Source organism: Panulirus ornatus, chromosome 11 (genome assembly GCF_036320965.1).
Source record: "Panulirus ornatus isolate Po-2019 chromosome 11, ASM3632096v1, whole genome shotgun sequence".
Taxonomy (NCBI): Eukaryota; Metazoa; Arthropoda; class Malacostraca; order Decapoda; family Palinuridae; genus Panulirus; species Panulirus ornatus.
The window spans coordinates 22,130,502-22,274,680 of NC_092234.1; the positions used below are offsets into that span (position 1 = coordinate 22,130,502).

General features: G+C 42.1%; 1 protein-coding gene across 2 annotated transcripts; it reads left to right on the plus strand.

Annotated features, from left to right (window-relative positions):
* The first annotated feature begins 11,390 nt into the window (after window positions 1-11,390).
* On the plus strand, window positions 11,391-105,823 carry LOC139751376 (techylectin-5B-like). Of its 2 annotated transcripts, XM_071666744.1 has the most exons (11): window positions 11,392-11,578; window positions 22,494-22,547; window positions 26,816-26,860; window positions 37,986-38,030; window positions 44,957-45,001; window positions 45,226-45,349; window positions 48,311-48,382; window positions 69,747-69,907; window positions 72,146-72,278; window positions 93,197-93,309; window positions 104,891-105,823. In XM_071666744.1, exons 1-11 carry the CDS (start codon window positions 11,428-11,430, stop codon window positions 105,109-105,111), a joined length of 1,164 nt encoding a protein of 387 aa, XP_071522845.1. In that variant the 5' UTR covers window positions 11,392-11,427; the 3' UTR covers window positions 105,112-105,823. The 2 variants fall into 2 exon arrangements, with proteins under 2 accessions (XP_071522846.1, XP_071522845.1); XM_071666745.1 differs by lacking the exon at window positions 26,816-26,860 and having other exon boundaries at window positions 11,391-11,578.
* Window positions 105,824-144,179: the final 38,356 nt, after the last annotated feature.

A 144,179-nucleotide genomic window follows, 5' to 3' on the forward strand; every position in this document is an offset into this window, starting at 1 on the left:
TTATTCGTGTATATATTCGTGTATATGCGAGGATTCAGCCCGTCGGTTGGCCGCCGTTGGAGGATGTCACATTCCCTGGGGATAGGGGAGAAAGAATACTTCCCACGTATTCCCTGCGTGTCGTAGAAGGCGACTAAAAGGGAAGGGAGCGGGGGGCTGGAAATCCTCCCCTCTCGTTTTTTTTTTTTCCAAAAGAAGGAACAGAGGAGAGGTCCAGGTGAGGATATTGCCTCAAAGGCCCAGTCCTCTGTTCTTAACGCTGCCTCGCTATCGCGGGAAATAGCGAATAGTATGAAAAAAAAAAAAAAAAAAAAAAATTTTTTTTTTTTTTTTTTTTTATACTTTGTCGCTGTCTCCCGCGTTTGCGAGGTAGCGCAAGGAAACAGACGAAAGAAATGGCCCAACCCCCCCCATACACATGTACATACACACGTCCACACACGCAAATATACATACCTACACAGCTTTCCATGGTTTACCCCGGACGCTTCACATGCCTTGATTCAATCCACTGACAGCACGTCAACCCCTGTATACCACATCGCTCCAATTCACTCTATTCCTTGCCCTCCTTTCACCCTCCTGCATGTTCAGGCCCCGATCACACAAAATCCTTTTCACTCCATCTTTCCACCTCCAATTTGGTCTCCCTCTTCTCCTCGTTCCCTTCACCTCCGACACATATATCCTCTTGGTCAATCTTTCCTCACTCATTCTCTCCATGTGCCCAAACCATTTCAAAACACCCTCTTCTGCTCTCTCAACCACGCTCTTTTTATTTCCACACATCTCTCTTACCCTTACGTTACTTACTCGATCAAACCACCTCACACCACACATTGTCCTCAAACATCTCATTTCCAGCACATCCATCCTCCTGCGCACAACTCTATCCATAGCCCACGCCTCGCAACCATACAACATTGTTGGAACTACTATTCCTTCAAACATACCCATTTTTGCTTTCCGAGATAATGTTCTCGACTTCCACACATTTTTCAAGGCTCCCAAAATTTTCGCCCCCTCCCCCACCCTATGATCCACTTCCGCTTCCATGGTTCCATCCGCTGACAGATCCACTCCCAGATATCTAAAACACTTCACTTCCTCCAGTTTTTCTCCATTCAAACTCACCTCCCAATTGACTTGACCCTCAACCCTACTGTACCTAATAACCTTGCTCTTATTCACATTTACTCTTAACTTTCTTCTTCCACACACTTTACCAAACTCAGTCACCAGCTTCTGCAGTTTCTCACATGAATCCGCCACCAGCGCTGTATCATCAGCGAACAACAACAGACTCACTTCCCAAGCTCTCTCATCCCCAACAGACTTCATACTTGCCCCTCTTTCCAAGACTCTTGCATTTACCTCCCTAACAACCCCATCCATAAACAAATTAAACAACCATGGAGACATCACACACCCCTGCCGCAAACCTACATTCACTGAGAACCAATCACTTTCCTCTCTTCCTACACGTACACACGCCTTACATCCTCGATAAAAACTTTTCACTGCTTCTAACAACTTGCCTCCCACACCATATATTCTTAATACCTTCCACAGAGCATCTCTATCAACTCTATCATATGCCTTCTCCAGATCCATAAATGCTACATACAAATCCATTTGCTTTTCTAAGTATTTCTCACATACATTCTTCAAAGCAAACACCTGATCCACACATCCTCTACCACTTCTGAAACCACACTGCTCTTCCCCAATCTGATGCTCTGTACATGCCTTCACCCTCTCAATCAATACCCTCCCATATAATTTACCAGGAATACTCAACAAACTTATACCTCTGTAATTTGAGCACTCACTCTTATCCCCTTTGCCTTTGTACAATGGCACTATGCACGCATTCCGCCAATCCTCAGGTACCTCACCATGAGTCATACATACATTAAATAACCTTACCAACCAGTCAACAATACAGTCACCCGCTTTTTTTTATTTTTATATATATATATATATATATATATATATATATATATATATATATATATATATATGGAAGCGGAAGTGGATCATAGGGTGGGGGAGGGGGCGAAAATTCTGGCAGCCTTGAAGAATGTGTGGAAGTCGAGAACATTATCTCGGAAAGCAAAAATGGGTATGTTTGAAGGAATAGTGGTTCCAACAATGTTGTATGGTTGCGAGGCGTGGGCTATGGATAGAGTTGTGCGCAGGAGGATGGATGTGCTGGAAATGAGATGTTTGAGGACAATGTGTGGTGTGAGGTGGTTTGATCGAGTGAGTAACGTAAGGGTAAGAGAGATGTGTGGAAATAAAAAGAGCGTGGTTGAGAGAGCAGAAGAGGGTGTTTTGAAGTGGTTTGCGCACATGGAGAGAATGAGCGAGGAAAGATTGACCAAGAGGATATATGTGTCGGAGGTAGAGGGAACGAGGAGAAGAGGGAGACCAAATTGGAGGTGGAAAGATGGAGTGAAAAAGATTTTGTGTGATCGGGGCCTGAACATGCAGGAGGGTGAAAGGAGGGCAAGGAATAGAGTGAATTGGAGCGATGTGGTATACCGGGGTTGACGTGCTGTCAGTGGATTGAATCAAGGCATGTGAAGCGTCTGGGGTAAACCATGGAAAGCTGTGTTGGTGTGTATATTTGCGTGTGTGGACGTATGTATATACATGTGTATGGGGGGGGGTTGGGCCATTTCTTTCGTCTGTTTCCTTGCGCTACCTCGCAAACGCGGGAGACAGCGACAAAGTATAATAAAATATATATATATATATATATATATATATATATATATATATATATATATATATATATATATATACATATATATATATATATATATATGGTGTGGGAGGCAAGTTGTTAGAAGCAGTGAAAAGTTTTTATCGAGGATGTAAGGCATGTGTACGTGTAGAAAGAGAGGAGAGTGATTGGTTCTCAGTGAATGTAGGTTTGCGGCAGGGGTGTGTGATGTCTCTATGGTAGTTTAATTTGTTTATGGATGGGGTTGTTAGGGAGGTGAATGCAAGAGTTTTGGAAAGAGGGGCAAGTATGAAGTCTGTTGGGGATGAGAGAGCTTGGGAAGTGAGTCAGTTGTTGTTCGCTGATGATACAGCGCTTGTGGCTGATTCATGTGAGAAACTGCAGAAGCTGGTGACTGAGTTTGGTAAAGTGTGTGAAAGAAGAAAGTTAAGAGTAAATGTGAATAAGAGCAAGGTTATTAGGTACAGTAGGGTTGAGGGTCACGTCAATTGGGAGGTAAGTTTGAATGGAGAAAAACTGGAGGAAGTAAAGTGTTTTAGATATCTGGGAGTGGATCTGGCAGCGGATGGAACCATGGAAGCGGAAGTGGATCATAGTGTGGGGGAGGGGGCGAAAATCCTGTGAGCTTTGAAGAATGTGTGGAAGTCTAGAACATTATCTCGGAAAGCAAAAATGGGTATGTTTGAAGGAATAGTGGTTCCAACAATGTTGTATGGTTGCGAGGCGTGGGCTATGGATAGAGTTGTGCGCAGGAGGGTGGATGTGCTGGAAATGAGATGTTTGAGGACAATGTGTGGTGTGAGGTGGTTTGATCGAGTAAGTAACGTAAGGGTAAGAGAGATGTGTGGAAATAAAAAGAGCGTGGTTGAGAGAGCAGAAGAGGGTGTTTTGAAATGGTTTGGGCACATGGAGAGAATGAGTGAGGAAAGATTGACCAAGAGGATATATGTGTCGGAGGTGGAGGGAACGAGGCGAAGAGGGAGACCAAATTGGAGGTGGAAAGATGGAGTGAAAAAGATTTTGTGTGATCGGGGCCTGAACATGCAGGAGGGTGAAAGGAGGGCAAGGAATAGAGTGAATTGGATCGATGTGGTATACCGGGGTTGACGTGCTGTCAGTGGATTGAATCAGGGCATGTGAAGCGTCTGGGGTAAACCATGGAAAGCTGTGTAGGTATGTATATTTGCGTGTGTGGACGTATGTATATACATGTGTATGGGGGTGGGTTGGGCCATTTCTTTCGTCTGTTTCCTTGCGCTACCTCGCAAACGCGGGAGACAGCGACAAAGCAAAATATATATATATATATATATATATATATATATATATATATATATATATATATATATATATATATATATATATATATATATATATATATATATATATATATGTATATAGGGGATAGGGAAAAAGAATACTTCCCACGCATTCCTCACGTGTCGTAAGGCGACTAAAGCGGACGGGAGCGTTGGGGCCAGAAACCATCCCCTCCTTGTATTTTAACTTTCTAGAAGGGGAAACAGAAGAAGGAGTCACGTGGGGAGTGCTCATACTCCTCGAAGGCTCAGACTGAGGTATCTAAATGTGTGTGGATGTAACCAAGATGAGAGAAAAGGAGAGATAGGTAGTATGTTTGAGGAAAGGAACCGGGATGTTCTGGCTCTGAGTAAAATGAAGCTCAAGGGTAAAGGGGAAGAGTGGTTTGGAAATGTCTTGGGAGTAAAGTCAGGTGTTGGTGAGAGGACAAGAGCAAGGGAAGGATTAGCACTACTCCTGAAACAAGAGTGGTGGGAGTATGTGACAGAGTGTAAGAAAGTAAAGTCTAGATTGATATGGGTAAAACTGAAAGTGGATGGAGAGAGATTGGTGATTATTGGTGTATATGCACCTGAGCATGAGAAGAAAGATCATGAGAGGCAAGTGTTTTGGGAACAGCTGAGTGAGTGTGTTAGTATTATAGTGATGGGTGATTTGAATACAAAGGTGAGTAATGTGGTAGTGGAGGGAATAATTGGTATACATGGGGTGTTCAGTGTTGTAAACGGAAATGGTGAAGAGCTTGTGGATTTGTGAGCTGAAAAAGGAGTGGTGATTGGGAATACCTGGTTTAGAAAGAGAGATATACATAAGTGTACGTATGTAAGTAGGAGAGATGGCCAGAGAGCGTTTATGGATTACGTGCTAATTGATAGGCGCGTGAGAGAGATATTTTTGGATGTTAATGTGCTGAGAAGTGCATCTGGAGGGATGACTGATCATTATCTTGTGGAAGCGAAGGTGAAGATTTGTAGAGGTTTTCAGAAAAGAAGAGAGAATGTTGGGGTGAAGATAGTGGTGAGATTAAGTGAGCTTGGGAAGGAGATTTGTGTGAGGAAGTACCTGGAGGGACTGAGTACAGAATGGGAAAAGGTGAGAACAAAGGACGAAAGGGGAGTGGGGGAGGAATAGGATGTATTTAGAGAAGCAGTGATGGCTTGCGCAAAAGATGCTTGTGGCATGAGAAGCGTGGGAGGTGGGTTGATTAGAAAGGGTAGCGAGTGGTGGGATGAAGAAGTAAGATTGTTAGTGAAAGAGAAGAGAGAGGCATTTGGACGATTTTTTGCAGGGAAATAATACAAATGAGTTGGAGATGTATAAAAGAAAGAGGCAGGAGGTCAAGAGAAAGGTGCAAAAGGTGAAAAAGAGGTCAAATGAAAGTTGGGGTGAGAGAATATCATTAAATTTTAGGGAGAATAAAAAGATGTTTTGGAAGGAGGTAAATAAAGTGCGCAAGACAAGGGAACAAATGGGAACATCAGTGAAGGGGGCAAATGGGGAGGTGATAACAAATAGTGGTGATGTGAGAAGGAGATTTAGTGAGTATTTTGAAGGTTTGTTGAATGTGTTTGATGATAGAGTGGTAGATATCGGGATGTTTTGGTCGAGGTGGTGTGCAAAGTGATAGGGTTAGAGAGATTGATTTGGTAAACAGAGAAGAGGTAGTAAAAGCTTTGCGGAAGATGAAAGCCGGCAAGGCAGCAGGTTGGGATGGTATTGCAGTGGAATTTATTAAAAAGGGGGTGACTGTATTGTTGACTGGTTGGTAAGGATATTTAATGTATGTATGACTCATGGTGAGGTGCCTGAGGACTGGCGGAATGCTTGCATAGTGCCATTGTACAAAGGCAAAGGGGATTAAGGTGAGTGCTCAAATTACAGAGGTATAAGTTTGTTGAGTATTACTGGGAAATTATATGGGAGGGTATTGACTGAGAGAGTGAAGACATGTACAGAGCATCAGATTGGGGAAGAGCAGTGTGGTTTCAGAAGTGGTAGAGGATGTGTGGATCAGGTGTTTGCTTTGAAGAATGTATATGAGAAATACTTAGAAAAGCAAATGGATTTGTATGCAGCATTTATGGATCTGGAGAAGGCATATGATAGAGTTGATAGAGATACTCTGTGGGAGGTGTTAAGAATTTATGGGGTGGGAGGCAAGTTGTTATAAGCAGCGAAAAGTTTTTATCGAGGATGTAAGGCATGTGTACGAGTAGGAAGAGAGGAAAGTGATTGGTTGTCATTGAATGTCGGTTTGAGGCAGGGGTGTGTGATGTCTCCATGGCTGTATAATTTGTTTATGGATGGGGTTGTTAGGGAGGTGAATGCAAGAGTTTTGGAAAGAGGGGAAAGTATGCAGTCTCTTGTGGATGAGAGGCCTTGGGAAGGGAGTCAGTTGTTGTTTGCTGATGATACATCGCTGGTGGCTGATTCGGGTGAGAAACTGCAGGAGATGGTAACTGAGTTTCGTAAAGTGTGTGAAAGAAGAAAGCTGAGAGTAAATGTGAATATGAGGAATGTTATTAGGTACAGTAGGGTTGAGGAACAAGTCAATTGGGAGGTAGGTTTGAATGGAGAAAAGCTGGAGAAAGTGAAGTGTTTTAGATATTTGGCAGCGGATGGAACCATGGAAGCGGAAGTGAGTCTTAGGGTGGGGGAGGGGGTGAAAGTTCTGGGGGCGTTGAAAAATGTGTGGAAGGCGAGAGCGTTATCTCGGAAAGCAAAAATAGGTATGTTTGAGGAATAGTGGTTCCGACATTGTTATATGGTTGCGAGGCATAGGCTACAGATAGAGTTTTGCGGAGGAGGGTGGATGTGTTGGAAATGAGATGTTTGAGGACAATATGTGGTGTGAGATGGTTTGATCGAGTAAGTAATGAAAGGGTAAGAGAGATGTGTGATAATAAAAAGAGTGTGGTTGATAAAGCAGAAGAGGGTGTTTTGAAGTGGTTTGGTCACATGGAGAGAATGAGCGAGGAAAGGTTGACAAAGAGGATATATGTGTCAGAGGTGGAGGGAACGAGAAGAAGTGGGAGACCAAATTGGAGGTGGAAAGATGAAGAGAAAAAGATTTTAAGTGATCGGGGCCTGAACATGCAGGAGGGTAAAAGGCGTGCAAGGAATAGAGTGAATTGGAACGATGTGGTATACCGGGGTCGACGTGATGTCAATGGATTGAACCAGAGCATGTGAAGCGTCTGGGGTAAACCATGGAAAGTTCTGTGGGGCCTGGATGCGGAAAGGAAGCTGTGGTTTCGGTGTATTATACATGACAGCTAGAGACTAAGTGTGAACGAATGTGGCCTTTGTTGTCTTTTCCTAGCGCTACCTCGCGCACATGCGGGGGGAGGGGGCTGTCATTTCATGAGTGGCGTGGTTTCGACAGGAATGAATAAGGGCAGACAATATGAATTATGTACATGTGTTTATATGTATATGTCCGAGTGTGTATATAAATGTATACGTTGAGATGTATAGGTATGTATGTGTGCGTGTGTGGACGTGTATATATATATATATATATATATATATATATATATATATATATATATATATATATATATATATATATATGTGTGTGTTGGAAAGGATCACAATTTTTGCGCGTGATCAAGATATTCCTATGAGTCCACGGGGAAAATAAAACACGAAAAGTTCCCAAGTGCACTTTCGTGTAACAATCACATCATCAGGGGAGACACAAGAGAGAAATATAACAGTCAGTTGATATACATCGAAGAGACGAAGCTAGGACGCCATTTGGTAAACATGTGATATACAGTTGATGTATATCAACTGACTGTTATATTTCTCTCTCATGTCTCCGCTGATGATGTGATTATTACACGAAAGTGCACTTGGGAACTTTTCGTGTTTCATTTTCCACGTGAACTCACAGGAATATATATATATATATATATATATATATATATATATATATATATATATATATACATATATATATATATATATATATATATATATATATTTTATTTATTGTATTTTATTTTGCTTTGTCGCTGTCTCCCGCGTTTGCGAGGTAGCGCAAGGAAACAGACGAAAGGAATGGCCCAACCCACCCCCATACACAATGTATATACATCCACGTCCACACACGCAAATATACATACCTACACAGCTTTCCATGGTTTACCCCAGACGCTTCACATGCCCTGATTCAATCCACTGACAGCACGTCAACCCCGGTATACCACATCGATCCAATTCACTCTATTCCTTGCCCTCCTATCACCCTCCTGCATGTTCAGGCCCCGATCACTCAAAATCTTTTTCACTCCATCTTTCCACCTCCAATTTGGTCTCCAACTTCTCCTCGTTCCCTCCACCTCCGACACATATATCCTCTTGGTCAATCTTTCCTCACTCATTTTCTCCATGTGCCCAAACCATTTCAAAACACCCTCTTCTGCTCTCTTAACCACGCTCTTTCTATTTCCACACATCTCTCTTACCCTTACGTTACTTACTCGATCAAACCACCTCACACCACACATTGTCCTCAAACATCTCATTTCCAGCACATCCATCCTCCTGCGCACAACTCTATCCATAGCCCACGCCTCGCAACCATACAACATTGTTGGAACCACTATTCCTTCAAACATACCCATTTTTGCTTTCCGAGATAATGTTCTCAACTTCCACACATTCTTCAAGGCTCCCAGGATTTTCGCCCCCTCCCCCACCCTAGATATATATATATATATATATATATATATATATATATATATATATATATATATATATATTATTATTATTATTATTATTATTATCATTATTTTGCTTTGTCGCTGTCTCTAGCATTTGCAAGGTAGCGCAAGGAAACAGACGAAAGAAATGGCCCAACCCACCCCCATACACATGTATATACATACACGTCCACACACGCAAATATACATACCCTTACATCTCAATGTACACATATATATACACACACAGACACATACATATATACACATGCACACAATTCACACTGTCTGTCTTTATTCATTTCCATCGCCACCTCGCCACACATGGAATAACATCCCCCTCCCCCCTCATGTGTGCGAGGTAGCGCTAGGAAAAGACAACAAAGGCCCCATTCGTTCACACTCAGTCTCTAGCTGTCATGCAATAATGCCCGAAACCACAGCTCCCTTTCCACATCCAAGGCCCACACAACTTTTCATGATTTACCCCAGACGCTTCACATGCCCTGATTCAATCCATTGACAGTATTTCGACCCCGGCATACCTTATTGATCCAATTCACTCTATTCCTTGCACGCCTTTCACGCTCCTGAATGTTTAGGCCCCGATCACTCAAAATCTTTTTCACTCTATCTTTCCACCTCCAATTTGGTCTCCCACTTCTCCTCGTTCCCTCCACCTCCGACACATATATCCTCTTGGTCAATCTTTCCTCACTCATTCTCTCCATGTGCCCATACCATTTCAAAACACCCTCTTCTGCTCTCTCAACCACGCTCTTCTTATTTCCACACATCTCTCTTACCCTTACATTACTTACTCGATCAAACCACCTCACACCACATATTGTCCTCAAACATCTCATTTCCAGCACATCCACCCTCCTGCGCACAACTCTATCCATAGCCCACGCCTCGCAACCATACAACATTGTTGGAACCACTATTCCTTCAAACATACCCATTTTTGCTTTCCGAGACAATGTTCTCGACTTCCACACATTCTTCAAGGCTCCCAGGATTTTCGCCCCCTCCCCCATCCTATGATTCACTTCCGCTTCCATGGTTCCATCAGCTGCCAAATCCACTCCCAGATATCTAAAACACTTTACTTCCTCCAGTTTTTCTCCATTCAAACTTACCTCCCAATTATTGACTTGACCCTCAACCCTACTGTACCTAATAACCTTGCTTTTATTCACATTTACTCTTAACTTTCTTCTTTCACACTCTTTACCAAACTCAGTCACCAGCTTCTGCAGTTTCTCACATGAATCAGCCACAAGCGCTGTATCATCAGCGAACAATAACTGACTCACTTCCCAAGCTCTCTCATCCACAACAGACTACATATTTGCCCCTCTTTCCAAAACTCTTGCATTCACCTCCCTAACAACCCAATCCATAAACAAATTAAACAACCATAGAGACATCACACACCCCTGCCGCAAACCTACATTCACTGAGAACCAATCACTTTCCTCTCTTCCTACACTTACACATGCCTTACATCCTCGATAAAAACTTTTCACTGCTTCTATCAACTTGCCTCCCACACCATATATTCTTAGTACCTTCCAAAGAGCATCTCTATCAACTCTATCATATGCCTTCTCCAGATCCATAAATGCTACATATAAATCCATTTGCTTTTCTGAGTATTTCGCACATACATTCTTAAAAGCAAACACCTGATCCACACACCCTCTACCACTTCTGAATATATTGTATATATATACATATATACAATGCCTTTCTGTGCAAGATGTATTGCTGAAGACGAACACAGAGTCGAGGTACATGTTCAGATGAGAAGCCACCTGAGACTCACGTAGCTAGTACCATGCCACTGTGGTATGACTGTGTCAGTAGGGTCACTGATCTGTTTCCTTGTGTTTCCTAATATTTGAGGAATTCTTTGGGTTTCTTTTCACGTTGTGGTTTTCTTTTCTTAGTGGTTCAAATGATTCTTTTTTCTTTCGTACACCTTCTCATGTTGTATTAAGATGTACATTTCTTGGTCTTCATTTTTCTCCACTTGGCTTACGATGCCTGGGCACCAGCGATGTCATCTCGGTTATAAAGGCTAACCATTCTTTGCTGCTGCTATGATAGTGCAGTATGCCTTACGTGGAAATTCCTGCTGAGGCAAACGAGCGAGGGCTGAGAGATCGACTGACACATGTGAAGGGCAAGGATAGATGAATGAGGCAGTGATGAGAGGTGTGGGACGGAAGGACGGACTGACGAGGCAGTGAATGAGGAATGCGAGACTGAACGATGGAGTAATGAATGAGTAGTTGGGTAGCGTGTAGGTAAGATATGGAGAGATGAATGAGTGGTGTGGGATATAAGACTTAAGAAGGAATGGATGAGACAGCGGATGAGGACCACGAGGCTGAAGGACAAATGAATGAGGCAAGGGACATCACATGTACCTCTTATGTCCTTATCTGTTATCACTGTCATGAAAAAGAGAGAGGAAAAAACAATGAAAAATGGAGGAAGGGGAGGGGCGTTTGAATGCACTGGGTTGGTACGTTTCATGTGATGGGGATTGCCCACTTGGTACATCCCTCTGGCGAACCCCATGAGAGAGGCCGGTCGACCCATCAGTTCGTGAGCGAGAGCTGAGACATCAGCATCATGGGTCGACCGCTGCAAGCTGTGCTCTGGCTGCTGCTGCTGCAAGCTGCCTCCATCTATGGTGATCGGTGTGAGGAGATCTCTTCGTCCGTCGTCTTCAACCAGATAGCTATTTCCAGCATGCTTCGAGATCGCAATGTCTGCGCCGTAGGTTAGTGGTGTACCCAGTTACGGCAGGAGTCGACGTCAATGACGCTTGTGTCTGCCCTCTGGCTGGTTCAGTGTTAACTCTGGATTTGTTCCAATTTTCTAAAATCACAATCAAGCCTCATCAGAAGGGACGTAATATCTTAATTCATAAAAAACTTCATTACATGCTCGTAGAGTATTTTTTCTTTTAAATGTGACCCGTGGTGATGAACGCAGGAAAAGTTAGTCTAATTAAACAGGAAACATGTAAGTCATATCATGGACCGCTGACGTACTCGAGCCATAGCTGTAGAACATGCAGTACTTCTACGGGAGCCAGGAAAGGCGAGTGAGAGGCGGAGAAATGTACTTATAATCCAATACGATCCAACAAAGCCATCATACGATTAAAGATAATATCCCCCAATCCATCGTATATTTAGGGTAAAGACTGGATCCCTACAACCAATCTAAGATTAAAGACTGGATTCCTATAACCATGGTAGGGTTAGGGTAAAGACTGAATTCCTACAATCATGATAAGAATATGGTCAAGACTAGATCCTCCACAACCGTCATAAGATTAAGGTAAAGACTGGACTCCCTTAGGGGGACGCAAATCCGTCGTACTCTTTATAAAGCCTCATACCAGAATAACTAGTACGATCGCGTCGCCTTCAGCCCTCGCTCCGTTGATGATGATCCAGTATTATGGTATTATGATCCAGTATTATCCAGTATTATGGCGGCTTCAAAAGGACTGAACACAGTGATAGCCTCCATCAACTGACCGCAGTCCTCGCTTCCTCCGGGCGGTAGTTCTGTGTGAACCCTTCCGGGACGTCTACCCTTGTCACGGGTCTTCGTTCCGTGGCACCCGTCACGTCGAAATAAATCTCTTGGGAGCATCGCACCAGCCAAACCAAGCCAGAGGGGAGCAGCAGATGACTGTTCCTCCTCGCGGCCACATTGAGTCCACCTTTATCAGCTTTCGGGGACGTAGGGTCCACAAAAGACTGGCTCACACCAGTTCATTCCACCAGGAGCTGGCATCCAGGTACGTCTTGTCGAAGGCGAGGTGGTTTGTCGAGGAGATAGTGCTCCTCGCTAGAGCTGAGGCGACCATGGCAGTTGGTCCTTCTCTTGTCGCTGGCCAGGGCGTGAACTAGCGGTTGCAAGCTATTGTTCCTTGCCGGACGTTGGAGGCAATAAAGTCCCTCCGGAGGAAAACGTCCTATAAGTTCCCGCGTTCAGGAGTTGATCTTGGACGTTAACCCTCACCACGAGACTGGTGAAGGAGAGGTGGCGCGTAGTGAGTCGGATGGAAGACGTGTCGCAGTGACAGAAAGAGGTAACACGCCGAGTAGCACCCTGGAGAAGGCACCATGACCCAATAGGCGCGTGCGTGCTAACTCCGGTGGAGGGAGGCTCCATCAATGCGGGAGAGGGGGTTGTCCTCGATGGGGGAGAGCCTGCTGCTCCAGGTGGAAAGTACCCCACGGTTTTATCTGTCCTCGACGCTCGGCGGGATTCCCAACCTCACTTCGTTACCTCTTATGTCGCGGAGATTGTCCTACCTGGACACACTAGGGCCTGGCCCCACAACTCTGGTGTGAGGCGAGAAAGTGCTAAATGCCGACCTCGGACATTTGTGCAGAGAGGACAGCCTCTCCACTAACAGGGTGGCCACAGGGCATACGGAAAAGTTGGCCAGGTGCAGTGGTACACCATCTGACCGCCAACATCGCGGTGAGGGCGGACCAAGACGACACACCGACGCAGGAAATGGACGCCGGTAGGACGGGGCTCCCTTGCTCGAAAACCGTCTCCGCGGCTTTATAGAACGAATAAGTCGCTGGCCGCCGGACCGGTTCTAAAAGGTGACTGGGAGGCACAGCCAACTTCGGTTGGGCTGGAAACCCTTTACCCCTTTTGGGAAGCTCTCTTCTCGCTGCCCTCCGAGCCTGACAGACGTGTCATTACCGATCAAGACTTATATAGCGAACCACTTGCAGAGGTTATAACAATGGGCGTGGCAGCATATCACCTCAAAGCCTCCGGCCCTGATGGAATGCAAACGAGACTCCTGAAGTCCATTCCACCGCGGGTGCTCTGCAAGATGTATAATCTGTGGATGGCCACCTCTACACTGCCTGAACCACTCAAGGCAAACAGGACGGTACTGATACCTAAAGTACCAAACCTAACGCAGCTTAAGAACTTTAGCCCGATCACCATTCCATGTGCTGTAGTCTGTCTGTTACACAAAATCATTAGCAGCCGCATTTCTAGCCTTGTCCAAATCGATGAAGCTCAAAAGGCATTCGTCCCCGTGGACGGGTCTCGAAAACCTCACGATCCTGGACGCGATTATCGGTCGTGCGCGGGCACAGTCCCACGCTGTGCACCTGGCATTCATGGCCAAAGCATTCGATAGTGTTAATCATAGCACTATCGAGCTGGCCATGTCGCGGAAGGGGGTTCCAGCTCCAGTCAGAGCATAGGTTATGTCGACGTAAATCTAGCCTTCACCCATATCGAAGGCAACGGAGGAACGTCGGAAAAAATCAAATGGCACGTTGAGTCAAATTAAGCGACCTCCTTTCGCCCATTCTTTTTGACGTTGTGAAGGGATCTCAAGAGTTAAGGACTAGGGTGTGGAGGTTGGGTTTGGAGGCCAAAAGGTCTCAATACCTGCATTTGCCGATGACCTGGTTCTGGTGGAGCAGACGGCGGCTGGTCTGCAGAAAACGTCATGGTAGAGACTCTCGCGGGGTGACCTTCAGGTGAATCCGGGAAAGTGTTGGACCCCTCAGCATTTGTGTTGCATATATATATATATATATATATATATATATATATATATATATATATATATATATATATTCTTTCTTTCAAACTATTCGCCATTGCCCGCGTCAGCAAGGTAGCGTTAAGAACAGAGGACTGGGCCTCTGAGGGAATATCCTCACCTGGCCCTCTTCTCTGTTCCTTCTTTCTTTTGGAAAATTAAAAAAAAAAAAAACTAGAGGGGAGGATTTCCAGCCCCCCGCTCCCTCCACTTTTAGTCGCCTTCTACGACACGCAGGGAATACGTGGGAAGTATTCTTTCTCCCCTATCTCCAGAGATAATATATATATATATATATATATATATATATATATATATATATATATATATATATATATATATATATATATATATATATAAATTATCCCCAGGGATGATATATGTATACACATCGAAGAGACGAAGCTAGGACGCCATTTGGAAAACATGTAATTTTCCAAAACATACAACGAGCGTTCATAAACTTATCATTTTACAAATCTTATCAACAATAAAGTTGTCTAATTTGTATAGACCATCACTAATATTAAGATTATAATTCTTTGTGTATTTAGTAATAGAAGATTCAATGATATTTTTCGTGGTAATAGAGTTAGAGTTAATAACTGAGATGGCATTACTCCAGTTAATACAATGATCATAGTTTTTAACGTGATTAAACAAGGCATTTGATTTTGTCCCGTTCTTATACTATATTTGTGTTACTTAAATCTAAGAGAATGATCCTTACCAGTCTGAGCGACATAACATTTATCACAATTTCCTCATGGCACTTTATAGAAGCATCCAAGAGAATTTTCTGGTGAGTTCCTGATTAAGATATTCTTTATAGTATTATTGTTGCTGAAGGCAACATTTACATTAAAGGATTTAAGCAACATGGGAAGTAAAGTGAAATTATTATTAAAAGGGAGAGCTATAAGATTCTTGGTGTTAATGGGAGGTTTGGGCTCAACTCTATAAAATGATTTCTTAAGGGATATATCAATGAAAGACCTAGGGTACTTTAACTTAGATCCAATAGAATATATCTTCTCAAACTCATCATCAATAAACTCTTGACTGCAAATACGTAATGCCCCATGGAACATATTGAGATGGATAATGATGGATATATGAGCATACATTGGTGGGTTTTCTGTATATGCTAAACTTAAACTTGTTTCCTTGCCTATGGATCATGCAATCTAAAATGGTAACATACCATTATTTTCATTTTCAACAGTAAATTTAATGGAAGGTACTAAATTGTTAAGGGGGGAAATGTTTGTAAATTTTGAATCCAAACTAGTTAGCATTGGTGTTTCCCCACTTTTCACTAAAGTTCCAGTTGATGACCTTTTAGAATATTCTTTTGATGTATTGGATGATATTCATTTACCTGTTTCAAAGTCTGTTTTCATTGAACTGATAAAACTGTGTATAAAAGAGTGTATTTCAATTCAATGGAGATTATTATGCCCAAAAATTTGGTATGGCAATGGTTAACCCTCTTTCACCTGTACTAAGTAATCTTTATATGGAATCTTTTGAAACAAAATTACTAAAGGATATCTTACCTTCTAATGCAATTTGGTTTAGGTGTATAGATGATGTTCTTTGTGTTTGGCCAACAAATGAAAATTTACAAACATTTCTCCCCTTACTTAACAATTTAGTACCTTCCATCAAATTTACTGTAGAAAATGAAAATAATGGTATATTACCAGTTTTAGATTGCATGAGCCATAGGCAAGGAAACAAATCTAAGTTTGACATATACAGAAAACCCACCAATGTATGCTCATATATCCATTATTATTCATCTCAACATGACAGAGTTGAATTATCATCACTTCAATCTATGCTCTTTAGGGCATTACGTATTTGCAGTCCAGAGTTTATTGATCATGAGTTTGAGAAGATATATTCTATTGGATCTTAGTCAAAGTACCCTAGATCTTTCATTGATAAATCCCTTAAGTCAGCAAAGAAATCATTTTATAGAGTTGAGCCCAAACCTCCCATTGACACCAAGAATCTTTTATTTCCCTCTTTTAATAATAATTTCACTTTACTTCCCATGTTGCTTAAATCCCTTAATGTAAATGTTGCCTTCAGCAACAATGATACTATAAAAAATATCTTAATCAGGAATTCACCAGAAAATTCTCTTCAATGCATCTATAAAGTGCCATGTGGAAATTGTGATAAATTTGATGTTGGTCAGATTGGTCAGGATCTTTCTGTTAGATTTAAGCAACATGAATATAGTATAAGAACGGGACAAAAATCAAATGCCTTGTTTAATCACGTTAAAAACTATGATCATTGTATTAACTGGAGTAATGCCATCTCAGTTATTAACTCTAACTCTATTACCACGAAAAATATCATTGAAACTTTTATTACTAAATACACAAAGAATTATAATCTTAATATTAGTGATGGTCTGTACACATTAGACAACTTTATTGTTGATAAAATTTGTTAAATGATAAGTTTATGAACGCTCGTTGTATGTTTTGGAAAATTACATGTTTACCAAATGGCGTCCTAGCCATTTGGTAAACATATATATACATATATACTGCATATATATATATATATATATATATATATATATATATATATATATATATATATATATATATATATATTCATTTGTTTATTATACTTTGTCGCTGTCTCCCGCGTTAGCGAGGTAACGCAAGGAAATAGATGAAAGAATGGCCCATCTCATCCACATACACATGTATATACATACACGTCCACACATGCACGTATACATACCTATACATCTCAACGTATTCATATATATGTATATATCTATTTTATTTATTTATTTTGCTTTGTCGCTGTCTCCCGCGTTAGCGAGGTAGCGCAAGGAAACAGACGAAAGAATGGCCCGACCCGCCCACATACACATGTATATACATACATGTCCACCCATGCACAATATACATACCTATACATCTCAATGTACACATATATATACACACACAGACATATACATATATACACATGTACATAATTCATACTGTCTGCCTTTATTTGTTCCCATCGCCACCTCGCCACACATGGAATAACAACCCCCTCCCCCCTCATGTGTGCGAGGTAGCGCTAGGAAAAACACCAAAGGCCCCATTCGTTCACACTCAGTCTCTAGCTGTCATGTAATAATGCACCGAAACCACAGCTCCCTTTCCACATCCAGGCCCCACACACTTTGCATGGCTTACCCCAGACGCTTCACATGCCCTGGTTCAATCCATTGACAGCACGTCGACCCCGGTACACCACATCGTTCCAATTCACTCTATTCCTTGCACGCCTTTCACCCTCCTGCATGTTCAGGCCCCGATCACTCAAAATCTTTTTCACTCCATCTTTCCACCTCCAATTTGGTCTCCCACTTCTCCTCGTTCCCTCCACCTCTGACACATATATCCTCTTTGTCAATCTTTCCCCACTCATTCTCTCCATGTGACCAAACCATTTCAAAACACCCTCTTCTGCTCTCTCAACCACACTCTTTTTATTTCCACACATCTCTCTCACCCTTACATTACTTACTCGATCAAACCACCTCACACCACATATTGTCCTCAAACATCTCATTTCCAGCACATCCACCCTCCTCGCTACCATACAACATAGTTGGAACCACTATTCCTTCAAACATACCCATTTTTGCTTTCCGAGATAATGTTCTCGACTTCCAAACATTCTTCAAGGCTCCCAGAATTTTCGCCCCCTCCCCCACCCTATGATTCACTTCCGCTTCCATGGTTCCATCCGCTGCCAGATCCACTCCCAGATATCTAAAACACTTCACTTCCTCCAGCTTTCCTCCATTCAAACTTACCTCCCAACTGACTTGACCCTCAACCCTACTGTATCTAATAACCTTGCTCTTATTCACATTTACTCTAAACTTTCTTCTTTCACACACTTTACCAAACTCAGTCACCAGCTTCTGCAGTTTCTCACATGAATCAGCCACCAGCGCTGTATCATCAGCGAACAACAACTGACTCACTTCCCAAGCTCTCTCATCCACAACAGACTGCATACTTGCCCCTCTTTCCAAAACTCTTGCATTCACCCCCCTAACAACCCCATCCATAAACAAATTAAACAACCATGGAGACATCACACACCCCTGCCGCAAACCTACATTCATTTTTTTTTTTTTTTTTTTTTTTTCCAAAAGAGGGAACATAGAATTGGGCCAGGTGAGGGTATTCCCTCAAGGCCCAGCCCTCTGTTCTTAACGCTACCTCGCTAATGCGGGAAATGGCGAATAGTTTGAAAGAAAAGAAAAAGAAGCTGGTGACTGAGTTTGGTAAAGTGTGTGGAAGAAGAAAGTTAAGAGTAAATGTGAATAAGAGCAAGGTTATTAGGTACAGTAGGGGTGAGGGTCAAGTCAATTGGGAGGTGAGTTTGAATGGAGAAAAACTGGAGGAAGTGAAGTGTTTTAGATATCTGGGAGTGGATCTGGCAGCGGATGGAACCATGGAAGCGGAAGTGGATCATAGGGTGGGGGAGGGGGCGAAAATTTTGGGAGCCTTGAAAAATGTGTGGAAGTCGAGAACATTATCTCGGAAAGCAAAAATGGGTATGTTTGAAGGAATAGTGGTTCCAACAATGTTGTATGGTTGCGAGGCGTGGGCTATGGATAGAGATGTGCGCAGGAGGATGGATGTGCTGGAAATGAGATGTTTGAGGACAATGTGTGGTGTGAGGTGGTTTGAGCGAGTGAGTAACGTAAGGGTAAGAGAGATGTGTGGAAATAAAAAGAGCGTGGTTGAGAGAGCAGAAGAGGGTGTTTTGAAATGGTTTGGGCACATGGAGAGAATGAGTGAGGAAAGATTGACCAAGAGGATATATGTGTCGGAGGTGGAGGGAACGAGGAGAAGAGGGAGACCAAATTGGAGGTGGAAAGATGGAGTGAAAAAGATTTTGTGTGATCGGGGCCTGAACATGCAGGAGGGTGAAAGGAGGGCAAGGAATAGAGTGAATTGGAGCGATGTGGTATACAGGGGTTGACGTGCTGTCAGTGGATTGAATCAAGGCATGTGAAGCGTCTGGGGTAAACCATGGAAAGCTGTGTAGGTATGTATATTTGCGTGTGTGGACGTATGTACATGTGTATGGGGGGGGGGTTGGGCCATTTCTCTCGTCTGTTTCCTTGCGCTACCTCGCAAACGCGGGAGACAGCGACAAAGTATAAAAAAAAAAAAAAAAAAAAAAAAAAATATATATATATATATATATATATATATATATACACACAGACATATACATATATAAACATGTACATAATTCATACTCTCTGCCCTTATTCATTCCCGTTGCCACCCCGCCACACATGAAATGAAAACCCCCTCCCCCCGCATGTGCGCAAGGTAGCGCTAGGAAAAGACACCAAAGGCCACATTCGTTTACACTCAGTCTCTAGCTGTCATGTATAATGCACTGAAACCACAGCTTCCTTTCCACATCCAGGCCCACAAAACTTTCCATGGTTTACCCCAGACGCTTCACATGCCCTGGTTAAATCCAATGACAGCTCGTCGACCCCGATATACCACATCGTTCCAATTCACTCTATTCCTTGCACGCCTGCATGTTCAGGCCCCGATCACTCAAAATATTTTTCACTCTATCTTTCCACCTCCAATTCGGTCTCCCACTTCTCCTCGTTCCCGCCACCTCTGACACATATATTCTCTTTGTCAATCTTTCCTCACTCATTCTCTCCATGTGCCCAAACCATTTCAAGAACCCTCCTCTGCTCTCTCAACTACACTCTTTTTATTTCCACACATCTCTCTTACCCTTTCATTACTTACTCGATCAAACCACCTCACAATACATATTGTCCTCAAACATCTCATTTCCAGCACATCCACCCTCCTCCGCACAACACTATCTATAGTCCACGCCTCGCAAACATACAACATTGTTGGAACCACTATTTCTTCAAACATACCCACTTTTGCCTTCCAAGATAACGTTCTCGACTTCCACACATTTTTCAACGCTCCCAGAACTTTCGCCCCCTCCCCCACCCTATGATTCACTTCCGCTTCCATGGCTCCATCCGCTGCCAGATACACTCCCAGATATCTAAAACACTCCACTTCCTCCAGTTTTTCTCCATGCAAACTTACCTCCCAGTTGACTTGTCCCTCAACCCTACTGTACCTAATAACCTTGCTCTTATTCACATTTACTCTCAGGTTTCTTTTTCACACACTTTACCAAACTCAGTCACCATCTTCTGCAGTTTCTCACGCGAATCAGCTACCAGCGCTGTATCATGAAGGAACAACTACTGACTCACTTCCCAAGGTCTCTCATCCACAACACACTTCATACTTGCCCCTCTTTCTAAAACTCTTGCATTCACCTCCTTAACAACTCCATCCATAAACAAATCAAACAACTATGGAGACATCACGCACCCCTGCCGCAAACCAACATTCACTGAGAACCAATCACTTTCCTCTCTTCCTACAAGTACACGTGCCTTACGTCCTTGATAAAAAAGAATATGTATATGTACATATATATATATATATATATATATATATATATATATATATATATATATATATATATATATATATATATACATATATATATCTTTTTCTTCTTTCTTTCAAACGATTCGCCATTTCCCGCGTTAGCAAGGTAGTGTTAAGAACAGAAGGAATATCCTCACCTGGCCTCGTTCTCTGTTCCTTCTTTTGGAAAATTATATATATATATATATATATATATATATATATATATATATATATATATATATATATATATATATATACCTTGTCCCTCAGACCTACTGAACCTAATAAACTAGAGTGAGTGTGACAGAGAGCAAAAACAATCTTGTTACTCAGAAACAAGAATTATTTTCCCTTAAAACACAGATTCCAAAAAGATTTGATAAAACTTTTTGAAATACTGAAGCATTTTGACATTGCAACACACTGCAGTGGTTGGTCTGTACATATTGGTGCTGGACGGCAGGACTTAAGTGTGAGTTAAATTGTCTCCTTGAAACATGTCGTGCCACATACATAGAAACATTGCATGTTAAATGAAGTTGTATGAACTCCTACTGATGTGCTATTTCACCTTCATACTATGAATGCTAGAGACTGAGTGTGAATGAATGTGGCCTTTTTTGTCTGTTTTCCTGGTGCTACGTCACTGAAGCAGGGGGTAGTGATACTGTGTTCTGTGGGGCAACCTTTCCTCTGTCTTTAATAAAAGTGTTAATGGTTTTATATTATTTCAGTGCACAACAGTTATTAAAGACGAAAGCACAACAGGAAGCTGATCACGTATGGATTAGAAAAGATCAGAGAAGCTAATTTGTTAATGATAGAGTTATGGGTTATATATATATATATATATATATATATATATATATATATATATATATATATATATATATATATATATATATATATATATATATGTAATTTTTCTTCTTCATTTCTGATTATATTTACCCCAGGATCAATTTCTACGGAAGAATGCAGGTGTTACACATGAAGTTTCTTTAAAAGCTCCTGCAGTCCAAGGCTGCACTACTTCCAGTAGTGGGGAAATGTAGACTCTTTGGAGCGAGTTCTTTAGACGAGAATGCCGGAGGTGTCTTCTCACTCGCTATGTAGCCTCGAGCAGGCGGAGTCCCGTGTGTATGTGTGTGTGTGTGTGTGTGTGTGTGTGTGTGTGTGTGTGTGTATTGTAAACTTACTCTAAAGTGTGATAAAGAATTCTTGGTTCGTTTAAAGTGAAACATTTGTATACGAGTCTTCATGACGTCTCTGGATTACTTTCAGATTGTATGTATTCCAATGAGTCTTCATGACGTCTCTGGATTACTTTCAGATTGTATGTATTCCAATGAGTCTTCATGACGTCTCTGGATTACTTTCAGATTGTATGTATTCCAATGAGTCTTCATGACGTCTCTGGATTACTTTCAGATTGTATGTATTCCCATGAGTCTTCATGACGTCTCTGGATTACTTTCAGATTGTATGTATTCCCATGAGTCTTCATGACGTCTCTGGATTACTTTCAGATGTGGCTGAGAAGACCCGGGAGATCGTGGAGAAAGTCGAAGCCACGGAACAAGGTAAGATCATCCTATGTGTTTTCGTCATTGTTGCTTCTAATGCGTAGCTGTTATGGAGATAGTTATGATGGAGAACGAGTCACAAATATCCATTACATGGTTAAAAGTTGACAGAAGCACTCTGACACACACACACACACACACACACACACACACACACACACAATGTTAAGACTCGTACACCAAGGCGAGAGAAGGCTCTCGAGCCTTAGCAAGGTAGAGTGCAGAAGACTGAGGAGCACCAGACCATTACTCCTCGCTTGGCTCCTTACGATCCCATCTCCAGAAAGACATGAAACGAGGAGGGGAAGGGTGATGAAGGGGTGGAAGTTGAGGGGGGCTGTTGTTGGTGGGGGGGGGGTTCCAACTTACTACTGGTATATATACAACATTAAAATAAGGTTTTGTATCCTTAAATACTGAAAGAACTTTAGACAATGTACACACCATGGAGTTGTTGTTGTGACATAAGCGGTACATATATATATATATATATATATATATATATATATATATATATATATATATATATATATATATATGTATATATATATATATATATGTATATATATATATATATATATATATATATATATATATATATATATATATATATATATATATATATATATGCAAAATTAGAGAAATTCTGACTATTGAGAGTATCCCAATCCAGGACTCAATCTTGGATCTGTGGCACGAAATTTCAATGCGTAAATATAAAGCGGAAGATGAGCCACCGGGGCTGTGGATACATACAGGTAGAGTGGTTGAGACAGTAGAGTTAAACCGACATAAAGCCACATCACTCTCTAATGTGACGTAAAATCATAACAAGGACACAGTAACTTATACATAGAAATATAGTATAGTAACAACACCTTACAAACCTTCCAAGTATAATGTAAACAACGACTGAACCACCGAGCCATTATGGTTGAGATTATGCAAGGAATTTGGTAATCATAGATGTTGTACATGATTATTCCGACCAATTACTGAAAAACTATCAAACGAAAAGTTGCAGCCACAGTTTTCAACACGACCGCGTACAGCAGCAGGATCTAATTTCGATAGCCTGTAGGAGAAGACCTGTCACGCTGTAGTTCAACTGCACGGTTAAACAGCAACTCTACGGAAGTCTACAGTCGGTCTTTTAACCCCATCAGACATGACTCCAGCTCAAACCCTCCTGTCTCCCTGAATGAACAGTCACTCCCACTGAGCCAAACACTAACTGCTTTAAGCATCACACACGACACACACTCCCCACAACAATAACAACATGAAAGTAACAAAAAAGATTAGATCGTCTCCCGTGGTGTATCGGTGACGCATTCACAGGCCGCCCAAGGTCGAGCGCAATGATTCGAATCCTGGTTGCGGCACTCGTACCACAGTCGACCTAGCTGTTCCTCAACCCCTAGGGTTTGGTCGATAACATGGATACCTGGCTCAGGCTATGGTGTATATACATATATATATATATATATATATATATATATATATATATATATATATATATATATATATATATATATATATATATTCATTTTCCAAAAACGGAAACTGAAGGAGTCGAGCGGGATAGTACTCATCCTTCTCGAAGACTCAGATTGGAGTGTCTAAATGTGTGTGGATGCAACGAAGATGAGAAAAATGGAGAGATAGGTGGTATGTTTGAGGAGAGGAACCTGGATGTTCTGGCTCTGAGTGAAACGAAGCTCAAGGGTAAAGGGGAAGAGTGGTTTTGAAAAGTCTTAAGAGTAAAGTCAGGGGTTGGTGAGAGGACAGGAGCCACGGAAGGAATAGCACTACTCCTAAAGCAGCTGTGGGAGTGTGTGATAGTGTGTAAGGAAGTTAATTCTAGATTGATATGGATAAAGCTGAAAGTGGATGGAGAGGAATGGGTAATTATTGGTGCTTATCCACCGGTCATGAGAAGAGACCTTTAGAGGCAAGTGTTTTGGGAGCAGCTAAATGAGTGTGTCAAGAGACTGAGTGAAGAATGGCAAAAGGTGAGAGCAAATGACGTGAGGGGAGTGGTGAGGAGTGGGATGTATTTAGGGAAGCAGTGATGGCAGGTGTAAGATATGTATGTGGAATGAGAAAAGTGGGAGGTGGGCGGATTAAAAAAGGGTAGTGAGAGGTGGGGGTAAAAAGTAAAGCTGTTAGTGAAAGCGTTTGGACGATGATTGTAAGGAGGGAGTGCAAATGACTGGGAGATATATAAGAGAAAACTGCCGGAGGTCAAGAGGAAGGTTCAAGGGTTAAGAAAGAGGGGAAATGAGAGTTGGGGTGAGAGAGCATCATTAAATTTTAGGGAGAATAAAAAGATGCTTTAAAAGGCGGTAAATAACGCGTGCAAGACAAGAGAACAAATGGGAACATCGGTGAAGGGGGCAAAGTGGGAAGTGATAACAGGTAATGATGAAGTGAGGAGGAGATGGAGTGAATATTCTGAAGGAATGGTGTATGCATTTGATGATAGAGTGTCAGATGTAGGTTGTTTGGTCGGGGTAGTGTGCGAAGTGAGAGAGTCATGGAGAGTGGTTTGGTGAAGAGAGGAGAGCTAGTGAAAGCTTTGCGGAAGATGAAATCTGGCAAGGCGGCGAGGTTGGATGGTATCGCAGTTGAATTCAATAAGAAATAAATAGATGGATTTGTATGTGGCATTTATGGCTCTGGAGAAGCCATATCACATGGTGAATCGACATTTTTTGTGGAAGGTAAGCTGCTATAAGCAGTGAGAAGTTTTTATCAAGGGTATAAGGCATGTGTACGAGTAGGAAGAGAGGAAAGTGATTGGTTCCCAGTGAAGGTCATTCTGGGGCAGGAGTGTGTGATGTCCCCATTGTTGTTTAATTTGTTTATGGATGAGGTGGTTAGGTAGGTAAATGAGAGAGTTTTGGAGAGAGGGGCAAGTATGGAGTCTGTTGTTAATGAGAGGGTCTGGGAAGTGAGTCAGTTGTTGTTCGCCGATGATACAATACTTGTGGATGATTCGAATGAGAAACTGCAGAAGCTGGTGACTGAGTTTGAAAAAGTGTGTGAAAGAAGAAAGTTGAGAGTAAATGTGAATAAGAGCAAGGTTATTAGGTTCAGTAGGGTTGAGGGACAAGTCAATTGGGATGTAAGTGTAAATGGAGAAAACCTGGAGAAAGTGAAGTGTTTTAGATATCTGGGAGTGGATTTGGCAGCGTATGGAACTATGGAAGCGGAAGCGAGTCACCGGGTGAGGATGGGGCGAAGGTTCTGGGAGCGTTGAAAAATGTGTGGAAGGCGAGAACGTTATCTCGGAATCGAAAATGGGTATTTTTGAAGGAATAGTGGTTTCAACAATGTTATATGAGTGCGAGGCGTGGACTATAGATAAGTTTATGCGGAGGAGGATAGATGTGTTGGAATGAAATCTTTCATGACAATATGTGGTGTGAGGTGGTTTGATCGAGTAAGTAATGAAAGGGTAAGAGAGATGTGTGGTAATAAAAAGTGTGGTTGAGAGAGCAGAAGAGGGTGTGTTGAAATGGTTTGGACATATGGAGAGAATGAATGGAGAAAGGTTGACAAAGATGATATATGTGTCAGAGGTGGAGGGAACGAGAAATGGGAAAGCAAATTGGAGGTGGAAGGATAGAGTGAAAAAGATTTTTAGCAATCGGGGCCTGAACATGCATAAGGGTGAGAGGCGTGCAAGAAATAGAATGAATTGGAACGATGTGGTATACCGGGGTTGACGTGCTGTCAATGGACTGAACCAGGGCATGTGAAACTTTTGGGGTAAACCATGGAAAGGTCTGTGGGGCCTGGATGTGGATAGGGAGCTGTGGTTTCGGTGCATTACACATGACAGCTAGAGACTGAGTGTGAACGAATGTGGCCTTTTTTTCTGTATTCCTAGCGCTACCTCGCTGAAGCAGGGGTGATGATACTGTTTCCTTTTGGGCGGGGTGACCCTTTATGCCACGATGCAACTAACATAAAGAATACACCGAACACTTACCATTCAGGTGCCCTGAACTTTCTGCACATAGACACACACAGAACAACACTTCAGAACCTGGATTCCCGACCGTTGAACGTGGCCTACTCCCGGAGTGCTGTAGAAGTCTCATCCTGAGGTAGTATATATATATATATACATATATATATATATATATATATATATATATATATATATATAAAATCACATAGGAGATGAATGTTTCATTTTTCTGAATCATCATCAATTCTTGTGTTACTAATAGTTAAATTATTTCTTTGTTCAGGTCTGAGAGAAATTCTTACGACGATGGAAGCGAATCTTAATAGAGGTGAGTCAATTTTATCTTTCAGTATCTGTAAGATGTCTCACTCATGTATGTGATAATGACAATGCTCTAAGCAATATCCGTAGAAGCAGATCCAAGTCTGTAACACCCATTTGAATGTTCTGATCTTTCTGGTTTGCGCAGTGTGTTAACTTGGATTATCTCCTTATGTTGCTTCAGATGAAACGACCGACAATTTGTACCGAGAAATACCATTAAAGGCAACAAAAGGGATTTCCAAAAGATCACAAAGTATTGCACACATTAACACACCATTGATCCCTTCGAGGCGGTTCGCGAGAGTAGGAAGAGTTCAGAGACATGAGAAATTAGTGAGGTGAGAGTTGACAGGGAGGAAACAGATGAGGAGAATACCTGTAGATTTTGCACGGTACATGATTACTGAGGCTCAAGCAATGTCAGTCGTTGGTTGGAAACGATATTTTCAAACGTAATCATACTTTTCTAGTGGCTTATAATTACTTTTAGTGGTACATTACAACATATGGTAACAACCACATTAAAAAGATCATACATCATCGAAGTGAAATGGTATTGAGGAACCGTATATGTACAGGTGGTTACCGAGGAACCGTATATATACAGGTGGAGTGGTTGAAGTTACAATAAAGTTTGAATCGTGGTAAAGCCACATCACTTTAAAAATGTTACATGCAAGAAAAAGCTACAATTACTTATACAGAACGCTATACAACAAGACTGTATGCACTACTATCAAACTACCTTTTGATACTTTCTCTTCCTCGGTAACTCTTAATCGGCGCGAGAGGCGGCTGTGTTTCACTTCAGGAATCATCTTGGTAGCTCGCTGCTGCCCCTTTTCTTCTATGTATCTTTTTTTCCCAAGAAATGTGACTAACCCTGAACACTTGCCTTAATGTAGGGACATCCCTATGAACTGCAAAGTGTGACTTTATGCTGCATCTACACACTTCATCCTTGGCTGGACGTTACCGATGGATAATGCACTTTGAATGTTATTCCTCGTCTGCATTTGGTTGCTAAACCGGATTCATATTGTATCTCGCCTCCTTACTTTTAATGCCAAGGTGTACAACTTGGTGCTTACTGAAATTAGAATTCACTTGCCGCCTGTGGACGCATTCTATCGATTTGTTTACGTCGGCTTATTGCTATATACGTTCCATATGGCATGGCTTTCTTTCCCAGCTTCATATCGTCTGTGAATTTTGATATCTCCAAAAATTCATCGGGTTATAGTGATGGGTGATTTGAATGCAAAGGTGAGTAATGTGGCAGTTGAAGGAATAATTGGTATACATGGAGTGTTCAGTGTTGTAAATAGAAATGGTGAAGAGCTTGTAGATTTATGTGCTGAAAAAGGACTGGTGATTGGGAATACCTGGTTTAAAAAGAAAGATATACATAAGTATACATATGTAAGTAGGAGAGATGGCCAGAGAGCGTCATTGGATTACGTGCTAATTGATAGGCGCGCGAAAGAGAGACTTTTGGATGTTAATGTGCTGAGAGGTGCAACTGGAGGGATGTCTGATCATTATCTTGTCGAGGCGAAAGTGAAGATTTGTGGGGGTTTTCAGAAAAGAAGAGAGAATGTTGGGGTGAAGAGAGTGGTGAGATTAAGTGAGCTTGAGAAGGAGACTTGTGTGAGGAAGTACCAGGAGAGAATGAGTACAGAATGGAAAAAGATGAGAACAGAGGAGGTAAGGGGAGTGGGGAAGGAATGGGATGTATTTAGGGAAGCAGTGATGGCTTGCGCAAAAGATGCTTGTGGCATGAGAAGCGTGGGAGGTGGGTTGATTAGAAACTGTAGTGAGTGGTGGGATGAAGGAGTAAGATTACTAGTGAAAGAGAAGAGAGAGGCATTTGGACGATTTTTGCAGGGAAATAATGCAAATGAGCGGGAGATGTATAAAAGAAAGAGGCAGGAGGTCAAGAGAAAGGTGCAAAAGGTGAAAAAGAGGGCAAATGAGAGTTAGGGTGAGAGAGTATCATTAGATTTTAGGGAGAATAAATAAATGTTTTGGAAGAAGGTAAATAAAGTGCGTAAGACAAGGGAGCAAATGGGAACTTCAGTGAAGGGGGCTAATGAGGAGGTGATAACAAGTAGTGGTGATGTGAGAAGGAGATGGAGTGAGTATTTTGAAGGTTTGTTGAATGTATTTGATGATAGAGTGGCAGATATAGGGTGTTTTGGTCGAGGTGGTGTGCAAAGTGAGAGGGTTAGGGAAAATGATTTGGTAAACAGAGAGGAGGTAGTAAAAGCTTTGCGGAAGATGAAAGCCGGCAAGGCAGCGGGTTTGGATGGTATTGCAGTAGAATTTATGTAAAAAAGGGGGTGACTGTATTGTTGACTGGTTGGTAAGGTTATTTAATGTATGTATGATTCATGGTGAGGTGCCTGAGGATTGGCGGAATGATGGCAAAATGCCATTGTACAAAGGCAAAGGGGATAAGAGTGAGTGTTCAAATTACAGAGGTTTAAGTTTGTTGAGTATTCCTGGTAAATTATATGGGAGGGTATTGATTGATAGGGTGAAGGCATGTATAGAGCATCAGATTGGGGAAGAGCAGTGTGGTTTCAGAAGTGGTAGAGGATGTGTGGATCAGGTGTTTGCTTTGAAGAATGTATGTGAGAAATACTTAGAAAAGCAAATGGATTTGTATGTAGCGTTTATGGATCTGGAGAAGGCATATGGTAGAGTTGATAGAGATGCTCCGTGGAAGGTATTAAGATTATATGGGGTGGAAGGCAAGTTGTCAGAAGCAGTGAAAAGTTTTTATCGAGGATGTAAGGCATGTGTACATGTAGGAAGAGAGGAAAGTGATTGCTTCTCAATGAATGTAGGTTTGCGGCATGGGTGTGTGGTGTCTCCATGGTTGTTTAATTTGTTTATGGATGGGGTTGTTAGGGAGGTGAATGCAAGAGTTTTGGAAAGAGGGGCAAGTATGAAGTCTGTTGTGATTGAGAGAGCTTGGGAAGTGAGTCAGTTGTTCGCTGATGATACAGCGCTGGTGGCTGATTCATGTGAGAAACTGCAGAAGCTGGTGAATGAGTTTGGTAAAGGTGTGAAAAAAGAAAGGTAAGTGTAAATGTGAATAAGAGCAAGGTTATTAGGTACAGTGGGGTTGAGGGTCAAGTCAATTGGGAGGTAAGTTTGAATGGAGAAAAACTGGAGGAAGTGAAGTGTTTTAGATATCTGGGAGTGGATCTGGCAGCGGATGGAACCATGGAAGGGGAAGTGAATGATAGGGTGGGGGAGGGGGCGAAAATTCTGGGAACCTTGAAGAATGTTTGGAAGTCGAGAACATTATCTCGGAAAGCAAAAATGGGTATGTTTGAAGGAATAGTGGTTCCAACAATGTTGTATGGTTGCGAGCCGTTGGCTATGGATAGAGTTGTGCGGAGGAGGGTGGATGTGCTGGAAATGAGATGTTGGAGGACAATTTGTGGTGTGAGGTGGTTTGATGGAGTAAGCAATGTAAGGATAAGAGAGATGTGTGGAAATAAAAAGAGTGTGGTTGAGAGAGCAGAAGAGGGTGTCTTGAAATGGTTTGGTCACATGGAGAGAATGAGTATGGAAAGAATGACAAAGAGGATATATGTGTCGGAGGTGGAGGGAACGAGGAGAAGTCGGAGACCAAATTGGAGGAGGAAAGATGGAGTGAAAAAGATTTTGGGTGATCGGGGCCTGAACATGCAGGAGGAAGAAAGGCGTGCAAGGAATAGAGTGAATTGGAACGATGTGTTATACCGGGGTCGACGTGCTGTCAGTGGATTGAACCAGTGCATGTGAAGCGTTTGGGGTAAACCATGGAAAGTTGTGTGGGGCCTGGATGTGGAAAGGGAGCTGTGGTTTCGGTGCAATATTACATGACAGCTAGAGACTGAGTGTGAACGAATGGGGCCTTTGTTGTCTTTTCCTAGCGCTAGCTCGCACACATGATGGGGGAAGGGGGATGTTATTCCATATGTGGTGAGGTGGCGATGGGAATGAATAAAGGCAGACAGTATGAATTATGGACATGTGTATATATGTATATGTTTGTGTGTGTGTATATATATATATATATATATATATATATATATATATATATATATATATATATATATATATATATATATGTGTGTACATTGAGATGTATAGGTATATATATATAATATATATATATATATATATATATATATATATATATATATATATATATATATATATATATATATGTATATATGTATATATATATATATATATATATATATATATATATATATATATATATATATATGAAAAAGAGGGCAAATGAGAGTTAGGGGTGAGAGAGTATCATTAGATTTTAGGGAGAATAAATAAATGTTTTGGAAGAAGGTAAATAAAGTGCGTAAGACAAGGGAGCAAATGGGAACTTCAGTGAAGGGGGCTAATGAGGAGGTGATAACAAGTAGTGGTGATGTGAGAAGGAGATGGAGTGAGTATTTTGAAGGTTTGTTGAATGTATTTGATGATAGAGTGGCAGATATAGGGTGTTTTGGTCGAGGTGGTGTGCAAAGTGAGAGGGTTAGGGAAAATGATTTGGTAAACAGAGAGGAGGTAGTAAAAGCTTTGCGGAAGATGAAAGCCGGCAAGGCAGCGGGTTTGGATGGTATTGCAGTAGAATTTATGTAAAAAAGGGGGTGACTGTATTGTTGACTGGTTGGTAAGGTTATTTAATGTATGTATGATTCATGGTGAGGTGCCTGAGGATTGGCGGAATGATGGCAAAATGCCATTGTACAAAGGCAAAGGGGATAAGAGTGAGTGTTCAAATTACAGAGGTTTAAGTTTGTTGAGTATTCCTGGTAAATTATATGGGAGGGTATTGATTGATAGGGTGAAGGCATGTATAGAGCATCAGATTGGGGAAGAGCAGTGTGGTTTCAGAAGTGGTAGAGGATGTGTGGATCAGGTGTTTGCTTTGAAGAATGTATGTGAGAAATACTTAGAAAAGCAAATGGATTTGTATGTAGCGTTTATGGATCTGGAGAAGGCATATGGTAGAGTTGATAGAGATGCTCCGTGGAAGGTATTAAGATTATATGGGGTGGAAGGCAAGTTGTCAGAAGCAGTGAAAAGTTTTTATCGAGGATGTAAGGCATGTGTACATGTAGGAAGAGAGGAAAGTGATTGCTTCTCAATGAATGTAGGTTTGCGGCATGGGTGTGTGGTGTCTCCATGGTTGTTTAATTTGTTTATGGATGGGGTTGTTAGGGAGGTGAATGCAAGAGTTTTGGAAAGAGGGGCAAGTATGAAGTCTGTTGTGATTGAGAGAGCTTGGGAAGTGAGTCAGTTGTTCGCTGATGATACAGCGCTGGTGGCTGATTCATGTGAGAAACTGCAGAAGCTGGTGAATGAGTTTGGTAAAGGTGTGAAAAAAGAAAGGTAAGTGTAAATGTGAATAAGAGCAAGGTTATTAGGTACAGTGGGGTTGAGGGTCAAGTCAATTGGGAGGTAAGTTTGAATGGAGAAAAACTGGAGGAAGTGAAGTGTTTTAGATATCTGGGAGTGGATCTGGCAGCGGATGGAACCATGGAAGGGGAAGTGAATGATAGGGTGGGGGAGGGGGCGAAAATTCTGGGAACCTTGAAGAATGTTTGGAAGTCGAGAACATTATCTCGGAAAGCAAAAATGGGTATGTTTGAAGGAATAGTGGTTCCAACAATGTTGTATGGTTGCGAGCCGTTGGCTATGGATAGAGTTGTGCGGAGGAGGGTGGATGTGCTGGAAATGAGATGTTGGAGGACAATTTGTGGTGTGAGGTGGTTTGATGGAGTAAGCAATGTAAGGATAAGAGAGATGTGTGGAAATAAAAAGAGTGTGGTTGAGAGAGCAGAAGAGGGTGTCTTGAAATGGTTTGGTCACATGGAGAGAATGAGTATGGAAAGAATGACAAAGAGGATATATGTGTCGGAGGTGGAGGGAACGAGGAGAAGTCGGAGACCAAATTGGAGGAGGAAAGATGGAGTGAAAAAGATTTTGGGTGATCGGGGCCTGAACATGCAGGAGGAAGAAAGGCGTGCAAGGAATAGAGTGAATTGGAACGATGTGTTATACCGGGGTCGACGTGCTGTCAGTGGATTGAACCAGTGCATGTGAAGCGTTTGGGGTAAACCATGGAAAGTTGTGTGGGGCCTGGATGTGGAAAGGGAGCTGTGGTTTCGGTGCAATATTACATGACAGCTAGAGACTGAGTGTGAACGAATGGGGCCTTTGTTGTCTTTTCCTAGCGCTAGCTCGCACACATGATGGGGGAAGGGGGATGTTATTCCATATGTGGTGAGGTGGCGATGGGAATGAATAAAGGCAGACAGTATGAATTATGGACATGTGTATATATGTATATGTTTGTGTGTGTGTATATATATATATATATATATATATATATATATATATATATATATATATATATATATATATATATATGTGTGTACATTGAGATGTATAGGTATATATATATATATATATATATATATATATATATATATATATATATATATATATATATATATATATATATATATATGTATATATGTATATATATATATATATATATATATATATATATATATATATATATATATATGAAAAAGAGGGCAAATGAGAGTTGGGGTGAGCGAGTATCATTAAATTTTAGGGAGAATAAAAAGATGTTCTGGAAGGAGGTACATAAAGTGCGTAAGACAAGGGAGCAAATGGGAACTTCAGTGAAGGGCGCAAATGGGGAGGTGATAACAAGTACTGGTGATGTGAGAAGGAGATGGAGTGAGTATTTTGAAGGTTTGTTGAATGTGTTTGATGATAGAGTGGCAAATATAGGGTGTTTTGGTCGAGGTGGTGTGCAAAGTGAGAGGGTTAGGGAAAATGATTTGGTAAACAGAGAAGAGGTAGTAAAAGCTTTGCGGAAGATGAAAGCCGGCAAGGCAGCAGGTTTGGATGGTATTGCATTGGAATGTATTAAAAAAGGGGGTGACTGTATTGTTGACTGGTTGGTAAGGTTATTTAATGTATGTATGACTCATGCTGAGGTGCCTGAGGATTGGCGGAATGCGTGCATAGTGCCATTGTACAAAGGCAAAGGGGTTAAGAGTGAGTGCTCAAATTATAGAGGTATAAGTTTGTTGAGTATTCCTGGTAAATTATATGGGAGGGTATTGATTGAGAGGGTGAAGGCATGTACAGATCATCAGATTGGGGAAGAGCAGTGTGGTTTCAGAAGTGGTAGAGGATGTGTGGATCAGGTGTTTGCTTTGAAGAATGTATGTGAGAAATACTTAGAAAAGCAAATGGATTTGTATGTAGCATTTATGGATCTGGAGAAGGCATATGATAGAGTTGATAGAGATGCTCTGTGGAAGGTATTAAGAATATATGGTGTGGGAGGCAAGTTGTTAGAAGCAGTGAAAAGTTTTTATCGAGGATGTAAGGCATTTGTACGTGTAGGAAGAGAGGAAAGTGATTGGTTCTCAATGAATGTAGGTTTGCGGCAGGGGTGTGTGACGTCTCCATGGTTGTTTAATTTGTTTATGGATGGGGTTGTTAGGAAGGTGAATGCAAGAGTTTTGGAAAGAGGGGCAAGTATGAAGTCTGTTGTGGATGAGAGAGCTTGGGAAGTGAGTCAGTAGTTGTTCGCTGATGATACAGCGCTGGTAGCTGATTCATGTGAGAAACTGCAGAAGCTGGTGACTGAGTTTGGTAAAGTGTGTGAAAGAAGAAAGTTTAGAGTAAATGTGAATAAGAGCAAGGTTATTAGGTACAGTAGGGTTGAGGGTCAAGTCAATTGGGAGGTAAGTTTGAATGGAGAAAAACTGGAGGAAGTGAAGTGTTTTAGATATCTGGGAGTGGATCTGTCAGCGGATGGAACCATGGAAGCGGAAGTGGATCATAGGGTGGGGGAGGGGGCAAAAATTTTGGGAGCCTTGAAAAATGTGTGGAAGTCGAGAACATTATCCCGGAAAGCAAAAATGGGTATGTTTGAAGGAATAGTGGTTCCAACAATGTTGTATGGTTGCGAGGCGTGGGCTATGGATAGAGTTGTGCGCAGGAGGATGGATGTGCTGGAAATGAGATGTTTGAGGACAATGTGTGGTGTGAGGTGGTTTGATCGAGTAAGTAACGTAAGGGTAAGAGAGATGTGTGGAAATAAAAAGAGCGTGGTTGAGAGAGCAGAAGAGGGTGTTTTGAAGTGGTTTGGGCACATGGAGAGAATGAGTGAGGAAAGATTGACCAAGAGGATATATGTGTCGGAGGTGGAGGGAACGAGGAGAAGAGGGAGACCAAATTGGAGGTGGAAAGATGGAGTGAAAAGGATTTTGTGTGATCGGGGCCTGAACATGCAGGAGGGTGAAAGGAGGGCAAGGAATAGAGTGAATTGGAGCGATGTGGTATACTGGGGTTGACGTGCTGTCAGTGGATTGAATCAAGGCATGTGAAGCGTCCGGGGTAAACCATGGAAAGCTGTGTAGGTATGTATATTTGCGTGTGTGGACGTATGTATGTACATGTGTATGGGGGGGGGGGTTGGGCCATTTCTTTCGTCTGTTTCCTTGCGCTACCTCGCAAACGCGGGAGACAGCGACGAGGTATAAAAAAAAAAAAAAAAAAAAAAATATATATATATATATATATATATATATATATATATATATATATATATATATATATATATATATATATATATATATTATACCTGGGGATAGGGGAGAAAGAATACTTCCCACGTATTCCCTGCGTGTCGTAGAAGGCGACTAAAAAGGGAGGGAGCGGGGGGCTGGAAATCCTCCCCTCTAGTTATTTTTTTTTTCATTTTCCAAAGGAAGGAACAGAGAAGGGGGCCAGGTGATGATATTCCCTCAAAGGCCCAGTTCTCTTTTCTTAACGCTACCTCGCTAACGCGGGAAATGGCGAATAGTTTGAAAGAAATATATATATATATATATATATATATATATATATATATATATATATATATATATATATATATATATATATGGGTAAGTGAACTGGTCGCAAGACTGATCCCTGCAGCACACCACTTGTTACATCTAACCATTGTGAAGCTTGAACATTGACCAGTAGCCTCTGTTTACGGCCTGACAACCCATGTTCACCCCAGTCCTCTGGAACGTTTCCTACAGCAAGAGATCCACTGAAAAGACTAGATGAAGGCTGAACTATAACATTTCAGTTTCCTTCGTTATTCTCAGGTGAAAATTATCAGAAATTGCCGTTTGATTCCGTTTACTGCTGGCAGTCTCTCTAGATCCTGCAAGTGGATATGTTGCTCAGAGGAAATCTCTGGTTATGAAGACATTCGTCCACCTCTGGTGTGTGCGTGGATCATCCCGACCTGTTCAATAGTGTTGCTGAGATCAAGTTTGATTTTACCACAAAAATAGAGTCAATATAATCAGATGTTGGAACATCTTTTTCAGAACAGGATTGAACAGAAAATCTCCTTTGTTCAAGAACTAACAAAGATTCAGAATTAACAGTCACTTCGTTAACTTCTCATTGACCTGTCTCTAACTTTGAAAATTTGTTGCCTCTCCAGCGAGCATTTACACAGAATATACAGATCAAGGACCAGAAATCGTTGCAAGTAATTACGGGGTACTCGAGTGCAACGTTCAACACCTCGGGAGTAAAAGTGAGAAGGCAAGCTGGAGTATGTCTCCCGTTCAGCTACAGAAGGTGGATGAGGGAAAACACGGGTTTGATAATCTCCAGCGACCCACAGTCGAGTAACCGGGGTACCAAATCAGTAAAAAAGGATGAACAAAATCCTTGGATTCATAGGTTGGTTTATCGAATACAAAAATCAAGGGAAATGTTCATCATTCTTTGCAAGTTACTTTTGCGTCCCAAAGTTGAATATTGTGTTCAGTTTTGGTCACCCAACTTGGTACAAGACAAACAGAATGGAGAGAATACAGAGGCAGGCTACCAAGATGATTCCCCAACTGAGAAACAAAGTCTTTGAGAGCCAATCAAATGGCCTGAAATCATATAACTTAGAAAAGAGGAGGGTAAGAGGTGATCTAATACAGGTATTCAAAACCATCAAAGGCTTCACTGATGTCGATCTAACAAGCTATGTAAGGTTTGATTCACCTGATTTCAATCGTTAGCAAACGTTTAACCTGCGATGAGGCAAAGTACCTTTTCTTAAACAGGATTCCTAACATATGGAATAATTTACCTATTAAAGTTAAGATTTTGTAGATATTTCGCCTACTCCATTAATCTGAGATTTTCTGATTCTTCCACAGTGACACACAGCCTCGTCAGTACTCACAGGTCTACTGCTGTTTGATATCCTTTGTTTATATATATATATATATATATATATATATATATATATATATATATATATATATATTTTTTTTTATACTTTGTCGCTGTCTCCCGCGTTTGCGAGGTAGCGCAAGGAAACAGACGAAAGAAATGGCCCAACCCCCCCCCATACACATGTATATACATACGTCCACACACGCAAATATACATACCTACACAGCTTTCCATGGTTTACCCCAAACGCTTCACATGCCTTGATTCAATCCACCGACAGCACGTCAACCCCGGTATACCACATCGCTCCAATTCACTCTATTCTATATATATATATATATATATATATATATATATATATATATATATATATATATATATATATATATATTCTATATATATATATATATATATATATATAAATATATATATATATATATATATATATATATATATATATATATATATACATATATGTATGGGGTGTCCCAGAAAATGTACTCACAATTTAACACCCCTATAACTCGCTGAATCTTTTTCAGATATGAAAAAAGAAAAAAAAAAATCAGTTTTAGGGTGCCAAAAAGAGAGTACATTTTTTGGGGTTACACCCTGTATATATATATATATATATATATATATATATATATATATATATATATATATATATATATATATATACACATATATATATATATATATATATATATATATATATATATATATATATATATATATATATATATATTGATTTATTGATTTGTCTGTTTATACTAACTTGATATATCTTTCCTCATTTCAAGACCTGAAGACATGGGTAACTGAAGCGCTGTCCAGTCACACCAAGGGTACGTATTAGTGAAGACCTAGATTCTTACTGTTTGTCGTTTTATTACTATATATCACCTGACATTCTCTACTAGAATACTGAATAGTAGATATTTTCTGATATTCTTTAACAAAGTTGATTTATTGTAATTTACTGACAAGAAATATGTATATATATATATATATATATATATATATATATATATATATATATATATATATATATATATATATATATATTCACTGTTATCTACAGTGCGCCAAAAAGCCCAGATTATACGGTCAGGCCTCACACACCACTCCCTTCTACAACGTCACCCGCCCTAGTTCAGCCCTTCCCCTGACAACACGTTGCTCCTCATACACCTCATTGGTCTAATTCATTCTATCTCTAGTTCTCTTTTTCTTTTTTTTTTTACACAATACTTCCCTCATCTTGATATCTCAGTCTTCATTTCTTTCTCTTCACTATCCTCGTCAGTCCTGCCTCGCTCATCCTTTTCATTCGCCCGAACTATTTCAGCACATCCTGGTCGGCTGCTTCAGCAAGATTGCGCTGGCTAACACGTGTCTTTCCCTGACGCTGCTGTTCCTCACACGATCAAACCGCCTTTCGTCGAATGTAATCTTTAGGGCTTTTGTTTCCAACACATCTAACCTCTTCTTTCCCCTGTTCTGTTGGCCCAAGACCTACATCCATATAACAATGCTGGGACCACTGTGCCTTCAGACGTAACACCCATCTTTGTCTATACATATTGCTCAAACCTCTCCTTCCAAACGTTCCTTAATGCATCCAAGACCTTGATCCCTTCCCTCCAGTTCACCAGGTCCTATCCTCCAGTTCACCAAGTCCTATCCTCCAGTTCACCAGGTCCTATCCTCCAGTTCACCAAGTCCTATCCTCCAGTTCACCAGGTCCTATCCTCCAGTTCATCAGATCCTACCCTCTAGTTCACCAGGTCCTTCCCTCCAATTCACCGGGTCTTTCCCATGTAAACTTAAACCATCCACTCTCCTCCCTTTCCCATTCCCCCCTCCCCCCCTTCCCCAGCCTTTTTCCTTACTTTTAAGAATCGACCATATTGACAACTGGGTGGGTCAAAGTGGTAGAAAACTAGAAAACACAGGATGGAGCTGGAGTTTGTTATGTAATGTTTCGAGGTAAAGCCTTGTTCACAGAGACGAACAACACGGGACAAAAACTCATTGTTTAACTCGTGATCAAAGTTCTACCTTGCCGAGCGTCCGAACGGGTCTTCCCCTTGATTGGCTGATGCCAGCTCTTGGCTCCACCTCCTTCGATGACATCACCTTTAGTTTTCCCGCCGTTTTTGACGCAAAAAGAAAAGAAAATCCTTCTCGATGATTTATCATATGATTTGTCGCTATAGATGCAACCTTAACTGCTTTCGTCATCCCTTCATCGAGGTGTTTATGGATTATTCTTTTCTTTTGCCACTTGGATAAGTGTCCACACTCATGTATGTATAGGATAAGCGAGTTGGAGGTTCAGAGTGGGTGTATATCCGCTTTATTCTCATGAAGTCGCTTCTGCAAGCACGTCCCGGCTCTCCATAATAAACGGCAGAACATCCACCACACGGAATCTCGCACAGTACAGCACTCAGTCCGCTGACAATATATATGTTTTGTCTGTTTCGCTTCCACCATGTCGGCTATCATCATTCCCCGATGAATTAGCTATGTTCAACCCTGCTTTCTGCAAGAACATATCCACAAAATAGACTCTTTTTGAATATGGAACCGATATGTGTTCCCAGTTTACACAACTTTCTTCCGTATGTCCCCATCTCTTTGATGTTTCGATTCATCTCCTTTTCAGTTTAACGATATTAATATCGTAATAACGTTGTATCTAGATGTTGTAACTTCCAAAACGTCTCTGTGATGCATCCAGAACTTCCTCACTAGATACTGGGATGGCTCTTCCGAAGAATCCGCTGACCAGGCCTGTCTTGGCTGTCTCCCAATGAGCAGAACAAATGCTGGACAGAGTCATCTTTGTCCGTAGCCTTTCTGTAAACTGAAATTTTACCACTGACCTGATCTCCAAGGTGTGAAGTCCAGGCAAGACATTCTTCTATATTTTTCCTCTTCCACCGTAAATCATATGAGCTTCTCCACATTATCAGGAATCCTTGGTTCATCCACTATGTTTGTACTATTTGGGACCACTACCAGTACGTCCTCAACGTATCTGTACCAAGATGCATTTCTTTCCATTATCCTACTGAACATGTCCGTCTCCACAGTTTCCATATGGAGACAAGTCATCACAGGGGTAAGCGGCGAACTCATGGTCGGGCCTCCATGCTGTCATGAGAAGTAACTTGATGAAAAGATAAGAGGTGTGAACGGTCATGAGTAAGACGAAGTGCGGTAAGGTGGCTGAAGTGGATGGGAGTACTTTCGAATATATTGAGAGGAGGTGACTATGTTGATGATTGGTTAGTTAAAATTTTTAGTGTATGCATGGATCATAGTGAGGTGCCTGAGAGTTGACGGAGTCCCTGTATTGTGCCACAGCGTTAAGGCAAGGGGACCTTAAGGAAATGCTCAAATTACAGAAGTATAATTTTCTTGAGTGTACCGAGTAAGTTGCAGTGTTTCCTAATGACACGTTGGTGGTGGCAGATTGGAGAGCGAAGCTGCAGAAGCTGGTGTTTGGGCTTGGGAGTGTGTGTGAAAGGGAAAACTTGAGAGTAGATGTGAATAAAGGCAATGATGTTAGCAGTGGAAAGACGGGTTACTTGGGGTACGAATTTGAGTAGAAAGAACCTGAATGAAGTAGGGAGATTTAGGTAGCTGGGAGTGGACATGGCAGTGAAGGGGCTAAGGTCCAAGATGCATTGAGTAGTGTGTGGAAGAGGCAATAGTAAATAAGAGCAAATATGGATATTTGGGGTCATATAAAAATCCCGACGGTTTTCTATGAATACGAGACATGGCTTTAGACGAGACAGTGAATGTGTTGGAAATAGAAAGCTTGACGATTTTATGTTGTGAGGAGCGTTGGTCGAGCAAGAAATTATGGGGTAATAGAGAGGTGTGGTAATAAGAATATTGTGAAAACTGAAGGGGGTGTATGAGTGGTCTGGACATATAAAGGTGATGAGTGAGGAGGTTGATAAAGAAAGTGTGTCACAGCTGGAGAAACAAAGAGAAGGGGAGACCGAATTAGAGATGGAGGGATGGACTGGAGAAGGCTTCGAGCGCTCGGGGCCTGAATATGCAAGAGGATGTAAGGTGCACAGGAGATATATGGAATGGAGCGATGTGGTATAGAGAGGATGACGTGTTGTCAATAGACTGAACCATGGCATACGAAGGGGTCATAGGAAACCACGGAAGGGTCTGTACGGCTACACTGTGCGTAGGGGAGTTGTTGTTGTGGTTTCGATGCATTGCGCATGACAGTGTCGATGTGCCGGCGGGGGAGGCCATTTCTTTGTTCCGGGCTACCTCGCTAATGTGAAATATGGCGAATAAGTATATATATTCATACATGTATATATATATATATATATATATATATATATATATATATATATATATATATATATATATATATATATTTGCAGAACCTACACTTCACCGTGAAGAGATATATGCAACAATCACCACTGGAAAGAGAAAATTTAAACAGTGAGTACTTTCGTTTAAAACTTCCTAAGAATGTATTAAACGAAAGTACTCACCGTTTTTATCTTCTCTTTCCAGTGATGATTGTCGCATATATATATATATATATATATATATATATATATATATATATATATATATATATATATATATATATATATTTTTTTTTTTCTTTTTTTTTTTTCATACTTTGTCGCTGTCTCCCGCGTTTGCGAGGTAGCGCAAGGAAACAGACGAAAGAAATGGCCCAACCCCCCCCCCCATACACATGTACATACGTCCACACACGCAAATATACATACCTACACAGCCTTCCATGGTTTACCCCAGACGCTTCACATGCCTTGATTCAATCCACTGACAGCACGTCAACCCCTGTATACCACATCGCTCCAATTCACTCTATTCCTTGCCCTCCTTTCACCCTCCTGCATGTTCAGGCCCCGATCACACAAAATCTTTTTCACTCCATCTTTCCACCTCCAATTTGGTCTCCCTCTTCTCCTCGTTCCCTCCACCTCCGACACATATATCCTCTTGGTCAATCTTTCCTCACTCATTCTCTCCATGTGCCCAAACCATTTCAAAACACCCTCTTCTGCTCTCTCAACCACGCTCTTTTTATTTCCACACATCTCTCTTACCCTTACGTTACTTACTCGATCAAACCACCTCACACCACACATTGTCCTCAAACATCTCATTTCCAGCACATCCATCCTCCTGCGCACATCTCTATCCATAGCCCACGCCTCGCAACCATACAACATTGTTGGAACCACTATTCCTTCAAACATACCCATTTTTGCTTTCCGAGATAATGTTCTCGACTTCCACACATTTTTCAAGGCTCCCAAAATTTTCGCCCCCTCCCCCACCCTATGATCCACTTCCGCTTCCATGGTTCCATCCGCTGACAGATCCACTCCCAGATATCTAAAACACTTCACTTCCTCCAGTTTTTCTCCATTCAAACTCACCTCCCAATTGACTTGACCCTCACCCCTACTGTACCTAATAACCTTGCTCTTATTCACATTTACTCTTAACTTTCTTCTTCCACACACTTTACCAAACTCAGTCACCAGCTTCTGCAGTTTCTCACATGAATCAGCCACCAGCGCTGTATCATCAGCGAACAACAACTGACTCACTTCCCAAGCTCTCTCATCCCCAACAGACTTCATACTTGCCCCTCTTTCCAGGACTCTTGCATTTACCTCCCTAACAACCCCATCCATAAACAAATTAAACAACCATGGAGACATCACACACCCCTGCCGCAAACCTACATTCACTGAGAACCAATCACTTTCCTCTCTTCCTACACGTACACATGCCTTACATCCTCGATAAAAACTTTTCACTGCTTCTAACAACTTGCCTCCCACACCATATATTCTTAATACCTTCCACATATATATATATATATATATATATATATGTATATATTTCTTTCTTTTCTTTTAAACTATTCGCCATTTCCCGCGTTAGCGAGGTAGCGCTAAGAACAGAGGACTGGGCCTCTTTTGGAATATCCTCACCTGGCTCCCTCTGTTCCTTCTTTTGGAAAATTAAAAAAAAAAAAAGAGAGGGGAGGATTTCCAGCCTCCCGCTCCCTCCCCTTTTAGTCGCCTCCTACGACACGCTGGGAATACGTGGGAAGTATTCTTAATCCCCTATCCCCAGGGATAATATATATATATATATATATATATATATATATATATGATTCTGGGAGCGTTGAAGAATGTGTGGAAGTCGAGAACTTTATCTCGGAAAGCAAAAATGGGTATGTTTGAAGGAATAGTGGTTCCAACAATGTTGTATGGTTGCGAGGCGTGGGCTATGGATAAAGTTGTGCGTAGGAGGGTGGATGTGCTAGAAATGAGATGTTTAAGGACATTATGTAGTGTGAGTTGGTTTGATCGCGTAAGTAATGTAAGGGTAAGAGAGATGTGTGATAATAAAAAGAGTGTGGTTGAGAGAGCAGAAGAGGGTGTTTCGAAATGGTTTGGTCACATGGAGAGAATGAGTGAGGAGAGATTGACAAAGAGGATATATCTGTGTCAGAGGTGGAGGGAACGTGGAGAAGTGGGAGACCAAATTGGAGGTGGAAGGATGGAGTGAAAAAGATTTTGAGGGATCGGGACCTGAACATGCAGGAGGGTGAAAGGCGTGCAAGGAATAGAGTGAATTGGAGCGATAAGGTATATCGGGGTCGACGTGCTTCACATGCCTTTGTTCAATGGATTGAACCAAGGCATGTGAAGCGTCTGGGGTAAACCATGGAAAGTTCTGTGGGGCCTGGATGGGGAAAGGGAGCTGTGGTTTCGGTGCAATATTAGATGACAGCTAGAGACTGAGTGTGAACGAATGTGGCCTTTATTGTCTTTTCCTAGCACTACCTCGCACACATGAAGGGGGAGGGATTGTTATTTCATGTGTGGCGGGGTGGCGATGGGAATTGATAAGGGCAGACAGTATGAATTATGTACATGTGTATATATGTATATGTCTGTGTGTGTATATATATATATATATATATATATATATATATATATATATATATATATATATATATATATATATATATATATGTATACGTTGTGATGTATAGGTATGTATATTTGCGTGTGTGGACGTGTATGTATATACATGTGTATGTGGGTGGGTTGGGCCATTCTTTCGTCTGTTTCCTTGCGCTACCTCGCTAACGCGGGAGACATCGACAAAGGAAAATAAATTGAATAAGTAAATATATATATATATATATATATATATATATATATATATATATTATCCCTGGGGATAGGGGAGAAAGAATACTTCCCACGTATTCCCTGCGTGTCGTAGAAGGCAACTAAATGGGGAGGGAGCGGGGGGCTGGGAATCCTCCCCTCTTGTTTTTTTTTTAAATTTTCCAAAAGAAGGAACAGAGAAGGGGGCCAGGTGAGGATATTCCCTCAGAGGCCCAGTCCTCTGTTCTTAACACTACCTTGCTAACGCGGGAAATGGCGAATAGTTTGAAAGAAAGAAATATATATATATATATATATATATATATATATATATATATATATATATATATATATATATATCTGTGAGCAAGAAGTTGCCTTCGAGGAGTCGTCAGTCTACATTACCCTGCACTATCGTAGAACAACACCTGACAGGAAGAGGAGCCCCATATATGGGGTCATAGGGTCACACACACTGACGTAATAGATAAAGGTGTCGTGTACTGACATTAGTAACTGTTTCTTCTTGATCTTTACAGAACTGAAGACCTGGGTGTCAGAGACTGTGCAGAACATCACTAAAGGTAAGCTCAGACAGTGGGAAAATGATCTTTTTCTTCAGATGAGAATACTCCAGGTCATGTCGGAATAAAATATGACATCATCAGAGATCAATATGAAATGTGACGTCATTAATGATCATAATAAAGTATGACGTCATCAGCGATCATATCTATTCATTTAGTATCGGCGAATAGTGGACTGAGCCCCACATGGACTCATCTCATTCTTCTCCTTCCCCAATCAGATCTTACTGTTTACAAAGCTGAGTTGGAAGAGTTAGTGAACATGACCGTCCGCTTCCTCCAGCCCGAGGTGAACACCCTTGCCTCATCAACGGAAGTGAAAACCCGGGATCCGCTTTCAAACAAGTGAGAAATGATTCTAGTTGCTTCCTTCATCTGAAACCACTCACCCTCCTCTCTTCCCACTTGCGCACACTTTTTACTCTCTTTGAGAAATTACTTCCCACTGGTTCAAGTAAGGTTCCCCTCAGACATTCTTAATAGATTCCACACGAAAGTCTCTATCAACTACCTCCGCTTTTTCAAAATCTGTGAATGTTACACATAAATCCATCTCTTTCCCAAGTATTTCCCACGCATTATTCATAGCAAACACCTGATCCATATATCTTCTATCAGTCCTGAAGCCGCATCCCCCCTCCCCCACCAAACTGATGCTCTATGCATGCTACTACCACTCTCCTATACAACTTACTAGGTACACTCAATAGATTTATAGCCTTCTAATATGAACAATCCTCATGCAACTCATCATCCGTACATCAAAAATCACAACTAACTATTCAACGATACACACCTTCTTCATTCCAAAATTCATCTGTAATCCCATCCACTCTAACCGCCTTGCCACACTTCATCATACGTACGGCTTTCACCACCTCTTCATTTTTCACCAACCACTTACCATAACTCTCTCACTCCGCATCCCTCCCGACCCAAACACCTCACTGCTGCCACCCGACAAGCACTAAACATCTCAACTCGATCTTAAACATCATCCCACCAGTCATAGATTCAACTGAAACCATGTTCTCGAGACAAACACGAGCTATATTTTCATTTCTACACTCTGGAAATCTCTCAGCTCTACATTACTACAAACGCAGATTCAACACATCCCAGGACTTTTCATGCCCATAATGCAACCTCTCCAGTGAAGACACCGAACACTGTTGTCCCGAATTCTCCCAACATATTACACACACACACATCACCACTACACTTTGGTCCCACCCGGCGGACGTGGTTGGCTTCCTGAGCGCTGACCAGGAATTGAGTAAGTATATAAGATCTATTCATAATACAATCCAGGGCACCTTTTATAGGACTTCTGCATCTTTGAACCTTTGCTTCATACAAGCACAGGGAGATAACGGACTCCTTTGCAGCGAAAAGTTTCCGGATAAGAATAGACTCCTTTTCATCCAGTGACGGTGATGCATCCTGACCGAGGTGATATTCATATTCATAACCACGAGTGGGCAGAGTCCGGTAACAACTATATACATGGAAAGTGAGGCTAGACGTGAAAGATGTAGGGGTCAACATGTGAGAAACTTGCACTTAAGGAACACGTTAACATGGCTGCTAGTAAACAAAGTATTGTGTGGCATGACAGTGAGAACCATCGTAAAGGAGGTCAAAAGGCTTATGATGGCAAGGTTCATGACGTACTTGAAAAGCAAAATCGAATGCCGTTGCGTTGCGTGCCAACGGTATACATCGCTGGAAAGATTTCAGAAACACGAGGAAAATAGGTGAAAGATATGTCCAAACGTGATAAGCTGACACTTTCCCGAAGATCCATAGCAATGTGTCTGCCGATTGCCCGTGCAAATATGAAACACGGAAAGTTCAGGGTGTGCTTTTGTGTGCGACACATCTTCAGGGGAGACAGATACACGAAAGCGTACTCGGAACTTTTCGCGTGTCATTTTTTCCTCGTGGTTATCAGCGAATACTTAGATCACAGACATCACTGAGATATATACATGATATTGCATGTGTGGCATTAAATTCAGGTCATCAAGGATAATGTTCTGGGGTTAAAAAGTCTTAAGAAGGAAGAAACAGTTCAACCCAGAGCGGAACAACACCTAAGAACACCAAAGAGATATCAAACAATAGTAAAGTAGAGCCTTTGAGAAGAATGAGGAACATGCATGGAACTGCGGAAATGTCCGAAAGAAAACTTGATCTATGGTTGAGAACAGTTCCAGATTAAACCTGAATTGGTGATCATATAATATACATTGCGACAGAGACTACGCATCAAGCAAGACATGTGGTGAACGCTCGTGTGATTACATGCGTTAGCCTTGCCTACTGGCAAAATCTCTTCCATGTAACTAACTATAGTTAGTTGTTTGTCTCCTTTTCATGATCCGTGTCTGTGCGAGTGTGTGGACATCTGTCTACGGATGTGTTAGTGTGTGGATCAGGCTATGCATAATCTTTTATCTTTCTGAACGACGTCGAGAGAACCTGGCTGACTTGCACTGATGATTAAAGACGTTCATGAAACCCGCGATGTGTGTAGCACCTGAGCAAGTCGCTTTGAGTGGACAACAGTAGCTCTCATGTTGTTTACTGAACCATGGTCTACGCAGAACAGGCACGCCCTATCGTCTAGCTTAAAGATGTTTACCAGAAAAAAAAATAGTGCATGCTAACCTGGGGCAATGGAAAACTTCGAATCGTGGGCAAAGACCTAAGTGAAATGTGGGTCAATGATTTCTCCTCTCTGTCTCTGAACTACACACTGGAACTACGTTCAGTGTTTACACTTTATCTACACTACTGAGATAATCTGAGGATTTATACTCTATACTTATAAACACTTCTTAAAATTTTTCTTAAAATGCTCATCTTTTTTTTCTCCTTTCGGAGCCACAGGAGATGGGTAGAGTCTCGCTAGTATAAGTTAATGGCATTATAAGAAGCAGGTAACTAGGCGGTGTCCTATTTACTGTAGATACTGATCAACTGTAGATACAGATCACCTGTACAACCTGATCAACTCTAGAAACTGATCAACAGTCTGGGAAGGACTGGTGAAGAGGTAAGGTACTATCACAGCATCATGGATCAGACAGTAGATGCTACTTCTGTCAACATACCACAAGCCACCACACACACATGTGTATGTTAACTGTTGGACAGATCACCTAGAGATACAGTGTTGAGGACTATAAACTTCACATGCACACATTAGGTACGTATTCAGTCGTCTTGAAACCTATATAATCTCATATTTGATCTGTTCCTAAGCAAATCTGGTGATGTTAATCATTCTTATATTTCCAGAGTGAAGGATTGCCTGAGTCACAAACTACTGGGAGGAACCGAGACATCTACCTACGTTATCTATCCCTTTGAGTAAGTTACTGAGGTTAGACACGACACACAAACTGCTACAGCATCAAACATATTTCACAGCTCTGAATTACACAGGAGAAATTACATCATCTATACATAAGATAGAGGAACTGTCTGAAGGATTCAAAGTTGTGAATATTTCATATTGTGGAAATAGCATTCAAAAGATGTTTCAAAAATTCAGTATTCACTCTTCACACGTGTTCCCCAGGGATCTGTCCCATCACCTCTCTGATTTCATTTAATCATATTCTCTCTCCTTCACTTATGATGCTATTCACTCTACTGCTGAGGATTCTATACTTCACTTATGATGCTATTCACTCTACTGCTGAGGATTCCATACTTCACTTATGATGCTGTTCACTCTACTGCTGAGGATTCCATACTTCACTTATGATGCTATTCACTCTACTGCTGAGGATTCCATACTTCACTCTATTGCTGAGGATTCTATACTTCAAGTTTTTCTTCCTCTTCTCCTCCCTTTGATACTTGTTTTTTTCTTTCGTGCTGATCATATTTCCCCTCTCAGGTCAGACCTGTGCAGCATTCCGCAGTTGGGAAGCAATAACCTGATGAAATGTAATGGTGCTAAAATGCGATCTTTCCCTTTCACTCTCTCCAAGAATAATTTCTTTCCTTCTGTTCAATTTCATAATAGTACACTTCAACCCTGTAGTAACATAAACATGTTGGAAACTACCATATCCTCCACTTCTGTCCTGGAAACCCCACATAATCAATATCACAAAGTCTTCTCAAAAGCCGGGAGTGTTGTATAGGTTGTGAGCAGCTGTTTCGTATCCACAGCGGCTTTATTCGCCCTGTGATGGAGTACTACTCACACATCTGGGGTGGCTCATCCTCCACCTTTCTATTAACTAGATAGGAACCCAAAAGCTTCGGTCTAGTTAATTCTCCTGGTATCACCTGTCTTCAACCTTCCCATCCCGTATGCCGCATGTTGTTGCTCTCTCTCTCTATTCTATAGGTATTATTTTGGTCACTGATCTCGTGACCTGTCTGCAAGTGTCTCCGTCCACAAGGCTTGAATGTGAAACACGCGTTTGGCCGCTGCTTCCCTCAGGTTCTCTGTTGGGAACAGCGACTCGAGGATTGGCTGTTACTTTTGTCTTCCCCTCTACATGTTATAATTTTTCTTCCTTTAAGGTCAGGCTTACAAACACCTAAGGAGTCCTGACTAATTTCTTTCTTTTTCTTTCGATTTTTTTTAATCATCTGAGATGGCCTTAGGTCAGGTTTTACCCGTTCCATGTCTCTCACTGAGAACCATGTCTCGTGGTTCTCAGTGAATGTAGGTTTGCGGCAGGGGTGTGTGATGTCTCCATGGTTGTTTAATTTGTTTATGGATGGGGTTGTTAGGGAGGTAAATGCAAGAGTCTTGGAAAGAGGGGCAAGTATGAGGTCTGTTGGGGATGAGAGAGCTTGGGAAGTGAGTCAGTTGTTGTTTGCTGATGATACAGCGCTGGTGGCGGATTCATGTGAGAAACTGCAGAAGCTGGTGACGGAGTTTGGTAAAGTGTGTGGAAGAAGAAAGTTAAGAGTAAATGTGAATAAGAGCAAGGTTATTAGGTACAGTAGGGTTGAGGGTCAAGTCAATTGGGAGGTGAGTTTGAATGGAGAAAAACTGGAGGAAGTGAAGTGTTTTAGATATCTGGGAGTGGATCTGTCAGCGGATGGAACCATGGAAGCGGAAGTGGATCATAGGGTGGGGGAGGGGGCGAAAATTTTGGGAGCCTTGAAAAATGTGTGGAAGTCGAGAACATTATCCCGGAAAGCAAAAATGGATATGTTTGAAGGAATAGTAGTTCCAACAATGTTGTATGGTTGCGAGGCGTGGGCTATGGATAGAGTTGTGCGCAGGAGGATGGATGTGCTGGAAATGAGATGTTTGAGGACAATGTGTGGTGTGAGGTGGTTTGATCGAGTAAGTAACGTAAGGGTAAGAGAGATGTGTGGAAATAAAAAGAGCGTGGTTGAGAGAGCAGAAGAGGGTGTTTTGAAATGGTTTGGGCACATGGAGAGAATGAGTGAGGAAAGATTGACCAAGAGGATATATGTGTCGGAGGTGGAGGGAACGAGGAGAAGAGGGAGACCAAATTGGAGGTGGAAAGATGGAGTGAAAAGGATTTTGTGTGATCGGGGCCTGAACATGCAGGAGGGTGAAAGGAGGGCAAGGAATAAAGTGAATTGGAGCGATGTGGTATACAGGGGTTGACGTGCTGTCAGTGGATTGAATCAAGGCATGTGAAGCGTCCGGGGTAAACCATGGAAAGCTGTGTAGGTATGTATATTTGCGTGTGTGGACGTGTGTATGTACATGTGTATGGGGAGGGTTGGGCCATTTCTTTCGTCTGTTTCCTTGCGCTACCTCCAAACGCGGGAGACAGCGACAAAGTATAAAAAAAAAAAAAAAAAAAAAAGTCTCTCACTATATATATATATATATATATATATATATATATATTATTTATTTATTCATTTTGCTTTGTCGCTGTCTCCCGCGTTTGCGAGGTAGCGCAAGGAAACAGACGAAAGAAAATGGCCCAACCCACCCCCACACACATGTATATACACACACGTCCACACACGCAAATATACATACCTATACATCTCAATGTACACATATATATACACACACAGACACATGCATATATACCCATGCACACAATTCACACTGTCTGCCTTTATTCATTCCCATCGCCACCTGGCCACACATGGAATACCATCCCCCCCCTCTCATGTGTGCGGGGTAGCGCTAGGAAAAGACAACAAAGGCCTTATTCGTTCACACTCAGTCTCTAGCTGTCATGCAATAATGCCCGAAACCACAGCTCTCTTTCCACATCCAGGCCCCAGACAGCCTTCCATGGTTTACCCCAGACGCTTCACATGCCCTGATTCAATCCACTGACAGCACGTCAACCCCGGTATACCACATCGATCCAATTCACTCTATTCCTTGCACGCCTTTCACCCTCTTGCATGTTCAGGCCCCGATCACACAAAATCTTTTTCACTCCATCTTTCCACCTCCAATTTGGTGTCCCACTTCTCCTCGTTCCCTCCACCTCCGACACATATATGCTCTTGGTCAATCTTTCCTCACTCATTCTCTCCATGTGCCCAAACCATTTCAAAACACCCTCTTCTGCTCTCTCAACCACGCTCTTTTTATTTCCACACATCTCTCTTACCCTTACATTACTTACTCGATCAAACCACCTCACACCACACATTGTCCTCAAACATCTCATTTCCAGCACATCCACCCTCCTGCGCACAACTCTATCCATAGCCCACGCCTCGCAACCATACAACATTGTTGGAACCACTATTCCTTCAAACATACCCATTTTTGCTTTCCGAGATAATGTTCTCGACTTCCACACATTCTTCAAGGCTCCCAGGATTTTCGCCGCCTCCCCCACCCTATCATTCACTTCCGCTTCCATGGTTCCATCCGCTGCCAGATCCACTCCCAGATATCTAAAACACTTAACTTCCTCCAGTTGTTCTCCATTCAAACTTACCTCCCAATTGACTTGACCCTCAACCCTACTGTTCCTAACAACCTTGCTCTTATTCACATTTACTCTTAACTTTCTTCTTTCACACACTTTACCAAACTCAGTCACCAGCTTCTGCAGTTTCTCACATGAATCAGCCACCAGCGCTGTATCATCAGCGAACAACAACTGACTCACTTCCCAAGCTCTCTCATCCACAACAGACTTCATTCTTGCCCTTCTTTCCAAAACTCTTGCATTCACCTCCCTAACAACCCCATCCATAAACAAATTAAACAACCATGGAGACATCACACACCCCTGCCGCAAACCTACATTCACTGAGAACCAATCACTTTCCTCTCTTCCTACACGTACACATGCCTTACATCCTCGATAAAAACTTTTCACTGCTTCTAACAACTTGCCTCCCACACCATATATTCTTACTACCTTCCACATAGCATCTCTATCAACTCTATCATATGCCTTCTCCAGATCCATAAATGCTACATACAAATCCATTTGCTTTTCTAAGTATTTCTCACATACATTCTTCAAAGCAAACACCTGATCCACACATCCTCTACCACTTCTGAAACCACACTGCTCTTCCCTATTCTGATGCTCTGTACATGCCTTCACCCTCTCAATCAATACCCTCCCATATAATTTACCAGGAATACTCAACAAACTTATACCTCTGTAATTTGAGCACTCACTCTTATTCCCTTTGCCTTTGTACAATAGCACTATGCACGCATTCCGCCAATCCTCAGGCACCTCACCGTGAGTCATACATACATTGAATAACCTTACCAACAAGTCAACAATACAGTCACCCCGTTTTTTAATAAATTCCACTGCAATACCATCCAAACCCGCTGCCTTGCCGGCTTTCATCTTCCGCAAAGCTTTTACTACCTCTTCTCTGTTTACCAAATCATTTTCCCTAATCCTCTCACTTTGCACACCACCTCGACCAAGACACCCTATATCTGCCACTCTATCATCAAACACATTCAACACACCTTCAAAATACTCACTCCATCTCCTAACATCACCACTACTTATTATCACCTCCCCATTAGCGCCCTTCACTGAAGTTCCCATTTGCTCCCTTGTCTTACGCACTTTATTTACCTCCTTCCAGAACATCTTTTTATTCTCCCTAAAATTTAATGATACTCTCTCACCCCAACTCTCATTTGCCCTCTTTTTCACCTCTTGCACCTTTCTCTTGACCTCCTGTCTCTTTCTTTTATACATCTCCCACTCAATTTCATTTTTTCCCTGCAAAAATCGTCGAAATGCCTCTCTCTTCTCTTTCACTAATAATCTTACTTCTTCATCCCACCACTCACTACCCTTTCTAATCAACCCACCTCCCACGCTTCTCATGCCACAAGCATCTTTTGCGCAATCCATCACTGATTCCCTAAATACATCCCATTCCTCCCCCACTCCCCTTACATCCATTGTTATCACCTTTTTCCATTTAGTACTCAGTCTCTCCTGGTACTTCCTCACACAAGTTTCCTTCCCAAGCTCACTTACTCTCACCACCCTCTTCATCCCAACATTCACTCTTCTTTTCTGAAAACCCATACAAATCTTCACCTTAGCCTCCACAAGATAATGATCAGACATCCCTCCAGTTACACCTCTCAGCACATTTACATCCAAAAGTCTCTTTTTCGCGCGCCTGTCAATTAACACGTAATCAAATAACGCTCTCTGGCCATCTCTCCTACTTACATATGTATACTTATGTATATCTCGCTTTTTAAACCAGGTATTCCCAATCACCAGTCCTTTTTCAGCACATAAATCTACAAGCTCTTCACCATTTCCATTTACAACACTGAACACCCCATGTATACAAATTATTCCCTCAACTGCCACATATATATATGCACAATCACCATTGAAAAGAGAAAATGTGAACAGCGAGTACTTTCGTTTATTACATCCTCAGACGGAATGGGGGAGATACAAGTGTTTAAGGCCTTAGAAGCACACGGACAGACTTTTAAGGACTTCAACACTTGTATCTCCCCATCTCTGTCTGAGTATATGATAAACGAAAGTACTCACTGTTCTGATTTTCTCTTTCCTGTGGTGATTCTGCATATATGTCTTCCCAGTGAAGTGAGGGTTCTGCATATATATATATATATATATATATATATATATATATATATATATATATATATATATATATATATATTTGACAGGCGTGCGAAAGAGAGACTTGGATGTTAATGTGCTGAGAGGTGCAACTGGAGGGATGTCTGATCATTATCTTGTGGAGGCTAAGGTGAAGATTTGTATGGGTTTTCAGAAAAGAAGAGTGAATGTTGGGGTGAAGAGGGTGGTGAGAGTAAGTGAGCTTGAGAAGGAGACCTGTGTGAGGAAGTACCAGGAGAGACTGAGTACAGAATGGAAAAAGGTGAGAACAATGGAAGTAAGGGGAGTGGGGGAGGAATGGGATGTATTTAGGGAATCAGTGATGGATTGCGCAAAAGATGCTTGTGGCATGAGAAGAGTGGGAGGTGGGTTGATTAGAAAGGGTAGTGAGTGGTGGGATGAAGAAGTAAGAGTATTAGTGAAAGAGAAGAGAGAGGTATTTGGACGATTTTTGCAGGGAAGAAATGCAATCGAGTGGGAGATGTATAAAAGAAAGAGACAGGAGGTCAAGAGAAAGGTGCAAGAGGTGAAAAAAAGGGCAAATGAGAGTTGGGGTGAGAGAGTATCATTAAATTTTAGGGAGAATAAAAAGATGTTCTGGAAGGAGGTAAATAAAGTGCGTAAGACAAGGGAGCAAATGGGAACTTCGGTGAAGGGCGCAAGTGGGGAGGTGATAACAAGTAGTGGTGATGTGAGAAGGAGATGGAGTGAGTATTTTGAAAGTTTGTTGAATGTGTTTGATGATAGAGTGGCAGATATAGGGTGTTTTGGTCGAGGTGGTGTGCAAAGTGAGAGGGTTAGGGAAAATGATTTGGTAAACAGAGAAGAGGTAGTGAAAGCTTTGCGGAAGATGAAAGCCGGCAAGGCAGCGGGTTTGGATGGTATTGCAGTGGAATTTATTAAAAAAGGGGGTGACTGTATTGTTGACTGGTTGGTAAGGTTATTTAATGTATGTATGACTCATGGTGAGGTGCCTGAGGATTGGCGGAATGCGTGCATAGTGCAATTGTACAAAGGCAAAGGGGATAAGAGTGAGTGCTCAAATTACAGAGGTATAAGTTTGTTGAGTATTCGTGGTAAATTATATGGGAGGGTATTGATTGAGAGGGTGAAGGCATGTACAGAGCATCAGATTGGGGAAGAGCAGTGTGGTTTCAGAAGTGGTAGAGGATGTGTGGATCAGGTGTTTGCTTTGAAGAATGTATGTGAGAAATACTTAGAAAAGCAAATGGATTTGTATGTAGCATTTATGGATCTGGAGAAGGCATATGATAGAGTTGATAGAGATGCTCTGTGGAAGGTATTAAGAATATATGGTGTGGGAGGAAAGTTGTTAGAAGCAGTGAAAAGTTTTTATCGAGGATGTAAGGCATGTGTACGTGTAGGAAGAGAGGAAAGTGATTGGTTCTCAGTGAATGTAGGTTTGCGGCAGGGGTGTGTGATGTCTCCATGGTTGTTTAATTTGTTTATGGATGGGGTTGTTAGGGAGGTAAATGCAAGAGTTTTGGAAAGAGGGGCAAGTATGAAGTCTGTTGGGGATGAGAGAGCTTGGGAAGTGAGTCAGTTGTTGTTCGCTGATGATACAGCGCTGGTGGCTGATTCATGTGAGAAACTGCAGAAGCTGGTGACTGAGTTTGGAAAAGTGTGTGGAAGAAGAAAGTTAAGAGTAAATGTGAATAAGAGCAAGGTTATTAGGTACAGTAGGGTTGAGGGTCAAGTCAATTGGGAGGTGAGTTTGAATGGAGAAAAACTGGAGGAAGTAAAGTGTTTTAGATATCTGGGAGTGGATCTGGCAGCGGATGGAACCATGGAAGCGGAAGTGGATCATAGGGTGGGGGAGGGGGCGAAAATCCTGGGGGCCTTGAAGAATGTGTGGAAGTCGAGAACATTATCTCGGAAAGCAAAAATGGGTATGTTTGAAGGAATAGTGGTTCCAACAATGTTGTATGGTTGCGAGGCGTGGGCTATGGATAGAGTTGTGCGCAGGAGGATGGATGTGCTGGAAATGAGATGTTTGAGGACAATGTGTGGTGTGAGGTGGTTTGATCGAGTGAGTAACATAAGGGTAAGAGAGATGTGTGGAAATAAAAAGAGCGTGGTTGAGAGGGCAGAAAAGGGTGTTTTGAAGTGGTTTGGGCACATGGAGAGGATGAGTGAGGAAAGATTGACCAAGAGGATATATGTGTCGGAGGTGGAGGGAACAAGGAGAAGAGGGAGACCAAATTGGAGGTGGAAAGATGGAGTGAAAAAGATTTTGTGTGATCGGGGCCTGAACATGCAGGAGGGTGAAAGGAGGGCAAGGAATAGAGTGAATTGGAGCGATGTGGTATACCGGGGTTGACGTGCTGTCAATGGATTGAAGCAGGGCATGTGAAGCGTCTGGGGTAAACCATGGAAAGCTGTGTAGGTATGTATATTTGCGTGTGTGGATGTATGTATATACATGTGTATGGGGGGGGTTGGGCCATTTCTTTCGTCTGTTTCCTTGCGCTACCTCGCAAACGCGGGAGACAGCGACAAAGTATAATAATAAAAAAAATATATATATATATATATATATATATATTGGAAAGGATCACGATTTTGCGCGTGATCAAGATATTCCTATGAGTCCACGAGAAAAATGAAACACGATAAGTTCCCAAGTGCACTTTCGTGTAATAATCACGTCATCAGGGGTAACTCAAGAGAGAAATATGCCAGTTGATATACATCGAAGAGACGAAGCTAGGACGCCATTTGGTGAACATGTTTACCAAATGGCGTCCCAGCTTCGTCTCTACGATGAATATCAAGTGGCTTATATTTCTCTCTTGTGTATCCCCTGAGGATGTGATTATTACACGAAAGTGCACTTGGGAACTTATCGTGTTTCATCTTCCCCGTGGACTCATAGAAATATATATATATATATTTATATATATATATATATATATATATATATATATATATATATATATATATATATATATATATGTATATATTCTTTTTTCTCCATTCAAACTCACCTCCCAATTGACTTGACCCTCAACCCTACTGTACCTAATAACCTTGCTCTTATTCACATTTACTCTTAACTTTCTTCTTTCACACACTTTACCAAACTCAGTCACCAGCTTCTGCAGTTTCTCACATGAATCAGCCACCAGCGCTGTATCATCAGCGAACAACAACTGACTCACTTCCCAAGCTCTCTCATCCCCAACAGACTTCATACTTGCCCCTCTTTCCAAAACTCTTGCATTTACCTCCCTAACAACCCTATCCATAAACAAATTAAACAACCATGGAGACATCACACACCCCTGCCGCAAACCTACATTCACTGAGAACCAATCACTTTCTTCCTACACGTACACATGTCTTACATCCTTGATAAAAACTTTTCACTGCTTCTAACAACTTGCCTCCCACACCATATATTCTTAATACCTTCCACAGAGCATCTCTATCAACTCTATCATATGCCTTCTCCAGATCCAGTGTTTTAGATATCTGGGAGTGGATCTGGCAGCGGATGGAACCATGGAAGCGGAAGTGGATCATAGGGTGGTGGAGGGGGCGAAAATTCTGGGAGCCTTGAAGAATGTGTGGAAGTCGAGAACATTATCTCGGAAAGCAAAAATGGGTATGTTTGAAGGAATAGTGGTTCCAACAATGTTGTATGGTTGCGAGGCGTGCTCTATGGATAGAGTTGTGCGCAGGAGGATGGATGTGCTGGAAATGAGATGTTTGAGGACAATGTGTGGTGTGAGGTGGTTTGATCGAGTAAGTAACGTAAGGGTAAGAGAGATGTGTGGAAATAAAAAGAGCGTGGTTGAGAGAGCAAAAGAGGGTGTTTTGAAATGGTTTGGGCACATGGAGAGAATGAGTGAGGAAAGATTGACCAAGAGGATATATGTGTCGGAGGTGGAGGGAACGAGGAGAAGAGGGAGACCAAATTGGAGGTGGAAAGATGGAGTGAAAAAGATTTTGTGTGATCGGGGCCTGAACATGCAGGAGGGTGAAAAGAGGGCAAGGAATAGAGTGAATTGGAGCGATGTGGTATACCGGGGTTGACGTGCTGTCAGTGGATTGAATCAAGGCATGTGAAGCGTCTGGGGTAAACCATGGAAAGATGTGTAGGTATGTATATTTGCGTGTGTGGACATATGTATATACATGTGTATGGGGGTGGGTTGGGCCATTTCTTTCGTCTGTTTCCTTGCGCTACCTCGCAAACGCGGGAGACAGCGAGAAAGCAAAAAGAAAAAAAAATATATATGTATATATATATATATATATATATATATATATATATATATATATATATATATATATATATATGTATATACATATATATATATATATATATATATATATATATATATATATATATATATATATATATATATATATAAGAGTGAGTGCTCAAATTACAGAGGTATAAGTTTGTTGAGTATTCCTGGTTAATTATATGGGAGGGTATTGATTGAGAGGGTGAAGGCATGTACAGAGCATCAGATTGGGGAAGAGCAGTGTGGTTTCTGAAGTGGTAGAGGATGTGTGGATCAGGTGTTTGCTTTGAAGAATGTATGTGAGAAATACTTAGAAAAGCAGATGGATTTGTTTGTAGCATTTGTGGATCTGGAGAAGGCATATGACAGAGTTGATAGAGATGCTCTGTGGAAGGTATTAAGAATATATGGTGTGGGAGGCAAGTTGTTAGAAGCAGTGAAAAGTTTTTATCGAGGATGTAAGGCATGTGTACGTGTAGGAAGAGAGGAAAGTGATTGCTTCACAGTGAATGTAGGTTTGCGCCAGGGGTGTGTGATGACACCATGGTTGTTTAATTTGTTTATGGATGGGCTTGTTAGGGAGGTGAATGCAAGAGTTTTGGAAAGAGGGGCAAGTATGAAGTCTGTTGGGGATGAGAGAGCTTGGGAAGTGAGTCAGTTGTTGTTCGCTGATGATACAGCGCTGGTGGCTGATTGATGTGAGAAACTGTAGAAGCTGGTGACTGAGTTTGGTAAAGTGTGTGAAAGAAGAAAGTTTAGAGTAAATATGAATAAGAGCAAGGTTATTAGGTACAGTAGGGTTAAGGGTCAAGTCAATTGGGAGATAAGTTTGAATGGAGAAAAACTGGAGGAAGAAAAGTGTTTCAGATATCTGGGAGTGGATCTGGCAGCGGATGGAACCATGGAAGCGGAAGTGAATCATAGGGTGGGTGAGGGGGCGAAAATCCTGGGAGCCTTGAAGAATGTTTGGAAGTCGAGAACATTATCTCGGAAAGCAAAAATGGGTATGTTTGAAGGAATAGTGGTTCCAACAATGTTTTTTGGTTGCGAGGCGTGGGCTATGGATAAAGTTGTGCGCAGGAGGATGGATGTGCTGGAAATGAGATGTTTGAGGACAATGTGTGGTGTGAGGTGGTTTGATCGAGTAAGAAATGTAAGGGTAAGAGAGATGTGTGGAAATAAAAAGAGCGTGGTTGAGAGAGCAGAAGAGGGTGTTTTGAAATGGTTTGGGCACATGGAGAGAATGAGTGAGGAAAGATTGACCAAGAGCATATATGTGTCGGAGGTGGAGGGAACGAGGAGAAGAGGGAGACCAAATTGGAGGTGGAAAGATGGAGTGAAAAAGATTTTGAGTGATCGGGGCCTGAACATGCAAGAGAGTGAAAGGCGGGCAAGGAATAGAGTGAATTGGATCGATGTGGTATACCGGGGTTGACGTGCTGTCAGTGGATTGAATCAGGGCATGTGAAGCGTCTGGGGTGATCCATGGAAAGTTGTGTGGGGCCTGGATGTGGAAAGGGAGCTGTGGTTTCGGGCATTATTGCATGACGGCTAGAGACTGAGTGTGAACGAATGGGGCCTTCGTTGTCTTTTCCTAGCGCTACCTCGCACACATGAGGGGGGAGGGGGATGGCATTCCATGTGTGGCGAGGTGGCGATGGGAATGAATAAAGGCAGACAGTGTGAATTGTGTGCATGGGTATATATGTACGTGTCTGTGTGTGTATATATATGTGTACATTGAGATGTATAGGTATGTATATTTGCGTGTGTGGACGTGTATGTATATACATGAGTATGGGGGTGGGTTGGGCCATTTCTTTCGTCTGTTTCCTTGCGCTACCTCGCAAACGCGGGAGACAGCGACAAAGCAAAATAATAATAGTAATAATAATAATAATATATATATGGGGTAAACCATGGAAAGTTTTGTGGGGCCTGGATGTGAGAAGGCAGCTGTGGTTTCGGTGCATTGCACATGACAGCTAGAGACTGAGTGTGAACGAACGTGGCCTTTGTTTTCTTTTCCTAGCGCAACCTCGCATGCGCGCTGGGGGAGGGGGGTGCCATTTCATGAGTGGTGGGGTGGCAACGAGAATGGCTAAAGGCAGGAACTATGAATATGTTACATGTGTATTTATGTATATGTCTTTGTGTGTATATGTAGGTATACGTTGGAATGTATAGGTATGTATAATTGCGTGTGTGGGCGTTTATATATATGTATGAGGGTGGGTTGGGCCATTCTTTCGTCTGTTTCCTTGCGCTACTTCGCTAACGTGGGAGACAGAGTCTAAGTATAAATGATAATTTTATATATATATATATATATATATATATATATATATATATATATATATATATATATATATATATATATATATATATATGGTTTTGATGGACGAGACCGGGTTATAGTGTTGGGTGATTTGAATGCAAAGGTGAGTAATGTGGCAGGGAATAATAATGTGGCAGGGAATAATTGGTATACATGGGGTGTTCAGTGTTGTAAATGGAAATGGTGAAGAGCTTGTAGATTTATGTGCTGAAAAAGGACTGATGATTGGGAATACCTGGTTTAAAAAGCGAGATATACATAAGTATACTTATGTAAGTAGGAGAGATGGCCAGAGAGCGTTATTGGATTACGTGTTAATTGACAGGCGCGCGAAAGAGAGACTTTTGGATGTTAATGTGCTGAGAGGTGCAACTGGAGGGATGTCTGATCATTATCTTGTGGAGGCTAAGGTGAAGATGTGTATGGGTTTTCAGAAAAGAAGAGTGAATGTTGGGGTGAAGAGGGTGGTGAGAGTAAGTGAGCTTGGGAAGGAAACTTGTGTGAGGAAGTACCAGGAGAGACTGAGTACAGAATGGAAAAAGGTGAGAACAATGGAAGTAAGGGGAGTGGGGGGGGGGGGGGGGGGGGGGGGAATGGGATGTATTTAGGGAATCAGTGATGGATTGCGCAAAAGATGCTTGTGGCATGAGAAGAGTGGGAGGTGGGTTGATTAGAAAGGGTAGTGAGTGGTGGGATGAAGAAGTAAGAGTATTAGTGAAAGAGAAGAGAGAGGCATTTGGACGATTTTTGCAGGGAAAAAATGAAATTGAGTGGGAGACGTATAAAAGAAAGAGACAGGAGGTCAAGAGAAAGGTGCAAGAGGTGAAAAAAAGGGCAAATGAGAGTTGGGGTGAGAGAGTATCATTAAATTTTAGGGAGAATAAAAAGATGTTCTGGAAGGAGGTAAATAAAGTGCGTAAGACAAGGGAGCAAATGGGAACTTCAGTGAAGGGCGCAAATGGGGAGGTGATAACAAGTAGTGGTGATGTGAGAAGGAGATGGGGTGAGTATTTTGAAGGTTTGTTGAATGTGTTTGATGATAGAGTGGCAGATATAGGGTGTTTTGGTCGAGGTGGTGTGCAAAGTGCGAGGGTTAGGGAAAATGATTTGGTAAACAGAGAAGAGGTAGTAAAAGCTTTGCGGAAGATGAAAGCCGGCAAGGCAACAGGTTTGGATGGTATTGCAGTGGAATTTATTAAAAAAGGGGGTGACTGTATTGTTGACTGGTTGGTAAGGTTATTTAATGTATGTATGACTCATGGTGAGGTGCCTGAGGATTGGCGGAATGCGTGCATAGTGCCATTGTACAAAGGCAAAGGGAATAAGAGTGAGTGCTCAAATTACAGAGGTATAAGTTTGTTGAGTATTCGTGGCAAATTATATGGGAGGGTATTGATTGAGAGGGTGAAGGCATGTACAGAGCATCAGATTGGGGAAGAGCAGTGTGGTTTCAGAAGTGGTAGAGGATGTGTGGATCAGTTGTTTGCTTTGAAGAATGTATGTGAGAAATGCTTAGAAAAGCAAATGGATTTGTATGTAGCATTTATGGATCTGGAGAAGGCATATGATAGAGTTGATAGAGATGCTCTGTGGAAGGTATTAAGAATATATGGTGTGGGAGGCAAGTTGTTAGAAGCAGTGAAAAGTTTTTATCGAGGATGTAAGGCATGTGTACGTGTAGGAAGAGTGGAAAGTGATTGGTTCTCAGTGAATGTAGGTTTGCGGCAGGGGTGTGTGATGTCTCCATGGTTGTTTAATTTGTTTATGGATGGGGTTGTTAAGGAGGTGAATGCAAGAGTTTTGGAAAGAGGGGCAATTATGAAGTCTGTTGGGGATGAGAGAGCTTGGGAAGTGAGTCAGTTGTTGTTCGCTGATGATACAGCGCTGGTGGCTGATTCATGTGAGAAACTGCAGAAGCTGGTGAATGAGTTTGGTAAAGTGTGTGAAAGAAGAAAGTTAAGAGTAAATGTGAATAAGAGCAAGGTTATTAGGTACAGTAGGGTTGAGGGTCAATTCAATTGGGAGGTGAGTTTGAATGGAGAAAAACTGGAGGAAGTGAAGTGTTTTAGATATCTGAGAGTGGATCTGGCAGCGGATGGAGCCATGGAAGCGGAAGTGGATCATAGGGTGGGGGAGGGGGCGAAAATTCTGGGAGCCTTGAAGAATGTGTGGAAGTCGAGAACATTATCTCGGAAAGCAAAAATGGGTATGTTTGAAGGAATAGTGGTTCCAACAATGTTGTATGGTTGCGAGGCGTGGACTATGGATAGAGTTGTGGGCAGGAGGATGGATGTGCTGGAAATGAGATGTTTGAGGACAATGTGTGGTGTGAGGTGGTTTGATCGAGTAAGTAACGTAAGGGTAAGAGAGATGTGTGGAAATAAAAAGAGCGTGGTTGAGAGAGCAGAAGAGGGTGTTTTGAAATGGTTTGGTCACATGGAGAGAATGAGTGAGGAAAGATTGACCAAGAGGATATATGTGTCGGAGGTGGAGGGAACGAGGAGAAGAGGGAGACCTAATTGGAGGTGGAAAGATGGAGTGAAAAAGATTTTGTGTGATCGGGGCCTGAACATGCAGGAGGGTGAAAGGAGGGCAAAGAATAGAGTGAATTGGATCGATGTGGTATACCGGGGTTGACGTGCTGTCAGTGGATTGAATCAAGGCATGTGTATGGGGGTGGGTTGGGCCATTTCTTTCGTCTGTTTCCTTGCGCTACCTCGCAAACGCGGAAGACAGCGACAAAGCAAAAAAAAAAAAAAAAAATATATATATATATATATATATATTTTTTTTTTCTTTTTATATATATATATATTTTTTTTTTCTTTATTTTGCTTTGTCGCTGTCTCCCGCGTTTGCGAGGTAGCGCAAGGAAACAGACGAAAGAATGGCCCAACCCGCCCACATACACATGTATATACATACATGTCTACACACGCACAATAGACATACCTATACATCTCAATGTATACATATATATACACACACAGACATATACATATATACGCATGTACATAATTCATACTGTCTGCCTTTATTTGTTCACATCGCCACCTCGCCACGCATGGAATAACAACCCACTTCCCCCTCATGCGTGCGAGGTAGCGCTAGGAAAAACACCAAAGGCCCCATTCGTTCACACTCAGTCTCTAGCTGTCATGTAATAATGCACCGAAACCACAGCTCCCTTTCCACATCCAGGCCCAACACGCTTTGCATGGTTTACCCCAGACGCTTCACATGCCCTGGTTCAATCCATTGACAGCACGTCGACCCCGGTATACCACATCGTTCCAATTCACTCTATTCCTTGCACGCCTTTCACCCTCCTGCATGTTCAGGCCCCGATCACACAAAATCTTTTTCACTCCATCTTTCCACCTCCAATTTAGTCTCCCACTTCTCCTCGTTCCCTCCACCTTTGACACATATATCCTCTTGGTCAATCTTTCCCCACTCATTCTCTCCATGTGACCAAACCATTTCAAAACATCCTTTTCTGCTCTCTCAACCACACGCTTTTTATTTCCACACATCTCTCTCACCCTTACATTACTTACTCGATCAAACCACCTCACACCACATATTGTCCTCAAACATCTCATTTCCAGCACATCCACCCTCCTGCGCACAACTCTATCCATAGCCCACGCCTCGTAACCATACAACATTGTTGGAAACACTATTCCTTCAAACATACCCATTTTTGCTTTCCGAGATAATGTTCTCGACTTCCACACATTCTTCAAGGCTCCCAGAATTTTCGCCCCCTCACCACCCTATGATTCACTTCCGCTTCCATGGTTGCATCCGCTGCCAGATCCAATCCCAGATATCTAAAACACTTCAATTCCTCCAGCTTTTCTCCATTCAAACTTACCTCCCAATTTACTTGACCCTCAACCCTACTGTACCTAATAACCTTGCTCTTATTCACATTTACTCTTATCTTTCTTCTTTCACACACTTTACCAAACTCAGTCACCAGCTTCTGCAGTTTCTTACATGAATCGGCCTCCAGCGCTGTATCATCAGCGAAGAACAACTGACTCACTTCCCAAGCTCTCTCATCCACAACAGACTGCATACTTACACCTCTTTCCAAGACTCTTGCATTCACCTCCCTAACAACCCCATCCATAAACAAATTAAACAACCATGGAGACATCATACACCTCTGCCGCAAACCTACATTCACTGAGAACCAATCATTTTCCTCTCTTCCTACACGTACACATGCCTTACATCCTCGATAAAAACTTTTCACTGCTTCTAACAACTTGCCCCCCACACCATATATTCTTAATACCTTCCACAGAGCATCTCTATCAACTCTATCATATGCCTTCTCCAGATCCATAAATGCTACATACAAATCCATTTGTTTTTCTAAGTATTTCTCGCATACATTCTTCAAAGCAAACACCTGATCCACACATCCTCTACCACTTCTGAAACCACACTGCTCTTCCCCAATCTGATGCTCTGTACATGCCTTCACCCTCTCAATCAATACCCTCCCATATAATTTCCCAGGAATACTCAACAAACTTATACCTCTGTAATTTGAGCACTCACTCTTATCCTCTTTGCCTTTGTACAATGGCACTATGCAAGCATTCCGCCAATCCTCAGGCACTTCACCATGAATCATTTTTTTTTTTTTTTTTTTTTTTTTTTATACTTTGTCGCTGTCTCCCGCGTTTGCGAGGTAGCGCAAGGAAACAGACGAAAGAAATGGCCCAACCCCCCCCATACACATGTACATACACACGTCCACACACACAAATATACATACCTACACAGCTTTCCATGGTTTACCCCGGACGCTTCACATGCCTTGATTCAATCCACTGACAGCACGTCAACCCCTGTATACCACATCGCTCCAATTCACTCTATTCCTTGCCCTCCTTTCACCCTCCTGCATGTTCAGGCCCCGATCACACAAAATCTTTTTCACTCCATCTTTCCACCTCCAATTTGGTCTCCCTCTTCTCCTCGTTCCCTCCACCTCCGACACATATATCCTCTTGGTCAATCTTTCCTCACTCATTCTCTCCATGTGCCCAAACCATTTTAAAACACCCTCTTCTGCTCTCTCAACCACGCTCTTTTTATTTCCACACATCTCTCTTACCCTTACGTTACTTACTCGATCAAACCACCTCACACCACACATTGTCCTCAAACATCTCATTTCCAGCACATCCATCCTCCTGCGCACAACTCTATCCATAGCCCACGCCTCGCAACCATACAACATTGTTGGAACTACTATTCCTTCAAACATACCCATTTTTGCTTTCCGGGATAATGTTCTCGACTTCCACACATTTTTCAAGGCTCCCAAAATGAATCATACATATGTTAAATAACCTTACCAACCAGTCAACAATACAGTCACCCCCTTTTTTGATAAATTCCACTGCAATGCCATCCAAACCTACTGCTTTGCCGGCTTTCATCTTCTTTAACGCTTTTACTACCTCTTCTTTCTTTACCAAATCATTTTTCCTAACCCTCTCACTTTGCACACCACCTCGACCAAGACACCCCACATCTGCCACTCTATCATCAAACACATTCAACAAACCTTCAAAATACTCACTCCATCTCCTTCTCACATCACCACTACTTGTTATCACCTCCCCATTAGCCCCCTTCACTGAAGTTCCCATTTGCTCCCTTGCTTTACGCACTTTATTTACCTCCTTCCAAAACATCTTTTTATTCTCCCTGAAATTTAATGATACTCTCTCTCACCCCAACTCTCATTCGCACTCTTATTCACCTCTTGCACCTTTCTCTTGACCTCCTGCCTCTTTCTTTTATACCTCTCCCACTCATATGCATTTTTCCCCTGCAAAAATCGTTCAAATGCCTCTCTCTTCTCTTTCATTAATAATCTTACTTCTTCATTCCACCACTCACTACCTTTTCTAATCAACCCACCTCTCACGCTTCTCATGCCACAAGCATCTTTTGCGCAAGCCATCACTGCTTCCCTAAATACATCCCATTCCTCCCCCACTCTCCTTACCTCCATTGTTCTCATCTTTTTCCATTCTGTACTCAGTCTCTCCTGGTACTTCCTCACACAAGTCTCCTTCCCAAGCTCACTTACTTTCACCACTCTCTTGACCCCAACATTCTCTCTTCTTTTCTGAAAACCCCCACAAATCTTCACCTTTGCTTCCACAAGAGAATGATTAGACATCCCTCCAGTTGCACCTCTCAGCCCATTAACATCCAAAAGTCTCTCTTTCGCGCGCCTATCAATTAACACGTAATCCAATAACGCTCTCTGGCCATCTCTCCTACTTACATACGTATACTTATGTATATCTCGCTTTTTAAACCAGGTATTCCCAATCACCAGTCCTTTTTCAGCACATAAATCTACAAGCTCTTCACCATTTCCATTTACAACACTGAACACTCCATGTATACCAATTATTCCCTCAACTGCCACATTACTCACCTTTGCATTCAAATCACCTATCACTATAACCCGGTCTTGTGCATCAAAACCACTAACACACTCATTCAGCTGCTCCGAAAACACTTACCTCTCATGATCTTTCTTCTCATGCCCAGGTGCATATGCACCAATAATCACCCATCTCTCTTCATCAACTTTCAGTTTTACCCATATCAATCTAGAATTTATTTTCTTACACTCTATCACATACTTCCACAACTCCTGATTCAGGAGTAGTGCTACTCCTTCCTTGCTCTTGTCCTCTCACTAACCCCTGACTTTACTACCAAGACATTCCCAAACCACTCTTCCCCCCTTTACCCTTTAGCTTCGTTTCACTCAGAGCCAAAACATCCAGGTTCCTTTCCTCAAACATACTACCTATCTCTCCTTTTTTCTCATCTTGGTAACATCCACACACATTTAGACACCCCAATCTGAGCCTTCGAGGAGGATGAGCACTCCTCGCGTGACTCCTTCTTCTGTTTCCCCTTTTAGAAAGTTAAAATGCAAGGAGGGGAGGGTTTCTGGCCCCCCGCTCCCGTCACCTTTAGTCGCCTTCTACGACACGTGAGGAATGTGTGGGAAGTATTCTTAATCTCCTATCCCCAGGGATATATATATATATATATATATATATATATATATATATATATATATATATATATATATATATATATATATCTTTTTCTTTCATACTATTCGCCATTTCCCGCGTTTGCGGGTAGCGTTAAGAACAGAGGACTGGGCCTTTGAGGGAATATCCTCACTTGGTCCCCTTCTTTGTTCCTTCTTTTGGAAAATTGAAAAAAAAAAAGACGAGAGGGGAGGATTTCCAGCCACACGCTCCCTTCCCTTTTAGTCGCCTTCTACGACACGCAGGGAATACGTGGGAAGTGTTCTTTTTCCCCTATCCCCAGGGATATATATATATATATATATATATATATATATATATATATATATATATATATATATATATATATATATATATATATATATTCATAAGCTTTGACCTACAATCATCAAAACTTTCATGTTTATCGAAGTGAAATTTGATATGCATTCGGAGAAAGAATATATGAGAGTGAGAGAGAGAGAGAGAGAGAGAGAGAGAGAGAGAGAGAGAGAGAGAGAGAGAGAGAGAGAGAGAGAGAGAGAGAGAGCTCCACATGTTTGAGGTGATTTATCCGTTATTGTGGAAATGTGTGAAAGAGTGTAAGGCAGTGTGGGCCAGATTGATGTAGGTGAAAATGTAAGTGGCATGCATGAGATGGGTGATTATTAGTGCTTCTGCTCCTGGCCATGAACATAGGAGAGTAGTGTGGGGAATGCGTATCAAGTGTGCCAATAGTTTTGATTCAAGAGGCAGGACGTTAGTGATGTATGTTTTATATGTAAAAGTGAGTAATATTGCAACTGGGGGCATAAAGGAGGAGGGGTACGAGGTATTCAGTAAGGTGACCAGAAATGGTGAACGACTTGTGAAGTTATGTGCTGAGAAAGGACTGGTGATTGGGAGTACCTTCTTTAAAAAGAGGGACATACATAAGCATACGTGGGAGTGTAGGAAATCTAGCTAGGAGGCATTATTGGATTACGTGCAAGAGATGGTTGGATATGAATGTGCTGAGAAGGGCAGCCGATGGGATGTTTGATTTACCTTATGGAAATATAGATGATTTGTAGACATGTGCAATAGAGGAAATGATATGGGTGAGATGAGAGGAGTAGAAGTAAGTGAGCTTGGAAAATAGGCTTGTGTGAAGAAATATCAAGAGAAATCGAGCGCAGAATGGCAAAAGGTGAGAGTAAAAGAAGTTACGGGAGCGGGAGAGGAATGGGAGGTTTAGGGAAGCAAGGTTGACATGTGCGGGACAAGTGTGTGACGTGCGGAAGGTGGGAGGCGTGCAGGAGAACGGGTAGTGAGTGGTAGGGCGACGAAGTGAGGTCGTAAGTGAAAGAGTAAAGGAGGTGTAGCGAGAGTGTTTTCGGGTAAGGATTGTGAGTGAGTGGGAGATGTACAAGGTAAAGCGGCAGGAGGTCAAGAGGAAGATACAGGGGCAGAAAAAGAAGGAAACCAAAGTTGGGATGAGCGATTATCAGGAAGCCTCAAGAAAAATAAAATATTATGGAAGGAGGTTTAAAATGTGTGAAAAACAAGAGGACAAATGAGAAAATGAGGACATGGGTGAGTTGGGCATATGGGAAAATGATAACAGGTAATGATGAGGTGAATAGGAGTATTTTGGAGGACTGTTGCATGCGTTTAACGATAGGGTGGCAGATATAGGGTTTTTGGGTCGAGGTGGTATGCTAAGTGAAAGAATCATGGAGAGCGGTTTGGTGAAGAGAGAAGAGGTGGTGAAAGCCTTGCAAAAGTTGAAACGTGACAAAGCAACAGGTCATGTATACTCTCTTCTTTCCTAAATCTTTCATCAACTAGGCCGTAAACTTCCGTGTGTGTGTGTGTGTGTGTGTGTGTGTGTGGTTGTGTGTGTGTGTGTGCGTGTTTCGTATCTTATGCTCTTGATTGCTACAGTTGCCTAAAGGGAGTGCAGGTGAGGTGCGACATGACAAACGATGATGGAGGCTGGACCGTCATGGTCAAGAGACAAGAGCAAACACCACAGGTTAACTTCAGGGTCGGGTGGCAAGATTACAAGACCGGGTTCGGCAACACAACTACAGAGTATTGGCTGGGTACGTTACAACTCTTATCTTGTTTTTCTTCTTCTTCTTCTTCTTCGTATCATTATTATCATTTTTCCATCTTTTTATTAATATCTCATGTTCATCAGTCTGTGCTGTACATGTTCTGGACCTCTCAACTAACAGCAGAGAGGCTGATGGGACACCAAGTGGTTCGCTGCCGTCACATTGTGTCGCATGTTGTCCTCCCTACACCAAGGTTGACGCCTCCCTCGCTCTCCGGAATGATTTACTATCGTCCACAGAACCTCCCCTCCACCACCTCACCCTTCCCTTTAGACTGATATTCTTAAAGTTTCTCGTAATTTCACGCAAAGACGCATTTACCTCGCAACGTCCAATCGTTACTGGTGATGCGTAGGACAGTGAGGTCATAACACGCATGTCAAGGTTTCCAGAGTCACTCCACCTGGTCTTCCATGCTACGAGTCCAGTGGATCTGTTATTTCCGAGAATTGCATTCACGAGGAGAGCGTAAGTTACTTGCCTCAAGCGAACCAGAAACATACACAGAACAACAAGCCAATTATGGCAGATTTGTGTAGTGTTTGTAGCAGTTTTGTGAGGTATGAGTGGAAGTTTTGTGTAGTATTTGTGGCAGTTTTGTTTAGTGTTTGTGTTAGTTTTACTCAGTGTTTGTGTTAGTTTTACTCAGTGTTTGTGTTAATTTTATTCAGTGTCTCTGGCAGTTTAGTTTAATGTTTGTGACAGTTTTGTGCAGTACTTGTGACAGTTCTGTACAATGTTTGCCGCGGTTTTATTTCGTGTTTACGGCAGTTTTGTGCAAGTTTTGTGAACGTCTTGTGCAGTTTCTGTAGCAGTTTTGTATAATGGTTGTGACAGTTTTGTGCAGTGTTTGGGGCACTTTTTATGGTGTTTTTGGCATTATTGTGAAGTCTGTATTTTGGTTTTGTGCAGTGCTTGTGGCAGTTTTATGCAGTGCTTTTGGTATTTTTTGCAGTGCTTGTATAGTTTTGTGCGGTGCTTGTGGCAGTTTTGTGCGGTGCTTGTGGCAGTTTTGTGCGGTGCTTGTGGCAGTTTTGTGCGGTGCTTGTGGCAGTTTTGTGCGGTGCTTGTGGCATTTTTGTGCGGTGCTTGTGGCAGTTTTGTACAGTGTTTGTGGCAGGTTTGCGTAGTATTTCTGGCAAGTTTGTAGAGTGTTTGTGGCAGTTTTGTTCAGTGTTATGGTAGTTTTATGCAAGTTTTGTGATAGTTTTGTGCAGTCTTTATGGCTGTATCGTGTAGTGGTTATGACAGTTTTTTGCAGTTCTTGTGGCAGTATCATATATTATTTGTTACAGTTTTGTGCAACGTTTGTGGCACTTTTTTGTAGGCTATTTGACAGGTTACTGGCAATTTTGTTTATTGCTTGTGGCAGTTTTTTTTACTGTGTTTGTGGTCGTTTTATGTAGTGTTTGTGACAGTTTTGTGCAGTGCTTGAGGCAGTTTTCCGCAGTGTATGTGGCAGTTTTATGCAGTTTGTTACATTTTTGTGCAGTTTTTGGCAGTTTTTTGTAGCGTGTGTGGCAGTTTTATGCAGTTTATGGCAATGTTTATTACAGTTTTGTGTAACGTTTGTGCCAGTGTTATGTTTCTGGCTGTTGTGTGTCGTGTTGTGGCAGTTTTGTGCAGTTTTTGTGGCAGTTTTGTGTTGTAGTATAAACTTCAACTAATATTCTTTTGGATATGAAGTTTATCGGGTATGTTAATTGTACTTGTCTGCAGATTTGCCCATAACATTATGATACACAAACACACCCAGCAGGAAATGGTGGCAGCCTATTACCTTGCTATAAGCATCAGCTTATTTGTACCAGTCTTCATCTTTATGTCATGTTAACCATAGACGACTATAGAACTTGACGCCCACCTGGCACACGACAAGAGGTATCAAGTCATATGATAAGGCAGTTGGCGTCTGGTCTTACGCCAAAGTTTCGGCGGAAGATCTGGATGAGAAGGCGTCACGTCGCTGAAGAACACTCAATGGGGAATCATCAGTGAGAATCTACATAGAATATTGACACCAAGAACACTCAGTGTTAGGAAGAAAACTCCCGGTGCTTCGTGTTAGCTCAAACAATAATAACAAAAAAGGAAACATTTTCTATAGATTAAGATATATTCAGTTCAGATTGATCAATATTAATTGGGATTGAAATTAGATTCAGTGTTCATATCTGTATCATTGAGAAGAACTGGCGTATTAACCGAAATCATTTGGCACAGGCAACGACGTCATTCACGCACTAACGGTGGGGGCGAAGAGTGAGGTTCGAATGGACGGAGAGGCTTTTAAAACTGGAGGTGGCCAGAGATACGGCTACTGGAATGATTTCTACATCGAGGATGAACTCAACAAGTACGTTAAGTGACTGGTTCTTATATGTCCTATGTTATCCTATCATGAGATGATGATTTCATTATGCAAACATTGTTTTTCACTAATGTAAGTTAAAGAAAGAAAAACAAGATCGCTGCAAAATGTCATTTTAAATATCATCTTACTTTCATCAGTTTGTTTTGGTTTGGCCGGGCGGTTTCTCCTCACACTTTGCAAAGGATGAAAGGATGAGAACAGATAGTGGTTGGAAGCGAGTAAGCCCACAGCCAACACAGCTGTTCATCCTCTTCGGGCTATTTCACAAACGAGTACAGATATATATATATATATATATATATATATATATATATATATATATATATATATATATATATATATATATATATATATATATTTTTTTTTTTTTTTTTTTGCCGCTGTCTCCCGCGTTTGCGAGGTAGCGCAAGGAAACAGACGAAAGAAATGGCCCAACCCACCCCCATACACATGTATATACATACGTCCACACACGCAAATATACAAACCTACACAGCTTTCCATGGTTTACCCCAGACGCTTCACATGCCTTGATTCAATCCACTGACAGCACGTCAACCCCGGTATACCACATCGCTCCAATTCACTCTATTCCTTGCCCTCCTTTCACCCTCCTGCATGTTCAGGCCCCGATCACACAAAATCTTTTTCACTCCATCTTTCCACCTCCAATTTGGTCTCCCTCTTCTCCTCGTTCCCTCCACCTCCGACACATATATCCTCTTGGTCAATCTTTCCTCACTCATTCTCTCCATGTGCCCAAACCATTTCAAAACACCCTCTTCTGCTCTCTCGACCACGCTCTTTTTATTTCCACACATCTCTCTTACCCTTACGTTACTTACTCGATCAAACCACCTCACACCACACATTGTCCTCAAACATCTCATTTCCAGAACAACCATCCTCCTGCGCACAACTCTATCCATAGCCCACGCCTCGCAACCATACATCATTGTTGGAACCACTATTCCTTCAAACATACCCATTTTTGCTTTCCGAGATAATTTTCTCGACTTCCACACATTCTTCAAGGCTCCCAGAATTTTCGCCCCCTCCCCCACCCTATCATTCACTTCCGCTTCCATGGTTCCATCCGCTGCCAGATCCACTCCCAGATATCTAAAACACTTTACTTCCTCCAGTTTTTCTCCATTCAAACTTACTTCCCAAATGACTTGACCCTCAACCCTACTGTACCTAATAACCTTGCTCTTATTCACATTTACTCTTAACTTTCTTCTTTCACACACTTTACCAAACTCAGTCACCAGCTTCTGCAGTTTCTCATATCAATCAGCCACCAGCGCTGTATCATCAGCGAACAACAACTGACTCACTTCCCAAGCTCTCTCATCCACAACAGACTTCATACTTGCCCCTCTTTCCAAAACTCTTCCATTCACCTCCCTAACAACCCCATTCATAAACAAATTAAACAACCATGGAGACATCACACACCCCTGCCGCAAACCTACATTCACTGAGAACCAATCACTTTCCTCTCTTCCTACACGTACACATGCCTTACATCCTCGATAAAAACTTTTCACTGCTTCTAACAACTTGCCTCCCACACCATATATTCTTAATACCTTCCACAGAGCATCTCTATCAACTCTATCATATGCCTTCTCCAGATCCATAAATGCTACATACAAATCCATTTGTTTTTCTAAGTATTTCTCACATACATTCTTCAAAGCAAACACCTGATCCACACATCCTCTACCACTGCTGAAACCACACTGCTCTTCCCCAATTTGATGCTCTGTACATGCCTTCACCCTCTCAATCAATACCCTCTCATATAATTTTACCAGGAATACTCAACAAACTTATACCTCTGTAATTTGAGCACTCACTCTGATCCCCTTTGCCTTTGTACAGTGGCACTATGCACGCATTCCGCCAATCCTCAGGCACCTCACCATGAATCATACATACATTAAATAACCGTACCAACCAGTCAACAATACAGTCACCCCCTTTTTTAATAGATTTCACTGCAATACCATCCAAACCTGCTGCCTTGCTGGCTTTCATCTTCCGGAAAGCTTTTACTACCTCTTCTCTGTTTAACAAATCATTTTCCCTAACCCTCTCACTTTGGACACCACCTCGACCAAAACACCCTATATCTGCCACTCTATCATCAAACACATTCAACAAACCTTCAAAATACTCACTCCATCTCCTTCTCACATCACCACTACTTGTTATCACCTCCCCATTAGCGCCCTTCACTGAAGTTCCCATTTGTTCCCTTGTCTTACGCACTTTATTTACCTCCTTCCAGAACATCTTTTTATTCTCCCTAAAATTTAATGATTCTCTCTCACCCCAACTCTCATTTGCCCTCTTTTTCACCTCTTGCACCTTTCTCTTGACCTCCTGTCTCTTTCTTTTATACATCTCCCACTCAATTGCATTTTTTCCCTGCAAAAATCGTCCAAATGCCTCTCTCTTCTCTTTCACTAATAATCTTACTTCTTGTGGAGGCTAAGGTGAAGATTTGTATGGGTTTTCAGAAAAGAAGAGTGAATGTTGGGGTGAAGAGGGTGGTGAGAGTAAGTGAGCTTGGGAAGGAGACTTGTGTGAGGAAGTACCAGGAGAGACTGAGTACAGAATGGAAAAAGGTGAGAACAATGGAAGTAAGGGGAGTGGGGGAGGAATGGGATGTATTTAGGGAATCAGTGATGGAGTGCGCAAAAGATGCTTGTGGCATGAGAAGCGTGGGAGGTGGGTTGATTAGAAAGGGTAGTGAGTGGTGGGATGAAGAAGTAAGATATATATATATATATATATATATATATATATATATATATATATATATATATATATACACGGGGAGTTCTCATCCTCCTCGAAAGCTCAGATTGGGGTGTCTAAATGTGTTTGGATGCAACCAAGATGAGAAAAGAGGAAAGATAGGTAGTATGTTTGAGGAAAGGAACCGGGATGTTCTGGCTCTGAGTGAAACGAAACTCAAGGGTAAAGGGGAAGAGTGGTTTGGGAATGTCTTGGGAGTAAAGAAAGGGGTTAGTGAGAGGACAAGAGCAAGGGAAAGAGTAGCACTTCTGAAAGAGGAGTGGTGGGAGTATGTGATAGAGTGTAAGAAAGTAAACTCTAGATTGATATGGGTAAAACTGAAAGAGGTTGGAGAGACATGGGTAATTATTCGTGCATATGCACCTGGGCATGAGAAGAAAGAGCATGAGAGGCAAGTGTTTTGGGAGCAGCTGAGTGAGCGTGTTAGTAGTTTTGATGCACGAGACCGGGTTATAGTGATGGGTGATTTGAATGCAAAGGTGAGTAATGTAGCAATTGATGGAATAATTGGTGTACATTGGGTGTTCATTGTTGTAAATGGAAGTGGTGAAGAACTTGTAGATTTATGTGCTGAAAAAGGACTGGTGATTGGGAATACCTGGTTTAAAAAAAGAGATATACATAAGTATACCTATGTAAGCAGGAGAGATGGCCAAAGAGCTTTATTGGAATACGTGTTAATTGGGCGCGCGAAAGAGAGACTTTTGGATGTTAATGTGCTGAGAGATGCAACTGGAGGGATGTCTGATCATTATCTTGTGGAGGCGAAGGTAAACAATTGTAGAGGTTTTCAGAAAAGAAGAGAGAATGTTGGGGTGAAGAGAGTGGTGAGAGTAAGTGAGCTTAGGAAGGAGACTTGTTTGAGAAAGTACCAGGAGAGACTGAGTACTGAATGGAAAAAGGTGAGAACAAAGGAGGTAAGGGGAGTGGGGGAGGAATGGGATGTATTTAGGGAAGCAGTGATGGCTTGCGCAAAAGATGCTTGTGGCATGAGAAGCGTGGGAGGTGGGCAGATTAGAAAGGGTAGTGAGTGGTGGGATGAAGAAGTTAGATGACTAGTGAAAGAGAAGAGAATGGCATTTGGACGATTTTTGCAGGGAAATAATGCAATTGAGTGAGAGATGTATAAAAGAAAGAGACAGGAGGTCAAGAGAAAGCTGCGAGAGGGGAAAAGAGAGCAAATGAGAGTTAGGGTGAGAGAGTATCATTAGATTTTTGAGAGAATAAAAAGATGTTTTGGAAAGAAATAAAGTGCGTAAGACAAGGGAACAAATGGGAACTTCAGTGAAGGGCGCTAATGGGGAGGTGATAACAAGTAGCGGTGATGTGAGAAGGAGATGGAGTGAGTATTTTGAAGGTTTGTTGGATGTGTTTGATGAAAGAGTGGCAGATATAGGGTGATTTGGTCGAGGTGATATGCAAAGTGAGAGGGTTAGGGAGAATGTTTTGGAAAACAGAAAAGAGGTAGTAAAAGCTTTGCGGAAGATGAAAGCCGGCAAGGCAGCGGGTTTGGATGTTATTGCTGTAGAATTTATTAAAAAAGGGGGTGACTGTATTGTTGACTGGTTGGTAAGGATTTTCAGTGTATGCATGGTTCATGGTGAAGTAACTGAGGATTGGCGGAATGCTTGCATGTTGCCATTGTACAAAGTCAAAGGGGATAAAAGTAAGTGCTCAAATTACAAAGGTATAAGTTTGTTGAGTATTCCTGGGAAATTATATGGGAGGGTACTGATTGAGAGGGTGAAGGCATGTACAGAGCATCAGATTGGGGAAGAGCAGTGTGGTTTCAGAAGTGGTAGAGGATGTGTGGATCAGGTGTTTGCTTTGAAGAATGTATGTGAGATATACTTAGAAAAGCAAATGGATTTGTATGTAGCATTTATTGATCTGGAGAAGGCATAAGATAGAGTAAATAGAGATGCTCTGTGGAAGGTATAAAGAATATATGGCATGGGAGGTAAGTTGTTAGAAGCTGTGGAAAGTTTTTATCGAGGATGCAAGGCATGTGTACGTGTAGGAAGAGAGGAAAGTGATTGGTTCTCAGTGAATGTAGGTTTGCTGCAGGGGTGTGTGATGTCTCCATGGTTGTTTAATTTGTTTATGGATATGGTTGTTAGGGAGCTGAATGCAAGAGTTTTGCAAAGAGAGGCAAGTATGCAGGCTGTTGTGGATGAGAGAGCTTGGGAAGTGAGTCAGTTGTTGTTCGCTAATGACAGCGCTGATGGCTGATTCACGTGAGAAACTGCAGAAGCTGGTGACTGAGTTTGGTAAATTGTGTGAAAGAAGAAAGCCGAGAGTAAATTTGAATAAGAGCAAGGTTATTAGGTACAGTAGGGTTGAGGGACAAGTCAATTGGGAGGTAAGTTTGAATGGAGAAAAGCTGGAGGAATTAAAGTGTTTTAGATATCTGGGAGTGGATTTGGCAGCGGATGGAACCATGAAAGCGGAAGTGAATCATAGGGTGGGGGAGAAGGCGAAAGTTCTGGGAGCGTTGAAGAATATGTGAGAGTCGAGAACATTACCTCGGAAAGAAAAATATGTATGTTTGAAGGAATAGTGGTTCCAACAATGTTCCATGGTTACGAGGCGTGGGCTATTGATAGAGTTGTGCGCAGGAGGGTGGATGTGCTGGCAATGAGATGTTTGAGGACAATATGTGGTGTGAGGTGGTTTGATCGAGTAAGTAATGTAAGGGTAAGAGAGATGTTTGGTAATAAAAAGAGTGTGGTTGAGGGAGCAAAAGAGGGTGTTTTGAAATAGTTTGGTCACATGGAGAGAATGAGTGAGGAAAGATTGACCAAGGGGATATATATGTCAGAGGTGGAGGGAACGAGGAGAAGTGGGAGACCAAATTGGAGGAGGAAAGATGGAGTGAAAAAGATTTTGAGTGATCGGGGCCTGAACATGCAGGAGGGTGAACGGCGCTGCAAGGAATACAGTGAATTGGAACGACGTGGTATACCGTGGTCGACGTGCTGTCAATGGATTGAACCAGAGCATGTAAAGCGTCTGGGGTAAACCATGGAAAGTTGTGTGGGGCCTGGATGTGGAAAGGGAGCTGTGGTTTCGGTGCATTATTAGATGACAGCTAGAGACTGAGTGTGAACGAATGGGGCCTTTGTTGTCTTTTCCAAGCGCTACCTCGCGCACATGAGGGGGGAGGGGGTTGTTATTTTATGTGTGGCGGGGTGGCGATGGGAATGAATGAAGGCAGACAGTATGAATTATGTACATGTGTATATATGTATATGTCTGTGTGTGTATATATATATGTATACGTTGAGATGTATAGGTATGTATATTTGCGTGTGTGGACGTGTATGTATATACATGTGTATGTGGGTGGGTTGGGCCATTCTTTCGTCTGTTCCTTGCGCTACCTTGCTAACGCGGGAGACAGGGACAAAGCAAAATAAATAAATGAATGAATATATATATATATATATATATATATATATATATATATATATATATATATATATATATATATATTTTTTTTTTTTTTTTTTTGCCGCTGTCTCCCGCGTTTGCGAGGTAGCGCAAGGAAACAGACGAAAGAAATGGCCCAACCCACCCCCATACACATGTATATACATACGTCCACACACGCAAATATACAAACCTACACAGCTTTCCATGGTTTACCCCAGACGCTTCACATGCCTTGATTCAATCCACTGACAGCACGTCAACCCCGGTATACCACATCGCTCCAATTCACTCTATTCCTTGCCCTCCTTTCACCCTCCTGCATGTTCAGGCCCCGATCACACAAAATCTTTTTCACTCCATCTTTCCACCTCCAATTTGGTCTCCCTCTTCTCCTCGTTCCCTCCACCTCCGACACATATATCCTCTTGGTCAATCTTTCCTCACTCATTCTCTCCATGTGCCCAAACCATTTCAAAACACCCTCTTCTGCTCTCTCGACCACGCTCTTTTTATTTCCACACATCTCTCTTACCCTTACGTTACTTACTCGATCAAACCACCTCACACCACACATTGTCCTCAAACATCTCATTTCCAGAACAACCATCCTCCTGCGCACAACTCTATCCATAGCCCACGCCTCGCAACCATACATCATTGTTGGAACCACTATTCCTTCAAACATACCCATTTTTGCTTTCCGAGATAATTTTCTCGACTTCCACACATTCTTCAAGGCTCCCAGAATTTTCGCCCCCTCCCCCACCCTATCATTCACTTCCGCTTCCATGGTTCCATCCGCTGCCAGATCCACTCCCAGATATCTAAAACACTTTACTTCCTCCAGTTTTTCTCCATTCAAACTTACTTCCCAAATGACTTGACCCTCAACCCTACTGTACCTAATAACCTTGCTCTTATTCACATTTACTCTTAACTTTCTTCTTTCACACACTTTACCAAACTCAGTCACCAGCTTCTGCAGTTTCTCATATCAATCAGCCACCAGCGCTGTATCATCAGCGAACAACAACTGACTCACTTCCCAAGCTCTCTCATCCACAACAGACTTCATACTTGCCCCTCTTTCCAAAACTCTTCCATTCACCTCCCTAACAACCCCATTCATAAACAAATTAAACAACCATGGAGACATCACACACCCCTGCCGCAAACCTACATTCACTGAGAACCAATCACTTTCCTCTCTTCCTACACGTACACATGCCTTACATCCTCGATAAAAACTTTTCACTGCTTCTAACAACTTGCCTCCCACACCATATATTCTTAATACCTTCCACAGAGCATCTCTATCAACTCTATCATATGCCTTCTCCAGATCCATAAATGCTACATACAAATCCATTTGTTTTTCTAAGTATTTCTCACATACATTCTTCAAAGCAAACACCTGATCCACACATCCTCTACCACTGCTGAAACCACACTGCTCTTCCCCAATTTGATGCTCTGTACATGCCTTCACCCTCTCAATCAATACCCTCTCATATAATTTTACCAGGAATACTCAACAAACTTATACCTCTGTAATTTGAGCACTCACTCTGATCCCCTTTGCCTTTGTACAGTGGCACTATGCACGCATTCCGCCAATCCTCAGGCACCTCACCATGAATCATACATACATTAAATAACCGTACCAACCAGTCAACAATACAGTCACCCCCTTTTTTAATAGATTTCACTGCAATACCATCCAAACCTGCTGCCTTGCTGGCTTTCATCTTCCGGAAAGCTTTTACTACCTCTTCTCTGTTTAACAAATCATTTTCCCTAACCCTCTCACTTTGGACACCACCTCGACCAAAACACCCTATATCTGCCACTCTATCATCAAACACATTCAACAAACCTTCAAAATACTCACTCCATCTCCTTCTCACATCACCACTACTTGTTATCACCTCCCCATTAGCGCCCTTCACTGAAGTTCCCATTTGTTCCCTTGTCTTACGCACTTTATTTACCTCCTTCCAGAACATCTTTTTATTCTCCCTAAAATTTAATGATTCTCTCTCACCCCAACTCTCATTTGCCCTCTTTTTCACCTCTTGCACCTTTCTCTTGACCTCCTGTCTCTTTCTTTTATACATCTCCCACTCAATTGCATTTTTTCCCTGCAAAAATCGTCCAAATGCCTCTCTCTTCTCTTTCACTAATAATCTTACTTCTTGTGGAGGCTAAGGTGAAGATTTGTATGGGTTTTCAGAAAAGAAGAGTGAATGTTGGGGTGAAGAGGGTGGTGAGAGTAAGTGAGCTTGGGAAGGAGACTTGTGTGAGGAAGTACCAGGAGAGACTGAGTACAGAATGGAAAAAGGTGAGAACAATGGAAGTAAGGGGAGTGGGGGAGGAATGGGATGTATTTAGGGAATCAGTGATGGAGTGCGCAAAAGATGCTTGTGGCATGAGAAGCGTGGGAGGTGGGTTGATTAGAAAGGGTAGTGAGTGGTGGGATGAAGAAGTAAGATATATATATATATATATATATATATATATATATATATATATATATATATATATATATACACGGGGAGTTCTCATCCTCCTCGAAAGCTCAGATTGGGGTGTCTAAATGTGTTTGGATGCAACCAAGATGAGAAAAGAGGAAAGATAGGTAGTATGTTTGAGGAAAGGAACCGGGATGTTCTGGCTCTGAGTGAAACGAAACTCAAGGGTAAAGGGGAAGAGTGGTTTGGGAATGTCTTGGGAGTAAAGAAAGGGGTTAGTGAGAGGACAAGAGCAAGGGAAAGAGTAGCACTTCTGAAAGAGGAGTGGTGGGAGTATGTGATAGAGTGTAAGAAAGTAAACTCTAGATTGATATGGGTAAAACTGAAAGAGGTTGGAGAGACATGGGTAATTATTCGTGCATATGCACCTGGGCATGAGAAGAAAGAGCATGAGAGGCAAGTGTTTTGGGAGCAGCTGAGTGAGCGTGTTAGTAGTTTTGATGCACGAGACCGGGTTATAGTGATGGGTGATTTGAATGCAAAGGTGAGTAATGTAGCAATTGATGGAATAATTGGTGTACATTGGGTGTTCATTGTTGTAAATGGAAGTGGTGAAGAACTTGTAGATTTATGTGCTGAAAAAGGACTGGTGATTGGGAATACCTGGTTTAAAAAAAGAGATATACATAAGTATACCTATGTAAGCAGGAGAGATGGCCAAAGAGCTTTATTGGAATACGTGTTAATTGGGCGCGCGAAAGAGAGACTTTTGGATGTTAATGTGCTGAGAGATGCAACTGGAGGGATGTCTGATCATTATCTTGTGGAGGCGAAGGTAAACAATTGTAGAGGTTTTCAGAAAAGAAGAGAGAATGTTGGGGTGAAGAGAGTGGTGAGAGTAAGTGAGCTTAGGAAGGAGACTTGTTTGAGAAAGTACCAGGAGAGACTGAGTACTGAATGGAAAAAGGTGAGAACAAAGGAGGTAAGGGGAGTGGGGGAGGAATGGGATGTATTTAGGGAAGCAGTGATGGCTTGCGCAAAAGATGCTTGTGGCATGAGAAGCGTGGGAGGTGGGCAGATTAGAAAGGGTAGTGAGTGGTGGGATGAAGAAGTTAGATGACTAGTGAAAGAGAAGAGAATGGCATTTGGACGATTTTTGCAGGGAAATAATGCAATTGAGTGAGAGATGTATAAAAGAAAGAGACAGGAGGTCAAGAGAAAGCTGCGAGAGGGGAAAAGAGAGCAAATGAGAGTTAGGGTGAGAGAGTATCATTAGATTTTTGAGAGAATAAAAAGATGTTTTGGAAAGAAATAAAGTGCGTAAGACAAGGGAACAAATGGGAACTTCAGTGAAGGGCGCTAATGGGGAGGTGATAACAAGTAGCGGTGATGTGAGAAGGAGATGGAGTGAGTATTTTGAAGGTTTGTTGGATGTGTTTGATGAAAGAGTGGCAGATATAGGGTGATTTGGTCGAGGTGATATGCAAAGTGAGAGGGTTAGGGAGAATGTTTTGGAAAACAGAAAAGAGGTAGTAAAAGCTTTGCGGAAGATGAAAGCCGGCAAGGCAGCGGGTTTGGATGTTATTGCTGTAGAATTTATTAAAAAAGGGGGTGACTGTATTGTTGACTGGTTGGTAAGGATTTTCAGTGTATGCATGGTTCATGGTGAAGTAACTGAGGATTGGCGGAATGCTTGCATGTTGCCATTGTACAAAGTCAAAGGGGATAAAAGTAAGTGCTCAAATTACAAAGGTATAAGTTTGTTGAGTATTCCTGGGAAATTATATGGGAGGGTACTGATTGAGAGGGTGAAGGCATGTACAGAGCATCAGATTGGGGAAGAGCAGTGTGGTTTCAGAAGTGGTAGAGGATGTGTGGATCAGGTGTTTGCTTTGAAGAATGTATGTGAGATATACTTAGAAAAGCAAATGGATTTGTATGTAGCATTTATTGATCTGGAGAAGGCATAAGATAGAGTAAATAGAGATGCTCTGTGGAAGGTATAAAGAATATATGGCATGGGAGGTAAGTTGTTAGAAGCTGTGGAAAGTTTTTATCGAGGATGCAAGGCATGTGTACGTGTAGGAAGAGAGGAAAGTGATTGGTTCTCAGTGAATGTAGGTTTGCTGCAGGGGTGTGTGATGTCTCCATGGTTGTTTAATTTGTTTATGGATATGGTTGTTAGGGAGCTGAATGCAAGAGTTTTGCAAAGAGAGGCAAGTATGCAGGCTGTTGTGGATGAGAGAGCTTGGGAAGTGAGTCAGTTGTTGTTCGCTAATGACAGCGCTGATGGCTGATTCACGTGAGAAACTGCAGAAGCTGGTGACTGAGTTTGGTAAATTGTGTGAAAGAAGAAAGCCGAGAGTAAATTTGAATAAGAGCAAGGTTATTAGGTACAGTAGGGTTGAGGGACAAGTCAATTGGGAGGTAAGTTTGAATGGAGAAAAGCTGGAGGAATTAAAGTGTTTTAGATATCTGGGAGTGGATTTGGCAGCGGATGGAACCATGAAAGCGGAAGTGAATCATAGGGTGGGGGAGAAGGCGAAAGTTCTGGGAGCGTTGAAGAATATGTGAGAGTCGAGAACATTACCTCGGAAAGAAAAATATGTATGTTTGAAGGAATAGTGGTTCCAACAATGTTCCATGGTTACGAGGCGTGGGCTATTGATAGAGTTGTGCGCAGGAGGGTGGATGTGCTGGCAATGAGATGTTTGAGGACAATATGTGGTGTGAGGTGGTTTGATCGAGTAAGTAATGTAAGGGTAAGAGAGATGTTTGGTAATAAAAAGAGTGTGGTTGAGGGAGCAAAAGAGGGTGTTTTGAAATAGTTTGGTCACATGGAGAGAATGAGTGAGGAAAGATTGACCAAGGGGATATATATGTCAGAGGTGGAGGGAACGAGGAGAAGTGGGAGACCAAATTGGAGGAGGAAAGATGGAGTGAAAAAGATTTTGAGTGATCGGGGCCTGAACATGCAGGAGGGTGAACGGCGCTGCAAGGAATACAGTGAATTGGAACGACGTGGTATACCGTGGTCGACGTGCTGTCAATGGATTGAACCAGAGCATGTAAAGCGTCTGGGGTAAACCATGGAAAGTTGTGTGGGGCCTGGATGTGGAAAGGGAGCTGTGGTTTCGGTGCATTATTAGATGACAGCTAGAGACTGAGTGTGAACGAATGGGGCCTTTGTTGTCTTTTCCAAGCGCTACCTCGCGCACATGAGGGGGGAGGGGGTTGTTATTTTATGTGTGGCGGGGTGGCGATGGGAATGAATGAAGGCAGACAGTATGAATTATGTACATGTGTATATATGTATATGTCTGTGTGTGTATATATATATGTATACGTTGAGATGTATAGGTATGTATATTTGCGTGTGTGGACGTGTATGTATATACATGTGTATGTGGGTGGGTTGGGCCATTCTTTCGTCTGTTTCCTTGCGCTACCTTGCTAACGCGGGAGACAGGGACAAAGCAAAATAAATAAATGAATGAATACATATATATATATATATATATATATATATATATATATATATATATATATATATATATATATATTTTTTTTTTTTTTCTTTGTCGCTGTCTCCCGCGTTTGCGAGGTAGCGCAAGGAAACAGACGAAAGAAATGGCCCAACCCACCCCCATACACATGCCTTGATTCAATCCACTGACAGCACGTCAACCCCGGTATACCACATCGCTCCAATTCACTCTATTCTTTGCCCTCCTTTCACCCTCCTGCATGTTCAGGCCCCGATCACTCAAAATCTTTTTCACTCCATCTTTCCACCTCCAATTTGGTCTCCCTCTTCTCCTCGTTCCCTCCACCTCCGACACATATATCCTCTTGGTCAATCTTTCCTCACTCATTCTCTCCAATTGACCAAACCATTTCAAAACACCCTCTTCTGCTCTGTCAACCACGCTCTTTTTATTTCCACACATCTCTCTTACCCTTACGTTACTTACTCGATTAAACCACCTCACACCACACATTGTCCTCAAACATCTCATTTCCAGCACATCCATCCTCCTGCGCACAACTCTATCCATAGCCCACGCCTCGCAACCATACAACATTGTTGGAACCACTATTCCTTCAAACATACCCATTTTTGCTTTCCGAGATAATGTTCTCGACTTCCACACATTCTTCAAGGCTCCCAGAATTTTCGCCCCCTCCCCCACCCTATGATCCACTTCCGCTTCCATGGTTCCATCCGCTGCCAGATCCACTCCCAGATATCTAAAACACTTCACTTCCTCCAGTGTTTCTCCATTCAAACTCACCTCCCAATTGAATTGACCCTCAACCCTACTGTACCTAATAACCTTGCTCTTATTCACATTTACTCTTAACTTTTTTCTTTCACACACTTTACCAAACTCAGTCACCAGCTTCTGCAGTTTCTCACATGAATCAGCCACCAGCGCTGTATCATCAGCGAACAACAACTGACTCACTTCCCAAGCTCTCTCATCCCCAACAGACTTCATACTTGCCCCTCTTTCCAAAACTCTTCTATTCACCTCCCTAACAACCCCATCCATAAACAAATTAAACAACCATGGAGACATCACACACCCCTGCCGCAAACCTACATTCACTGAGAACCAATCACTTTCCTCTCTTCCTACACGTACACATGCCTTACATCCTCGATAAAAACTTTTCACTGCTTCTAACAACTTGCCTCCCACACCATATATTCTTAATACCTTCCACAGAGCATCTCTATCAACTCTATCATATGCCTTCTCCAGATCCATAAATGCTACATACAAATCCATTTGCTTTTCTAAGTATTTCTCGCATACATTCTTCAAAGCAAACACCTGATCCACACATCCTCTACCACTTCTGAAACCACACTGCTCTTCCCCAATCTGATGCTCTATACATGCCTTCACCCTCTCAATCAATACCCTCCCATATAATTTGCCAGGAATACTCAACAAACTTATACCTCTGTAATTTGAGCACTCACTCTTATCCCCTTTGCCTTTGTACAATGGCAAGAAAATAGTGAAATTGGAAAAAATGTAGCTTAGACATTGAAGCTTATTGATACAGTGGTTAGATTGATGAGAACTACTATTGACGTTTGTGTGAATAAATTAAACATTTCCTTTCCATAGCCAGAGGTTGAACCATTATGTGACATTCATTTTTTCATTTCATTTCAAGCTAGAAGTTTCAGTTTTCTAAATTGTTTCTTACATTTTTCACATGTATATATATGTATGTGTGTGTGTGTGTATGTGTGCGTGTTTGTGTGTGTGTGTGTGTGTATGTGTATATATATATGTATATTATCCCTGGGGATAGGGGTGAAAGAATACTTCCCACGCATTCCTCGCGTGTCGTAGAAAGCGACTAGAGGGGACGGGAGCGGGGGGCCAGAAATCCTCCCCTCCTTGTATTTTTTTTAACTTTCTAAAATGGGAAACACAAGAAGGAGTCACGCGGGGAGTGCTCATCCTCCTCGAAGGCTCAGATTGGGGTGCCTAAATGTGTGTGGATGTAACCAAGATGTGAAAAAAGGAGAGATAGGTAGTATGTTTGAGGAAAGGAACCTGGATGTTTTGGCTCTGAGTGAAACGAAGCTCAAGAGTAAAGGGGAAGAGTGGTTTGGGAATGTCTTGGGAGTAAAGTCAGGGGTTAGTGAGAGGACAAGAGCAAGGGAAGGAGTAGCAGTACTCCTGAAACAGGAGTTGTGGAAGTATGTGATAGAATGTAAGAAAGTAAATTCTCGATTAATATGGGTAAAACTGAAAGTTGATGGAGAGAGATGGGTGATTATTGGTGCATATGCACCTGGGCATGAGAAGAAAGATCATGAGAGGCAAGTGTTTTGGGAGCAGCTGAATGAGTGTGTTAGTGGTTTTGATGCACGAGACCGGGTTATAGTGTTGGGTGATTTGAATGCAAAGGTGAGTAATGTGGCAGTTGAGGGAATAATTGGTATACATGGAGTGTTCAGTGTTGTAAATGGAAATGGTGAAGAGCTTGTAGATTTATGTGCTGAAAAAGGACTGATGATTGGGAATACCTGGTATAAAAAGCGAGATATACATAAGTATACTTATGTAAGCAGGAGAGATGGCCAGAGAGCGTTATTGGATTACGTGTTAATTGACAGGCGCGCGAAAGAGAGACTTTTGGATGTTAATGTGCTGAGAGGTGCAACTGGAGGGATGTCTGATCATTATCTTGTGGAGGCTAAGGTGAAGATTTGTATGGGTTTTCAGAAAAGAAGAGTGAATGTTGGGGTGAAGAGGGTGGTGAGAGTAAGTGAGCTTGGGAAGGAGACTTGTGTGAGGAAGTACCAGGAGAGACTGAGTACAGAATGGAAAAAGGTGAGAACAATGGAAGTAAGGGGAGTGGGGGAGGAATGGAATGTATTTAGGGAATCAGTGATGGATTGCGCAAAAGATGCTTGTGGCATGAGAAGAGTGGGAGGTGGGTTGATTAGAAAGGGTAGTGAGTGGTGGGATGAAGAAGTAAGAGTATCAGTGAAAGAGAAGAGAGAGGCATTTGGACGATTTTTGCAGGGAAAAAATGCAATTGAGTGGGAGACGTATAAAAGAAAGAGACAGGAGGTCAAGAGAAAGGTGCAAGAGGTGTAAAAAAAGGGCAAATGAGAGTTGGGGTGAGAGAGTATCATTAAATTTTAGGGAGAATAAAAAGATGTTCTGGAAGGAGGTAAATGAAGTGCGTAAGACAAGGGAGCAAATGGGAACTTCAGTGAAGGGCGCAAATGGGGAGGTGATAACAAGTAGTGGTGATGTGAGAAGGAGATGGAGTGAGTATTTTGAAGGTTTGTTGAATGTGTTTGATGATAGAGTGGCAGATATAGGGTGTTTTGGTCGAGGTGGTGTGCAAAGTGCGAGGGTTAGGGAAAATGAGTTGGTAAACAGAGAAGAGGTTGTAAAAGCTTTGCGGAAGATGAAAGCCGGCAAGGCAGCAGGTTTGGATGGTATTGCAGTGGAATTTATTAAAAAAGGGTGTGACTGTATTGTTGACTGGTTGGTAAGGTTATTTAATGTGTGTATGACTCATGGTGAGGTGCCTGAGGATTGGCGGAATGCGTGCAATTATATATATATATATATATATATATATATATATATATATATAGATGTAGTGAAAAAAATTTTGTGTGATCGGGGCCTGAACATGCATGAGGGGGAAAGGAGGGCAAGGAATAGAGTGAATTGGATCGATGTGGTATACCGGGGTTGACGTGCTGTCAGTGGATTGAATCAGGGCATGTGAAGCGTCTGGGGTAAACCATGGAAAGCTGTGTAGGTATGTATATTTGCGTGTGTGGACGTATGTATATACATGTGTATGGGGGTGGGTTGGGCCATTTCTTTCGTCTGTTTCCTTGCGCTACCTCGCAAACGCGGGAGACAGCGACAAAGCAAAAAAAAAAAAAAAAAAAAAAAAAAAAATATATATATATATATATATATATATATATATATATATATATATATATATATATATATATATATATATATATATGTATTCTTTTTTCCATCTTTAATCGCCGTTTCCTGCGTCAGCGAGTTAGCTCCAAGAAACACGTATATATACATAAACACACAAATGGGCACACATACATACATATACATTCAACATATACATACACATACGCAAACGTATACATACATACAAATGTACATATTCATACTTGCTTGCCTTCATCCATTCCTGTTGCTACGCCGCCTCACAAGAAATAGCATCGGTATCCCCCGGTTCAGCGAGGCATCGCCAGGAGAAAGAGAAAAAAAAAGGCCACATTCGTTCATACTGAGTTTCAAGATGTCATGTATAATGCACCGAAACCACAGCTCCTTAGCCACATCCAGGCCCCACAGACCTTTCTATAGTTTATCCGAAACGCCTTACATGCCCTGGTTCATTCTATTCCTTGCTCGCCTCTCACCCCGCTTTGTACGGTCAGGCCCCAATCGCTCAAAATTTTTTTCACCCCACTCTTCCAACTCAAGTTTGGTCTCTCGCTTCTTCTTGTTCCCTCCACCTCTGAGACATATATCTTCTTTGTCAACCTTTCCTCACTCATTCTCTCCATATGTCCAAACCATTTCAACACACCCTCTTCTGCTCTCTTAACCATACCAATATTTTTATTTCCACACATCTCTCTTACCCTTACATTACTTACTTGATCAAACCACCTCACACCACATATTGTCTTCAAACATTTCATTTCTAACACATCCACCCTCCTCCGTATAACCCTATCTATAGCCCATGTCTCGCAACCATATAATATTGTTGGAACCACTATTTCTTTAAACATACCCATTTTGTCTCTCTGAGATAACGTTCTCTCCTTCCACACATTTTCTATCGCTCCCTGACCCTTCGCCCCTTCCCCAACCTGTGACTCACTTCCGCTTCCATAGTTCCATCCGCTGCTAAGTCCACTCCCAGATTTCTAAAGCACTTCACTTCCCCCAATTTTTCTCGATTCAAACTTACATTCCAATTAGCTTGTCCCTCAACCCTATTGAACCTAATAACCTTGCTCTTATTCACGTTTACTCTCAACTTTCTCCTTTCACATACTTTTCCAAACTCAGTCATCAACTCTGCAGTAACTCAAACGAATCAGCCACTAGAGCTGCATCATCGGCAAACAACAACTGACTCGCTTCACAGGACCCTTCATCCTAAACAGACTGCATACTTGCCCCTCTCTCCAAAACTCTTGCATTCACCTCGCTAACAAACCCATCCATAAACAAATTAAACAACAATGGGGACATTACACTCACCTGCCGCAGCCCAACATTAACTGGGAACCAATCACTTTCCTCTCTTTTTACTCGTAGACATGCCTGACATCCTTGGTAAAACTTTTCATTGCTTCGAGCAACTTACCTCCCACACCATATAATCTTAAGAGCTTCCACAAAGCATCTCTATCCACCCTATCACACGCCTTCTTTAGATCCATAGGTGCTACATACAACTTTGTTTTTCCAAGTATTTCTCACGTACATTCTTCATATGGGAGGGTATTGATTGAGAGGGTGAAGACATGTACAGAGCATCAGACTGGGAAAGAGCAGTGTGGTTTCAGAAGTGGTAGAGGATGTGTGGATCAGGTGTTTGCTTTGAAGAATGTATGTGAGAAATGCTTAGAAAAGCAAATGGATTTGTATGTAGCATTTATGGATTTGGAGAATTCATATGATAGAGTTGATAGAGATGCTCTGTGGAAGGAATTCAGAATATAGGGTGTGGGAAGCAAGTTGGTAGAAGTGAAAAGTTTTTATCGAGGATGCAATGCATGTGTACGAGTAGGAAGAGAGGAGAGTGATTGGTTCTCAGTGAATGTCGGCTTGCGGCAGAGGTGCGTAATGTCTCCATGGTTGTTCAATTTGTTTATGGATGGGGTTGTTAGGTAGGTGAATGCAAGAGTTTTGGAAAGAGGGGCAAGTATGCAGTCTGTTGTGGATGAGAGAGCTTGGGAAGTGAGTCAGTTGTTGTTCGCTGATGATACAGCGCTGGTGGCTGATTCGGGTGAGAAACTGCAGAAGCTGGTGACTGAGTTTGGTAAAGTGTGTGAAAGAAGAAAGGTGAGAGTAAATATGAATAAGAGCAAGGTTATTAGGTACAGTAGGGTTGAGGGACAAGTCAATTGGGAGGTAAGTCTGAATGGAGAAAAACTGGAGGGAGTGGATTTGGCAGCGGATGAAACCATGGAAGCGGAAGTGAGTCATAGCGTTGGGGAAGGAGAGAAAGTTCTGGGAGCGTTGAAAAATGTGTGGAAGTCGAGAACATTATCTCGGGAAGCAAAAATGGTTATGTTTGAAGAAATATTGGCTTCAACAATGTTGTATGGTTGCGAGGCGTGGGCTATAGATAGAGTTGTACGGAGGAGGGTGGATGCGTTGGAAATGAGATATTTGAGGACAATATGTGGTGTGAGGTGGTTTGATCGAATAAGTAATAACACGGTAAGGGAGATGTGTTGTAATAAAAAGAGAGTGGTTGAGAGAGCATTAGAGGGTGTTCTGAAATGTTTGGTCACATGGAGAGAATGAGTGAGGAAAGATTGACAAAGAGGATTTATGTGTCAGAGGTGGAGGGAACAAGAAGTGGGAGACCAAATTGGAGGTGGAAAGATGGAGTGAAAAAGATTTTGAGTGATCGGGGTCTGAACATGCAGGAGGGTGAAAGATGTGCAAGGAATAGAGTGACTTGGAACAATGTGATATACCGGGGTCGACGTGCTGCCAATGGATTGAACCAGGGCGTGTGAAGCGTCTCGGGTAAACCATGGAAAGTTCCGTGGGGCCTGGATGTGGAAAGAGAGCTGTGGTTTCGGTGCATTATACATGACAGCTAGAAACTGAGTGTGAACGAATGTGGCCTTTGTTGTCTTTTCCTAGTGCTACCTCGTGCAGATGCGGGGGGAGGGGGTTGTCATTTCATGTGTGGCGGGGTGGCGACGGGATGAATGAAGGCAGACAGTACGAATTATGTACATGTGTATATATGTATATTTCTGTGTGTGTAAATATATGTATACGCTGAGATGTATATATATGTATATGTGCGCGTGTGGGCGTGTATGTGTATACATGTGTATGTGGGTAGGTTGGGCCATTCTTTCGTCTGTTCCCTTGCGCTACCTCGCTAACGCGGGAGATAGCGACAAAGTATAATAAAGAAAATGAAAAACATTCTTCAAAGCAAACACCTGATCCACAAATACTCTACCACTTCTGAAACCACACTGATCCTCCCCAATCTTTTGATCTGTACATGCCTTCACCCTCTCAATCAATACCCTCCTTTAGAATTTCCCAGGAATACTCAACAAACTTATGCCTTTGTGTTTTGAACCCTCAGGTTTATCCCCTTTGCATTTGTACAGTGGCACTATGGATGTATTCCGCCAATCCTCAGGAACTTCGCCATGGTCCATACATACAGTGAATATCCTCACCAACCAATCAACAAAACATTCATCCCATTTTTTAATACGTTCCACTGCAATACCATCCAAACCCGCCGCCTTGCAGGATTTCATCTTCCGCAAAGCTTTCACCACCTCTTCTCTCTTTAGGAAACCAATCTCCCTGACCCTCTCACTTGGTGTACATGGGGTATTTAGTGTTGTGAATGGAAATGGTGAAGAGCTTGTGGGGTTTTATTCTGAAAATAGACTGGTTACTGGAAATACTTGGTTTAAAAAGAGAGATATACATAAGTTTACGTATGTGAGTAGGAGAGATGGTCAAAGGGCATTATTAGATTACATGTTAATACACAGGCGTGTAGAAGAGAGACTTTAGGATTTAATGTCCAGAGAGGGGCAGCTGGTTGGATGTGTGATCATTATCTTATGGAGACGAAGGTGAAGGTTGGTAGAGGTTTTCAAAAAAAAAAAAAGAAAGAGAAAAAGTTGAGAACAGAGTGGTGAGAGTGTGTGAGTTTGGAAAAGAGACTTGTGTGATAAAGTACCAAGAGAAATTGAGTTTAGAATGGAAAAAGGTGAGAGAAAATGACGTGAGGGGAGTGGTTGAGAAATGGGATGTATTCAGGAAAGCAGTGATAACTTGTGCAAAAGATGCCTGTGGCATGAGAAAGGTGAGAGGTGGGCAGATTAGAAAGAGTAGTGAGTGGTGGCATGAAGAAGAAAGGTTGTTAGTGAAAGAGAAAAGAGGGGCGTTTGGACGATACTTACAAGGAAGGATGCAAATGGCTGAGAGATGTATACGAGAAAGTGGCAGAAGGTCAAGAGGAAGGTGCAAGGGTTGAAAATGAGGGCAAATGAGAGTTGAGGTGAGAGAGTATTATTAAACTTTAGGGGGAATATAAGATGTTTTAGAAGGAGGTAAATAACGTGCGTAAGACAAGGGAACAAATGGAAACATCGGTGAAAGGGACAAGGGGGGAAGTGATAACTGGTAGTGATGAAGTGAGGAGATGGAGTGAGTATTTTGAAGGTTTGTCGAATGTGTTTTATGATAGAGTAGCAGATGTAGGGTGTTTTGGTCAAGGTGGTGTGCGAAATGAGAGGATCAGGGAGAATGGTTTAGTTAAGAGAGAAAAGGTACTGAAAGCTTTGCGGCAAATCAATTTTCATTTTTCTTTTTATCATCTCAGGTATAAACTGCACATCGAAAGTATTAGAGACGCAGACAGTACGATGGGTGACGCGCTATATCGCAGTAATGGGAACGCCTTCACTACAATCGACGTTGATAACGATTCTAGAGGTAAGAACCAGTGAGGTAACGTCTTAGGCTACATCTACCTTTCTCTCAACAGCTGTGTGGAGGTAATGTTCTCTCTATCCCGAGGTAACACAAGCACTTCACCTCCGTGACTCACTGGATAACAAGGAACGTAAAACTATGGTAATCAATGCATGGAGCGCCACCTCACCCTCGACTTTACCTCTGTGTCCAGCAAACTCCAGAATTGAAAGACGTCGTATGAGGTCTCGAAGCTGGAGAGCGGCTTGTCTCACTCGTACACCTGACTACAACTGAAGGCTGACAGTAACAGACCACTGAGTCATAACGAGGTTGTTTGTGAGAGTGGGAGAGAAGGACACCTCATGGACTAATGTGGTAGGACTGGAGAGGAATGTTATTCGAAGACACACAAAACATATTTCTCCAAGCCGGAGCAACTCCTTACCCGGTCATGAGAGACAGTTACTCAACAGCAGCAGCCTCCCTTCTCTCTGACATGTCGGGGATCATATCCTTACAGCCTCTTACAAATCATTATACTTAATCGCCGTTTCCCGCGTTAGCGAGGTAGCGCCAGGAAACAGACGAATAATGGGCCATCCATTCATATTCATATATATATATATATATATATATATATATATATATATATATATATATATATATATATATATATATATATATATATATATATATGTATAAAGGCCTACATACACACATATATATACATATACATACACATACACATACATTACATACATACATATGTGCATATTCATACTTGCCTTCATCCACCCTGTCGCTACCCCGCCACCCAGGAAAACAGCACCATCACCCTTGCTTCAGCGAGGCAGCGCCTGGAATACAGACAAAAGGGCCCTATCGTTCACATTGTCTCTACCTGTCATGTATAATGTACCGAAACCACAGCTCTCTATCCACATCCAGGCCCCACAGGCCTTTCTATGGTTTACCCTAGACGCTTCATATTCCCTGGTTCAGTCCATTAACAGCACGTCGACCTCGGTATAACACATCGTTCCACTTCACTCTATTCCTTGCACGCCTCTCTCCTTCCTGTATGTTCAGGCCCCAATCGCTCTAAATCTTTTTCACTCCATCCTTCCAACTATGATTCGGTCTCCCGCTTCTCCTTGCTCCATACACCTCTGACACATATATCCTCTTTGTCAATAATTCCTCACTCATTCTCTCCATATGTCCAAACCATTTCAACACTTCCTCTTCTGCTCCCTCAACCATACCTTCTTTTTTATTTCTACTCATCTGTCTTACTCTTACATTACTTACTCGATCAAACACCTCACACCACATATTGTCCTCAAACATTTCATTTCCAACACATCCGCCCTCCTCCGTTCAACCCTATCTATAGCCCATGCCTCACAACCATATAACATTGTTGGAACAACTAATCCTTCAAACATACCCATTTTGGCTCTCCGAGATAACGCTCTCTCTCTTTCCACACATACTTCATCTCTCCCAGAACCTTCGCCCCTTTCCCCAACCCATGGCTCACTTCCGCTTCCATGGTTCCATCCGCTGCTAAGTCCACTCCTAGATATCTAAAGCACTTCACTTCCTCCAATTTTTCTCAATTCAAACTCACATTGCAATGAGCGTGTCCTTCGACCCTGCTGAACATGATAACCTTGCTCTTGTTCACGTTTACTCTCAACTTTCTCCTTTCACAGACTTTTCAAAACTCACCCACCAATCTCTACAGTTTCTCACACGAATCATCCACTAGAGCTGTATCATCGGCAAATAACAACTGACTCACTTCCCAGGACCCCTCATCCACAACAGACTGCATACTCGCCCTTCTGTTCAAAACTTGCATTTATCTCCCTAACCACACACCACACACCCCTGCCGCAAACTGACATTCACTGGGAACCAATCACTCTCCTTTCTTCCTACTCTTACACCTGCCCTACATCCTTGGTAAAGCCTTTTTCCAGCTTCGAGCAACTTACTCCCACACCATATACTCTTAAAACCTCCCACAAAGTATCTTTATCAACCCTACCATATTCCTTCTCCATGTCCATAAATGCTACATACAAATCCATTTGTTTTTATATGTATTTCTCACATAAATTCTTCAAAGCAGATACCTGATCTACACATCCTCTACGACTTCGGAAGCCACACTGTTCTTCCCCAGTCTGATACTCGGTACATGCCTTCTCTCTCTCAATCAATACCCTCCTATATAATTTCCCAGAAATACTCAACAAACTTATACCTCTATAGTTGGAACACTCACCTTTATCCCCTTTGCCTTTGTACTATGGCACTATGCATGCATTCCGCCAATCTTCACGCGCCTCACTGAATATCCTTACCAACTAATCAACAACACAGTCACCCTGTTTTTGATTTCATCTTCTGCAAAGCTTTCACTGCCTATTCTCTCTTCACCAAATAATTCTCCCTGACCATTTCATTTCGTACACCACACCGACCAGAACTCTCTATATGTACCACTCTACCATCAAACACATTTATTAATATCCTTCAAAATATTCACTTGATCTCCTCACTCCAAAACTATCTGTTATCACTTCCCGAACTTGCTCCCTTCGCCGATGTTCCCATTTGTTCTCTTGTGTTACTCACGTTACTTAACTTATTCCAAAACATCTTTTCATTCTCCGTAAAATTTAATGATACTCTCTCACCATAACTCTCATTTGCGTCTTTTTGAACTCTTGCACCTTTCTCTTGACCGCTTACCACATTCTTTTATACATTTCTCATTCATTTGCAGTACTTCCCTGCAAATATCGTCCAAACGCATCTCTTTTCTCTTTCACTATATATATATATATATATATATATATATATATATATATATATATATTTTTTTTTTTTTTTTGCTTTGTCGCTGTCTCCCGCGTTTGCGAGGTAGCGCAAGGAAACAGACGAAAGAAATGGCCCAACCCACCCCCATACACAAGTATATACATACGTCCACACACGCAAATATACATACCTACACAACTTTCCATGGTTTACCCCAGACGCTTCACATGCCCTGATTCAATCCACTGACAGCACGTCAACCCCGGTATACCACATCGATCCAATTCACTCTATTCCTTGCCCTCCTTTCACCCTCCTGCATGTTCAGGCCCCGATCACACAAAATCTTTTTCACTCCATCCTTCCACCTCCAATTTGGTCTCCCACTTCTCCTCGTTCCCTCCACCTCCGACACATATATCCTCTTGGTCAATCTTTCCTCACTCATTCTCTCCATGTGCCCAAACCATTTCAAAACACCCTCTTCTGCTCTCTCAACCACGCTCTTTTTATTTCCACACATCTCTCTTACCCTTACGTTACTTACTCGATCAAACTACCTCACACCACACATTGTCCTCAAACATCTCATTTCCAGCACATCCACCCTCCTGCGCACAACTCTATCCATAGCCCACGCCTCGCAACCATACAACATTGTTGGAACCACTATTCCTTCAAACATACCCATTTTTGCTTTCCGAGATAATGTTCTCGACTTCCACACATTCTTCAAGGCTCCCAGGATTTTCGCCCCCTCCCCCACCCTATGATCCACTTCCGCTTCCATGGTTCCATCTGCTGCCAGATCCACTCCCAGATATCTAAAACACTTTACTTCCTCCAGTTTTTCTCCATTCAAACTTACCTCCCAGTTGACTTGACCCTCAACCCTACTGTACCTAATGACCTTGCTCTTATTCACATTTACTCTTAACTTTCTTCTTTCACACACTTTACCAAACTCAGTCACCAGCTCCTGCAGTTTCTCACATGAATCAGCCACCAGCGCTGTATCATCAGCGAACAACAAGTGACTCACTTCCCAAGCTCTCTCATCCCCAACAGACTTCATACTTGCCCCTGGGGATATATATCCCTGGGGATAGGGGATAAAGAATACTTCCCACGTATTCCCTACGTGTCGTAGAAGGCGACTAAAAGGGAAGGGAGCAGGGGGCTGGAAATCCTCCCCTCTCGTTTTCAATTTTCCAAAAGAAGGAACAGAGAAGGGGACCAAGTGAGGATATTCCCTCAAAGGCTCAGTCCTCTGTTCTTAACACTACCTCGTTAACGCGGGAAATGGCGAATAGTATGAAAAAAAAATATGTTTATATATATATATAAATGTGGATAAGAGCAAGGTTATTAGGTACAGTAGGGTTGAGGGTCAAGTCAATTGGGAAATGAGTTTGAATGGAGAAAAACTGGAGGAAGTGAAGTGTTTTAGATATCTGGGAGTGGATCTGGCAGCGGATGGAACCATGGAAGCGGAAGTGGATCATAGGGTGGGGGAGGGGGCGAAAATTCTGGGAGCCTTGAAGAATGTGTGGAAGTCGAGAACATTATCTCGGAAAGCAAAAATGGGTATGTTTGAAGGAATAGTGGTTCCAACAATGTTGTATGGTTGCGAGGCGTGGGCTATGGATAGAGTCGTGCGCAGGAGGATGGATGTGCTGGAAATGAGATGTTTGAGGACAATGTGTGGTGTGAGGTGATTTCATCGAGTAAGTAACGTAAGGGTAAAAGAGATGTGTGGAAATAAAAAGAGCGTGGTTGAGAGAGCAGAAGAGGGTGTTTTGAAATGGTTTGGGCACATGGAGAGAATGAGTGAGGAAAGATTGACCAAGAGGATGTATGTGTCGGAGGTGGAGGGAACGAGGAGAAGAGGGAGACCAAATTGGAGGTGGAAGGATGGAGTGAAAAAGATTTTGTGTGATCGGGGCCTGAACATGCAGGAGGGTGAAAGGAGGGCAAGGAATAGAGTGAATTGGAGCGATGTGGTATACCGGGGTTGACGTGCTGTCAGTGGATTGAATCAAGGCATGTGAAGCGTCTGGGGTAAACCATGGAAAGTTGTGTAGGTATGTATATTTGCGTGTGTGGACGTATGTATATACATGTGTATGGGGGTGGGTTGGGCCATTTCTTTCGTCTGTTTCCTTGCGCTACCTCGCAAACGCGGGAGACAGCGACAAAGCAAAAAAAAAAAAAATATATATATAAACATATTCCTATGAGCCCACGGGATATCTTGATCACGCGCAAAATTGTGATCCTTTCCAATATATATATATATATATATATATATATATATATATATATATATATATATATATATATATATATATATCTTTTTCTTTCTTTTAAACTATTCGCCATTTCCCGCATTAGCGAGGTAGCGTTAAGAACAGAGGACTGGGCCTTTTTTGGAATATCCTCACCTGGCCCCCTCTGTTCCTTCTTTTGGAAAATTAAAAAAAAAAAAAAACGAGAGGGGAGGATTTCCAGCCCCCCACTCCCTCCCCTTTTAGTCGCCTTCTACGACACGCAGGGAATACGTGGGAAGTATTCTTAATCCCCTATCCCCAGGGATAATATATATATATATATATATATATATATATATATATATATATATATATATATATATATATTATCCCTGGGTGTAGGGGAGAAAGAATACTTCCCACGTATTCCCTACGTGTCGTAGAAGGCGACTAAAAGGGAAGGGAGCGAGGGCTGGAAATCCTCCCCTCTCGGTTTTTTTTTTTTTTTTCCAAAAAAAGGAACAGAGAAGGGGGCCAGGTGAGGATATTCCCTCTAAGGCCCAGTCCTCTGTTCTTAACGCTACCTCGCTAATGCGGGAAATGGAGAATAGTATGAATATATATATATATATATATATATATATATATATATATATATATATATATATATATATATATATATATATATATATATATATGTATATCAACATATATACATATACGTACTTATACATACACATACACAGACATATACAAACATACACATGTACATATTCATATTTGCTTTCCTTTATCCACTCTGGCGCTACCCCGCTTCACAGAAAACAGCATCACTAACCCCTGCTTCAGCAAGGCAGCGTCAGGAAAACAGACAACAAAGGCCACATTCGTTCACACTCAATCTCTATCTGCCATGTGTAATGCACCGAAACCACAGCTCACTTTCCACATCCAGGCCCCACAAAACTTTCCATGGTTTTCCCCAGACGCTTCACATGTCCTGGTTCAATCCATTGACAGCACGTCGACCCCGGTATACCACATCGTTCCAGTTCACTCTATTCCTTGCATGCCTTTCATCCTCCTGTATGTTCAGGCCCCGATCACTCAAAATCTTTTTCACTTCATCCTCCCACCTCCAATTTGGTCTCCCACTTCTCGTTCCCTCCACCTCTGACACATATATCCTCTTTGTCAATCTTTCCTCCCTCATTCTCTCCATGCGACCAAACTATTTCAACACACCCTCTTTTGCTCTCTCAACCACATTCTTTACATTACCACACATCTCTCTAACCCTTTCATTGCTTACTCGATCAAACCACCTCACACCACATATTGTCCTCAAACATTTCATTTCCAACTCATCCACCCTCCTCCGCACAACCCTATGTATAGCCCATGCCTCGCAACCATATAACATTTTGGAACCACTATTCCTTCAAACTTAACCATTTTTGCTCTCCGAGATAACGTTCTCGCCTTCCTCACATTCTTCAACGCTCCTAGAACCTTCGCCCCCTTCCCTATCCTGTGACTCACTTCTGCTTTCATGGTTCCGTCCGCTGCTAAATCCACTCTCAGATATCTAAAACACTTCCCTTCCTCCAGTTTTTCTCCATTCAAACTTACCTCCCAATTAACTTGTCCCTCATTCCTACTGAGCCTAATAACCTTGCTCTTATTCACATTTCCTCTCAGCTTTCTTCTTTTACACACTTTACCAAACTCAGTCACCAACATCTGTAGTTTCTCACAAGAATCAGCCACTAGCGCTGTATCATCAGCGAACAACAACTGACTCACTTTCCAAGCCCCCTCATCCACAACAGACTGTATACTTGCCCCTATTTCCAAAACTCTTGCATTCCCCTCCCTAACCATCCCCATCCATAAACAAATCAAACAAAATGGAGACATCGCGCACCCCTACCACAAACCGACATTCACTGGGACCCAATCACTTTCCTCTCTTCCTACTCGTACACATGCCTTACATCATTGGTAAAAGCTTCTCACTGCTTCTAGCAAATTACCTCCCACACCATATACTCTTTATACCTTCCACAAACCATCTCTACCGATCCTATCATATTCCTCCTCCAGATCCATAAATGCTACATACAAATCCGTCTGTTTTTCTAAGTATTTCTCACATACATTCTTCCAAGAAAACACCTGAACAACACATCCTCTACCACTTCTGAAACCACAATGCTCTTCCCAAATCTGATGCTCAATACATACCTTCACCCTCTCAATAAATACCCTCCTATATAATTTCCCAGGAATACTCAACAAACGTATACCTCTGTAATTCGAGCACTCGCCTTTATCCCCTTTGCCTTTGTACAATGGAACTATGCATGCATTCCGCCAATCCTCAGTTACTTCACCATGAACCATGCATACACTGAAAATCCTTACCAACCAGTCAACAACACAGTCACCCTTTTTTTTTTTTTTGATAAATTCCACTGCAATACCATCCAAACCCGCCGCCTTGCCGGCTTTCGTTTTCCACAACGCTTTCACTACTTCTCCTCTGTTTACCAAATCATTCTCCCTAATCCTCTCACTTCGCACACAACCTCGACCAAAGCACCCTATATCTGCCATCTATTATCAAACACATTCAACAAACCTTCAAAATACTCATTCCATCTCTTCACATCACCACTACTTGTTATTGCCTCCCCATTAGCCACCTTCACCGACGTTCCCATTTGTTCTCTTGTTAAGACTCTAAGTTAAGATCTCTATGAATATTTCGCAGTCTCACCTGTTTACAGCTCTACCTCCTAGTTTAGTATCGTCAGCAAACTTTAGATCTTAGATATGAGACCGAGTTCTAGGTCATTAATGTATATTATGAAAATAATTGGGCCTAGGACCGACCCCTGTGTCACACCACTCGTTACGTCTAGCCAATCTGAGGCTTCAACGTTCAGTACTACATGCTGCTTTCATCCAGTAAGCCACTCTCTGATCCATGTACAGAATTCTTCACCGATTCCATGTGCTTTATGTAAAAGTCTCTTGTGAGGTACTTTATCGAAAGTCTTTTGGAAATCTAGATATACATCAAAAAGTAATTTTTCGTCCCAGTTCTGACAAATAACAAAAAATTCCTCCAAATTCGTCAGGCAGGATCTTCTATAGCGGAAACCGTGTTGGTTGTCTGATATGAATTGTGATCTAGAAACGTGACAATTTTATCTCGTATTATTTTTTCCATCGGTTTACCCATCACTGACGTAAGGCTAATTGGGCGATAGTTCAAGGAGCGCATTTTGTCTCCTTTTTCATATATAGGAGTAACATTTGCTAGTTTCTAGTCATCCGGTAGAGATTTGTTGAATATTTTTGTTATGGGTTATATCAGCTGTCTCCTGACCTTTTAAAATCTTGGAGCTAAGTTATCTGGGTCGTTGGATTTGTTAGGATTTAGTTGGTCCAGGTATTAAAGTACTTCAGAGCTCTATGTTTTTCTAACCTTCAACTCTCCTTCATCAGATCCATGAAACATTTTCATTGGTTGTGGTATTCGAGATGTTTCCTCAATTGTGAACACGTAGTTAAAAGAATAATTTAGTATGGTAGCTATTTCCTTGTTGTCAGTAATAAGTGTATCATGTCCGTTTCCTAATGATCCAGTTCCTACTTTTACTGTCTTCCTTTGTCTTATATATTTGAAGAATTCCTTAGGATTATTCTTAACTTTGAAGGATATTCCCTTTTCTTCCTCGCGTTTACTCTGTCTTATGACCTTACTCTTTCTTTGGATTTTGATTAATTTCTGGTGATTTTCATCGGTTCCCATTGATTTGAATTTCTCATGTTTTCTTTTGGCAAGTCAGTCCTTCTATTCTCTTTCTTATTCATCCATGATAGTTTTGAGATATTGCAAGTTGTCGTCGTAATTCGTGGAATATGTTTATTTTCAGTCTCGAGTTGTGTGTTTTTAGAATTATTCCATGTTTCATCTACTGTGCAAACGTCAAGAAGTTTTCTCCAAGTGGTACGTCAGGGTAAGAGGAATTTCTTTACCTGTTGAAGCAAGACGGTTGTTGATAAGTAGGAGTAAGAGCACTGGAGACGAAAGAAAGCCTTGAGGAACACCGACTCGAATAGGAGAAGAGAGAAAGATTGATTCGTCAACGCCCTGGGAAATAAGCTGTCCAGAGAGGAAGCTTGGAGTGGCGGAGGCAGAAGCGGTGAGTTTTGAGATTCAATCCTCCTGCTAAACCTACTGCAAAGGTTCTGATGCATCAACGGCCGCGAGATACGTTTCTCCAGTCTGTCACAGATGATAACTAGACGCGAGTACTGTGAGAAAGGATAAACATCACTGAAAGGTTTCACCTTGCAAAACCCATGATGAGAATAAGAAAAGTTTCTTGAGACTCCAGACAGGTAAGGAAGCTGGAGATAATGAGACACGTAAACCTTCGAAGTAGCAGACGTCAGTAGATGGCTGGGTTGATGAAGAACGTTCACCCACTTTGGGACAGATTGCACCAGTGCACGTTTCTAATAGGAAAGGAAAGTTTTTAGTTTCGAACAAGAAGTGAAACAGGTGAGCAATCACGGTCGAAATTCCATACGCTCGTTTGTGTCCGGAGAGAGAGAGAGAGAGAGAGAGAGAGAGAGAGAGAGAGAGAGAGAGAGAGAGAGAGAGAGAGAGAGAGAGAGAGATGGTTTTTAGACTGTAAGGAAAGAGATTATAGGGAATGGATATACGTTAAGAGGTGAGGTGATATCAAGAGTCGCTCAAGATGGAGTGAAAAGGGACGAAAAAAGGGAACTCTGGAGGAGTTGTTATTAAGAAAGACAGTTAGAGTATCATTATAACTGAAGAAGGAAAAGAAATATAGAACATTATTTGGGGTACTTTTGGTCAAGAACCATGGAAGACGACGAGAGGTTGCCGCCACACATCAGTTTTGATTGGGACGGCCCGGAGTGATTGCTTGCCTCTCGCGTGAGCATAACTCAGTGAGGGAGGTAAGTGTGCGCTCCTCCGTCCCTCGAGTGCTCATCCCGCCTCGTCTCTGGATTAAGAAAACGCGTCAGAACGGAGGGACAACAGCAGGCAACCTGGAGGTTCTCAAGGCCTTTAGTACGGTTGTCCCACAAATAAATTTGTAGTGACTTCATTGAGTGAGATGCGAGTCGAGGCAATGGTATATTTTCTCTCTAGTTTGAATGCGACAGGTCCCTCCTCCGATACCACGTACGTCTATGCCAGATTATTCCTAAGACCTCCAGTCTTCATATTTAAGGACATCATTCTAATGATCAAGTTATCACTATTATTATTCCGATTTTCATCAGAGCTCTTACCAGCACCACAACGAAAGTTACCATCAAAGCTCACCATCAAAAACCATTGATAGTTCCTGCTAAGACCATAAAATGGATTCCTTTTTTGTCATATATATTTCCGTGGGGACTTATGACTATAGGGACATCTTAACGTCATCACGCTTATCGCTAGGTTATCCAGTGCACCTCAACTCTGACAAGAGACGTAACCTTCAGTAGTATTACCCATTCATCATAACATTTGCCGTATATCACCACAGGTTTCATTCATCAACACGACAGAATGTTTGTACAAGAGATGACTAGTCATTCTCTACACTTACGGATTTATTGAAAAATGTTTTCCATATCTTCCACCCGCCTTAACAATTACTGCACCGGATGAACCCATTACTTTATGTATGAGAATGGTACACCCTCCCACCTGCCCAGTCATGCATACATCGGTTGTACCATCTCCACCTCCCAATTACTTACGGCAGTGTGCATCCTCTCCGTCCATTCATTTGCAGACTATTCCATTCTCTCGACCCATCGAATCATTTACAAGACCGTTGGGACGCTGTCCGCTAAATTTACTCAGGGGAAATAAAAAACCGCTCGATTCGCTCCTGAAACGACATTCTTCGTGATCCCTGATGCCCTTTAAGACAGCCTCACAAATAAAAGTTCAGAGACTGAACTCCGAATTAAGGTCACATCAGCAAGGTCATGGTGGAAAGTCTGGGGGAACTTTTTTCGTTTTATAGTTTGATGGGATGTTATCATTGGCAAAACATGACCCCTTCACAACTGGGTTTATAACTTCATTTTCAAGAGATAAGTTCCTTACATGGTTTAGGTTTAAAAACTCATTATGTTCTTCCCGCCTTTGTGGCATGTGTATGATACGTACATAAGATACAAACCTACACAAAGGAATTTGAACACTGACAGACACCTTTATCCCTGGGGACTACTTGTGATAGTAGAGGAGACCTGAGTATCATAGATCAGTGTGGTGAGGGAGGGAGAAACACCTCAGTGTAAGGGGTGCTTTAAGAAATGGCTCTTGGGAACCCATGACTGCTGGACAACCATACTCACTCATGATTGCATTGTGTTCTAACACTTAAATTGATTACCGTGCAACGTTTATAATCCTCATTGCATTATGTATCCTCCAGATACCGCTAATTGTGCAGCAGACTTTGGCGGTGGTGGCTGGTGGTACGACAGCTGCAGTAATGCCTTCCCTACCGGGCCTATTACTCACACAGACAATTGGGACGACTCGCTCAACATGTACAGATGGGATCCCAGCGTGTCATACGGTTATTTCAGCCTTCGTTGGGTTGAGATAAAGTTCAGGAACTCGGTAAAACAAATTAGGTATTGTGAAGCCTAATAGCCGACCTCATCTTATAAATATGTCGTAGTAAGTACAGTGAATTACATTAGTGAGTAGTGATGACGACTCGTTCACCTAATCCTGTTGCCTTTATCTTTCATCAGACACTTCCATCTCTGGTATTTACAAATATCAAGTTATCATTTAGTGTTCCTTCTGCTTAATCATTATTGTATCATATATCACAATATCCATATAGAAAAATAATGCTACAGCAAAGTGCGTCACTCAAGTACTATAATTTGTTGAAGTTTGTGGTTTTAGGAATGTGAGTAATGTAATAATGAAGCTTTCATTTCCTAATTTTTTTGGCTGAACTTTATCTTTTATTGTCTACCTAAGTGATTGCAAGACGAGTATGTGGAGGAAGATGTGTCTATTGCATTATCCATCAAAATTGTATTTTGCATTACTGTTGTTTCTTGTATGAGCAATATGCACTTCCACAGATCCTGTATAGTTGTATAGCACTTGATATACGTTAACAGAACATACTTGAGTACTGTATTATCTTCGTGATTGATATATTATTTTTATGATATTTTTCAAGACCTGAAACTTTTTTGAAAGTTGAGCTATTTAAGAATTTTTTTCCCATCTGTCCATCAAAGTGTAATTTTCATTGTAGTCGTGACTTTCTTCAATTTACAAAGAGTATAATTGTATAACGTTTGTGTGTCAAAATTCTACATAAAAATAATGAGCTGTTTTTCAACTTGTTTTATTTACTGTTATAATCAAGATGATAAATGATCAAGTTATATCTCCATGTACCATGGATCACATGTACAGTGAGTGTGTATGTGGTCGTACATGGTGTGTATATGGTCGCACATGTAGTGTATGTGGTCATACATGGAGTGTATGTGGTCGTACATGGTGTGTATGTGATCGTGCATGGTGTGTATGTGGTCGTACATGGCATGTATGTGGTCGTATATGGTGTGTATGTTGTCGTACATGATGGGTATGTGGTCGTACATGGTGTGTATGTGGTCGTACATGGTGTGTATGTTGTCGTATATGACGTGTATGCGGTCGTACATGGTGTGTATGTGGTCCTATACAGTGTATATGTGGTCGTACATGGTGTGTATGTTGTCGCATATGATGTGTATGCGGTCGTACATGATGGGTATGTGGTCGTACATGGTGTGTATGTGGTCGTACATGGTGTGTATGTGGTCGTACATGGTGTGTATGCGGTCGTACATGGTGTGTATGTGGTCTTATACAGTGTATATGTGGTCGTACATGATGTGTATGTTGTCGCATATGATGTGTATGCGGTCGTACATGGTATGTATGTGGTCGCACATGGTGTGTATGTGGTCGTACATGGTGTGTATGCGGTCGTACATGGTGTGTATGCGGTCGTACATGATGTGTATGTGGTCATACATGATGTGTATGCGGTCGCACATGGTGTGTATGCGGTCGTACATGGTGTGTATGCGGTCGTACATTGTGTGCATGCGGTCGTACATGGTGTGTATATGGTCGTACATGATGTGTATGTGGTCGTACATGTTGTGTATGTGGTCGTACATGGTGTGTATGTGGTCGTACATGGTGTGTATGTTGTCGTACATGGAGTGTATGCGGTCGTACATGGTGTGTATGCGGCCGTACATGGTGTGTATGTGGTCGTACATGATGTGTATGTGGTCGCATATTATGTGTATGCGGTCGTAAATGGTGTGTATGTGGTCGTACATGATGTGTATGTGGTCGTATATGATGTGTATGCGGTCGTAAATGGTGTGTATGTGGTCGTACATGATGTGTATGCGGTCGTAAATGGTGTGTATGTGGTCGTACATGATGTGTATGTGGTTTATACGGTGTGTATGTGGTCGTACATGGTGTGTATGTTGTCGTACATGGAGTGTATGCGGTCGTACATGGTGTGTATGCGGCCGTACATGGTGTGTATGTGGTCGTACATGATGTGTATGTGGTCGTATATGATGTGTATGCGGTCGTAAATGGTGTGTATGTGGTCGTACATGATGTGTATGTGGTCGTACATGATGTGTATGTGGTCGTACATGGTGTTTATGTGGTCGTGCATGATGTGTATGCGGACGTACATGGTGTGTATGTGGTCGTACACGGTGTGTATGTTGTCGTACATGGTATGAATGCGGTCATACATGGTGTGTATGTGGTCATACTTGATGTGTACGTGGTCGTACATGATGTGTATGCGGTCGTACATGGTGTGTATTGGTCGTACATGATGTGTATGTGGTCGTATATGATGTGTATTCGGTTGTACATGGTGTGTATTGGTCGTACATGATGTGTATATGGTCGTACATGATGTGTATGTGGTCATACATGATGTGTATGTGGTCGTACATGATGTGTATTCGGTTGTACATGGTGTGTATTGGTCGTACATGATGTGTATGTGGTTGTATATGATGTGTATGTGGTCATACATGATGTGTATGCGGTTGTACATGGTGTGTGTTGGTCGTACATGATGTGTATGTGGTCGTATATGATGTGTATTCGGTTGTACATGGTGTGTATTGGTCGTATATGATGTGTATGTGGTCGTACATGATGTGTATGTGGTCGTACATGATGTGTATGTGGTCATACATGATGTGTATGTGGTCGTACATGATGTGTATTCGGTTGTACATGGTGTGTATTGGTCGTACATGATGTGTATGTGGTCGTATATGATGTGTATGCGGTCGTACTTAATGAATATGTGGTCGTACATGGTGTGTATGTGGTCGTACATGGGGTGTATGTGGTCGTACAAGGTGTGTATGTGGTCGTACATGGTGTGTATGTGGTCGTACATGGTGTGTATGTTGTCGTACATGGTGTGTATGCGTGTCGTACATGTTGTGTATGCGGTCGTACATGGTTTGTATGTGGTCATACTTGATGTGTATGCGGTTGTACATGGTGTGTATTGGTCGTACATGATGTGTATGTGGTCGTATATGATGTGTATGCGGTCGTACTTAATGGGTATGTGGTCGTACATGATGTGTATGCGGTCGTACATGGTACGTATGTGGTCATACAGGATGTGTATGCAGTCGTTCATGGTGTGTATGTGGTCGTCCATGATGTGTATGAGGTCATACATGGTGTGTATGTGGTCGTACATGGTGTGTATTTGGTCGTAAATGGTGTGTATATGGTCGTACATGGTGTGTATGTGAACGTACATGGTGTGTATGTTGTCGTACATGATGGGTGTGGCCGTACATGGTGTGTATGTGGTCGTACATGGTGTGTATGCTGTCGTATATGTGTATGCCGTCGTACATGGTGTGTATGTTGTCTTGCATGGTGTGTATGTGGAGGTACATGGTGTGTATGTGGTGGTACATGGTGTGTATGTGGTCGTACATGATGTGTATGTGGTCGTACATGATGTGTATGTTGTCATATATGATGTGTATGCGGTCGTACATGGTGTGTATGTGGTCGTATATGGTGTGTGTGTTGTCGTACATGATGTGTATGCGGTCGTACATGGTGTGTATTTGGTCGTACATGTTGTGTATGTGGTCGCACATGGTTTGTATGTGGTCGTACATGGTGTGTATGCGGTCGTACATGGTGTGTGTGTGTGATCGTACATGATGTGCATATGGTCGTACATGATGTGTATGCGGTCGTACATGGTGTGTATGTGGTCGTACATGTGTATGTGGTGCGTACATGGTGTGTATGTGATCGTACATGGTGTGTATGTTGTCGTACATGGTGTGTATGCGGTCGTGCATGGTGTGTATGTGGTCATACATGATGTGTATGTGGTCGTACATGAAGTGTATGTGGTTGTACATGATGTGTATGTGGTCATACATGATGTGTATGTGGTCGTACATGATGTGTATGTGGTCGTACATGATGTGTATTCGGTTGTACATGGTGTGTATTGGTCGTACATGATGTGTATGTGGTCGTATATGATGTGTATGCGGTCGTACTTAATGAGTATGTGGTCGTACATGATGTGTATGTGGTCGAACATGGTGTGCATGCGGTCGTACATGGTGTGTATGTGGTCGTATATGGTGTGTATGTGGTCGTACATGATGCATATGCGGTCGTACAAGGTGTGTATGCGGTCGTACATGATGTGTATGTGGTCGTACATGGTGTGCATGTGGTCGTACATGATGTGTATGCGATCGTACATGGTGTGTATGTGGTCGTACATGATGTCTATGCGGTTGTACATGATGTGTATGTGGTCGTACATGGTGTGTATGTGGTCGTACACGATGTGTATGAGGTCGTACATGGTGTGTATGTGGTCGTACATGATGTGTAAGTGGTCGTACATGGTGTGTATGTTGTCGTACATGATGTGTATGCGGTCGTACATGGTGTGTATGTGGTCGTAGGGGATGTGTATGCAGTCGTACATGATGTGTATGTGGTCGTACATGATGTGTATGCGGTCATATATGGTGTGTATGTGGTCGTACATGTTGTGTATGTGGTCGTGCATGGTGTGTATGTGGTCGCACATGGTGTGTATGTGGTCGTACATGGCGTGTATGTGGTCGTACTTTCGTTTTCTTGGATGTATTTTGACGATGATGACCTCGATAGTTAGTCGACCTAAAAACTAACCAACCCACGCCATGCAAGGTTTCTGTTCTACAGTCGTTTCTCTTTTACAAATTAAGGGTCCCGAAAACACTATGTCCTTGGGATATGATTACCGAAGTCCCTCTCGAGAGGGTGTATCAATGGGCAAGCACTGCGACAGATGCCGGCCAGGTTAGGTTCCTGTGTCTGGAATTTCAGCTATAGTATTGACAGGTCCTCGCTGAGTCGCGTGAACGAAAAAAAAGTTTAAAGGAGAAGTGGATGTACGGAAGTGTGAGGCAGACGTTCATACGTCATTCTCACCGAACAACCTGATTGTACATCCAATCGCAGTCCTTCCCTGTGATATGTATACACATATGAATCATTTTCTTTTTTTTTTTTTTTGCTTTGTCGCTGTCTCCCGCGTTTGCGAGGTAGCGCAAGGAAACAGACGAAAGAAATGGCCCAACCCACCCCCATACACATGTATATACATACGTCCACACACGCAAATATACATACCTATACAGCTTTCCATGGTTTACCCCAGACGCTTCATATGCCCTGATTCAATCCACTGACAGCACGTCAACCCCGGTATACCACATCGATCCAATTCACTCTATTCCTTGCCCTCCTTTCACCCTCCTGCATGTTCAGGCCCCGGTCACACAAAATCTTTTTCACTCCATCTTTCCACCTCCAATTTGGTCTCCCACTTCTCCTCGTTCCCTCCACCTCCGACACAGATATCCTCTTGGTCAATCTTTCCTCACTCATTCTCTCCATGTGCCCAAACCATTTCAAAACACCCTCTTCTGCTCTCTCAACCACGCTCTTTTTATTTCCACACATCTCTCTTACCCTTACATTACTTACTCGATCAAACCACCTCAAACCACACATTGTCCTCAAACATCTCATTTCCAGCACATCCATCCTCCTGCGCACAACTCTATCCATAGTCCACGCCTCGCAACCATACAACATTGTTGGAACCGCTATTCCTTCAAACATACTCATTTTTGCTTTCCGAGATAATGTTCTCGACTTCCACACATTCTTCAAGGCCCCCAGAATTTTCGCCCCCTCCGCCACCCTATGATCCACTTCCGCTTCCATGGTTCCATCCGCTGCCAGATCCACTCCCAGATATCTAAAACACTTTACTTCCTCCAGTTTTTCTCCATTCAAACTTACCTCCCAATTGACTTGACCCTCAACCCTATTGTACCTAATAACCTTGCTCTTATTCACATTTACTCTTAACTTTCTTCTTTCACACACTTTACCAAACTCAGTCACCAGCTTCTGCAGTTTCTCACATGAATCAGCCACCAGCGCTGTATCATCAGCGAACAACAACTGACTCACTTCCCAAGCTCTCTCATCCACAACAGACTTCATACTTGCCCCTCTTTCCAAAACTCTTGCATGCACCTCCCTAACAACCCCATCCATAAACAAATTAAACATCCATGGAGACATCACACACCCCTGCCGCAAACCTACATTCACTGTGAACCAATCACTTTCTTCTCTTCCTACACGTACACATGCCTTACATCCTCGATAAAAACTTTTCACTGCTTCTAACAAATTGCCTCCCACACCATATATTCGTAATACCTTCCACAGAGCATCTCTATCAACTCTATCATATGCCTTCTCCAGATCCATAAATGCTACATACAAATCCATTTGCTTTTCTAAGTTTTTCTCACATACATTCTTCAAAGCAAACATCTGATCCACACATCCTCTACCACTTCTGAAACCACACTGCTCTTCCCCAATCTGATGCTCTGTACATGCCTTCACCCTCTCACTCAATACCCTCCCATATAATTTCCCAGGAATACTCAACAAACTTATACCTCTGTAATTTGAGCACTCACTCTTATCCCCTTTGCCTTTGTACAATGGCACTATGCACGCATTCCGCCAATCCTCAGGCACCTCACCATGAGTCATACATACATTAAATAACCTTACCAACCAGTCAATAATACAGTCACCCCCTTTTTTAATAAATTCCACTGCAATACCATCCAAACCTGCTGCCTTGCCGGCTTTCATCTTCCGCAAAGATTTTACTACCTCTTCACTGTTTACCAAATCATTTTCCCTAACCCTCTCACTTTGCACACCACCTCGACCAAAACACCCTATATCTGCCACTCTATCATCAAACACATCAACAAACCTTCAAAATACTCACTCCATCTCCTTCTCACATCACCACTACTTGTTATCACCTCCCCATTTGCGCCCTTCACTGAAGTTCCCATTTGCTCCCTTGTCTTACGCACTTTATTTACCAGAACATCTTTTTATTCTCCCTAAATTTTAATGATACTCTCTCACCCCAACTCTCATTTGCCCTCTTTTTCACCTCTTGCACCTTTCTCTTGACCTCCTGTCTCTTTCTTTTATACATCTCCCACTCAATTGCATTTTTTCCCTGCAAAAATCGTCCAAATGCCTCTCTCTTCTCTTTCACTAATAATCTTACTTCTTCATCCCACCACTCACTACCCTTTCTAATCAACCCACCTCCCACTCTTCTCATGCCACAAGCATCTTTTGCGCAATCCATCACTGATTCCCTAAATACATCCCATTCCTCCCCCACTCCCCTTACTTCCATTGCTCTCACCTTTTTCCATTCTGTACTCAGTCTCTCCTGGTACTTCCTCACACAAGTCTCCTTCCCAAGCTCACTTACTCTCACCACCCTCTTCACCCCAACATTCATGAATCATATTTGCTGTTATCTTCAAATGTTCTACAAACACCATCACGAGACCATTTGAACAAGCGCCCAGTTACGTGTGAATTTAGGGAAATTTTGGCGTTCGAAATGAAAGAAAAAGGGGTAAATGAACGCCCGACGACTTGTCTGTCGTCCACGAGTCGTCGTCTGTCCTCTGTCTTTCAGGCCAAAATCATTACGACAAGAAAACGTACTGGCGGCCGATGTGACTTAGTACGGAGTAAGGTTACATACCCGAGTCTTAACAACGGACTTCCAAATTCGACAGTTTACTTAGATCCCTCGATCATTTTCGTTCAGTTAAGACTACTCCCTTAAAGAAGTGGTTGGAGTCACAGGGACCCAGGTTCGAATCCGTGTTTTTTTATAATCTCTTTGGATAGGATGGTTAGAGCAGAGGGAGTAGATGTAGCATAAGACAAGGGGATAGTTTGAAATGGAGTAGAAGACTGAAGTGTGGGCAGGTATGTGGTGGAAGTATTCAGACGTATGTGGGAAATGCTCTGGAAGTGTGTTATTTGTGCTTTATCTATACACCTCCGGCAGACTTGGGGTGTGGGTGTGTTTACGTTGCATCTCTTGTTTCTGGAATGCTTTGAGGCTCAGAAGGGACGCAAGGATGGTCCATGATTGTAGTGTTGTCAAGATCTGGGAAAAGTGGGTTGCCTGTACCATGGTTGTCTTATAATCTCTGCTATGCTTTCTGCCCTGCTCCCCCCCCCCCCCCCCCCCCACGACACAGTATAGCGAACTACTCCCTGACACAGTAAAGCGAACCATTCCCTGATACCCTCAGCAAACCACTCCCTAATACGCCACAACAAACTGATAAAGTGTAGGGAATAACTCCCTGACACAATATAGCGAACCTCTCCTTGACAAAAGACACTGAGCCACTCAATGGCATACAACAGCGGACAACATCCTGACACAGTGCAGTGAACTTCTCCCTGATACAGTGAAGCGAACCACTTCTCGACATAGTGCAGCGGAACACCCCGATACAATATAACGAATCACTCCCTGACACAGTAGAGCGAACCATTTCCTGATGCAGTACAGCGAACCACTCTCTGACAGTGCAGCGAACTACTGATACAGTTCGGGGAACCACTAGCTGATATAGCACAGCAAACCACTCTAACAGTGCAGTGAACTACTATCTGATGTAGCGCAGCAAATCACTCGCTGTTATACCACAGCGAACCACTTCCTGATACTGTATAGCAAACCATTACCTGACACAGTCCAGCAGACTACTCCATGATACACTACATCGAACCACTCCCTAACACACCATAGCGAACCACTCCTTGACGCAGTACAGCAAACCATTCCCTGACGCAGTACAGCGAACCACTCTGATACCGTGCAGCGAACCACTCCATGATATAGTAAAGCGAGCCACTCCCTGACACAGCACAAAGAACCACTCCCTAATACAGCACAACGAACCATTTCCTGACGCAGTCCAGCGAACCACTCCCTGAAACTAGTGATCCACTCCCAGACATAATATAGCGAACCACACCCTGAAACACTATAGAGTAGCGTTTCCTGATACATTACAGAGTACAACTCCCTGACGCATTACAGCGAACCACTCCCTGACACAGCACAGTAAACCAGTCCCTACCAGCTCAGCGAACTACTTCCTGACACAGCACAGTGAACCACTCCCTGACAGCTCAGCGAACTACTCCCTGACACAACACAGTGAACCACTCCCTGACATAACACAGTGAACCACTCCCTGACACAGCACAGAGTACCATTTCCTGACAGAGCTCAGCGAACCACTCCCTGACACAGCTCACCGAACCACTCCCTGACACAACTCAGCGAACCACTCCTTGACACAACTCAGCGAACCACTCCCTGACACAGCTCAGCGAACCACTCCCTGACACAGCACAGCGAACCACTCTCTGACACAGCTCACCGAACCACTCCCTGACACAACTCAGCGAACCACTCCCTGACACAACTCAGCGAACCACTCCCTGACACAACTCAGCGAACAACTCCCTGACACAGCACAGCGAACCACTCCCTGACACAACTCAGCGAACCACTCCCTGACACAGCTCAGTGAGCTACTCACTGACGCATCTCACCGAACCACTCCCTGACACAACTTAGCGAACCACTCCCTGATACAGCACAGAGAACCACTCCTTGACGCATCACAGCGAACCACTCCCTAACATAGTTCAGTGAACGACCCTCTGACACAGCTCAGCGAACCACTCCTTGACACAGTACAGCAAACCACTTCCTGATAGAGTACAGCGAACCGCTCCCCGATTCAGTACAGTGAACCACTCCCTGTTACAGCACAGCAAATCACTTCCTGATACAGTTTAGCGAGCCACTCTCTGATACAGTACAGTGAACCACTCCATGAAAGCACAGTGAACCGTTCTCTGACACAGTACAGTGAACCATGCCCCGATACAATACAGCGAACCACTCCCTGACACAGTACAGCAAACCACTTCCTGGTAGAGTTCAGCGAACTGCTCCCTGATACAGCAGTGAACCACTCCCTGATACAATACAGTGAACAACTCCCTGATACAGCACAGCAAATCACTTTCAGATACAGTACAACGAACCACTTCCTGATACAGTACAGTGAACCACTCCCTGATGCAGTACAGTGAACCAGTCCCTGACACAAATCAGCAAACCACTTCCTGATACAGTACAGCGAATCACTCCCTGATGCAGTGCAGTGAACCACCCCCTGATACAGTACAGTGAGCCACTCCCTGATGCAGTGCAGTGAACCACCCCCTGATACAGTACAGTGAGCCACTCCCTGATGCAGTGCAGTGAACCACCCCCTGATACAGTACAGTGAGCCACTCCCTGATGCAGTGCAGTGAACCACTCCCTGATACGGTACAGTGAACCACTCCCTGATACAGTACAGCGAACCTCTTCCTGATACAGTACAGCGAACCACTCCCTGATACAGTACAGTGAGCCACTCCCTGGTGCAGTGCAATGAACCACTCCCTGATACAGTACAGCGAACCACTTTGATACAGTACAGCGAACCACTCCCTGACACAGCACAGTGAAGCACTCCCTGAACACACGACAGCGAATCACTTAGTCGTATTCCAGACTCGCTCCCTAACTCACACCAACGCTCACTCCCTGACACAGATGGAGGGCGGCGTTCTGCCTGAAACTATCAACACTGCTCTCCCCGGCATGTGTTAGTGGCTGACTGTTAAACGAGGGAAGGAAGGCAGATCCCTCAGTGACTCACAACAAAGGCTCGCTTCCTCGTAAACATGGACCCACTACTCAACACTCTACTCAACACACTTCTCAACGCACAACACATTACTCAACACACTCTTCATCACACTCTCAATACGCTATTCAATACTTTTCAATACACATAACTCACTACACATGACACTTGCTCTCCCCTACACAGTACCGTTGTCCCGCTACGCCTCGAACCCTCTTTCGGTGATGCCAGACGAACACACAATCTCTGACACACCTCACTGATCCACTACCTGCCAAAGGATGGTGACTCTATATGTCAAAAGACGGTAGTTTAATCCCTGTCTCACATGCATTGCTCCCTACCTGACCTAAGACGACTACTCACTCCCTGCCACACCTGGGTGCCTCACTCCCTGAAGAGTAACGAAGACTCCCTCATCATGAGACCGCTCCTTGCCACGCTACAGCAATCACTCCGACACATACAACATCGTGTCACTCAACACAACAGAAAGGCTCACTCTCTATCACACAACACGGCAGCTCACTCCCTGACACAAGATGATAATTCATACCTTGCCACACGACACTGATTCTCTCCCTGCCAAACGTCGGTAGTTCTCTCTCTCTCTCTGCCAAACGTCGGTTGCTCTCTCCCTGCCAAACTGCTAAACGTCAATGGCTTTCTCCCTGCCAAACGTCGATACTCGTCTGGGAGTCGATCCCTGGCACACGACCTTGCACAACGATGACCTGTCACCTGACACAAGAAAGCGACTCGTCCACCAGGAAAGAGAACAACGAGTCACTCATTTCAACCTTAAAGTGGCTCACTTTCAAACAGAGTGACGTTTGAACATAGGTGTGCACATCACATCATGACACAAGACGGCTGCTCACACCAAAGTAGACGACGACGCTTGATTCATTACCTAACTGACAAGTGTCTCCCTCACTGACGCAAGATGCGGGCTCACACAGTGTCGCACGACGGCGGCACCATATTTTCTGATGTATGTCGATGGGTCGCTGCCTGACACATGTACACAGCCGACTCCCTGATATACTGCAGCAGTAGAGGACAGCCTGGGATAGTGAGTGGGTCGCATGAGAGGCCACCGCTCGCTCCACAGATCCACTAACCAAGATCGCACATTGCGTTGAAACCATATATACGTCGGCTATGAATAATTTCCTTCTTTATGTTTAAAGTTTAACATCGAAACCTGCGCAGGAGTTTATGGAAAAACAATATTATTTAAACGATAATAAATCTTGGAAGGAGGCATGATTTTCAAACAGCGCAAGCGTTAACGTATGCGCAATTATAATGACTAACCGCTATAACTATATGACGACTGCCAAGTGAACATTTAAACTCACTCTACAACAATATTGAAGAAAAAAAAATCATGTTTATGCTCTAACTACTTTTCCACATTTTAGTTTTGTGAATCATGCCCATTTTACTGAGGTAAAGAACAACAAAATTACCAATTACCCGCTCCCTAACGTACTGTTTTATTCAATCATGGATGCAAACCTTTCCAAGTTGTCCACTCATTTCTACCAACCCTTCAGAGCTATCCATATGCTGCTGCCAACCCTTCAGTGTTATCAAAGCCACAGCAGCCAACCCTTCGGAGTAATAAATCTACATCTTAGCCCACCTCTGCCAACCCTACAGAGTTTTCTAATAACCGCTGCAGACCCTTACGAGGGTCTTTCCACTCAATATTTTCCTGTTTTCATCCCACTGCCAGAAGACACTTCCGAAATACCCATTCCACGGCAATAAACCTTTCAAAACTATGCAACCCCACTGCTCCTTACCTCACGAGCTGTCATTCCAATGTTTTCAATCTTTCCACATCTCTATCCACTGTTGTCAACCCTTTCGAACTCTCTATCCACTACTGCCATCGCTTCAAGTTGTCCATATACACTACATCTGAAACTATTTCTAGAAATCTTCTCTTAACTGTAGTGCAACGATTTAATTTTTCATGATTTATTTTTTTACCGATACACACTTGAAACTTTCAGAGAAGAAAGTATGAACGAGAACGGCTGAGGGTGCATAAGTGAGTCACAACAAAGTTCATATAGTGCCTTCCTCCGTCGCCTTCATCATGGCTTGGTCGTATCATAATATGAAAAGTTCTGTGAATAATTTTCAGTCCTTAAGAAAAATGACCAACATTTTCCCACAATGAAACGAATGGCAGTAGTTAATATTCAATGTTTACCACGAGTTCACAAATTATTCTGAGGAATTTAATCGACCAACGTGCCTGTATATGTGAAACGTATCTTTATTTTGTACGTTGCTGACTTCTTACGAAGTCTTCCTGATAAATGCCCACAGCGTTTTTACTCTCATGCAGAAACAGTATTTACTCTGTATAGAAATCAGCGTTAATATCTTCTCATCACTTCGCTATATATTAACGAAACTATCATCACCTTGAAATATCAAAATCAAGGCATATTTTCTTCAAACTTTCATCATACTCACCGTCGATCAACAAAATGTGCAGTGTCGTACTCAGACCTCTGATGGGCTGCCCACCACTGTACACTAGCCTCCGAATGCAGACTTGCTCACTTCAGGACACAAGACGGCAGCTCACTCCCTGGAAATAAAAGGCAACTCACTCCCTGACACACAACTGAAGCAGCCTGAATAATACACTCACTGAAAAGCAAACGCTCCTCACCCTGACACACGCCCGTGTCATTCTCTGACACACACCGTCGTCTATCCTTTGCCCGTGTCACTGGTTCATTTTCAAAAGAACACACCGTCGTCTATCCTTTGCCCGTGTCACTGGTTCATTTTCAAAGAGGTTTCTAAACTCGACTACAGTGCAATCGATTACTAAGTTAGGCCTACTCCAGCCTACCCCACAGAGTCATCGCCGTTCCCCAGCCACAGCTTACCTCACCGTGATCCAGTAAAGAAGCCACCACTCCCCTGCTCAGGAGTTTGATTCAACACGTTTTACGGCATAACATTAATGAAGGCGGTTATCACCATCTGGGGGCTAGGAGTATCAAAGGTCAAGGGTTGATTAACGTAAACACATGTACAAGATCAACAGACTAAGATCAGGGTGGAGCAGCTGCCTGATGGGGTGGTTGGTCGGCGACGCGAACTCTTAACAAACTTATCCTCACGTTCGTATTCGTGTTTGCTAGTAGCCATTATCTTTACGTTATCATTCATGATCGCTAGTAGTCATTATCCTCACGTTCGTATTCATGATCGCTAGTAGTCATTATCCTCACGTTCGTATTCGTGTTCGCTAGTAGTCATTACCCAAAGCTAGTGTCGATGTGTTCGCTAGTAGCTAGTAAGCTACCCATAACCCACGTAACTGTAATAACCTCACTGGCGGGTTACTCGTTCCTAGACGACAATCAAAGTTGTTATATGGACGTATAGTAATGCGCACCAAGTCTCAGTCATACGTTCTCTAGATTCTTTAGCTGTGTTGATGACTTAAGAGTTGTCAAAACCTTCATGTACAGTTGACCAGACTGGTTGTAGCCATTCCTCTCCAAATAGCTTCAGCCTGGTTACAAAAAAAGAGCTTTGCTATACTGAACATCATTAAACTACAAGTTAAGAACACAGAGTCAGCTGGCAACTATCCACTCAGCAACCAGCCATCAGCGGTCGTGCATCCTCACCTCCCAACCCTCACTTCTGTCAGACACGTGGATTTTACAGTGTCTCTCGTGTAAGACTTACCTCTCCTCTAGTTCCCCTAAGGCTCCACCGGTACACTTCCTGCAGCACGCGTCGAGGCAATGTCAATGACACACCGCTGCAGCTCGGCAAATGGACGCATGAACCACAAAATAGTCATCCTCTGTTCTGAACATTAAGTGAACCCGCTCGTCTGCAATCCCAAAGCTGAAATGGGGCTTCACTCTCTCGCAAAGCATTGTCTCAATCCTGTGATATGCCTTGCCCATACTATTTTCTTTTAGTAACGTTCGTTTTGGACTATATGCTTACTATTTGTCCATGTAATTGTGCCACAAGAGTATGTAACTAAGAGATGTATATAGGAAAATGAAGATTCAAATATGATTCAGTGCATATTTTGAACACGATTTAATCCAAGCCGCAGCACCGTAAGAATTCAGAGTCAGACATCGTCCATATTTCAGAATAATTTATACTTTCACGGTGCAATTGTAACTACATTCTTCCATTTTCTAGCAGACAATCATTAGAAAGATATAATTCAACATCTCCCAGGGCGGCCGTAACCACCATCACCAAGGCGTCTACACCTGCCAGGCCTTAGTTGTGATTTTCCCGCGCAAAATTTTACCTCGTTGCCAAACGTTTCATAAATATCATATCTAATACAAATGATATCTAAAGTTTATTCTACTTACAAAAGTATAACAATTATAAGTAGACTGATTTTAAAAAGATAAAAGTTATGATCTTATGAACAAGAATCTTAATCAAAATTCCTTAATTTGGTGATTCGGGACATGGTTCGAACCAATGAACAAACACAAATACGAATATAACGATAGGCAAAAGCCTAGTTGTGCTCTGATAAGACACAGCTACATAGCGAATATACCACGCCTCCTCAAGTGTTACCATATCTGTGAAAAAGTTACCTCAACCTTCAAGCAAATTGTCTAAATTTTCTATAAACTCGATAACAATTGAACAACTGTTAGAACCGTTACCATCTAAGAAGTCTTCAGTTTTAAGAACGCTTTAAGTTTACATATTCTAGAGCAGAATGAGCTGTAAACAGAATAAATTCCCTACTGTACAGGTACATGTCAAATTTCCTCATAGCAAAAATGATGCCAGACGCACTCGTTGTGACCAAGTACCTGGTTTCTCTAGGCCGTAACTTACAACTAGCAGAGCCACAGGGTAAGGTGAGGGAGCAGAGCAAGTCCTGTAAGCTGACGCCTCTGTATCTACCTCATTCGGAGTTCTGAGATTAGGATGTGAAATGATACATCCTTCCAGTGAATGAAAGACGTCTCGGTAACTCTTCCCAGTGAAGATGATTATGGGAACTTGACGTCGACTTCACTTGTGTCTAGGAGAGTGACTTAAGAAGCCTTTCGATTGTGTCACCTTCTCAGAGTCGTCACTTTTGTAAAAGAGTAAGCATGTTGAAGGCCCGACTCTTAGTAATGATCCTCTGGGCTGTTCATACAATATCCTCAGTATTAAAACCTGTCCTCCCATGTGATTGTGTGACAAACTACACGCGCCAAAATTCCCTACTGAAATCTTTGAAAAATACGATTTTTCCTTAATTCTTTTAGGATATCATCAGGTCTGTTCACAGGTTCACAGTCATTTGGCTGTGATGCTGTAATGACACAACATCAGAGGGAACCATCTAGTGTCCTAAAGGCAAATTGGCGAGCAGTGATCATAGTTTGACACCTTAGATGATATCCTCTTTCATGCACGTCCTAAATTCCTGTTGGAAGAGGAGGAGGCTTTGGTCTTTCCATGACAGGTATCGGGTGTGTTATAACTGAGAGATTATGACACTCTATGTTTGATGATACAGAGTGTGGGAATCTTGGGTGTAACACATACTGCAACGCTTTTAACTCTTCGTAAAGTGGGCATGGCGCTAACTCAGAGGGAATGTTGTGGGGTAGAATCACTCTTCATTAATAACTGAGGGTGTGAGAAATCTAGTGGTACAAGTTTCGTCAAAATCTATCAACACTCGAGCAGGAGGGACGCCGAGAGTAATGTTGATCGCCCTGGCGCTGCGCAAGAAAACATTCAAAAACTTTCCCTCGGATGGCTGAGATCAAACCCTCCCCTGCCGTTATGCTCAGACTCTACAGTTTTATTCGGTCTGTCAGTCGATGTACGAAGAGGCTGACGCAATATGAAAGGGTAAAAGATAGAGAAACGCACCTCACTATCGGTCAGACCAGACGTAGATGTTAACGTTACTGACAACACGAGCCAGCCAGGGTTCGGATCCACATGGGTTCGAATCCAACCCCTCTGAGCTGGTCGATAAATGGATACCTGGCTTTGGCTTGTGTTTGTGTGTGTGTGTGTGTATGTGTGTGTGTGTGTGCGTGTGTACATACATACAAGTAGAGACATAGTAAGGGACGAGGCAATACGCGTGTAAAACCTCCTCCTCGCAACATATGATAATAGTCACATTCCGTAACCACAACGAAACTGGAACTTTTTGATACACGGAAATGACATCATTAATCATAAGGTTAAGAGTTTCAATATAGCTGAAAAAAGGCACAATTCAATGGAAAATAGAACGTGCAATTCAATGGAAAATAGATGTGCATTTCAATGGAAAATCATTACTTATTCCACTGTTCCCCTCAAGAAGATGCCTTATTCTACAGTACAATCAAATTCCTTGCAAATTACTCGTTTCTCCATTTATGAAAAATGACAAAATGGCAGTCACTGAAGGTGTCAGATGTGATCTAAAAGACATCAAATTCAATGTTTAGAGACATTGAATCCTTCCAGTGGTCCATATCTCCGTTATTGTACTGTATGGCAGAAGAAAGAACTTATTGGCTCAAGGAAACTTCCTTATGTATAAAGTGTAAAGTAGCTGGTACCTCTTCCACTGATAGAGTCGCTTATAACACAGATCAAGTAATTCTATTAAAGAATCCCAAACGACCAAAAATTTAGTCGCATAGTTACTGCTGCAGAAATAGATTAACATTTTCTGTGATATATTTAGAAATGAAAGAAAATAAGTAGTGGTATAACTATTATATATGTTATTTGGTGCTGGCAAATGAAGGTAAGAGCCCGTAGGGCCGTTTGATATATAAATCATTAGAGGTTTTAGGTAAGAATTCATAAACTATACAGATATTCCGGCTATGAGATTCAACCTTCTGCTCTTTTACAGTTCGTCAATGAATAAATTTCTCTTGAGTGTTTCAATACTCAACCAGACAAGACATATTAAGATGATATGGTTTGGTATCTGAAAATGTATGCTTTTATTACATCAGTATATAACCCTATGCACATTATTATTGAGAAAAAAGGCATTGGTATAAATTGCTAATGTATAAACCAAGGAAACGAGAAATGTTAACAATTGCCAGCTTATACATAGTCTCAAGGCCGGCCCTTCCTATACGCTTTATGCGCCCAGAGCGTAAGGCCCCGAACACTTAGGAGGCCCCGTAGTTCCGACCATTAGATGGAAGTCTTCAGAAAGCAGGAAAATGTTGTTCCAAAACATCCTAAATTTTTAGATATTTCTGAAGTCATGACCCTAGGCCCCAGTAGAGTTTGTGATCTAGGGAGGGATTTTGTTAAAAGTAGAGGGACCCTCAAAAGTGCCTTATTATCCCTATTTTTTGTTTCATTACAACCCTGTAATTTGTCCAAGAGTTTTACTTAGGAAATCACTACTGAAAATGATTTCTCTGCGGAAGAGTTTCCTTGTCCTTCCATCCCATGACACAAGAACGAAGGTTTAAATCTGTGAAAAGACGATGAACGTGTAAATTTTTAAAGGGTATGGTGCCAGTCCAGAGGGCTGAACAGTAGGGAAAGGTCTTCTCTTTGCCCACTTTGGAAGAGAAAAGAGTAAGGTCAAACGTGAACATTATTCTAAAGTTCATAAACTAGTCTACTGCAGCCAACATTCTTAGAAAGATGCAAGGAAAGAACGACCAGAGGCCAGACAATGAGATGAAGCTAGAAAGATATGTCAAGAAATATTTTTACAAGAGAAAGTTGGTGGATTGATGAGGGAAACTGAATAAGGAACCAGTGACTGAGGACATCATAGAGAAATTCAGAGATGTTTGTCTGCTGAAAAGAAGATTCGAGAAATGGGGAGCCACGAGTTTAGAGCTCCCTCCCTGTACATTATAAACAAGTACATAAGTTTGGTAAAGTGCGTGAAAGAAGAAAGTTAAAAGTAAATGTGAATAAGAGCAAGGTTATTAGGTACAGTAGGGTTGAGGGTCAAGTCAATTGGGAGGTAAGTTTGAATGGAGAAAAACTGGAGGAAGTAAAGTGTTTTAGATATCTGGCTTGAGAATTAAGACCGAGAGAGGCAAGTGCTTTGGGAGCAGCTGAGTGGGTGTGTTAGTAGTTTTGATGCACAAGACCGGGCTATAGTAATGGGTTATTATCGACATCGTCCTAAAGCAACAACAGAAGTAAAGGAAAAAGTAGCAGTGACGATAACAATAGCAGTAACAGTAAAAGTAGCAGCCATTGAAGCAGTGGCTCCAACGACTACTAGTATACATCAGAAAAACTAGCTTGGCAGCTCCACCAAGCACTAGTTTAGTTCTTTAGCAATTCCGGCTAGCACTGGCATGGCGGTGGTGACAGGATGTACGAGTCTTAATGCTGGTGTTAGGTTAGGTTACTTTATGAATTGTTTAAACTTGATGAGGCGAACTGTCCCCGTGAAACATGTTGTTTATTGTAAAGTATCAATAAAAGAAAATAATCTGAACTCTTGCTCGAGTGGGAATAAAAATGTATGGTTGAGAGAGCAGAAGAGGGTGTGTTGAAATGGTTTGGACATATGGAGAGAATGAGTGAGGAAAGATTATCCCTGGGGATAGGGGAGAAAAAATACTTTCCACGTATTCCCTGCGTGTCGTAGAAGGCGACTAAAAGGGGAGGGAGCGGGGAGCCTGGAAATCCTCCCCTCTCGTTCTTAATTTTCCAAAAGAAGGAACGGGGAGGTGGGCCAAGTAAGGATATACCTTTTAAGGCTCACTCTTCTGTTCTTAATGCTATCTCGCTAATGCGGGATAAGGCGAATATGTATAATATATATATTTATATTTATTCATTATACTTTGTCGCTGTCTCCCGGGTTAGCGCGGTAGCCAAAGGAAACAGACGAAAGAATGGCCCAACCTACCCACATACACATGTATATACAAACACGTCCATACACGCACATATACATACCTATACATCTCAACGTATACATATATATACACACGAAGACATATACATATATACACATGTACATAATTCATACTGTCTGCCCTTATTCATTCCCGTCGCCACCCCGCCACACATGAAATGATAAACCCCTCCCCCGTCATGTGCGCGAGGTAGCGCTAGGAAAGACAACAAAGGCCACATTCGTTCACACTCAGTCTCTAGCTGTCATGTACAATGCACCAAAACCACAGCTCCCTTTCCACACCCAGGCCCTACAGAACTTTCCATGGTTTATCCCAGACGCTTCACATGCCCTTGGTTCAATCCATTGACAGCACGTCGACCCCGGTATACCACATCGTTCCAATTCACTCTAGTCCTTGCACGCCTTTCATCCTCCTGCAAGTTCAGGCCCAGACCACTCAAAACTTTTTCACTCCATCCTTCCACCTCCAATTTGGTCTCCCACTTCTCGTTCCCTCCACCTCTCACACATATATCCTCTTGGTCAATCTTTCCTCACTCATTCTCTCCATGTGACCAAACCATTTCAAAACACTCTCTTCTGCTCTCTCAACCACACTCTTTTTATTACCACACAACTCTCTTACCCTTTCATTACTTACTCGATTAAACCACCTCACACCACACATTGTCCTCAAACATCTCATTTCCAGCATATCCACCCTCCTCCGCACAACTCTATCTATAGCCCACGCCTCGCAACAATATAACATTGTTGGAGCCACTATTCCTTCAAACATACCCATTTTTGCTTTCAAAGATAACATTTCGACTTCCACACATTTTTCAACGCGTCCAGAACTTTCGTCCCCTCCCCCACCCTATGATTCACTTCCTCTTCCATAGTTCTATCCGCTGCCAAATCCACTCCCAGATATCTAAACACTTCACTTCCTCCAGTTTTTCTTCATTCAAACTTACCTCCTAACTGACTTGACCCTCAACCCTACTGTACCTGATAACCTTCCTCTTATTCACATTTACTCTCAGCTTTCTTCTTTCACACACTTTACCAAACTCAGTCACTAGCTTCTGCAGTTTCTTACATGAATCAGCCACCAGCGCTGTATCATCAGCGAACAACAACTGACTCACTTCCCAAGCTCTCTCATCCACAACAGACTGCATACTTGCCCCTCTTTTCAAAACTGTTGCATTTACATCCCTAACAACCCCATCCATAAACAAATTAAACAACCAAGGAGACATCACGCACCCCTGCCACAAACCAACATTCACTTGGAACCAATCACTTTCCTCTCTTCCTACACGTACACATGCCTTACATCCTCGATAAAAACTTTTCACTGCTTCTAACAACTTACCTTCCACACCATATATTCTTAATACCTTCCACAGAGCATCTCTATCAACTCTATCATATGCCTTCTCCAGATCAATAAATGCTACATACAAATCCACTTGCTTTTCTAAGTATTTTTCATATACATTTTTGAAGGCAAACATCCTCTACCACTTCTGAAACCACACTGCTCTTCCCCAATCTGATGCTCTGTACGTGCCTTCACCCTCTCAATCAATACCCTTCCATATAATTTCCCAGGAATACTCATCAAACTCATACCTCTGTAATTTGAGCACTCACTCTTATCCCCTTTGCCTTTGTACAATGGCACTATGCAAGAATTCCACCAGTCCTCAGGTAGATTCATAGATTCATAGATTCATTTTCAAATTTCACAAGAAAATTGATAAAAGGAACCAAACTGTTGTCAAGCAGGGGTAAAAAAGATAAAAGATTAAAAAAAAGCATTAAGTCAGCTACAGGAATCTCTATATGAGCGAGGTATTGGAGTTGACATCATCGCTAACCGTCAATAGACAGTATAGGAGACAAACTATCCGCTAACAACTATCAGAGTCGCATTTAACTATACTGATCTTCAACACGACTTTCATGCCTTACGTACGGCCAAAATTAGACTAATTTTCTCAGGTTTTGTCACCTCATCTAAATGAGTACAAAGAACTCATAAAGAAAGTCTAGAGGAGAGACACATAGATAGAACTAGAATGTAATGAACTTGGGCACAGGGAAAGGTGAGAGGTCTCAGAATCTTACACCATGGAAGAGAGAAGAGTGAGGGGTGACCTGATCACAAACTATTAGTGTATCATCCAGATGGATGACACAGACAGTGAACAGTAGTTTGAGAGATGTTAGGATAAAGCGACCACAGGACATCACATGTTCACAGGTTCAGATATTGTGGGAAGGATCGCACGGGACGTCGCTGGTGGAGAGGAGTTATCGATCGCCCACAACTCGTCCGGGAGGGAGTCTGCAGGTAGCGGGAGGTGAGCACGACCAGCCGGAACTACACTTGGTCCTGTTGTGATGAATGTTACTCTGAGCAGGTTGAGGGAAGGTGAGGGAGTAGTATATATTCTAGCCCAAGCAAGGTAAGCAATTTATCGATCAAACTCTCGGGGATGATAAACATTTGGGTTGTCTGTGGACCTACTGTCACAACCGGGATTCGACCCTTATGTGTTCGAGGCCGAGCGGCCCTGTGAATGCGTCATGGTCAGCAACGCTGGCCGCTACACCACGGAGGTTCATAAATCAGAGTGTGATTATAGCAATGATGTCTGTTAATACTCAAGATAATATTTCACCTCATAAAAGTATTTTTTTCTTTGCAAGATAATTGCTTTGATTATCTTAAAATGTAATTAATCATAACCGAGATTTTATTACCCTTGGTTGACAGGTGAGGTAATAAACCACACCTGACGACATCTATAAATGAGTTTATGGCGGTTCAGTCGCGAATGAAACCATCAGCTTGATTCATTCCACGTTTTCCCTGCTCTTCCTCCGCCAGTGACAGCGTATATCATCTCAACCTACGTTTGGCAGTCCGGATGTGCCTCAGCCTGACAGGAAATGCGCCCTGCCTTTCCCACGCCGGGTGGGTGAGCGTGCCAATTAGTCAACTATGTAGTCGTTATTTGGTACGGGAAGGGGAAAGAAAGAAAGAAAAAAGAATATATCATTATGTTTCAGTTCCTCCCTCAGCACTATCCTCTCACCGTTTTCTGTTATATTTCTCTCCTCTCCTCATCTTGGTTACATCCACACACATTCTGACACCCCAGCCTCAGCCGTTGAGGAGGATGAGCTCTTCCTGCTTGGCTCTTTCTTCTGTTCTTCCTCCTAGAAATCGAAATACAAGGATATATATATATATATATATATATATATATATATATATATATATATATATATATATATATATATATATATATATATAGTGAGTGGTGGGATGAAGAAGTAAGATTATTAGTGAAAGAGAAGAGAGAGGCATTTGGACGATTTTTGCAGGGAAAAAATGCAATTGAGTGGGAGATGTATAAAAGAAAGAGACAGGAGGTCAAGAGGAAGGTTCAAGAGGTGAAAAAGAGGGCAAATGAGAGTTGGGGTGAGAGAGTATCATTAAATTTTAGGGAGAATAAAAAGATGTTCTGGAAGAAGGTAAATAAAGTGCGTAAGACAAGGGAGCAAATGGGAACTTCAGCGAAGGGCGCAAATGGGGAGGTGATAACAAGTAGTGGTGATGTGAGAAGGAGATGGAGCGAGTATTTTGAAGGTCTGTTGAATGTGTTTGATGATAGAGTGGCAGATATAGGGTGTTTTGGTCGAGGTGGTGTGCAAAGTGAGAGGGTTAGGGAAAATGATTTGGTAAACAGAGAAGAGGTAGTAAAAGCTTTGCGGAAGATGAAAGCCGGCAAGGCAGCAGGTTTGGATGGTATTGCAGTGGAATTTATTAAAAAAGGGGGTGACTGTATTATTGACTGGTTGGTAAGGTTATTTAATGTATGTATGACTCATGGTGAGGTGCCTGAGGATTGGCGGAATGCGTGCATAGTGCCATTGTACAAAGGCAAAGGGGATAGGAGTGAGTGCTCAAATTACAGAGGTATAAGTTTGTTGAGTATTCCTGGTAAATCATATGGGAGGGTATTGATTGAGAGGGTGAAGGCATGTACAGAGCATCAGACTGGGGAAGAGCAGTGTGGTTTCAGAAGTGGTAGAGGATGTGTGGATCAGGTGTTTGCTTTGAAGAATATATGTGAGAAATACTTAGAAAAGCAGATGGATTTGTATGTAGCATTTATGGATCTGGAGAAGGCATATGATAGAGTTCATAGAGATGCTCTGTGGAAGGTATTAAGAATATATGGTGTGGGAGGCAAGTTGTTAGAAGCAGTGAAAAGTTTTTATCGAGGATGTAAGGCATGTGTACGTGTAGGAAGAGAGGAAAGTGATTGGTTCTCAGTGAATGTAGGTTTGCGGCAGGGGTGTGTGATGTCTCCATGGTTGTTTAATTTGTTTATGGATGGGGTTGTTAGGGAGGTAAATGCAAGAGTTTTGGAAAGAGGGGCAAGTATGAAGTCTGTTGGGGATGAGAGAGCTTGGGAAGTGAGTCAATTGTTGTTCGCTGATGATACAGCGCTGGTGGCTGATTCATGTGAGAAACTGCAGAAGCTGGTGACTGAGTTTGGTAAAGTGTGTGAAAGAAGAAAGTTAAGAGTAAATGTGAATAAGAGCAAGGTTATTAGGTACAGTAAGGTTTAGGGTTAAGTCAACTGGGAGGTACGTTTGAATGGAGAAAAACTGGAGGAAGTAAAGTGTTTTAGATATCTGGGAGTGGATCTGGCAGCGGATGGAACCATGGAAGCGGAAGTGGATCATAGGGTGGGGGAGGGGGCGAAAATTCTGGGAGCCTTGAAGAATGTGTGGAAGTCGAGAACATTATCTCGGAAAGCAAAAATGGGTATGTTTGAAGGAATAGTGGTTCCAACAATGTTGTATGGTTGCGAGGCGTGGGCTATGGATAGAGTTGTGCGCAGGAGGATGGATGTGCTGGAAATGAGATGTTTGAGGACAATGTGTGGTGTGAGGTGGTTTGATCGAGTAAGTAACGTAAGGGTAAGAGAGATGTGTGGAAATAAAAAGAGCGTGGTTGAGAGAGCAGAAGAGGGTGTTTTGAAATGGTTTGGGCACATGGAGAGAATGAGTGAGGAAAGATTGACCAAGAGGATATATGTGTCGGAGGTGGAGGGAACGAGGAGAAGTGGGAGACCAAATTGGAGGTGGAAAGATGGAGTGAAAAAGATTTTGTGTGATCGGGGCCTGAACATGCAGGAGGGTGAAAGGAGGGCAAGGAATAGAGTGAATTGGATCGATGTGGTATACCGGGGTTGACGTGCTGTCAGTGGATTGAATCAGGGCATGTGAAGCGTCTGGGGTAAACCATGGAAAGCTGTGTAGGTATGTATATTTGCGTGTGTGGACGTATGTATATACATATGTATGGGGGTGGGTTGGGCCATTTCTTTCTTCTGTTTCCTTGCGCTACCTCGCAAACGCGGGAGACAGCGACAAATATTTATATATATATATACATATATATATATATATTTATAGGAAAGGATCACAATTTTGCGCGTGATCAAGATATTCCTATGAGTCCACGGGGAAAATGAAACACGATAAGTTCCCAAGTGCACTTTCGTGTAATAATCACATCATCAGGGGAGACAAAAGAGTGAAATATAACAGTCAGTTGATATACAACGAAGAGACTGATTACCATTAACGAGTCAGTGTGTTACACAGGACCTTGCAAACACCCCCGCAGCCCAGGGTTACACTGCTTCCAGTAGCGTGGAAAAGTAGACTCCCTAAGGTGCCGCCTCGACAAATCGGACCATGACGAATTCATAGGCAGCCCGGGATGAGGCCATAGGCTCGAATATCAGTTGCGGCAGTTGGGTCACACTTGGTGTTCATCCTATCGTAGGGCTTATCGGTGAATTAGGTACCTGGAAAAATGGAGAGAATGAGTGAGGAAAGATTGACAAAGAGGATATATGTGTCAGAGGTGGAGGGAACGAGGAGGTGTTAGACCAAATTGGAGGTGGAAGGGTGGAATGAAAAAGATTTTGAGCGATCAGGGCCTGAACATGCAGGAGGGTGAGAGGCGTGCAAGGAATAGAGTGAATTGGAGCAATGTGGTGTACTGGGTTCAACTTGCCGTCAATGGACTGATCCAGGGCGTGTGAAATGTGTGGGATAAACCTTGGAAAGGTCTGTGAGGCCTGGATGTGGATAGGGAGCTGTGGTTTCAGTGCACTACACATGACAACTAGAGACTGAGTGTGGACGAATGTGGCCTTTGTTATCTGTTTTCCTGGCGCTACCTCGCTGAAGCAGTGGGGTAGCGATGCTGTTTCCTATGGGGCGGGGTAGTGCCGTGAATGGATGAAGGCAAGTAAGAATGAATATGTACATGTGTATATATGTGTATGTCTGTGCATGTGTATTCATGTACATGTGTATAGGTTGATATGCATATGTATATGTATGTATACACACAAACACACACACACACACACACACACACACACAGACACAGACACAGACACAGACACACACACACACACACACACACACACACACACACACACACACACACTCACACACACACACACATATACACACACATTTTCTCCAGATCTATAGATGCTACATACAAATCCATTTGTTTTTCTAAGTATTTCTCACATACATTCTTCAAAGCAAACACCTGGTCCACACATCTTCTACCACTTCTGAAACCACACTCCTCTTCCCCAATCTGTTGCTCTGTACATGCCTTCACCCTCTCAATCAATACCCTCCCATATAATTTCCCAGGAATACACAACAGACTTATACCTCTGTAATTTGAACACTCACCTCTATCCCCTTTACCTTTGTACAGTGGCACTATGCAAGCATTCCGCCAATCCTTAGGCACTTCACCATGAGACATACATACACTGAATATCCTCACCAACAAGACAACACAGTCACCCCCTTTTTTTAATAAATTCCACTGCAATGCTATTTAAACCCACAGCCTTGCCGGCTTCCATCTTTCGCAAAGCCCTCACTACCTTTTTTCTATTTACCAAATCATTCTCCCTGGCCCTCTCACTTCGCACACCACCTCGAGCAAAACACCCTATATCTGCCACTCTATCATCTAGCACATTCAACAAACCTTCAAAATACTCACTCCAACTCCTCACATCACCACTACTTGTTATTACCTCTCCATTAGCCCCTTCATCGATGTTCCCATTTGTTCGCTTGTCTTACGCACTTTATTTACCTCCTTCCAAAGCATATCTTTATCCTCCCTAAAATTTAATGACTCACCCCAACTCTCATTTGCCCTTTTTTTCACTTCTTGCACCTCTATTTGACTTCCTGCCTCTTTTTTTTTTTTTTATTCATCTCCCAATCATTTGCACTATTTCCCTGCAAAATTCGTCCAATTTCCTCACTCTTCTCTTTCACTAATAATCTTACATCTTCATCCCTCCAATCACTACCCTTTCTAATCTGCCTCTCTCCCATGCTTCTCATGGCACAAGCATCTTTTGCGCAAGCCATCACTGCTTCCCTAAATACATCCCATTCCTCCCCCACTCCCCTTACATCCCTTACTCTCTCCTTATTCCATTCTGCACTCAGTCTCTCCTGGTACTTCCTCACACAAATTCCTTCCCAAGCTCACTTAATCTCACCACTCTCTTCACCCCAACATTCCCTCTTCTTTTATGAAAACCTCCACAAATTTTCACTTTCGCCTCCACAAGATAATGATCAGACATTCCTCCAGTTGCACCTCTCAGCACATTAGCATCCAAAAGTTTCCCTTTCACGCGCCTATCAATTAACACGTAATTCAATAAGGCTCTATGTTCATCTCTCCCACTTACATACGTATACTTATGTATATCCTACTTTTCAAACCAGGAATTCCCAATCACCAGTTCTTTTTCAGCACACAAATCTACAAGCTCTTTAGCATTTCCATTTACAACACTGAACACCCTATGTACACCAATTATTCACTCAACTGCCACATTACTCACCTTTGCATTGAAACCACATATCATCATAACCCGGTCTCGTGCATCAAAACTACTAACACACTCACTTAGCTGCTCCAAAACACGTGCCTCTCATGATCTTTCTTCTCATGCCCAGGTGCATAGGCACCAATAATCACCCATCTCTCTCAATTCACTTTTAGTTTTACCCATATCAATCTAGAGTTTACTTTCTTACACTCTAAAACATACTCCCACAACTCCTGTTTCAGTAGTAGTGCTGTTCCTTCCTTGCTCCTGCCCTCTCACCAACCCCTGACTTTACTCCCAAGACATTCCCAAACCACTCTTCCCCTTTACCCTTGAGCCTCGTTTCACTCAGAGCCAAAACATCCAGGTTCCTTTCCTCAAACATACTACCTATCTCTCCTTTTTTCTCATCTTGTTTACATCCAAGCATATTTAGACACCCCAATCTGAGCTTTCGAGGAGGATTAGCACTCCTCGCGTGGCTCCTTCTTCTGTTTCCCCTTTTAGAATATTAAAATACAAGGAGGGGAGGGTTTCTAGTCCCCCGCTGCCGTCCTCTTTAGTTGCCCTGTAGGACACGCGGGAAATGCGTGGGAAGTATTCTTTCTCCCTATTTCCAGGGATATATATATATATATATATATATATATATATATATATATATATATATATATATATATATATATATATATATATATATGGATAGAGTTGTGCGCAGGAGGATGGATGTGCTGGAAATGAGATGTTTGAGGACAATGTGTGGTGTGAGGTGGTTTGATCGAGTGAGTAACGTAAGGTTAAGAGAGATGTGTGGAAATAAAAAGAGCGTGGTTGAGAGAGCAGAAGAGGGTGTTTTGAAGTGGTTTGGGCACATGGAGAGGATGAGTGAGGAAAGATTGACCAAGAGGATATATGTGTCGGAGGTGGAGGGAGCAAGGAGAAGAGGGAGACCAAATTGGAGGTGGAAAGATGGAGTGAAAAAGATTTTGTGTGATCGGGGCCTGAACATGCAGGAGGGTGAAAGGAGGGCAAGGAATAGAGTGAATTGGATCGATGTGGTATACCGGGGTTGACGTGCTGTCAGTGGATTGAATCAGGGCATGTGAAGCGTCTGGGGTAAACCATGGAAAGCTGTGTAGGTATGTATATTTGCGTGTGTGGACGTATGTATATACATGTGTATGCGGGGGGGGTTGGGTCATTTCTTTCGTCTGTTTCCTTGCGCTACCTCGCAAACGCGGGAGACAGCGACAAAGTATATAAAAAAAAAAAAAAAAAAAATATATATATATATATATATATATATATATATATATATATATATATATATATATATATATATATATATATATATATATATACATATATATATAAACAAATTAAACAACCATGGAGACATCACACTCCCCTGCCGCAAACCTAAATTCACTGAGAACCAATCACTTTCCTCTCTTCCTACACGTACACATGCCTTACATCCTCGATAAAAACTTTTCACTGCTTCTAGCAACTTGCCTCCCACACCATATATTCTTAATACCTTCCACAGAGCATCTCTATCAACTCTCTCTCTCTCTCTCTCTCTCTCTCTCTCTATATATATATATATATATATATATATCTATATATATATATATATATATATATATATATATATATATATATATATATATATATATATATATATATATATATGTATATACATTTATATTTTCTATTTTATTTTATTTTGCTTTGTCGCTGTCTCCCGCATTAGCGAGGTAGCGCAAGGAAACAGACGAAAGAATGACCCAACCCACCCACATACACATGTATATACATACACGTCCACACACGCAAATAAACATACCTATACATGTTCAGGCCCCGTTCACTCAAAATCTTTTTCACTACATCTTTCCACCTCCAATTTGGTCTCCCACTTCTCCTCGTTCCCTCCACCTCTGACACATATATCCTCTTGGTCAATCTTTTCTCACTCAATCTCTCCATGTGACCAAACCATTTCAAAACACCCTCTTCTGCTCTCTCAACCACACTCTTGTTATTTCCACACATCTCTCTTACCCTTACATTACTTACTCGATCAAACCACCTCACACCACATATTGTCCTCCAACATCACATTTCCAGCACATCCACCCTCCTGCGCACAACTTTATCCTTAGCCCACGCCTCGCAACCATACAACATTTTTGGAACCACTATTCCTTTAAACATACCCATTTTTGCTTTCCGAGATAATGTTCTCGACTTCCAAACATTCTTCAAGGCTCCCAGAATTTTCGCCACCTCCCACACCCTATGATTCACTTCCGCTTCCATGGTTCCATCCGCTGCCAGATCCACTCCTAGATATCTGAAAAACTTCACTTCCTCCAGTTTTTCTCCATTCAAACTTACCTCCCAATTGACTCGACCTTCAACCCTACTGTACCTAATAACCTTGCTCTTATTCACATTTACTCTTAACTTTCTTCTTTCACACACTTTACCAAACTTAGTCACCAGCTTCTGCAGTTTCTTACATGAATCAGCCACCATCGCTGTATCATCAGCGAACAACAACTGACTCACTTCCCAAGCTCTCTCATCCACAACAGACTGCATACTTGCCCCTCTTTCCAAAACTCTTGCATTCACCTCCCTAACAACCCTATCCATAAACAAATTAAACAACCATGGAGACATCACACACCCCTGCCGCAAACCTACATTCACTGAGAACCAATCACTTTCCTCTCTTCCTACACGTGCACATGCCTTACATCCTCGATAAAAACTTTTCACTGTTTCTAACAACTTGCCTCCCACACCATATATTCTTAAAACCTTCCACAGAGCATCTCTATCAGCTCTATCATATGCCTTCTCCAGATCCATAAATGCTACATAAAAATCCATTTGTTTTTCTAAGTATTTCTTACATACATTCTTCAAAGCAAACACCTGATCCACACATCCTCTACCACTTCTGAAACCACACTGCTCTTCCCCAATCTGATGCTCTGTACATGCCTTCACCCTCTCAATCAATACCCTCCCATATAATTTACCAGGAATACTCAACAAACTTATACCTCTGTAATTTGAGCACTCACTCTTATCCCCTTTGCCTTTGTACAATGGCACTATGCAAGCATTCCGCCAATCCTCAGGCACCCCACAATGAATCATACAGACATTAAATAACCTTACCAACCAGTCAACAATACAGTCACCCCCTTTTTTGATAAATTCCACTGCAGTACCATCCAAACCTGCTGCCTTGCCGGCTTTCATCTTCCGTTAAGCTTTTACTACCTCTTCTCTATTTACCAAATCATTCTCCCTAACCCTCTCACTTTGCACACCACCTCGACCAAAACACCCTATATCTGCCACTCTATCATTAAACACATTCAACAAACCTTCAAAATACTCACTCCATCTCCTTCTCACATCACCACGAATTGTTATCACCTCCCCATTAGCCCCCTTCACTGAAGTTCCCATTTGCTCCCTTGTCTTACGCACTTTACCTCCTTCCAAAACATCTTTTTATTCTCCCTGAAATTTATTGATACTCTCTCACCCCAACTCTCATTTGCCCTCTTTTTCACCTCTTGCACCTTTCTATTGACCTCCTGCCTCTTTCTTTTATACCGCTCTCTCCCATTTGGATTTTTTCCATGCAAAAATCGTCCAAATGCCTCTCTCTTCTCTTTCACTAATAATCTTACTTCTTCATCCCACCACTCACTACCTTTTTTAATCAACCCACCTCCCACGCTTCTCATGCCACAAGCATCTTTTGCGCAAGCCATCACTGCTTCCCTAAATACATCGCATTCCTCCCCCACTCCCCTTACCTCCTTTGTTCTCACCTTTTTCCATTCTGTACTCAGTCTCTCCTGGTACTTCCTCATACAAGTCTCCTTCCCAAGCTCACTTACTCTCACCACTCTCTTCACCCCAACATTCTCTCTTCTATTCTGAAAACCCCCATATATATATATATATATATATATATATATATATATATATATATATATATATATATATATATATATATATATATATATATATATATATATATATATATATATATATATATATAATCCTATGAGTCCACGGGGAAAATGTAACACGAAAAGTTCCCAAGTGCACTTTCCTGTAATAATTACATCATCAGGGGGGACGCAAGAGAGAAATATAACAGTCAGTTGATATACATTGAAGAGACGAAGCTAGGACGCCATTTGGTAAACATGTGATTGCCCAAATGGTGTCCTAGCTTCGTCTCTACGATGTATATCAACTGACTGTTATATTTCTCTCTTGTGTGTCCCCTGATGATGTGATTATTCCACGAAAGTGCACTTGGGAACTTTTCGTGTTTCATTTTCCTCGTGGACTCATAGGAATATCCTGATCACGCGCAAAATTGTGATCCTTTCCAATGTATATATATATATATATATATATATATATATATATATATATATATATATATATATATATATATATATATATATATATATATATATATATATATATGTATATATATATATGTATATATATATATATATATATATATATATATATATATATATATATATATATATATATATATATATATATTTCTTCTTTTTCTTTCATATTATTCGCCATTTCCCCCGTTAGCGAGGTAGCGTTAAGAACAGAGGACTGGGCCTTTGAGGGAATATCCTCACCTGGCCCCCTTCTCTGTTCCTTCTTTTGGAAAATTAAAAAAAAACGAGAGGGGAGGATTTCCAGCTCCCTCCCCTTCTTGTCGCCTTCTACAACACGCAGGGAATACGTAGGAAGTATTCTTTCTCCCCTATCCCATTAATACTCATCTCAACATGACAGAGTTGAATTATCATAATTTCAATATATGTTCTCTAGGGCATTACGTATTTGCAGTGCAGAGTTAATTGATGATGAGCTTGAGAAGATATCTTCTATTGGATCTAAGGTAAAGTGCCCTAGATGTTTCATTGATACATCCCTTGAGTTAGGAAAGAAATAATTTTTTAGAGTTGAGCCCAAACCAACCATTGACACCAAGAATCCTTTTGTTCTCCCTTTTACTAATAATTTCACTTTACTTCCCATGTTGCTTAAATCCTTTAATGTAAATGTTGCCTTCAGCAACAATAATACTATAAAAAATATCTTAATCAGGAATTCACCAGAAAATTCTCTTGAATGCATCTATAAAGTGCCATGTGGAAATTGTGATAAATTTGATGTTGGTCAGACTGGTAAGGATCTTTCTGCTAGACTTAAGCAACATAAATATAGTATAAGAACGGGACAAGAATCAAATACCTTGTTTAATCACGTTAAAAACTATGATCATTGTATTGACTGAGTAATGCCATCTCAGTTATTAACTCTAACTCTATTACCACGAGAGATGTCATTGAATCTCCTATTATTGAATACACAAAGAATTATAATCTTAATATTAGTGATGGCCTATACAAATTATATAACTCTATTGTTCATAAAATTTGTAAAATGATAAGTTTATGAACGCTCGTTGTATATCTTGGACAATCGCATGTTTACCAAATGGCGTCCTAGCTCCGTCTCTTCGATGTATATCAACTGACTTATATTTCTCTCTTGTGTCTCACCTGATGATGTGATTATTACACGAAAGTGCACTTGGGAACTTATTGTGTTTCAATTTCCCCGTGGACTCATAGGAATATATATATGCATACATATATATATATATATATATATATATATATATATATATATATATATATATATATATATATATATATATATATTTATATATTTTTTTTTTTTTTTTTTTGCTTTGTCGCAGTCTCCCGCGTTTGCGAGGTAGCGCAAGGAAACAGACGAAAGAAATGGCCCAACCCACCCCCATACACATGTATATACATACGTCCACACACGCAAATATACATACCTACACAGCTTTCCATGGTTTACCCCAGACGCCTCACATGCCTTGATTCAATCCACTGACAGCACGTCAACCCCGGTATACCACATCGCTCCAATTCACTCTATTCCTTGCCCTCCTTTCACCCTCCTGCATGTTCAGGCCCCGATCACACAAAATCTTTTTCACTCCATCTTTCCACCTCCAGTTTGGTCTCCCTCTTCTCCTCGTTCCCTCCACCTCCGACACATATATTCTCTTGGTCAATCTTTCCTCACTCATTCTCTCCATGTGCCCAAACCATTTCAAAACACCCTCTTCTGCTCTCTCAACCACGCTCTTATTATTTCCACACATCTCTCTTACCCTTACGTTACTTCCTCGATCAAACCACCTCACACCACATATTGTCCTCAAACATCTCATTTCCAGCACATCCATCCTCCTGCGCACAACTCTATCCATAGCCCACGTCTCGCAACCATACAACATTGTTGGAACCACTATTCCTTCAAACATACCCATTTTTGCTTTCCGAGATAATGTTCTCGACTTCCACACATTCTTCAAGGCTCCCAGAATTTTCGCCCCCTCCCCCACCCTATGATCCACTTCCGCTTCCATGGTTCCATCCGCTGCCAGATCCACTCCCAGATATCTAAAACACTTCACTTCCTCCAGTTTTTCTCCATTCAAACTCACCTCCCAATTGACTTGACCCTCAACCCTACTGTACGTAATAACCTTGCTCTTATTCACATTTACTCTTAACTTTCTTCTTTCACACACTTTACCAAACTCAGTCACCAGCTTCTGCAGTTTCTCACATGAATCAGCCACCAGCGCTGTATCATCAGCGAACAACAACTGACTCACTTCCCAAGCTCTCTCATCCCCAACAGACTTCATACTTGCCTCTCTTTCCAAAACTCTTGCATTCACCTCCTTAACAACCCCATCCATAAACAAATTACACAACCATGGAGACATCACACACCCCTGCCGCAAACCTACATTCACTGAGAACCAATCACTTTCCTCTCTTCCTACACGTACACATGCCTTACATCCTCGATAAAAACTTTTCACTGCTTCTAACAACTTGCCTCCCACACCATATATTCTTAATACCTTCCACAGAGCATCTCTATCAACTCTATCATATGCCTTCTCCAGATCCATAAATGCTACATACAAATCCATTTGCTTTTCTAAGTATTTCTCACATACATTCTTCAAAGCAAACACCTGATCCACACATCCTCTACCACTTCTGAAACCACACTGCTCTTCCCCAATCTGATGCTCTGTACATGCCTTCACCCTCTCAATCAATATCCTTCCATATGATTTATATATATATATAAATATATATATATATATATTATCCCTGGGGATAGAGGAGAAAGAATACTTTCCACGCATTCCTCAAGTGCCGTAGAAGGCGATTAGAGGGGACGGGAGCGGGGGCTCCATAAATCCTCCCCTCCTTGTATTGTAACTTTCTAAAATGGGAAACAGAAGAAGGAGTCACGCGGGGAGTGCTCATCCTCCTCGTACGCTCAGATTGGGGTGTCTAAATGTGTGTGGATGTAACCAAGATGTGAAAAATGGATAGATAGGTAGTATGTTTGAGGAAAAGAACCTGGATGTTTTGGCTCTGAGTGAAACGAAGCTTAAGAGTAAAGGGGAAGAGTGGTTTGGGAATGTCTTGGGAGTAAATTCAGGGGTTAGTGAGAGAACAAGAGCAAGGGAAGGAGTAGCACTACTCCTGAAACAGTAGTTGTGGGAGTATGTGATAGAATGTAAGAAAGTAAATTCTAGAATGATATGGTTAAAACTGAAAGGTGATGGAGAGAGATGGATGATTATTGGTGCTTATGCACCTGGGCATGAGAAGAAAGATCATGAGAGGCAAGTGTTTTGGGAGCAGCTGAATGAGTGTGTTAGTGGTTTTGATGCACAGGACCAGGTTATAGTGATGGGTGATTTGAATGTAAAGGTGAATAATGTGGCAGTTGAGGGAATAATTGGTATACAGGGGGTGTTCAGTGTTGTAAAGGGACATGGTGAAGAGCTTGGAGATTTATGTGCTGAAAAAGGAATGGTGATTGGGAATACCTGGTTTAAAAAGCGAGATATACATAAGTATACGTATGTTATTAGGAGAGATGGCCAGAGAGCGTTATTGGATTACGTGTTAATTGACTGGCGCGCGAAAGAAAGACTTTTGGATGTTAATGTGCTTAGAGGTGCAACTGGAGGGATGTCTGATCATTATCCTGTGGAGGCGAAGGTGAAGATTTGCATGAGTTTTCAGAAAAGAAGAGAGAATGTTGGGGTGAAGAGGGTGGTGAGACACAAGTCTCGGGAAGGAGACTTGTGTGAGGAAGTACCAGGAGAGACTGAGTACAGAATGGAAAGAGGTGAGAACAAAGGAGGTAAGGGGTGTGGGGGAGGAATGGGATGTATTTAGGGAAGCAGTGATGGCTTGCGCAAAAGATGTTTGTAGCATGAGAAGCGTGGGAGGTGGGTTGATTAGAAAGGGTAGTGAGTGGTGGGATGAAGAAGCAAGATTATTAGTGAAAGAGAAGAGAGGCATTTGCAAGGAAAAAATGCAAATGAGTGGGAGATGTATAAAAGAGAGACAGGAGGTCAAGCGAAAGGTACAAGAGGTGAAAAAGAGGACAAATGAGAGTTGGGGTGAGAGTGTATCATTAAATTTTAGGGAGAAAAAAAAGATGTTCTGGAAGGAGGTAAATAAAGTGCGTAAGATAAGGGAGCAAATGGGAACTTCGGTGAAGGGGGCTAATGGGGAGGTGATAACAAGTAGTGGTGATGTGAGAAGATGGAGTGAGTATTTTGAAGGTTTGTTGAATGTGTTTGATGATAGAGTGGCAGATATAGGGTGTTTTGGTCGAGGTGGTGTGCAAAGTGAGAGGGTTAGGGAAAATGATTTGGTAAACAGAGAAGAGGTAGTAAAAGCTTTGCGGAAGATTAAAGCCGGCAAGGCAGCAGATTTGGATGGTATTGCAGTGGAATTTATTAAAAAAGGGGGTGACTGTATTATTGACTGGTTGTTAAGGTTATTTAATGTATGTGTGATTCATGGTGAGGTGCCTGAGGATTGGCGGAATGCGTGCATAGTGCCATTGTACAAAGGCAAAGGGGATAAGAGTGAGTGCTCAAATTACAGAGGTATAAGTTTGTTGAGTATTCCTGGTAAATTAAATGGGAGGGTAATGATTGAGAGGGTGAAGGCATGTACAGAGCATCAGATTGGGGAAGAGCAGTGTGGTTTCAGAAGTGGTTGAGGATGTGTGGATCAGGTGTTTGCTTTGAAGAATGTATGTGAGAAATACTTAGAAAAGCAAATGGATTTGTATGTAGCATTCATGGATCTGGAGAAGGCATATGAATGAGTTGATAGAGATGCTCTGTCGAAGGTATCAAGAATATATTGTGTGGGAGGCAAGTTGTTAGAAGCAGTGAAAAGTTTTTATCGAGGATGTAAGGCATGTGTACTTGTAGGAAGAGAGGAAAGTGATTGGTTCTCAGTGAATGTAGGTTTGCGGCAGGGGTGTGGGATGTCTCCATGGTTGTTTAATTTGTTTATGGATGAGGTTGTTAGGGAGGTGAATGCAAGAGTTTTGGAAAGAGGGGCAAGTATGAAGTCTGTTGTGGATGAGAGAGCTTGGGAAGTGAGTCAGTTGTTGTTCGGTGATGATACAGCGATGGTGGCTGATTCATGTGAGAAACTGCAGAAGCTGGTGACTGAGTTTGGTAAAGTGTGTGAAAGAAGAAAGTTAAGAGTAAATGTGAATAAGAGCAAGGTTATTACGTACAGTAGGGTTGAGGGTCAAGTCAATTGGGAGGTAGGTTTGAATGGAGAAAAACTGGAGGAAGTAAAGTGTTTTAGATATCTGGGAGTGGATCTGGCAGCGGATGGAACCATGGAAGCGGAAGTGAGTCATAGGGTGGGGGAGGGGGCGAAAATCCTGGGAGCCTTGAAGAATGTGTGGAAGTCGAGAATATTATCTCGGAAAGCAAAAATTGCTATGTTTGAAGGAATAGTGTTTCCAACAATGTTGTATGATTGCGAGGCGTGGGCTATGGATAGATTTGTGCGCAGGAGGGTGGATGTGCTGGAAATGAGATGTTTGAGGACAATGTGTGGTGTGAGGTGATTTGATCGAATAAGTAATGTAAGGGTAAGAGAGATGTGTGGATATATAAAGAGCGTGGTTGAGAGAGCAGAAGAGGGTGTTTTGAAATGATTTGGGCACATGGAGAGATTGAGTGAGGAAAGATTGACCAAAAGGAAATATGTGTCGGATGTGGAAGGAACGAGGAGAAGTGGGAGACCAAATTGGAGGTGGAAAGATGGAGTGAAAAAGATTTTGTGTGATCGGGGCCTGAACATGCAGGAGGGTGAAAGGCAGGCAAGGAATAGAGTGAATTGGATCGATGTGGTATACCGGGGTCGACGTGCTGTCAATGGATTGAATCAGGGCATGTGAAGCGTCTGGGGGTAAACCATGGAAAGTTCTGTGGGGCCTGGACGTGGAGAGGGAACTGTGGTTTCGGGCATTATTGCATGACAACTAGAGACTGAGTGTGAACGAATGGGGCCTTTGTTGTCTTTTCCTAGCGCTACCTCGCACACATGAGGGGGGAGGGGGATGTTATTCCATGTGTGGCGAGGTGGCGATGGGAATGAATAAAGGCAGACAGTGTGAATTGTGTGCATGTGTATATATGTATGTGTCTGTGTGTATATATATATATATATATATATATATATATATATATATATATATATATATATATATATATATATATATATATATATATATATATATATATATATATATATATATATATATATATATATATATGTGTACATTGAGATGTATGGGCATGTATATTTGCGTGTGTGGACGTGTACGTATATACATGTGTATGGGGGTGGGTTGGGCCATTTCTTTCGTCCGTTTCCTTGCGCTACCTCGACACGCTTGAGACAGCGACAAAGCAAAATAAAAATAATAAATATATATATATATATATATATATATATATATATATATATATATATATATATATATATGTATATATATATATATATAAATATATATATATATATATATATATATATATATATATATATATATATATATATATATATATATATATATGTATATATATATATATATATATATATATATATATATATATATATATATATATATATATATATATATATATATATATATATATATATATATATATATATCGAAGTGGACTGAACTGCCGGACTGTTTTATACTGAACACTGACCCGTGTAGTTAGTGGTGTGTGTGGTGGCCACTGTGTTATGGAGAACTGTGTACCATTTCCCCTCAGTTCTATATCTGTACTTTGATCTCTACTGAATATGAGGCATAGATATTACCCACGACCTTTTTCTCATTGTCTTGCTACATGTTGTTATGTTCAGTGCTATCTTGTTACCATGAATATAATCAAGTCATATTTTGCTCATAAACAGTAAGTTACTCTCCTGTACACACTCTCTTTAAAAAAAAAAAAAAAAGGTG

Excerpts from the sequence above, each read along its gene's own strand:
- LOC139751376 (XM_071666744.1), top strand. The coding sequence starts at position 11,428 with ATGGGTCGACCGCTGCAAGCTGTGCTCTGGCTGCTGCTGCTGCAAGCT. Across the intron at positions 22,548-26,815 it reads AGTCGAAGCCACGGAACAAG|GTCTGAGAGAAATTCTTACG; the intron begins GTAAGATCATCC and ends TTCTTTGTTCAG. Across the intron at positions 48,383-69,746 it reads TACGTTATCTATCCCTTTGA|TTGCCTAAAGGGAGTGCAGG; the intron begins GTAAGTTACTGA and ends TGATTGCTACAG.